This window comes from Schistocerca piceifrons, chromosome 8 (assembly GCF_021461385.2).
Source record: "Schistocerca piceifrons isolate TAMUIC-IGC-003096 chromosome 8, iqSchPice1.1, whole genome shotgun sequence".
Lineage (NCBI taxonomy): Eukaryota > Metazoa > Arthropoda > Insecta > Orthoptera > Acrididae > Schistocerca > Schistocerca piceifrons.
This window is the reverse complement of record NC_060145.1, coordinates 168,489,996-168,634,174: the sequence shown is the minus strand read 5'-3', so window position 1 is coordinate 168,634,174 and position 144,179 is coordinate 168,489,996.

Here is a 144,179-nt window from a genome sequence, read left to right as displayed (position 1 = left end):
AATATTTAACCACACTTATTAGTAATCTAACTGAATTTATGCGAAATACATATAGTTCAGACCTAAAGGCTGCATACACTGAATACAGGTTCATGCGTTGTCAAACTAGCTATAAAATGTAAAAATTGGTCTTATATAGAAATAAAATTTTTGTTAGATTTTGTTTATCCTCTTTGCGCTAGATGCGCACGTCCTCTATAAAATAGTCTTAATTTTTCAAAAGCCTAAAATATACAAATTTACTATTAATATTTAGGTCAAATGTACATAAAGTTTAAGATTACTGAACAGATTGTTAAATCAGTAAAATAACATTTTAGAACAAGGAGAAAACATTGCAATGCATGAAAATAGTAGTAGCACCTGTAGAGTGCATTTCTGACGCACGATGGCGCTGTATTTTCGGCTATTGCCTGTTTATGCCGTTGTCCATTGGTACGACAGGGACGACGTGGGCAGGACGACGAGTGTAGTGCTCTGCTGCAGGTGGCTGGCACGCTCCTCCGCCTTAGAGGTTGTTGACATCTGCTGCGGCCCGCACTACACAGTGCAGTACTCGACCGCCGGAAGGCTCTATCCTCAGCTGAAACACGTATGTAGTAAAAACGATTCGCTCAGATGAACAGATCGTCGTAAATGTTAAAGGATGCGCCTGTTGCAAATTCATTCTGTTCAATGAGGAGTTTTGTCAGGTTCTCTGTGTCTCGTAACATAAATCTCCAGTTGTTCTAAACTGTCTAATCGTTTATTTTTTGTAACTTCGTGTAGAATTTTTATGTAACTTCGTGTAGAATAATTGAGGACTTCGGATGTAAGTCCTGCATTAATATGAGGTGTCCACGGGAGAGGTAATCGTAGCAATCTGCATCATACCAGAAGGGAGCCTTGATTAACAATATGTAAGGGTTTTTTAATAAAAAGTTTTTACTCAAGATAGTATTGGTCAAAATAGATGAAAGGTCCCATGAAAATTCTACCGGAAAGAAATACCGTTCAAGATATGAGCTATTTCACTTTTGCCAGGAAGATTCCTGCGCTACGAGGTCTTCACGACATAATCTTTTAATGTGTGTCAAGGCTCTCCCGACTTACATTGGGCGGAAAATCCTTCAGATATCTTAATCTGTGAAAACATTTGGTCATGACTATAGCTCGAGAGCCTGGTACGCCACCAATCACCAAGCACTGAAATTCCTGAATTCTAGCGTAGAAGAATGAACCAGTATCTAACATCCCACCTCATTCCGACACAATATCTAATAGACCCAAACATCCACGTGGCCCAACCAAGTGATCAGTTTGCAGCAGTGGTGTCCGAGAGAGAGCTTGGTGGAAGCTGTCGAAGCTGACCGATACTACCTCACCTAATAATACAGACGAATGAGCGCAGCCCAGAACCACGCGGATGTCTCGTGGTCTTGGTCACTGGTGCATGGGCTGCAAACTTGCCGTGTGATTATGCACAATGCGCTTCCCTTACCATCACACCTTACGCTTTATTTCTCTTTCCTGTCAGTGCGTATAACTGTAGTGAGTCCTATCAGCTCATTTGCTCAGTGTCCTCAAGAGCACCTTCTGTGCAGCTGGTTTGAATATCTTTCGTTAATTATAAATGATGGTTGTCACATTCCTCAACGTAAATCTTTTCGGTTCCTTCTGTCCAAAATACGTCTTAATGTCAGTGCAATTTTGGCTGCAAATTGAATGCGAGCAGCCGGCCGAAGTGGCCGTGCGGTTAAAGGCGCTGCAGTCTGGAACCGCAAGACCGCTACGGTCGCAGGTTCGAATCCTGCCTCGGGCATGGATGTTTGTGATGTACTTAGGTTAGTTAGGTTTAACTAGTTCTAAGTTCTAGGGGACTAATGACCTCAGCAGTTGAGTCCCATAGTGCTCAGAGCCATTTGAACCATTTTTGAATGCGAGCATTCTCTTATCAGCTGTTCATCCACGTAATTTTACACTACCACAGCTAAATCATTGGCCTTAAGTAACATTCAGCATTCGATTACCATTTTAATTTTCATTGTAGACACTCAGTCAGTGTGGCAATACTTCATGAATCTTAGGTACTCTGCATACACTTTCGCCATAGACCACGTGGAAACTCGACAGCTAAAGAGAGATTCTAATTCTAAATCCATTCCAGCGCTTGGCAAGCTCATTGGTGCCGCTACGTTGTGACGAAGCTGTATAGCCTCCATGTGTCCTAAGCCGTGTTTCAGAGCTACTTGCTTGTTGGTTCACACTCAAGGAGGACTCGTCCACGTGATGGTGGGTGAGGCAACTGCCGGGCACGTGTTTCCGCACCGCTCTAAGTAATGGGGAGCGAACGCCGCTCACTCGGCTATGCAACATGGATACAGTACTGTGATACCTAACCACATGAGAGGCACTGTTGCTTCCAGAGATCGTACTTCTCATACTGAATTTCTCACCATGTATACCTCCGACTGCCGGCCAGGGTGGCCGAGCGGTTCTCGGCGCTACAGTCTGAAATCGCGCGACCGCTACGGTCGCAGGTTCGAATCCTGCCTCGGTCATGGATGTGTGTGATGTTCTTAGGTTAGTTAGGTTTAAGTAGTTCTAAGTTCTAGGGGACTGAAGACCTCAGAAGTTGAGTCCCATAGTGCTCAGAGCCATTTGAACCATGTACCTCCAACTCACGTTCAAATTTTATGAAAAATGGCTCTGAGCACTATGGGACTTAACATCGGGGGTCATCAGTCCCCTAGAACTTACAACTACTTAAACCTAACTAACCTAAGGACATCACACACATCCATGTCCGAGGCAGGATTTGAACCTGCGACCGTAGCGGTCGCGCGGTTCCAGACTGAAGCGCCTAGAACCACTCGGCCACAACGGCCGGCTCAAATTTTATCATGGATGTGTCCTGCTATACGGCATTCTTGTAGAAAATGAAGTTTTCATAAATTGCTATCAATCCTGGTGTTGCAATTTTAATGACCAACAGTGTTGTCCCTAGGTCCACGCGAGATTTCGGATTGTTTTTTCAGTACCTTTCCCTGCTTACATCTGCTATGTCATCCGAATAATGAGAGCAGACAGTGTACACAACAAAAGATGGTGCGAGAGTCAGACCCCGCTGATGGCTGGTTCAGCTGTGCTTTCACTGTTGGTGATGAACAAATCCTTATCAGCGTAACGCCTGACGGACACGAACTAGCGGTTGTTAATTGGCTCGTCGCGAGCGTATAGGCCACTCGGTCAGCAGCTGCCTCCCCCCACCAGCCCTCTGCCGTAGCTCACCCTGCCGGCAGGGGGCTGCCGGCGCGTGCCGCCGCTTCCGACACCGGAAGTTATTTTCCGGTGTCCGTATCTCGCCGCGACGGTGCTGCCTCCTATCTGGCAGGCGATGACAAGTGACTGCGGCGCACCTGCTGCTCCCGGCGGAAGTCACACCACTGGCCCCCTGCCTCCTCCTTAAGGTCGGCGCGGCGCGAGGGCTTTCTGTGTCCGTTCGCAGCGGCCGTGTCTACAGCGGGGCCGCAGTGGCCGATTTGGTTTTGCATTTTGAAGAGTGCACAAGGATTCGACGTCTACAACAGATCTTCGTCATCGCATAGATGATGATTCCAAACGCGTAAATCACTGAAAAGTATAATTGTATTGTACTCTCGCTTTTTTGTTTTCTTTCGTGTTTACTTACTAACGATCTCCCACTATTTACAAGGGGAAGATCTGATAATTGAGTCACCGATTTTTATCATGTTTTCCAAAGACCTTCTCTATTGAGTTCCAGGTTTCTCGTAGACACACACTAGTTTTTGCACAAATCGAAGTCAAAGTTGATGACGGAATATCGTATTTTTGATGCGATACATCGAAAGATCGCCTAAAAACGAACATTCCTTATAAAACAACTTAGGATCCAAAGTTAATAATTTTCGAGTTATTAACGTTTACGTGTTTTCATGCTCTGCCATTGACATCTGTCACTCAGCGTGTCTAGCAGAGCGAGGTCCGTGGCTGAGCCCTCAAGGCATTAGACTAAAAAACGGCTGCTCCATTTGCGATCTTAGTCGTGTTATTTTTTCGTTCGATATTTTTTTGGTGTATCTGATAATATTATGATAATCGGAATATTTTTTGTCTTTTTTTCAAGTAAAACATAGTGTGATGTGACTAGTAATTAAATAAGTACTCGTACATACACTACTGGTCAATTAAAATTGCTACACAAAGAAGAAATGCAGATGATAAACTGGTGGGTATTCATTGGACAAATATACTATACTAGAAGTGACATGTGATTACATTTTCACGCAATTTGGGCGCATAAATCCTGAGAAATCATTACTCCGAACAACCACGTCTGGCCGTAATAACGGCTTTGATACGCCTGGGCACTGAGTCAAACAGAGCTTGGATGGCGTGTACAGGTACAGCTGCCCATGCAGCTTCAACACGATACCACAATTCATCAAGAGTAGTGACTGGCGTACTGTGACGAGCCAGTTGCTCGGCCACCATTGACCAGACGTTTTCAGTTGGTGAGTGGTCTGGAGAATGTGCTGGCCAGGGCAGCAGTCGAACATTTTCTGTATCCAGAAAGGCCCGTACGGGACCTGCAACATGCGGTTCTGTATGATCCTGCTGAAATGTAGGGTTTCGCAGGGATCGAATGAAGGGTAGAGCCATGGGTCGTAACACATCTGAAATGTAACGTCCACTGTTGAAAGTGCCGTGAGTGCGAACAAGAGAGGACCGAGACGAGTAAACAATGGCACCCCATACCATCATGGTGGGTGATGCGCCAGTATGACGAGTACACGCTTCCAATGTGCGTTCACCGCGATGTCACCAAATACGGATGCGACCATCATGATGCTGTAAACAGGACCTAGACTCATCCGAAAAAATGACGTTTTGCCATTCGTGCACCCAGGTTCGTTGTTGAGTACACCGTCGCAGGCGCTCGTATCTGTGATGCAGCGTCAAGGACAACCGCAGCCATGGTCTTCGAGCTGATAGTCCATGCTGCTGCAAACGTCGTCGAACTGTTCGTGCAGATGGTTGTTGTCTTGCAAACGTCCCCATCTGTTGACTCACGGATCGAGACGTGGCTGCACGATCCGTTACAGCCATGCTGATAAGATGCCTGTCATCTCGACTGCTAGTGATACGAGGCCGTTGGGATCCAGCACGGCGTTCCGTATTACCCTCCAGAACCCACTGGTTTCATATTCTGCCAACAGTCACTGGATCTCGACCAACGCGCGAGCAGCAATGTCGCGATACGAAAAACCGCAATCGCGGTAGGCTACAATCCGACGTTTATCGAAGTCGGAAACGTGATGGTATGCATTTCTCCTCATTACACGAGGCATCACAACAACGTTTCACCAGGCAACGCCGGTCAACTGCTTTTTGTGTATGAGAAATCGGTTGGAAACTTTCCTCATGTCAGCACGTTGTAGGTGTCGCCACCGGGGCCAACCTTGTGTGAATGCTGTGAAAAGCTAATAATTTGCGTATCACAGCATCTTCTTCCTGTCGGTTAAATTTCGTGTCTGTAGCGCGTCATCTTCGTGGTGTAGCAATTTTAATGGCCATTAGTGTAGTAATATCTTGAAACTATTCAGTTTGACTAAGCCCTGAAGGCAACAGTGTGTATCGTTACCTGTTATATATATGCCAATAATGTTTTATAACTGTTAGCACTTTCTTTAACGTCAACCTCTGCTAGCCACAGAGTTCGTTTCACTCTCGTGTGACAAAGTATAGGCTGTGTCTGTCCATTTAAGTTATTCATGTTTTTCTTTTAACAAGATTGTTAATCATTCTTATGCCTAATTAAGCTGGCGATCGTTTTTTATTCTTTGAACAGTGTGGATAGGTCTAATATTGTTTAAATATTTACGTAGTTCTGACTTTCACTTCCGATAAGCCACCTCCGTTAGGTACACCACGGTCAACACAACAAAATTCCTTTCAGAGGGTAACACTACTCTACTGCTTTATACTCTAATTGCTTTAATAAAAATACGAGGTAATATCATTATACCTCCAAATTGTTGATGCTGTTGTGGTCTTCAGTCCAGAGACTGGTTTGATGAAGCTCTCCATACTACACTCTCCTGTGCAAGCTTCTTCATTTCCCAGTAACTACTGCAACCTACATCCTTCTGAATCTGTTTAGTGTATTCATCTCTTGGTCTCCCTCTACGATTTTTAGCCTCAACGCTGCCCTCCAATACTAAATCGGTGATCCCTTGATGCCTCAGAATATGCCCTACCAACGGATCCCTTCTCCTAGTCAAGTTGTGCCACAAATTTCTCTTTTGTCCAATTCTATTCAGTAGCTCCTCATTAGTTATGTGATCTACCCATGTAATCTTCAGCGTTCTTCTGTAGCACCACATTTCGAAAGCTTCTTGTCCAAACTATTTATCGTCCATGTTTCACTTCCATACATGGCTACACTCCATACAAATAGTTTGTGGGGTGGGAGAAACGACTTCCTAACACTTACATCTATACTCGATGTTAACAAATTTCTCTTGTTCAGAAATGCTTTCCTTGCCATTGCCAGTCTACATTTTTAATCCTCTCTACTTTGACCATCATCAGTAATTTTGCTCCCCAACTAGAAAAAGTCATTTACTAGTTTAAGCGACTCCTTTACTACTTTAAGTGTCTCATTTCCTAATCTAATTCCCACAGCATCACCCGATTTAATTCGACTACATTCCATTGTCCTCGTTTTCCTTTTGTTGATGTTCATCTTATATCCTCCTTTCAAGACACTGTCTATTCCGTTCAACTGCTCTTCCAGGTCCTTTACTGTCTGACAGAATTACAATGTCCTCAGCGAACCTCAAAGTTTTTATTTCTTCTCCATGGATTTTAAGTCCTACTGCGAATTTTTCTTTAGTTTCCTTTACTGCTTGCTCAATATACAGATTGAATTGAATAACATCGGCGATAGGCTACAGCCCTGTCTCACTCCCTTCCCAACCACAGCTTCCCTTTCGTGCCCCTCGACTCTTATAACTGCCATCTGGTTTCTGTACAAATTGTAAATTGTAAATAGCGTTTCGCTCCCTGTATTTTACCCCTGCCAACTTACAGGTTATGATACACCAGGAGGAGTGGTAATGTTATGCCCAAGGAAGTGCGACAGCCCCGTCACCCAGCATCTAAGGCGAATCAAAGGGTCTCATTCCACATTACATTACTCTAGTGACCTTAATTGGCCGTCACCAATCGGGAACTTAACGAGAAAAAGTTGAATCAAGGCAAAAAATGAAAGGGGGAAAGCCACGCGAGCTTGGCGTCTTTCACTCCTTATCTTACATAGAAGTGCCAAAGGAACTAGTATAGGCATGCGTAGTCAAATACCAGATACGTCAACAGGCAGAATACGGCGCTCCGACCGGCAACGCCTATATAAAGCAACAAGTCTGTGGAGCAGTTGTTGATCGGTTACATGCTGCTACTGCAATGGCAGGTTATCAAGATTTAATGAATTTGAACGTGGTGCTATAGTCGGCGCAGGAGCGATGGGACACAGCATCTCCAAGATAGCGAAGAAGTGGTGACTTTCCCGTATGGACGTTTTAAGTCTATCATAAATATCAGGAACCCGGTAAAATATCAAATCTCCATCGCTGCGACCGGGAAAAGATCCTGCAAGAACGGGACCGACGACGGCTGAAGAGAATTGTTCAACGTGACAGAAGTGCAACCCTTCCGCTAATGTCTGCAGATTCAGTGTTGTGTCATCAACAAGTGTCAGCTTGCGAACTATTCAAGGAAACATCATCGATATGGCTTTTCGGAGCCGAACGCTTACTCGTGTACCCTTGATGTTGCACGACACATAGCTTTACGCCTCGCCTGAGACCGTCTACACCGAAATTGGTCTGTTGATGACTAGAAACATGTTGCCTGATCGGATGAGTCTCGTTTCAAATCGTATCGAGTGGATGGACGTGTACAGGTCATGAGTCCATGGACCATGCATGTCATCAGGGGACTATTTAGGCTGGTGGAGGCTCTGTAATGGTGTGGGGCGTGTGCAGTTGGAGTGATATGGTACCCCTGATACGTCTATACACTACTATGAAAAGTGACAAGTACGTAAGCATCCTGTCTGATCATCTGCATCCTTCCAGGTCCATTGTGCATTGGGACTAACTTGGGCAATTCCAGCAGGACAATGCGACACCCCACACGTCCAGAACTGCTACAGAATGGCTCCGGGAATGCTCTTCTGAATTTAAACACTTCCGCTTTCCACCAAATTCTTTAGACACGAACATTATTGAGCATATCTGGGATGCCTTGCAACGTGCTGTTCAGAAGAGATCTCCACCCGCTCGTACTCTTACGGATTTATGGACAGTCTTGCACTACTGATGGTGTCAGTTCCCTCCAGCAGTATTTCAGACATCAGTCGAGTCCATGCCACGCCGTGATGCTGCACTTCTGCGACCTTGCAGGGATTCTCCACGATATTAAGCAGGTGTACCAGTTTCTTTTGGCTCTTCAGTGTATGACAGCAATGAGTATTGCACTTACTCGTCTTATATTACTACAGGATGGTCTCATTAACTTTCAAGTGCTTGTACTACATAGTGTTTGTGTCCGTATTGTTGTGGATTAAGGACAGCGAAAGGGCGAAACCTGGTGGCTTCACATATCCTACTCCTCTCAAGCAGCCCAATGGGTGCACTGAGCTCAGGGTTCCGTTCCAGCTGATGGATCACCGTCAACAGTGTCATATGCCCCCACTCATGAGACACTGCAGAGAGGTCTTGAACTCAATCGAGGGAATTGACGCAAAGACTGGAGTACAATAACTTTACATCACCACCTCTCCTATCCTTGCCGGCCAGATAACGACTGTGCAAAATTTCCCAACACCACGATTCGACCTGGCGTACTTCCGAGTCCAGTGCCATGCGTACCTCCGACTCGAGTGCCATCACACCAACGTGAATTAGCGACCTCGGCTACAGTGGCTGATAAATGGTTTTATTACTTGCTACAAATGTTTATTATCAACCTACAGCCCCCTTCAAGGATATTTGCAATTTTTTTAAACTATGTGCTGTTACCTTTCAAATATGTACTTATTTGTCATTATTTATATATTCCTCCTTTCATAGAAACATTTGTATAAAAGATTTCCCGAATAATAACATTCTTTATCTTAATAACTGTTGCACACCACAATTACTTCGTGTAGCGGCCACTTTTTAAATATTTTAACTAGATCTCCAGCAGCCTGAGCTCACTTTCTGCACCAGTAATTGTTTCTTACTATCCCTAATCAAATGTTCTTTTATTTCTAGCTCGTAGTACAGCCATTTCTTCTCTCTCTCTCCACTCAAACGTCCTACAATTGTCTCTGTCTCCCTGTTCCTCTGTCTTTGCATGATTTACAGTTTCTCTAAACATATTCTCACCCTAATCTATAAAGAACAAGAAGTATAAAGGTACAGTATTGATCCGTGTGAGTGTTCGTATCGACGGTTATTATGTTCTCCTGTCTTTGCTCTAGGAATTCTATGATTTCTCTCGCAGCCGAGAGAGAGAGAGAGAGAGAGAGAGAGAGAGAGAGAGAGAGAGAGAGAGAGAGAGAGAATTGCCGGTGAAGAAGCCGCCCGGTGTACCATGCGGTCTTAGGCGTCTTGTCACGGTTCGCTCGGCTAGCCACGTCGGAGATTTGAGTCCTCCCTCGGGTATGGGTTTGTGTGTTGTCGTTAGCGTAAGCTAGATTAAGCAGTGCGTAAGGCTAGGGATCGATGACCTCAGCAGTTTGGTCCCATAGTCCTTACCACAAATTTTCAAATTTACCGGTGAAGGCGATGTAAGCGGGTCCGCCGGCGAGGAGAGGAAAGCTTCCGACTGCAGTGACTATGTGGGCTGTTTCCCTCGCGGCTGCTGCGTCGCCAAAACACCGGAAGTGGGCTTGGCCGACGATTGTATGTGAGGCCGCGCGTTGGACGTAGATCTAAAATGCTGTGCATTTTCAAGCGGCGCTGGTTATACGGAACAGAAAGGAAAGCAGCCTGGACTTGCGAATGTTGGTCAACTTCTGTGACGAATGTGGACTGGTTGTCACTGAGGAAAGATCGCATGGTGAGTTATTTATTGCCCGTGTTGTCGAAGGTGGTTAATGATAATGGCTTATAATATTCGATATGTCGGGCATTTGTAGTTGCCGTCACCGGCGTAATAGTTGGTTAGCCTTCAGTATCGAGTCGATACGTAGCTAAGGTATGAATAATATTGCTGTTAGGCTATACTGATAGTGCTCTTTTCTTCAGGGTAGGATTAATAAGACACGGTGCCAAATGTCTTAATTCTACAGTGTTTAACAGCGTATATTTTAAGCTTGCGTTTAATTGTGTGTTTTAATTGTTGTAATATTGGTCATTGTTGTCTAGCCTCTAGTTAGTGTTGTTCTGAGGGCTTTGCTGGCAGGCCATACAACCCTATTTAATCTGATGTTACTAGAGCGGAAAAGCTTGTGAAAGGTTATTGGCTGGGAGTCACGTAGTTCACTGCAATTTTTGAACTGGCGCCAATAAACAGAAGCAATCTATGGTGACTGTGTGGAGAGAAGAGGATACCGAGGGTACATCCGTTGCGACTCAAGAGCTAAGAAAAATGTATTTCACGTTTATTTGCATAGGGAATTCATCAGTTTATTGCACAGGACCGTAGAACTCGGTGTTCACGAGACTGAGCACATTTCAAAGGGAATGATTTCATTACAGGCATTATATACTGGTTTTCCAGATTAAGTTGTTTAATTTTTCTATGGATTACAGTAAAACTGATTGAGCACAGGATTTGCTCAACAACACATTACACAGCAAATTTCCGTAAGACAAACATCACGCATTGTTTATTCAATAACAAACAGAAATATTTTATATAAAAAGAACGTTACAACAGCAATGTCACGGTATAAGTGCGTGAACAACTACGCAGGAAGATGAATCCCACTTGCCAAAAGGGTACCTTCTAGACGTGGTGGATGTATCCTCATGTGTGGAAAGTTTATATGGTATACTGATGGAAAAGACCGTTTAGGCCGTGTAATAAACATCTATTTACGATCCAATCCAACTTCGCTCACGGCATTAGAGCCACATCTTCAGGGATACATCTGTGTACAACCAAGATCAAAATGTATAAATATCATTTTTTTGGTTAAAATATAGTTGAAATATACACGAAATTATATAGGAAAATTCTGTACTCATGTTATTTGATAACTTAATTCAAATGACAGCCAGTAGGTGACCTGAATTCTCTCTCAATTTTGATAAAAATGTTGTCATCAAGAAGTCAGTAGTCCAAGTTAAAATACGGTAGAATGCAGGAAACATTATGCTGATAGAAAAAAATATAGAATAAGGATAAATCGGTAAACCAGATGGATATAAAAGTATAGTACAATGATACGTGTAGATGATGAAACCAACGTTCACCTTTAAGGTCATAAAGCAGAGGCTGTATGGCTGTGCAATAGGTAACTAAGGCCAAGCTTAGATGACATGCTGCCTACAAAATAGACCATCATCTAGATGAAATAAGGACTGGTTAAATAGAAAATTAAAATACCATATAAATGTTTTTTATTGCTCATAGAAAATTAAAATACCATATAAATGTTTTTTATTGCTCAGAGTAGCTCTTGCAGTCTACGTCTGCAAATTTTTGCTTCATGTATTCCTATTTCTATCTTCGTCACAGTTTTTACCCTCTACGGCCCTCTCTAGTACAATGGAAATTTCCTGATGTCTTAACAGTTGTTCAGTCATCCAGTCCCTTCTTCTTGCCAGTATTTTCCACATACACAATACCCCTTCAGTCCGTACCTTATAGTTCGCTTAGTTTCCAACATTCGTCTGTAGCACCACATCTCAAATGCTTGGCGCCTCCTCTTTTCCGGTTTTCCCAAAGTCCATGTTTCACTACCATACAATGCTATGTTCCAGACGTACGTTCTCAGATATTTCTCACTCAAATTAAGTCCTATGTTTATACCAGTAAACTTCTCTTGGCCAGGAACGCCCAATTTGCCAGTGCCAGTCTTCTTATGATGTCCTCCTTGCTCCGTCTGTCACTGATTATTTTGCTTCCTTGATAGAAGAACTCCCTAACTTCATCCACATCGTGACCGTCAATCCTTACGTTAAATTTCGCGCTGTTCTCATTTCTGATATTTCTCATTACTTTCGTTTTTCTTCGATTTACTCTCAATCCGTATTCTGTACTCATTAGACTTTTCATTCCATTCAACAGATGCTATAGTTAATCTTCACTTCCACTGAGGACCTAAATATTACCAGCGAATCTTAATACTGATATCGTTTCAACTTGAATTACAATCTCATTCTTGAACCTTCCTTTTATTTCCATCATTGCTTCCTCGACGAAGAGATTGGAAATTAAGGGCGGAAGAACACATCCCTGCCTTACTTCCTTTTTAACCTTTGCATTTCGTTCTTGGTCTTCCAATCTTATTGTTCTCTTTTGGTTCTTGTACATATTGTGTATTTCGCCACCTTTCCTAAAGCTACTTTTCACAGTATATCGAACATCTTGCACTATCTTGCATTTATTGAATGCATATGAATTGATGGGGGGGCGATTTGCATATCAAGAGGGTTCATTCGTCTCAGATCAAAGGCACTTTTTATGTTTTACTGTAGCTATGCGGCTTACGTATATTATGTAAGCCACCGCCCAAATTATACTGGGTTACTTAGAGCCGATGCCAGTTGACCTGTTCTATGGCACAGGCTATATCTGAGTTACTGCCTACAGCCTGTTCATCGTGTGTTTAAAAACAATAAATGAGAAAATTAAACTCGACAGTGTTGTGTTGCATAATTTTTAACTCTTTACAGTACCCAAGAATTATCAGAAACCGACCGAGGTGGCGCAGTGGTTAGCACACTGGACTCGCATTCTGGAGGACGACGGTTCAATCCCGCGTCCGCCCATCCTGATTTAGGTTTTCTGTGATTCCCCTATATCGCTCGAGGCAAATGCCGGCATGATTCCTTTGAAAGGGCACGGCCAACTTCCTTTCCCGTCCTTCCCTAATCCGATGAGACCGATGACCTCGCTGTTTGGTTTCTTCCCCCAAACAATCCAATCCATATTATCAGAAGTATAGTGGCAGATGAAGAAGTACAAGGCCTATGAGACATCAGACCAGACTGGTAATATTGGAAACGCCGACCAAAATCCTTGAATTGGGAGAAACAGTTAATCAGTCTTAAATTAGCATGGCTTACCAACGGTTTCGGTATTTTGTGCAGTCCATAACAAAATGTGTAGCTGCCGCCGTCCTGACTATGGAGGGCGCGACAAGATACTAGACAGATGCTCCTAACTAAACTGTTCGTCAGAGCTATTTTTTACGTTATAACGAAAGCTTCTGTTAATTACCTGATAAATTATAACCATGTGCCGGACCAGGACTGAAATCTGAATCTTTGGTTTTTGCGGGCAGTGCTCTTAGCGACTGAGTTATTCAGGTACGACTCAAAGAGCACTCTCCCCTGCAGAGTGGAAGATTAATACCTAAAACAATTCTCTACGCCATTTCTCCACAGTTCCCTTTCTATCAGGCGTCTCAGTCCTGAAAGGTATGCAGTCGTACTGGCGGAGGTAAAGTTATGACAGTGGATCGTGATTCTTGCCTGGATAGTTCAGGTTGCTTCTGGTTGGAGCGTCGGTCCGACACACAGTTTCATCCGGCCATGAAGCGTCATAACACTGCATAGTCCACTACAGACTGGTAAAATTCATTCTGGAAAACATTCTATATGTGTTTTTTATTTTGTTTATACTAAGTCGTAAGTTGTCCATTTTGTGTTACTACTACAGACGAATACCAATCAGTTATCCTGAAACATCGCTGCGCAATATATGTCGTAATAAAGATAACAGATGATCTGAAGCTTGTCATGGATGCACAAGAGCCAACTATAATGTGATGTTTCAGCAAAACCTTTGACACTGACGTCTTCGGCACTTTATTTGCCGAACTTGGTAGCCTACATTTCTCGCCAAGTACAATACAGAGGTTTCGAACATACGTGATGTTTCCCCAGCAGTGCCTCATGTCCGGCACCATAAAGCCCGAATCGAGGCAGGCAGTGTCAGGCATCTCCCAGAGTTTGGTATTAGGGTACTATACTCTATTCATTCTACGTAAATAATGTGTCATCAGTTTTGTCCTGCTGCAAATACCACAGGCACACTCATGACCTCCAGTTGTATCCAAACCTGAAGACAGACATCGAGAACCTCAGTACTGACTTGTGTGCACTATCAAAATGGTCGCAGGATAAAGTTCAACCCATCCAAAGCGTAGCGGTACTGGTTGGTCATTCTAGGCTCATTACCCTGAAATATCAGGAAGCTTTACCATCTTTAACCCTAAATGGGACAAATATCAACTTCTCTCTGTCAGCAGAGGCTCTAGGAGTAGCAACAGATGCAAGTCTAAATTGGACTGAGCACGTAACTGCGATGTGCAAGAACGTAGGAGCATCTTTCCATGCACTACAAAAATATAAGAAAATACTCCGTTTCGATCAGAAAAAGAAACTCGTACACACACTTATAAAATGTTCAAATGTGTGTGAAATCTTATGGGATTTAACTACTAAGGTCATCAGTCCCTAAGCTTACACACTACTTAACCTAAATTATCCTAAGGACGAACACACACACCCATGCCCGAGGGAGGACTTGAACCTCCGCTGGGACCAACCGCACAGTGCACTACTGCAGCGCCTTAGACCGCTCGGCTAACCCCGCGCGGCGCACACTTATACATCCACTTACTGATTACAGTGATGTTATCCAGCAACGTTTTTCTCAGGAAACCTCACGCCGCCTAGAAGTTACTATGAATGCATGTGTTCGTTATGTCTATGATATTCGACTCTTTGATCATATTTCACCTTCATATGCACAGCTGTCCTGGCTGCGTGGTAACCTCCACCCTCCTCACACCACCATCCTTCCTCCCCTCTCCATCCCTCTGGTTTTAGTATGGTATTGTGGGGCCTACAAAAGGGCTTCACCAGCTTTTTGTAAACAAGAAGACAATGTAACAAGAAAGGATATACGATAGAGAGGCTTCTTCAGTCGGCAATTAAGTAACTTACTTGTTTGTTGTAGCTTAATTGTAATACTCCTCTGGAATATCTTTGAAGGCTTCGAAACTATCAGAAACACATACTTCTTTCACCACTGAAATCAAATGGGTTGTAATCAAATGTGTGCTAGACTATACAGTCTTGCTTTACGCTCTTAGTTCATTTTTCTCCTCAAAATGTGGGTGTGATGTCTTCGATATATCTTTTAGTATAGTTTACTGTTAGGCATGTACAAGAAATTAATGTAGCGTGTGTGTAGTTGGCAGAGACGGTAGAGAGTTATAACTAGTGTTTGCACATAGGCTGCTCTCCATGGATAGCTCGAAAGGAGCCGTCGAGTTTAACTCTCCCATCTGACGGACGAAGTCACCGTCGACAAGTTCACATACCTTCCACATCGTGACGTAGTGCTCCGTGGTTCGAAATTCATCCCAGTGTATTGGTACAAAGCCTACAGTTCGATAACTGTACTTCACCACCCCAGCCAGAAACCGATCAATTTATGAAACTTACTCCCTAGCCAGGATTATAAATGTCAGCATCCTCGTCGAACTTTGCTGCGATTGTAGTCATCATTCACCGCACCTTGAAAAGCAGATGGGAAGAATTTAATGAAAGGTCAGCAGCAGTGAGAAAAGAGCATTACTCAGTTGGTAAGATGTGAAAGAAAGTTCACGAGACATTATCATGGCTAGCAACAGAGTAACTGAACAAATTACTCGGCTCAAGTGACACGAGAGCTTTCCATTTCTCTCAGAAGACGTTATCTGCATTAATTATTAGGACACATGGAGTAATTTCGTTATTTGATGTGTTTAACTGCAGAATATTCCTACGCAATAAATACTTCACACGATAAAAAGAGTAAGCGATTTCTGACGTTATTTACTGCTTTCTCCATTGAGAGGAAATATCGAGTTATCACCATGTTATACAGTAAAAATTCCGACAAATGAGATGAAGATAATTATGTTATTGACTTCAATAATTTGTATTTAATTCATTCTCTATTGTTCCAGATGAGACTATGGAAAGATTGTTATTTGGATTATGTTGCCTTTAATGCACAACTTTTGCAGAGCAAATCACAAAATTAGCTTACTTAAATAGGCGACACGGTTTCAATTTCGTGAATTTGTCAGTCCAGTAAAACGAGAGATTTTAATTTTTCAAACACTGACTAAACTGATATGTTTACCGTCTGTCTACTGGTGATTACATTTTTTTCTATCTTTTCACCAGTATCGCTATCATCGGAGCGTTATTTGCAGGATGGCGTGCATCTCATTAAACATGAGCGTCCGTGACACGGGCATTCCCCTGTAAACAGTACACGCACTGAATTGAAAAATCACGGAAATGCGACTCCAATTTCGATGAAATTGTTCATTTAAGAGCCTCGGACCGTGGCCACCGGTGCGTGCTCGCGATATCGTTGATTATCACGTATTAATTTTTTCGAGCAACGAGTGTTACGGTGTGTTTGCCTATTTAATATACACGAATTTAAAGTGGGAAGTAATTATTCCGGTGCATAATTTTTTATTGGGCTAACAGCACAGATGGCGGGGTGGCACGTCAACTTCCTGCAATTGCCAGCCTATCGAGCTGAACGAATAGCGTATCGCCTGCTACAGCCCTGGAGGCTTAGTCTCGCTTGCGATTTCTCGCCAGAAAGCAAGCCTGTCGCATTTCTGATGGTATGTGACACCAGTCCTGCAAGTAAACTCACACGGAATCTGCGTAACTAACAAGAAACTATTTAGCGTGTTAGCACTGGTGTGACGGGGAATCTATAGAGAGGACGTTTTAATACAGGCAGTAACTTACCCGGTTGCTCGGACGATTTAATATTTTGTTCTTTGGTTCAGTTTGACTTTTGATCTGTTATTTAATGTGGTATTGATTCGGCATCGGATCATTTGTAGACAGCATTGCCGACAACTTGCTCCGGAGGTCTTCCTGCACCAAACTGATGGTTTATCGAGCTATTGTTGTTTCTACACAGTGATTGCGAAACGTGGACTCTATTTCGCCCTAATCCTAAGAAACTAGAACGCTTCAACCAACAGCATTTTACATTGATCAGCCAAAACATTATGAGTACTAGGACGAAGAATTCCGCCTTATGCAAGACACCTTTTCAGTTTTGTTTTATCCAGACACGTTTCAGCACTTTTTGTGCAATCTTCAGTGGGTAATTTTTATTTTCTTACTGTAAAATTGTTATTACGTATGAACATTTAACGAAAGAACAGCTGTGCCAAGTTTGAAGACTGTATTGTAAAGAGCAGTGGCTACAAGAAATGTTAAAGAGACAGTTCATAGGTCACGTTCTACTGTCAGTCCCGTTCTAAAAATTCTAGCCCGCAAAGTTTAAATGCAGTCGAACTAAAACTTTTTCAGGAACTAAAGCAAACTTAATTCGATTTATATAAAAATTTAATGAGATTGTAAATATAATATTTACAACTGTGAATGAATCATTGTTGTCAAATGTTATACATCATTTGTTCACAGTTCACAGTAGAGATATGTATTAATGACCTGATGCACTGTGTGTTGTTTATAATATTACGTCTGAAGTTCTAGTTATAGCTTAATTGGCAAAAGAGTGGATGTATGCATTAGTTTACTTACCTCACTTGATGCTATTGGATATGTATGTTGGTAGCTAGTCTGCTACACAATCTACAACTTCTCATCTGCAAATAGCAAAACTGAGTGGTCAGCGCCACAGACTGTCAATCCTATGTGCCCGGGTTCGATTCCCGGCTGGGTCTGAGTTTTTCTCCGCTCAGGGACTGGGTGTTGTGTTGTCCTAATAATCATCATCTCATACCCATCGACTCCCAAGTCGCCGAAGTGGCCTCAAATCGAAAGACTTGCACCCAGCGAACGGTCTACCCGACCGGAGGCCCTAGTCACACGACATTTATTTTATTTAGCAAAACATAATTTTTTATTTTTCTGTTTATTACGCATTTACAAACGTAAATGAGTACATATAACGCCTTTTGTGTGTAGCTTAGGGCTTTGATGTTGTAGTATTTTCTCATATGTTGAAATGGTTTTAAGCACATGGGACTTAACATCTGAGGTCATCACTCCCCTAGACTTAGAACTACGTAAACCAGCTAACCTAAGGATATCATACACATCCATGCCGGAGGCAGGATTCGAACCTGCGATTGTAGCAGCAGCGCGGTACCGGATTGCAGCGCCTAGAACCGCTCGGCCACAACAGCCGGCTTGTCATATGTACTCATTTCAGTTTGTAAATTCATAATAAACAGAAAAACAAAAAATTACGTTTTGCTGTTTGCAGATAAGAAGTTGAAGATTGTGTAGCATAAATAAAATTGCTAAATAAAATAAATGTCGTGTGACTAGGGCCTCCGGTCGGGTAGACCGTTCGCTGGGTGCAAGTCTTTCGATTTGAGGCCACTTCGGCGACTTGGGAGTCGATGGGTATGAGATGATGATGATTAGGACAACACAACACCCAGTCCCTGAGCGGAGAAAATCTCAGACTCAGCCGGGAGTCGAACCCGGGCCCATAGGATTGACAGTCTGTGGCGCTGACCACTCAGTTTTGCTGTTTGCAGATGAGAAGTTGTAGATTGTGTAGCAGACTAGCTACCAACATAAATATTCAATAGCATGATATAAGGTTGCGAGATGCCGGGGTGGAGAAGAGTTTGTACCTCTTTAATTCTGACGAATTTTGCATGAGGACGAGACATGCCCTCGACCCCCTCCTTACCTACCACCTAATTAATTATGCGCACAACGGTAACGAAGGGAAATGATGGTGGACACTGCTAGTTTGTAAAATAAGGAGTGCACACTCACAATAATTGAATAAAAATCGTCATCTGCTCAGAGAAAAAAAAGATAACTTTACCATAATAAACACCAGCAAATGGGATTCTGCACATATCTACGAAATGATATGCGGCTTACATATTACAATGAGATTTATTACACAACGGAACATAAAGGCACATGATCATCGACACAAACTGTAGGTTAAAGGATAGGGTATTCTGAGCCATTATGCGAATAGGAGTTGACTCAAGAACAAGGGCTCCTACTCTCTGTGATGCAATAGCTTCACGATAATGACCGAGGGTCCTAATCAATCAAATATTACTCTCTCGACTATATTGCAGTATCGTGATTAGTAGTGAGAGCTCACATGGGATCACATGGAGAAACAAGCAAGGTGGACTTGTGGCAAGGTGAGTGCGCGTCCTGCTGAGGACTTCAGTATAAAATTGATAGGTCCTACAACGCTGGAGCCGCAAAATACTTTACCAATCCCGATATTTGTAGCAGGTCGTCGGTAGACAGCTTTCTGATGATGTAGGCGCCGACTTCGGGTGTGCAGCAACTCTGTTTCAACCCCTGGCCTCGAAGGATGTCCGAGAATGCTAAGTTCTGCCAAAAAAGGTGCGACTAAGTCGCAAGACCGTCCGACTCCGACGAAGATCAGATACCGAATCCCCCTGTGCCCACTCAACGGAAGAGTGAAGCCAACATCGGTCAACTCCCTACCATGCTCGAAAACCGCGAATCAGCAGTCAGTTCTGATTGCAAAAGGAGGAAGGAGGTGACGGAGTAATAGAAGATTTGAATAAATACATATCCTGTCTTGCCACGCTAAATTAGCCGAGCGGTCTAGGGCGCTGCAGTCATGGACAAAAGTCAGACAAGTCTGCGACTACAAAGCACTGGTCTTGTGATAGGTTACTCGAATACAGAACGCACTGTTCTTAATTAAGACTGTTGGAATAGTATTCTGTGGCAATCGACAGAGATTAAATTCGATCATTTTGTAATAGCTGGCCAGTGTGGCCGAGCGGTTCTAGGCTCGTCAGTCTGGAACCGCGAGACCGCTACGGTTGCAGGTTCGAATCCTGCCTCGGGCATGGATGTGTGTGATGTCCTTAGGTTAGTTAGATTTAATTAGTTTTAAGTTCTAGGGGACTGATAACCTCAGATGGGTAAGTGCCATAGTGCTCAGAGCCATTTGAACCATTTAATAATAAACAAGAGAGCTTTGTTTGAGTTCTGAGTGGGAATTCTCTACGTGCTGAAACGAGGGCTTTGCCAGGCGGGTACAGCTTTTCCCTTTGCGTAAGAACTTACCTTAAAATAATCTCTTGGTAAGCTAATCACCATTCTCAGCCGTCAACAGTTGGCTCTCGTATTTGCCAGAATAATTTTCCCTTCCCATCTGATCTCTTGTAAGGTATGAGCTAGTGCAAGTTCATCAACCACGGATTTAAATAGCATGTGACAGGCAGAACACAAATCCACCTTGTGCTTTGAGAATGGCCGGTTGTCACTACCCAAAAAAGTCTGCGATTGGCGACAAGCACTCCAGAAAGCTATTAAAACAGTCAACACGTTGAAATTTCGCATGTCTTAAGCTACTTACCCTTCTATGGGACTCTTGTCGCCAAACCTCTTCGATATCTTGCTCTTGAAGTCTTCTCACTACTGCAATCTCGTCGTGATGTTCATGTGCCTTACAGACTTTTAACTTATTTCCAAATTTAATTACAGACTTTTCATCATATAGTATGTGTAATTAGGCTAACATAGAGGTCAGTTCAAAAAGTTCCGGAACTTTGTCCCCAAAACTTTTCTACGCTTACCCTTTACTTATTGTGCATGGTCCTCTTCGAAATACTCACCTCCACAGTTGATACGCTGTTCCCAACGCCGTTTTCACTTCCTGAATCGGGCTTGGTGCGGCTCTTGCTGGATCGCGCGAAGTATCATCTGCGAATTTTCGTGTATCTTCTCTATCGTTGCAAGTCTTCGTCCTTTCATTGAGTTTATGAACTTTGAAAATAAAATAAAAATGTTCGCAGGGGCCAAGCCTGGAGAGTATGGAGGATGAGACAGCACAGTGATTTCGTTTTTTTTGTGCAATAGTGACTCATCAACAGGTACGAATGTACGGGTGAGTTACCTTGATGCAAGAGCCACATTCCAGGCCGTTTCCTTCTCACATTTTCCCGCAGGCATCGCAACACGTCTCGATAGTACCAACCACTGATAATTTGACCCTGAGGCACGGATTCATGATGAACTAATACTTCAAACTCAAAGAAAACTATCAGCATGCCTTTGACATTTGACCTGACATAACTATCGTATTGTGGTCTTGGAGAACCTTTCCCGACCCATTGTGAAGAATGAACTTAGGTCTCAAAATTTTAATCGTAGACCCATGTCTCACAACCCAGTTATGATTCTCTTAAGGAACATCTTTTTCTCATTTGAGCAATCCGAAAGCTCTTCACAAATTGCGGGGCGAAGGTTTTTCTAGTCTTCTGTCCCTCAATCTTGAGCCGTGGGACCAACTTCGCGACAACACCATGCATTCCAAGATGCTGTGTCAGGATTTCATGACATGATCCAATTGAAATGTTACATGCATCTACAAACTCTCGGACAGTCAGTATTCGATTGGCACTCACAGTTCCGTAGACGTTCCTGGCACGAGCGTCGTCAGCAGACGTCGAATGGCGTCCTGGACGAAGGTCATCCTTGACTTCCGTCCGGCCATTTTTAAACCGTTTGAACCATCCATAACACACATTACGGCTTAAGCATTCATCATAGAATGTTTCCTGTGTCATTTGATGTGTCTGTGTAAAGGGTTTCTTGAGTTTCACACAGAATTTAATGCAGACGCGTTGATCCTCTAACTCTGCCATCTCGAAATTTGCAACCTGTGCAACGGAACGCTCTACTCAATACAGCATTGAACGATAACTAGCAGACATACAACAATGAAACTTCCGGCAGTTATACATTAAACACAGGCGTGTGCAGGATTGCCAACCGCATTTCTCTCCAACAAACCACTCGTGCGAAATTACGAATGTTCCGAAGTTTTCTACATCTACATCTACGTGATTACTCTGCTGTTCACAATGAAGTGCCTGGCAGAGGATTCAATGAACCACCTTCAAGCTGTCTCTCTACCGTTCCACTCTCTAACGGCACGCGGGAAAAATGAGCACTTAAATTTTTCTGTGTGAGCCCTGATTTATCCTATTTTATCGTGATGATCATTTCTCCCTATGCAGGTGGGTGCAAACAGAATGTTTTTGCAATCGGAGGAGAAAATTGGTGATTGAAATTTCATGAGAAGATCCCACCGCAACGAAAAACGCCTTTGTTTCATTGATTTTCACTCCAATTCAAGTATCATGTCTGTGACACTATCTCCCCTATTTCGCGATAATACAAAACGAGCTGTCCTTCTTTGTACTTTTTCGATGTCATCCGTCAGTCCCAGCTGATGCACAGCAATACTCCAGAATAGGACGGACTGGCGTGGTGCAGGCAGTATCTTTAGTAGACCTGGCACCTTCTAAGTCTTCTGTCAATGAATCGCAGCCTTTTGTCTCCTCTATCCGCAACGTTATCTTTGTGATCGTTCCAGTTTAGGTTATTTGTACTTGTAATCCCTAAGTTGAATTTACAGTCTTCAGATCTGTGTGACTTATGGCGTAATCGAAATTTAGCTGATTTCTTTTAGTACTCATGTGAATAACTTCACACTTTTCCTTATTCAGGGTCAATTGGCACTTTTCGCACCTACAGATATCTTATCTAAATAATTTTGCAAGTCGTTTTGATCATCTGATGACTTTAGAAGACGGTAAATGACAGAATCATCTGCAAACAATCTAAGAGGGCTACTCAGATTGTTTCCTATGTCGTTAATATAGATCAGGAACAATAGAGGGCCTATAAAACTTCCTTGGGTAACACCGGATATTACTTCTGTTTTACTCGATGACTTTCCGTCTAATACTACGAACAGTGACCTTTCTGACATAAAATCAAGAATCCAGTCGCGCAAATGAGGCGATACTCCATAGGCACCCAGTTTGGTTAGAAGACGCTTGTGAGGAACGGTGTCGAAAGCCTTATGGAAACCTAAAAATATGGAATCAATTTGACATCCCCTCTCGATAGCACTTATTACTTCATGAGTGTAAAGAGCTAGTTGTGTTTCACAAGAACGATATTTTCTGAATCCGTGCTGACTGTGTGTCAATAAATCGTTTTCTTCGAGGTACTTCATAGTGTTCGAATACAGTATACGTTCCAAAACCCTACTGAAAATCGACATTAGTGATTCTGAACAGACCTCAGATAGAGGTAGGTGGTCGAGGACGTCAGCCGCGGCTCTCTTACTGCTGTTTAAGAGTATTAGATTGGATGCCAGAAAAGAGCTTCAGCGTGTCCCTTTCCCTATCATGATCGTCATCAGGACAATATCCACTTTTCACAGAAATAGCAGAAGGAAGTGTTATTCCGAAGGGCAGCCCTCAGATGTCACAAAGTTGTCAAATAAGCGTTTCAATGTGAGTTATGATTTTCCAGTTGAGATATCCACGTTTAATGACGCAGTGGCTGGAACTGAGCGTGGCAACCACAAGTGGATAAGAGTAACTACCGTGCAAAGCCGCGTCTCCTTCTGCTCACTGAATTTTCAAGAAGTGGCTGTGATTCATTTTATTTCAGAGGGAAGCTCTACACAAAGCTGTCAGGGATGTAAGTTCAGATATTTCTGTTAATGACTCAGGACAGGGTACTGAACAATGTTACCTCAGTATTTACTTCATTTGCAGGCTAGTAATTATAGCTATTAGGACTAGCATGTTTCTAGGTTGGTAGGTACCTCCAAATATGAGTGGCACAAGCATGCAGTCAACGTTTATTTTCCCACGAGGTCAGGTATTGAAGTGTGGTTGCAAAACGGTTAGTCTTTACTGACAGGCCTAGTCCACATACTGATGAAGTTACAACTACGCAGAAAACATCGGGTAGTAAATTATGTGCAGTGTTTGCGGGAATAGTGTTAAGCATAGAGAAAAAATAGTTAATACATTATAGTGCGTATATATTAAGATACTAATTGCCAAAATATTTGTACCTATACACATAACACCCTGTATATGGTGTGTAGGTATTCTAGTATGCAATACTGATAAAAGAATACGTCAACTGGCGGCGCAAGATGTATGAAACGGATTTTAAAATTTTCAACTTTACTTGAATCTGAGCTTAAACTTGAACATAACAGAATTTAACTCAATGCGTTCACGCTTCAATACCTGACTTTCTGCCCAGGGGAAAATAACCAAAATAACCACCAATGGCTAACTTGTGTCACTCATACTGGCGGTATTAACAAGCCGTAACAAACAACTCGTTATAGCTACAATTATGAGTCTGAAAATGAAGAAAATACTGTCATATTGTTTATTTATTTACACCAATTGGCCAACTAAGGACCGCGTTACAAATTCTATTTCATGTTCACTTTTTTCTTTCTCTTCTCTCCGGCTGCTCTTCTGTCTGCTGCCATTTTTCCCAATGTTCAGCTGTTAGTTTCCTGTTGATCTTCGGTTTTGGAGCCTTTTGAAAAACCTCGAATTCAGTTATTGCCTTTCTGTACTTAACCCTATTCATTGCATCCATTTCTGTAAGTCCGAGTTCACCGAGGTCTTTCTTTATTCCTTGCAACCAAGAGTTGGGTGTTTCTCTCTGTTGAATTATACTGGAGATTTACTTCGTTAATCTGTCATCATCCATTCTCACCAGATGATCAAAGAACATCAGCCTTCTCTTTCTCATTTCCGTTGTGACTGGTTTAATAAATTGGTAGATTTTCTCATTGCTCATCTTTACCCATTTTTAACCATTTTTTTTGTGTCCACCAAGAATCTTCCTCAGAATTATTCTTTCCTTCTTCTCGAGCTCATCTATTAGTCCTTTGTTCTTGAGGGAGAGTGTTTCAGCTGCATATTTAACTTCTGTTCTCGTCACTGTATTGTAGTGTTATAACTTTGCATTTCGAGATAGGCTTTTTTGTTGTTGTACAGCTTATGTGTGCCCTCCTAAGTTTAGCTACTCGAAGTTCGACAGCTTCTTTTTCTACGCCAGTATCCGTTATTGTTTCTCCCAAATATTTAAAGTGTTTGACCATTTCGATACATCCAATAATTGTGTGCAATTCTTTGATTTCCTTATATTTGTTAGACATGAATTTAGTTTCTCCTTGTGATATCTGTAAACCCTAATTTAGCTGCATGCTTTGCTAAGATTTCTATTTGTTTAATTGCATCTGCTATATTTCTGGATAGGAGAGCAATATCATCTGCAAAAGCTAGTGCATGTATCGTAAGACCTTTAACTGATCCTCCAAAAGAAATTCCCTTTACTTTTTGTGGTGTGTTTTCATCCAGTGTCTCCCTTATAATATTTTCCAAAGCGATGTTGAATAGAACTGGAGAGAGTCCATCCCCTTGTTTCAGACCCGTTTGGGTTTTAAAAGGTTCAGAAATCTTGCCTCGAATTTTGACTTTGGACTTGGTATCTGTCAGTGTTTGCTTTACTATCTCTCTAGTTTTTCTGTCAGTTCCAAATTCCTCCAAAGTTCTAATAAGGTTTCCTCTGTCTACGGAGTCATACGATTTTCTAAAATCAATAAACGTCGTAACATGTGGTTGACCAGCACGTGTTCTAATTATGTTTTTAAGGTTAATAATTTGCTCCGAACAGCTCCTCTCTTTTCTAAATCCACCTTGGTATTCTCCTATCTGTGAATCGAGAACTGGTTCAATCCTATTTAGTAATATCTTGGAAAGTACCTTGTATGGAACGGATAGAAGGGAAATACTGTCGTATATACAATGATGGACCGAAAAATTATGACCACAGCCCGCCATGAGACTGAATGCCTCCTGGAGGCGTTCCGGACACGTGATGCAGCAAGGAAATTCACTGACTAAAGCGACTTTCACAGAGTGCCTCCACCTGAGAACGAGCATGTCTGAAACAGGAAAGCTGGTCGGTTGTTCGCGTGCTTCCGTTGTGAGTATATATGGCAATTGGTGAGACGGTGCTGGACGCCCACGCCTCATCACAGAACGTGGGGACCGGAGGCTTGCCCGCTAGGTAAAGCAGGACAGGTGGCGACATGTGACGTAACTGACGATAGAGTACGACGCTGTTGCAGGCACAAGTGTTTCGGGACAAAGCGCTCTGCGTTCACTATTCAACATGGGGGTTCTCAGCAGACGACCCATGTTCCCATGTCAAAGCAACGACGTCGTCAATTACGACTGCAGTGGGCACGGTACCATGTAGAGCTGACCATGGGAACGAGTCTCCTTGTCGTATGGATCACGTTTCTTGTTAACAGCAAGTCGATAGTCGTGCCCTCATACGCCGTCATTCAGATGAACGGCTACGTCACGAACGCTGGCCATGTTGGAGGGGGGGGGGGGGGGGAGTATTATGACATTCACCTTGGCTTCCATGGGAACTGTGATGTTAATCGGATGCGCCATAGATGTTAAGGACTACGTGAACATTACTGCTGTTCACCTGCCTTTCTTTATGCTTGATGTCTTCTGCGATTGCGATGGCATCTTCCAGCAAAAATATCTGTTCATATCACAAGGCCAGAATCGTGCTGCAGTAGTTTGAGCTTTATAGTAAACTCACATCGTTATTTTGGCCACCAAATTCGCCTGTTCTGAAACCGATGGAACACATCTGGACGCTACTGGGTGCCTGCCCATCACCCAAGAACCACAGGCCACCATTAGACTGGAATTACGCCGTCTGTTCGTGGACCCTGGTCCCACATTCCCCCTGAAACCTATCAAGGACTTTCAGAATGCGTATCACGTAGAATCGCTGATGCACTGATTTCCGAAGCTATTAAGCAAGTGGTCATAATGTTTTGGCTCGTCACTGTATATGTCGCACAACTTCTTGGGTTATATATTTTGGAAATTGCATAGTTCTTGTGATCCCCATAGTTTGTGTGTAATTTAAAGAATTGTTTTTTTGTTTTCATTTTCGGGTCTGATTTGCTTATAAATTCTACCCATGCCTGTTACATAAAATTATAGTACACAGCTTAAGATGCCAGTGTCTGATTTTATACCATTACATTCCTTCAATCATAATAGACAAGCAGTGGGCACGAAAGAAATAGGTGCCGAGTTCGAGTCTCGAGCCAGCACACAACTTTAACATGCCAGGAAGCACGCTATGCTGCAGAGTGGGAATTTCATTATGTTTGATATTTTTGATGGATTACTAAACAAAAAACGTTATTTACTGATATCTGTCTTGCGAGATATGTACTGTAGTGTCATTTTCACAATAATAACAAAACCGAAGTACAAAAGAATACACGTGCATGAAACGGCATACCTCGTACCTAACTGTAACACAGTTGCAATACGTATAGGTTTATTCACCACCAACTGAAAAAAATCCTTTCCTAATTCATTTTTCAGATACGCATCCTTATTGCAAAAGACAAACTGTAGGGTGGTGCATCAATGACATTTTTAAAAATCAAGCTCCATGTCAAATTATTGCACTGAGTATCACCCCGTTCTTACGTGCGTGTATTGGTGACACTGCGTACAATAACTTGTCTGAAACACCATAGAAAAGTGACCTTTCCATAACTGCGAAATCGTTTTGTTTAAAGAACTGAGGGAAGGTTATGTCAGGGTAAAAAATTACAGAAAAACATTTTTATAATAATTTATTTTCAAAATAGTACAGAGAATTTACGAAATTTAGCAGAATAGTATCTAATGAACTTTTACCTCATGATGTTTTTGTCTTTCACCATCTGAAACGAGGAAGGAATTGTCTGGTCTGGGCGTTTAATTAACTCTTTGCAATTTAATACAATTCATCACACTTTCAGTTTTGGAGGGAAATACTGAATCAGATACATCGGAGTACTGAGATACACATTTAATGTGTAATGAATTGTGCACAATGGGTAGCGTTACACATGAGAGCGGCTTTCTGATAGACAAATCTGCCAATCTGCCCCTTACTCAATCTCTCTAGAAATTAATAGCTAAGATAATTTAATTGATCAGCCGTTAAGATATCAGTTACAATTTCTTGGAGAATACACGTACGTCTCGATCCTATCCGATGCTTCACATTGCTGACGTTGTAGTCTCCAATCTTGAGACTGCTTTGATAGAGCTCTCCAAGCTGGTCTATCTTGTGAAAGTCTGTACATCCGTTTGAACTTTCTTGCTTTATTCAGACCTTAACCTCTCTCTACGGTTGCCTCCTCACACACTTCTCTCCGTTACGAAAATAGCTATTTCTTGATGTTTCTGGATATATACTATCAGCCTGCTTCCCTACAATCGTATCCTAGAGCTCTTTTCTCTCTACTTGGATTCAATACCTTAATTACACGCGAGATATGTAAGTAACCTACCTTTAGCATTCTTCCGCAATCCTACATTTGAAAAGCTTCTAGCCCTTGTGGTCTGTACTGCTTATCATCCACTTCTGTGTAGGGCAAGAAGTGAGTCATTAAAGATTTTCTGGGAGAGCTTTTGGAAGGTTGGAAAAGAAAAGGCTGAGGACGCAATATCATTGGGAAGGGAGGCAGAATACTGGGCGGTAGAGGAGCCCTGACGTGGGAAGGAAAAAGAGCAGAACTGGAAGGATGTTTAGGTCTATGGGCGAATTCCGTAGTAACTTAGGGGGAGGTGGTTGTATTTTCACTGGGATAGCTCGTGGAGAATGCGTAGGTGCAACGTTTGGAGTGGGGAGAATGTCGGTAGAAGTGCGTCAGAGTACGAGGATTGGTAGTCAAGGAAAAAACGATTGGGTGGTTAGTGTCAAGACTACAGGAATTTAGGAAATCTCGGGAAGGAAAGGGATGAAATTAGAACTTCGTACAGCATTCAAGCGGTGGATGGTAAGCGGATGTGGAAGACTTGAAGTTTTTGGCCTTGAAGATATTGTTGGAGAGACTTCGTTAGCCTAAAAGAGGGGAGCCTTGTAAATGCAGTGTATGATGGAGGAATACAATCCCCATGTTAGGCCATTTCGTTCTTTCACTCTATTACCATAGTTTTGTTGCCTGATTAGCAGAAGGGAATTCCTTATTAGTATTCAGTCGAGGATTACTCTGAGATATTTTAGTTTGTTAAGTAATTGGACTAGGAAGTTTGGGATGCTGAGGTAGAAATGAGGAGTTCGAATCTACACAGTATCGGTTACTGTAATTCAAAAGATTGAGAGAGCATACTGCTCCAGTTACCATACGAGGGTAGTCATAAAGTCTTAATTATCACCTTGAAAAACTGAAGTCACACTTTTTTATTTTTTTGCTAGTACACGTCTGTAGTTCTTGCACGCTTTCAAATCCCTGCACCACAGTACTGTAGCATTCTGCTGGAGGAGAGGCGCGTTACGAAAGTAGAATTTTGAGCGTGAATACGTTCTCAGCATTTGAAGTGGTCAGCGTTGCCACAATCCATACTGAGGTAGTGGAAATCTACATCAGAGCGACACGGTACGACACTAGGGTTGGGTGGCTCAGACGCCTCTGATGTGCTCGAGAAATCTCAGCTACGACGAATGAAGTGGTAGATTCAAATGGTTCAAATGGCTCTGAGCACTATGGGACTTAACATCTATTGTCATCAATCCCCTAGGACTTAGAACTACTTGAACCTAACTAACCTGAGGACATTACACAACACCCAGTCATCACGGGGCAGAGAAAATCCCTGACCCCGCCGGGAATCGAACCCGGGACCTCGTGCTCGGGAAGCGAGAACGCTACCGCGAGACCACGAACTGCGGACAAGTGGTAGATGATCTATCTGTGAAGAACCGGAATAATAACCATGGATGAGGGTGTTGGGCGTATCACGATGACCCGCGACATAGGGGCCAAGGAAGCAGCGGATAATATGTGGATTCACCAGTGCCGAGAAAGGCGAAGACCCAACCATCTTCGAGAAGGGTGATGCTGGGAGCATTTTGGGGCTACCATAGTGTGTGGCTAACATGCTATGCTCGTTACGGGCAGCCTGTCACTGGAGCGTATCACCGAATTCTCTCGCCCAGGTGACGGGAAACTGTGAAGGCGGAGTGTCGCGGGAAGGTGTTCAAGAGGTTGTTATTGCTCCCACGACAACGCTCCATCTCATTCTGCTGATGGCTCAGCCACACATTCTATTCTTTTGGAGTATCAGATTTGCTCTGACTCTGCGTATTATCATAAAATGGCACCAGTATCTCCTTGCTAATGATACCATTGCGTGGTTGTCAAGTCCAGAATGGTGGCGAGGTTCCTGAACAACCAAAATGTATACTTTTACAACCAAATTCTCAGCCAAATTATCCACCGTTTGGGAAAATATGTCGCACAGTATCTAACACCATCATCAAGATTTATGCAGACACCTAGCTTTTTTTCTTTTTTTTTTTTTTTTTTTGAGGTGACAATCAAAAATTTACGACACCCATCATATTTGAAGACATCATGGCTTTCATTATGTCCATTGTAGACGATTAATTGTAGCTGCTAAATAGGCGGTGTATCTAGGTATGATTTCAACCAGTCGCTTTCTGAATCTGATACGATTTATTGTATCATTAACTAGCTTTCCAGTCACTGTAGGCTCATCATCACTTGGACGTATTTTACAAGAACGAATTTTGGACCACTTGCAGATAGACCTTAGGGTCGAGACGCTAGCGAAAATAACATAAATTTAGTCATAAATTAACGTAATCTGTACGATCTAAACCATTATTATGCTTGTGAGTAGTAACATTCCATTACATCTTGGTCTCCAAAACAAATTCATTTCAGTGATGTACAGTTTAGCCAGCTGACACATACCCACACACACACACACACACACACACACACACACACACACACACACACACACACACACACAAACGCGCGCGCGCCCACGCATAGATATAATATTTAGGTGCACATCTACAGCTTTCCATGGACATCTGCACTATCCGATCAAAAGTATCTGGGCACCTATTAATGAACGTTAAATTGCGCGTCCGCCCTTCCCATTTAAGAGGGCTTGAACTCTGCTGAAGACACTGTCAGTTATAGGTCTGAATGTCTGTGGAGGAAAGGAAGCCCATTCTTCCTCAATAGCCGAAACCAGTGGAGTTAGTGATGATGGACGGTGAGGTCTGGAATGCAGTCGACTTTCTAACTCATCCTAAACGTCTTCCGTTAAGTTCAGGTCTGGACTCCATCAAGTTGCCACAGCGTATAGTGTCATTCATCATTCCAGTCCATTCGTTCTCAGTCATCCACTGTCCAGTAGTATTGCTCTTTACACCACCTCAAACGTCGCATAGCATTTGCTACAGAAATGCGTTGTTTGTGAGACGCTGCTCAACATCGTACGCCATTAGTTTCAGCTCACTACGCACAGTCACTATGCTGGCTGGAATGCTGCTGGAACTTTGGAACTGGTGAGTGAGTTCTTCCACTTATTTTATGCGCTTTCTTACATCCACCGTGTCCTGATGTTGCTTTAGCTGTGATTGTTCCTTCACGTCTACAGTTCACATCACCAACAGGCGACTTGAGCAGCTTTAGAAGGGTTGAAATGTCCCTGATGGATCTATTACTGACCAGATACCTGGTGAATTGTGCACATTCTAAGTCAGTTGGCTCTCCTGACCGACTCATTCTGCTCTTGTTTCTTCTCTACTGACAAGACGATACTCTCCAACTCGTATTATACTAGCGGGTCGTCCTCCCATGACATATCTTAACAGTCGGTTTCGCACTAAAAAGGCTGTCCAGATACTTTTGATAAGTTAATGCCCTTTTGCCATATGTGCTATTAACGCATTCACTCTTTAATTATTTTGTAAATGCCTCACTATATGTGTTCATCTGTAAAAAATTGACCAACATTAAATGTTTATTGCCAACCGATAGACACGGCTACAGAAGAGCTGGCCACTCGAAAATCAAGTGACACTAAGGTCCATGCTCGCATTCGGTTTCCTTTGTTTGCGGTCACGGCATAGCATAAGCTCACTGGGAATCGTGTATGTTTAAAGAGAAATTGTAAATCGTTAAGAATTAGCGGGATTTTGATATAAAAACCGCTCGGCTGTCCCATTTCTTGGCACAATTTCCGCTTCTATAATGTTACCTTGGAGAGAAGTAGCTCTAAGCTTCTGTCAGGCTCTGAGGAGTGAGATAATGCACGACGTTCTCAATTAGAGTTACGTGGAACCTTGCATTCAGACGGAATTTCTAAAGAACGAGTTAAGGTCGGACGTTTTCTAGCATCAGCAACTGTTGCCTCACAATGTTTATTAAATTCTTGAGACTACAGAGTCCTTAAGCTTTTAGCTGTTCTGGAATATTCAGACAGACTCGACCGTGTCCTAGGCATTTTTAAACATGAAGGAAACGAAATCGAAACTTAATGAGCAGCCGCTCAAATCACAAAGCAAACTTAATCATTTCGTATTACCTAACAGAGAATATAAATAAAACCTATCCAAAGAAGCAAAGCAATATCGTCAAGTTTTTAATACGCAAATTGATATTAGTAAATCATACACCTTAGCCAAGTAAAGTCGCTGGTGGCTTATATTTACAAAGGTAAGATTGTTCTTGTTGTGGTCTTCAGTCCAGAGACTGGTTTGATGCAGCTCTCCATGCTACCCTATCCTGTACAAGCTGCTTGACCTCTAAGCACGTACTGCAACCTATATCCTTCTGAATCTGCTCAGTGTATTCAACTCTTGGTCTCCCTCTACAATTTTTACCCTCCACGCTGCCCTCAAATACTAAACTGGTGATCCCTTGATGCCCCAGAACATACCCTACCAACCTATCCCTCTTCTAGTTAAGTTGTGCCACAAATTCCTCTTCTCCCCAATTCTATTCAGTACCTCCTCATTAGTTACATGATATATCCATCTAACCTTCAGCATTCTTCTGTAGCGCCACATTTCGAAAGCTTCTATTCTCTTCTTGTCCAAACTATTTATCGTCAATGTTTCACTTCCACACATGGCTACCCTCCGTCCAAATACTTTCAGAAAAGATTTCCTGGCACTTAAATCTATACACGATACTAACAAATGCTGAAGATTAAAGATTAGATGGGTAGATCGTGTAACTAATGAGGAGGTACTGAATAGAAATGGGGGAGGGGGGGGGGTCAAAGAAATTTATGGCACAACCTGAGTAGAAGAAGCATCAGTTGGTAGCATATTCTGAGACATCAAGGGATCACCAATTTAGTACTGAAGAGAGGTGTGGGGGGTGAAAACCGTAGACGGAGATCAAGAGATTAATGCGGTAAGCAGATTCAGATGAACGTACACTGCAGTAGTTACTAGGAGATGAAGAAGTTTGCAAAGGCTAGAGTTGCATGTAGAGCTCCATGAAATCAGTCTTCGGACAGAAGACCTGGTGTTGATGATGTTACAGACTTACAGGACTTATGGAGAAGTGTAAATGTATCAATGTGAGGTAAGGTTCAAAATGGCTCTGAGCACTATGGGACTGAACATCTGAGGTCATCAGTCCCCTAGAACTTAGAACTACTTAAACCCAACTAACCTAAGGACATCACACACATCCATGCCCGAGGCAGGAGTCGACCCTGCGACCGTAGCAATCTCACGGTTAGGGACTGAAGCGCCTAGAACCGCACGGCCACCGCGGCCGGCCTGAGGTAAGGGACTGGTCCAGAAACGACGAGTCGAAAGTTGAAAATCGTTGCTGTACCTCTGACACAGAAACCCTTCAACTGGAAGTTCTTTGTTGTCTGTGTTTTGGGGGGAGGCAGTATGGACCAAAACAAGAAAAATATACCCAGTAAATATGAGTTCTAAAACGCTTACCTTAAGAGGTATGAGAACTAGTTTATTCTCGCTGTGACGAAAAACATATCGTGTATTGAACAATTTATCATAGCTCTCAATGGATGCATTTCAGAGCCGTTGTTTACTAAAGAAATTTTTCTTCTTTTGTTCCATACTACCTTCTACCAAAGCGTGGAAGGCAAACGGTTTCCAGTAGAAGAGATCGGATGTCATAGGTACCGGAACGATTTTCGCTTCGGATTCCGTCGTTTCCGGATCAGGGCCCCTTACCATAGATCGATACATTCACCTCTTCCATTTATTTTTGTATTTATTAATTTGATGTCATATCTCTGGGTTGCTACCTAGAAACTAAAACGGTTGGTACTGTTGTCATATGCACTGAATCACCAAAGAAACTGGTATAGGCATGCGTTTATAAATGCAGAGGTATGTAAACAGGCAGAATACGGCGCTGCGGTCGGCAGCACCTATGTAAGACAACAAGTGTCTGACGCGGTCATTAGATCGGTTACTGTTGCTGCAATGGCCAGTTGTCAAGATTTGAGTCTGAACGTGGTGTTATAGCCGGCGCACTAGCGATGGGACACAGCATCTTCAAGGTAGCGATGAAGTCTGGATTTTCCCGTACGACCATTTCATGAGTGTACCGTGAATATCAGGAATCCGGTAAAACATCAAATCTCCGACATAGCTGCTGAAGGAAAAAGATGCTGCAAGAACGGGACCAACGACGAATGAAGAGAATCGTTCAACGTTACAGAAGTGCAACCCTTCCTGATATTGCTACAGATTTCAGTGCTGGGCCATCAACAGGTGTCAGAGTGCGAACTATTCAACGAAACATCATCGATATGGGCCTTCGGAGCCGAAAGTCCACTCGTGTGCTCTTTACGACTGCACGACACAAAGGTTTACGTCTCACCTGGGGCCGTCAACACCGAAATTAGATTGTTCATGACTAGAAACACGTTGTCTAGTCGGACGAGTCTCGTTTCTAATTATATCGAGCGGATCGATAACCTCATGAATCCATGGACGTGCGTGTCAGCAGCGGACTGTTTAAGCTGGTGGAGGCTTTGTAATGGTATGGGGTGTGTGCAGTTGGAGTGATATGGGACCCCTCTTAGTCTAGATACGAGTCTGACAGTTGATACGTACGTAAGCATCCAGTCTGATGAGCTGCGTCCGTTCATGTACATTGTGCATTCCGAAGTACTCGAGCAATTCAAACAGGACCATGCGACACCCCATACGGCCACAATTGCTGCAGAGTTTCTTGAGTAACACTCTTCTGAGTTAAATCACTTCCACTGGTCACCAAAGTTCCCAAATATGAACATTATTGAGTATATCTGACATGCCTTGCAACGTGTTATTCAGAAGAGATATGCACCTACTCGCACTCTTACAGATTTACGGACAGCCTTGCCAGATTCATGGTGCTATTTCTGTCCAGCACTACTTCAGACATTAGTTGAGTCCATGCCACGCCGTGTTGCGCACTTCTGCGTGCTCGCGGTGGCCATACACGATATTAGGCAAGTATACCAATTTCATTTCTGAAAGTATTTGTGTGGAGTGTAGCCATGTATGGAAGTGAAATATGGACGATAAATAGTTTGGGCAAGAAGAGAATAGAATCTTTCGAAATGTGGTGCTACAGAAGAATGCTGAAGATTAGATGCGTAGATCACATAACTAATAAGGAGGTATTGAATAGAATTGGAGAGAAGAGGAGTTTGTGGCACAACTTGACCAGAAGAAGGGATCAGTTGGTAGGACATATTCTGAGGCATCGAGGGATCACCAATTTAGTATTGGAGGGCAGCGTGGAGGGTAAAAATCGTAGAGGGAGAGCAAGAGATTGATACACTAAGCAGATTCAGAAGGATGTAGGTTGCAGTAGGTACTGGGAGATGCTTGCACAGGATAGAGTAGCATGGAGAGCTGCATCAAACCAGTCTTAGTACTGAAGACCACAACAACAGCAACAACGACTGTTATGTGACCCTCATAATTTGATGAAAGTAATAGTAACGCAGGCTGATTCTATTTCATAGCCAAATGCATTCTTCCAGTACTGTGGGGTATCTAAGCTGGCCGGACAAAACATTAGTTACCACCTTGGAAGAGCACAGTGGGCGCCTTGGAACTCTACAGATGGTGCAGGAACGGTAGCGTGTACTCGTGTGAACCCGCACCGCTGACACATGTCATGGCAGCTAAGTGCTGTGTATGTACCAGTTCGCTGTATCGAATCAGTGCATCGAGATGAGTCCACGTCGAGACGTGACAAAATGGCAGAAAAGAGCTATCGTGGTTGGACGTGTCCATGACCAAACAAAGTGAATGAAATTTCCTGGCAGACTAAAATTGTGTCTTTGACTGTGGTTCGAACTCGGGACCAACAACAACAACCAATTTCTTTGGCTCTTCAGTGTATATGTGTTTAACAAAGAAAAAAATACTTCAATTAGGGAATACAATGAACTGTAGCGTACAGTTCCTCGTGACTGGCACAATAAACCGTATTAGATTAAAAAAAACGACTGGTTGGACACGGTAGCTACATAAATTGATAACCTCAGACTTTCGACTTTTATCACTAGCGAATTATGCAACACACGCATGACACGGCGTATGCATAACGAGTGTTCCGGCCAGGGGAGAGAGATGTAACGCAGCCTGCGTGGACGGGACGTGTACGAGTTATCTGCGGCCGCGGCTCGCGGGCAGACAGACAGACAGAGAGACAGGCCGGGCGGCTGTCTGGCCGGCCGGCCGCGCCCCGCCGTCTCGTCCGCCATTCAGCTCGGGTCGCCGCGCCAGACGTGGCCGCCTTCCAAAGCAGCCCGCCGTGCCGCGGCGCTTATCCGCCTCCATCTGTCCGCGCCGGCACACCGGCGGGACTCGGCGCTGCACTGTGCGACGCCGGTCTGCGAGCGCCGTAGCGGCTGCGGGCTGCGCCCCCTGCAATAAAGCACACCGTCCACTCCTCAGTTCCGGCTCCCATTCATCGACAGCGAGGAGGAAAGGGGCATCAGGATACTTAAGTCAACAGTGATGACTCTGTCGTCAGCTTATCGGGTATCTTTGCGGACGAAAGCTGGGGACTGTATAATAGGGCATTATCAGCTAAACACTCTTATTAGCATTCGTAAACGACGCTCGGGCAATGAACTGAACGCAGTATATAGTTTTTAGGAGGAAAAATACACAGATGTAAAAGTAAACTTTAATCGTGCTAACTGATTCTTCTGTCGCAGCTTGGCATAACACCTTCACATTTACAAGTAAAAACACATAATTCTCGATGTCCTACAGCATTTTTCTAAAGCAATTTCGGCGTACAAGGTAATTATGACCATCGTCATCAGAAGGGGAACAGGTGTGGTGAACAATATTGAATATTTCACAAGGATTAATGCGACGAAATTAGAGTAAACGACATCTTTGGAAATGCATTAGCTGAAAAGGTTAATGCTGCAAAATAAACAAACATATATGGAAAAAACTGGAAAAGGTTCTTAACACCAAAAAAGTGTGAAGGTGCGCGCTCGGTCTCGTGTGTGTGTGTGTGTGTGTGTGTGTGTGTGTGTGTGTGGAACGCGTGTGTGTGCGTGCGCGTGTGTGTGCGTGTGTCCTTGCTTCCCTCCTTCCCGCCACTTCCATGTGAAGGCAAGGAGAACGAAAGAATTTTTTAAAATAAATAATGCCTCCTACGTCACATAAAAACAAACTTTCTGAAAAAACAAGTGAAGCTCCCAGAAGACACAGTCAGATGTCGATGTAACTTCATACAAATGCACCCAACTGGCAGACGTAAGTGATTACAATTACTATGTAAAGGTTTTTTTTTAAATTACCGCTACCACTCACAAACTTTGTCAACTATTGTATTACTTATTTATTTAGCAACATGTTTCGAGGGTTATACCTCATCTTCAGGCTAAATGGCATTACAAAAACAACTTTACAATAAGGTCATACTGATGTTACATAGTCGATTCGTAAATGCTTTGGTCATCCTATGGAAGAAGAGAAAACTGTAATACAATAACAAGACGTGCAGAAGGCATGTGAACATGTGACACCACATTGATCGACAAATCGGTAGTCAAATCGAAACCAGCTGTATTTCGACTGCCATCTTGTCCACTGCACTACAGAACTGTTTGTGATCGTGTTTCGAAGTTACTGCTATGTTAGTGACAATTTGTGAACAGTGGCCAACAGAGCCATGGAAATCGAAACACCGTAACGCATCGCAACGAGACAGTCACGCCACAAGAACGAAGTGAGTGACCGTTACAGAACATTTACATGCAAACATCAATCCAGCTTACAAACTGACATCGCCTCTTACTAAATTTTCTCTTCTTCCATAGGATGACCACAGCATTTACGAAACGACTATGTACATCAGTATGACGTTATTGTAAAGTTGTTTTGGTAATACCATTTAGCCTGAAGAAGAGATATAACCCTCGAAACATGTTGCTAAATAAATAAGTAATACAATAGTTGACAAAGTTTGTGACTGGTAGCGGTAATTTAAAAAAGCCTTTACGTACTTCTTGAGACAGTCACTGTCGAAAAAAGAGTCAAAATGGCTTTAAATTTTGATTACAATTACAGTTCTCTGACACGTAGAACGGCCTACAGAGTGCAATAGTTTTGTTCGTATTTAGTGCTGTTACCCAGCGAGGGTATTCGGGGTGGTTCATCTGCCCCTATTCATGAGTTTTATGCAACCCGGAAGGTCTTCAAGTACCACGTGAGAGGTTTGCATATTATCGCGCTCGCTATACGCGAACTCGTCAGCAAAAACGAACGTGACGTTTTTTCTATAAAATGTAATGTAGTAAAATTTTTTACTGAGTTACGTTTCCCCTAGACGTCGTACTTTCTAAATTAGTCAAGAAAAACGCAGAAAAGTTTTTCTTGAAAACCATTGCCTTCAGCGAAAACTTGTCCCAGTACAGAATTTAATCACACTAAATTTCCTACAAAAAGTCCTGTTCACTTTTTCTGTATAGTTTGCGAGTAATGAGCGAGGGAACACGAAAATTTTGTATGTGATCTTGGAGGCGTTACTGCTGCATAAACACTATCGGTAGGGGCAGTTGAATTACATTGTATAAGGGGCATGAACAGCATCAGATGTTGAGTGTTCTCTGTACATGCGATACAGCATTATCAGCACCTGGCAGAGTTTGAAACGGCCGTTATTCTGGGTCTCTACTTGGCCGCATTGTCGAATCGTGCAGTATGGAGGTTTGCAGGACATTCGGATGTGCAAAGGCCAGATGCTGGATTGCTTGGGAATGCGAGGATTGGGACATTCGTTGCCAAGGTTCCAGTCGACCACTTTTGACCACCACAAGAGTGGATCACCGTATTCTGCATGAAACCAGGTAGTAACCACACCTCCGCCTGCCCTCTAAGTACACGTAATGAACTGTCTGCATTATTTTGTGTCATCTCATACCAAATGATCGGACACTAGCAGCAGTCGGACTAGGCAATTACCGATCTATGCGAAGGCCGCCGTTAATACAACATCCGTCATTGGTACTGTCCTGCAGAACAGAATATTCCAAGTCCGTGGTAAGAAGAACAGATGGCGCAGACAAAAGGATGGCTCACCTCAAGCCAGTGTGCTCACCCCTGTGCTTTTCAATGTTTACACTAATGACCAACCCATAACGGAAAATTCCAGGCTTCTCGTCTATGCTGGCGATACTGCAGTGGCTGCTCAATGAAAGACGTTTAAAGAAGTACAGGAAAAGTTGACTTCTGCGCTAGGTACGCTTGGCTCCTCCTACAAAGCCAATCATCTAAAGCCAAATCCCAACCAGACTCAGGTGTGCGCATTTCACTTGGAGAATAGAGAAGCTCGGCGGGAACTGGACGTTACATGGCAAGCAAACGACTGGAGCATTCCAGAATGAGATTTTCACTATGCAGCGGAGTGTGCGCTGATACGAAACTTCCTGGCAGATTAAAACTGTGTGCCGGACCGGGACTCAACTCGGGACCTTTGGCTTAGGTCCCGAGTTCGAGTCTCGGTCCGGCACACAGTTTTAATCTGCCAGGAAGTTTCGACTGGAGCATTGTTCAGCACCAGTATATCTGGGTGTTACCCTTGACCGAACTCTGTCCTCCAATAAACACTGCCATAACACCAGGCTGATAGTTACTTCATGGAATAACATCTTGTGGAAGCTCATATCCACCGCCTGGGGAGCAAGTCCTCCCGTCTTGAGAATTTCAGTCCTTGCTTTGTGTGTGTCCGCTGCAGAGTATGCTTCACCTGTGTGGAGTGCATCCACTCATACCAAACAGATTGATGTTGAAATCAATGACACCGTCCCAATCTTGTCTGGATGTATGACGCCAACTCCAGTCGATAAAATCTACCCGATTGTTGGACTAGCTCCCCCCACCCCCCTATTAGAAGGGCTGTTGCTATTGATATAGTGAGTTTTAAGCAAACTTATGATCCCCGACATCCACTGCACGATCATCAGGCTGTTGTCCGTCGACTGAAGTCGAGAAAGAGCTTAATCGCCAGGGCTCAACCACTAGAGGGAACACCAGAGTCTAACGGCATCAGCAGGTGGAAGACCAAGCTATCACCTGATATCCCTGTAAAGAAAGAGCTAGGTTCAGGAAATGACTTGCCCTACCCTATTTGGAGATCGCTCAATCGTCTTAGGGTGGGCGTTCCTCTTTGCAAGACCAACATGTGAAAATGGGGCATTCTTCCAGCTGATGGAGACATATCCTGCGAGTGCGGAACAACACAAGATCCGGCCCATCTGCTAATTTGTCCTCAATTTGAACAACCCTGCACAACACAGGACCTGATCGAGGGAAACAACAGGGCCATCGGAGTTGCTACCTTCTGGAAATGCTGACCGGACACGGAAATTAATGTACGAATGAATACAACTACATAAGAGGCTGCATTTGGAATGGTGCTGTCATCGTGAAACACAGACTGCTGATGAATGGCATTGCTTTGTGTTCAACGGTTCTGCATTCCCCAGCAGGACCAGTGTCAGCAAGTATGGCAGCCACTTGCCGAGAGGTACCACTCTTCCAATGTTTTGGAGAGACACAACGGTTCACTCCTGGTGTCATGTATAGCTATCCATTATGTATTTCAGGTCAGGGCTGGTAACGATTGATAGAACCATTACGGCAGAACGGTACGTCACGGATATCATGCATCCTCATGTCTTACTTCTCATGCGATAGTATCAACAGGACAACGGTTGTTCACACATGGCGTGTGTCTCTATGAACTGTCTGCGTGATTTCGAGGCACTCTGGTGGCCAGAAAGATCACGAAATCAGTCCCCAATGGAACATGATAGGACCAGTTTGGACGTAAAATCCACGCCAGAGCCAGTGTCCAGTATATCATGGACTAGTTACAACAGCTGTGGATCAACTTGCCTCCGGAGGGGAAACGACTTTATGACACCTTTACCAACCAAATCACTGCCCGGATCCAGATCAGAGATGGTACAATGACATACTCATAAGTGGACTCTTACTGCCAAGTTCTTTGCAAATATAGCTCGACTTTGTAATTACTGATATAACATTACATACAATTTCAACCCGTGAGGTTCCATTTAGATTCCTCCGCCCATTACGGTAGCTTAATGTTTTTAGTTAGGCAGTTTATTTTCATCTCCGGTCTCGTGAACTGGCATACGGTCGGGAGAGCGGTGTGTTGACCACATGCTCCTCCGTATCCGCATACAGTGACGCCTGTAGGCTGAGGATGAAAATAACACGGCGGCCGGTCAGAACCGTAGGGCCTTCCTGGCCAGTTCTGACGGAGATTACTTGTTTTTATGTATTTTTTCATCCAACTGATTTCGGTTCTGCCACCATCAGACCAATAATCAGAAGTTGTACGTCAATGTTTAAGCACCGATTTTATTGTAACTGACTGTGAACTATGCTTTACGAGTTATATATTTCGATAGGAAGATATTGTTAGCCGAAACTTTGTAACGAATGTCGAAACAGAAAGCAATATATACGACATTATTAATAATAATTTATAACTGTCACAGACTTATCCAAGGAGTTAATATCCGGTGTTAATACATTGGATGAAATAACGCCAAAAGAGGGCAATAAGATCCTGGGTTCTTAGAAGTCGGATAAGTCTGAAGAGATAGCGACGTTTCATTTGAAAATAAAGAGTAAATAACTCTCGAAACTACAGAGTGAGCAAACTATTTCGCCCGTATGGCAGAACGACAGATTGGAAATGCCGTGCGGCTAGGGCCTCCCGTCGGGTAGACCGTTCACCTGGTGCAAGTCTTTAGAGTTGGCTCTACTTCGGCGACTTGTGTATCGACGGGGATGAAATGATGATGATAAGGACAACACAACACCCAGTCCCTGAGCAGAGAAAATCTCCGACCCACCCGTGAATCGAACCCGGGCCGCTAGGTATGACATTCCGTCGCGCTGACCACTCAGCTGCCAGGGGCGGACAACGATAGATTATTAACGTAACATAACACACTTTATCTTTGTGAAGCCTTTGTACAAGTGTCAGATGAATCAGTACCGAGACTGTAATGCACCAGTCATCAAATGTGTGATATATTTACCACAACGTGTTTTGGAACTACGTTACCCCATTAGGTGCTTAAAGTTTCCACCTCGTCAAAAGCTGCTAGTTTTATACTTTTGGCGTTACTTGGAAATGTACCACAGTTTTGACTACTGGTGTGTAACATTTTCAGTAATGATTCTCAGCATGTGCCATATAATGGGAATCCGTGAATCAGTAAGGACAGGCAGCGAGGCAGCAATTAGGATCTCGTGTGCCTCGATAGAAAGCCAAGCACCTCAGTTAAAACTTCCAGACTGAGAGACTGTGGTCGATTGACAAGGTGTAACGGGTGTAAGCGCATACATATTTTATATGTACGCACATCAGTGTCTTGGTTGTTTTCTCTCCGCACTGAACAGTCCTCCCACACACTCATCATAGACTTTACGACCCGATGTCTTCTTCATGGTCATACCTGGCCCACGTGTGAACGATGTTTGGCGGTATACACTTTCCATTTTGCATTCATGCGCCCAGACCTCAATAACTAACCTTCTACCCAGGGAAAAATAGAAATTACTGGTTTGCTTGTGCCACAAGTACTTGGATATACTATCCAACCTAAAAACATATGACTTGAAATAGCTATAATTATTACTCTGAAAATGAAGTAAATACTGATGTAATATTATTCCGTAAACCACCCTCAGTCACCAATAGAAATATCTGCATTTAACCCATTACAACCTGCATAAAACCACAGGTCAATGTTTCGTCCCTATCTACGGGAGACATCTTCAGAGATAAACGGACAGTTTGTATCCAGAGATGTCTGCCACACACAGAGAATCGGCAACTCATTTCCGAAGATGTTTCCCGTAGATGGGGATGAAACGTTATTGAACAGAAACTTCCTGCAGATTAAAACTGTGTGCCGGACCGAGACTCGAACTCAGGACCTTTGCCTTTCGCGGGCAAGTGCCCTACCATCTGAGCTACCAAGCACGACTCACGGCCCGTCCTCACAGCTTCACTTGTGTCAGTAATTCGTCTCCTACCTTCCAAACTTCACAGAAGCTCTTCCGCAGTTTTAATCAGCCAAGAAGTTTCATATCAGCGCACACTCCACTGCAGAGTGAAAATCTCGCTCTGGATTATTGAACAGGTTTCCATATCGACCACCGACTCTCAATTTGGAAGTTTTAACTGAAGAAAACACCAGCTGTGAAGGCCAACTTTGTCAAGTCTTGTACATTATCCACCGAACCAAATGGCAAGACGCAACGAAGGAGAAGTATAGCATTATATGGAAGTGAAACATGGGCGAACTGTAGAGGCAAGAAAGCAGGGATAGAAGCTTCTGAAATGCAGTGCTATAGAAGAAACTTGAAGGTTGGCTAATGAAGATGCTCTGAATCAATCTACGTAGAAAATCGATCTCTGGGACAACTAGACTAAATCGGGAGAAAAGTTGGTATGAAAATCTTTAGGCACCAAGCAGTAGTTTGTTTAGTAATGGAGGAAAGTGTGGGCTTTAAAAACTGTAGCTCGAGACCAAGGCATACAGAATGCAGGTTCACGCGGATGTATAGTATAGTAGTTGTGCAAATATGAAAGACTCGCACAAGAGTTTTGTAAAATACGTTTTAACCATCAGCTGCTTATTTATCCCATTAGTCATCTACCGGTTTCGGTTATTAACCATCATAAAGGATATAGAGTGCAACAGATTAGTTACACGCCGGCCGGTGTGGCCGTGCGGTTATAGGTGCTTCAGTCTGGAACCGCGTGACCGCTACGGTCGCAGGTTCGAATCCTGCCTAGGGCATGGATGTGTGTGATGTCCTTAGGTTAGTTAGGTTTAAGTAGTTCTAAGTTCTAGGGGACTGATGACCACAGATGTTAAATCCCATAGTGCTCAGAGCCATTTGAACCATTAGTTAAACACATTACATATTCCTTTGAAGCTCAACAAAATCGAAAGTATCCAGTGATACTGTACAAACAAATGACGTAAGTTTCCTTAGAATACAAATGCTACCGAGCAACGTAACGCTGTGGTTAGCACACTGGACTCACATTCGAAAGGACGGCGGTTCAAACCCGCGTCCCACCATCCTGATTCAGGTTTTCCGTGATTTTCCCTAATCGCTTCAGGCAAATGCCATTCCTTTGAAAGGGCACGGTCGTCTTCCTTCTCCATTCTTGTCTAATTCGATGGAGTCGATGACCTCTCAATTTGGTCCCCTCCCCCAAATAAACCAATTATGACAGGTATTTGTACAGATATACTGGATAATTTCCATATTGTTAAGCTTCAAAGGAATATAGGTTGCTTTAACTAATAGGTTGGACCCTACATCCTGGATGATGGTTAATAGCCGAAATCAGTGGATAGCTAATGGGATAAATAAACAGCTGATGGCTAAAATTCATTTTATTAAACACTTTACGGCTGTTGAATCTCACCTTACGGAAACACTGCACAAGGTAGACTAGAGTGACGGGCTGCATCAGATAAGGTGTTCCACACAGGTACGTGACTTCCCTGCATCAGTCACAATGATCACTCAACATCTGAAACGCTGTTCCCTTGTATACCCTCACCTGGTTACAACACTAAACACGAACAACATCCATGCAGTCTGGTGGTCGTTCTTCCTGTCACAGAGAATTATCACTGTTTACATTTATTTACCAGCCGACAGTGTGCACTATGACTTCCGACCATGTCTTCAGATGCAACATTTTTTTTATCATGCAGTATAACTTATTGAAATAGAATACGTAATTATAACAGTAAATAAAATCAAATGGTGTGCGTGACATGTGTACAGAATAATGTTAGCTGCTGGATGAATTAGGCTATTTGCTGGGTTTAATCAGATAAGAAAACTCCGAGTCCACGATCTAATAGAAGGTGTTGAGATGACTTTAGGAAAAGTGCAGGAGAAACACGGATGCTTAAAGCTGAAGAGTGTAATGCAAGGAAAAGTCCAGAGAAGACGTTTATCCAGCAGTAGATATATACTGATCCACGTACTCCATCGTCCTACTGTCGCAAAACGAAACAACGAGAATAACACTTTGGTAAACGACGTAAGATCTTGGTCACATGTTATTAAAGATAACACAAGAATCAAAGGAACATGAATTTTCAAAGGGTTATTACTGCACAATTACTTATCTGAGTTGAGAAATAATTGTATCAACGAATTTAACTGATGGAAGACTGTTATTGTGGGATTAAATACAACATATTTCTGTTTGATAACAGAAAGTACGCGTACCCAGTTAACGTTCTGTTACATGCTCCCTTCACCTTCATTTTTAACACAAACATTTATGTCTCCCATTAAAAGTAACTGTATTATTCCAGTGATGATGCAAGACACTGTAGGTAAGCTTATTTTCTTTTTATATTAGCGAAAGGTATATAAGAAACTTCTGAATATAACTATTTTCGGTTTTAATTTTTTTCGTTCATTATTAAAGGGATAATAACCATAATTCTTCGTTAATTTCTCCTTCCTGGTAAGAAGCATGACAAAACGCAGAAATAGAGCAGTAATAGGGAAACAAAAACTTTAGTGCTGACAGCAGTTCTTCTAAAACGCATCATGTTCGTCCACATAACATGCTAAAATTACAGGAAGTAAATCGAACAAAAACTAATGTGGAGTATTGTACTGTCAGTTCCTTGTCCTTACTTTTATTTTGCATGTGAGCAATTACATTTTTTCGTACACACAACAGGCTATAATTCTTTTTTTTAATTAGACACCTTGTGCAATAAAGTGTTAAAATTTGCAGAAAAATATAAAACATCTCCCCCATGTTTAAATTATTACTTGACCTTAGAATGAGTACTGTATTTCATACATAGTCTACTAATGATACAAAACCATAAAATTGGTATTTTCTAAAAATAGCTTATTGTTATTAATTTATAATATAGATTAAATATAACCAGTCTGACTTAGTACGAATACTACAACATACATTTACCGGTGTCAGCAATGGTTATTATCTGCGGTAATGTGCGCATGTCATCATCGAACACAAACATCGATAAAGGGAAGAGACTTTTAACTCACTGTTCAGAAACCAGCTTTCACCTCAAAATACAGGGAATAACTGTGAGTAAACTGAAGAATTCATTAAACCGAAAACTTATCGAACAAATACCATAGTGTTGTGCCGTACACATTTTCTCCAGTAAAACGATAGAAAGGATGTTTCTTCACAATACCCTAGGATGCATTTTTCCCTATCAGCCCTTCCATTCACATCCTGATTGTTACATTATTATTACGCTTTCCAGTTAAACTATTTAAACCTCAGTGAAGCCAAAACAGGAATTGCTTCAAACTCGTGTTGAATGAAACAGGATCAGTGCCACGCTCCCCTGGGTCTACCAATCGCTACGATTAGAGTGCAGTCCAGTGCATTGACTATTTAAAAAAAAAAAAAAAAAAAAAAAAAAAACAACGATTTACTTAAAAATAATACTGTTGTCAGATTCGAAATAACAGGTGCTAGTAAGACCATTTTCCATAATACCTCTTTGTTTCAAGTTTTATCTTTATAACCTAAACTCATCTTCAGAAGCGGATACTGGAATTTGTCGTGTGGTCAAGAACTATTTCGGAAACTTTTGTCGTTAATGGTCAGAATTGTTTTACTACTGAATTTCATCAAATGTGTTGTCATTTAACAAGGTGATAACTTTTGTAGTGTACCGCAGTCCAGCGTTATTAGACGATGCTGGTCGGATGATCATGACCTGGTTAAAGAACCATTTCGGCAATTGCTAGACGGAGTGGGATAACCAAGGAAATAATTTCAGTACCTTAGAATAGGAAAACCATCCGATTTTAAATGTAGGGTTCTAACACACCATTGAATCATGGGATAAGAAGCAATATTATCAGATACATCAAAGCTTAGAGAAATCGACCAGAAAAAAAAAATTCGTCAGGCGACAAAGAAGTAGCTAAAGACAGTCACAATTTCGTGAGAAACAGATTGTCTCCCCAATAATAAACAAAGTAACAATGGTTGTTAACAATGTTATGTGAGTTTGAATGCGTAACGGTTAAAGAAAGAAATTCTTTCGTGTGATAATCGAGTTTTTCGCAATCGCTGTCACTGAATTAAAATATCAGGTTTATGCAAAGGTTTGTAGCGTTTTTGTTTTGCATGTTGGTATTTCCGTTGATATGGGTTTATTTATCGATTGTCATTTTCTATTAGTAGTCCACTGTTGCTGTTTGAGTTTACATATTGACATTTTGTCGTTTGGAGATAGTGAGTGGACCTGTGGACGCTAAAAGATGGAGTGCCAAGTGGAAAAGCCGGAAGATCTCTGACATATTCTCTTTTTTAAGTTCAATAGAAAGGTGACAGCAGAGGAGGTAGCCAGAAGCATTTGCGGATTGTATCTGGATAATGCCACTGGACACAGCACGGCATTTTAAGGAGAATCGTTTTGACGTTACTGCCTCTCCTCGTTCAGGAGGATCTTGGTGGTTTGATGAAGATCGTTTGAAGCCATTAATTCACAACGACTCACGCCAGTTTACTCGAGAACTGGTAAATGTAAGAACTGCGATCATACCACCATCGTGAAACATTTTCATGCAATGAGGGGGGTTCAGATATCTGATGGTACAGCATGCTCGAAGACAAAATCACAGAAATCAGTGGGTGGGCCATATGTTATCTCTGCTTGCTCGTCATCAATTTGATCGTGAACAACATCGATCATTCCTATCCTGCATCGTTATTGGTGACGAGAAACGGTGTAGCTCAAACAAAGCAGCAACTCCCCCTACAAAGACATGCCCGTATTCGCAAAAGTAAATGTTATGCATCTAGAGGATCAGCGACGGCGTGGTGTATTACGGGTTTCTCCCCCAAGGCGTAATCATCGCTGCTGAAATTTTTTTGTCAACAAGTAAGATGTCTTGCAGAAGCAACCCAAGAACAACGACCAGGAAGACTGCGTGAAGTGATCCTAATCCACGATAAAGACCGCCCGCATCGTACAGACTGACAAAAAGCATTGTACAGGAGTTGTGTTGGGAAGTCATTTCACACACAGCTTGTTTACCTGGTCTTGCGCCCTCAGATGTTTACCTCTTCCGCTCTCTATCGAACAGCCTTTAAGGAACTTCCTTTCCGGATGAAGGTGCGTTCCGAACATGGCTCGACCAGTTCTTCGCCTATAAACCACGTGATTTCTACAGTCACGTAATTGAAAAATTTCCCCGCATTGGCAGACTGTTGTAAATAGCGAAGGAGAATATATTACTGATGACTAAAGTCTCTGTTATGTGTATCGGGTGTGTTTATTAAACTTACGGAAAAACGCCACGAACACAAGCATCAAACCAATACTTACTACGTAAGCCATACCAAATTTAAGTAAAATTCAAAAACCGGTTGGAGTGGCCGAGCGGTTCTAGGCGCTACGGTCGGGAACAGAGCAACCGCTACGGTCACAGTTTCGAATCCTACCTCGGGCATGGATGTGTGTGATGTCCTTAGGTTAGTTAGGTTTAAGTAGTTCTAAGTTATAGGGGACTGATGACCTCAGAAGTTAAGTCCCATACTGCTCAGAGCCATTTGAACCATTTTTTGAATTTCAAAATATCGAGATTATTATCACTGTCATTGTCGTCAGTAAATAAAAATAAGATTCTTTCCTTTATGACGACGTAGACAGCGATAATAATCGTCGAAAACTCCAACCTCAACTCTAATTTGATGTGGCATACATATGGAGAAACCGATCAGTCCATATGTATGAGGGGAGTCCAGTACAAATTGGAAAGAGCTACTGTTGCCTTCGTGTGTAATTAAAACATGTGACTCATTGGAATGTCATAAACACAACAAGATACTACAAAATTATATGTAACAACTTTTTTGCGCATAGTAAGAGAAATGGTTAGCAAAATTGGATCATGTGGTATTGTATTTTAATACAAAACGCAGCGACGTACTTGCAGGTGGAAGCTGTTAGGTGTATTGCTAATCGTGCGTAGATAACCCATTCGATAAGATTATAACACAAAAAGGGCAAGGATTCAGTATAGATTCTCAATCCGGTACTCAGTTTTAATGTACTAGTAAATTTTACCGAAGCGCGAAGTTCGCTACAAAGTTATATGTTTAGTATATGTGTGTCCCGTAGGTCAGAGGAGGAAAGGAAGTTAGAGCTATCGTTCCAGTGACATCGACGTTTGTGGTGTCTTTAAACGCCAACTTATGAGTCGCAGTAATAGTCCACGTTCTGCTACTTTGCCCACATGCAGCGAACCACTTCCTTTCACTTCGCGCACGACTACAGAAATAACTCGCTTTGTATTACTGTAGCATGGTATGGCTACCGGTCAGGCGACTATAATTTTTTAGATAATTATGAATTGTTATCTGATATCTGTTTTGTATTAGCAATTACAAAACTCCTTCTGTGAACTCACACTTCACAATGGCAAAAATTTAAACTGCTAGACGTGTTTCGACTGTTTCGTCAATTTCAGGGAGCCTGCACTATATAACTATCATTTCTGCTGTATGTTAAAATATTTAAGAAAACGAAAAACTGAAACATAAAAACAGGGGCATTTCAGTACTGAAAAACCATACCAGTCACCCTAATCACCTCATGTAACTCATAGCCTGACTGGAGGCGTTGTATTATGTACTGTTCTCCAGTCAGTAAAGCATCAACATTAGTTTAACTGAAGACGATATAACTGCTGAAGTAGCTCAAACCTGATAATTCTTAGGTTCAAATGGTTCAAATGGCTCTGAGCACTATGGGACTTAACATCCGTGGTCATCAGTCCCCTAGAACTTAGAACTACTTAAACCTAACTAACCTAAGGACATCACACACACCCATGCCCGAGGCAGGATTCGAACCTGCGACCGTAGCAGTCCCGCGGTTCCGGACTGAGCGCCTAGAAACACGAGACCACCGCGGCCGGCGATAGTTCTTAGGGATTGTGACTGAAAGTACCATTGTTTTCTAATAACTAACAACATATGGGATATGGGTAATATAAGCACAGTAGTAACAATTCTCCAGAGCAGCAACTAAGCTCGGGAACTGTAAACTAACGATAAGATACCATGTTTTAAATAGTAGAAGTGATATATCATTACATCATGAGTCTTTCTCCTTTGAGCTAAGAAGGAACATAAATAATATAGAATGCAGACAGTGATATAATCACACGGAGGCCGCCGGCCGCGGTGGTCTAGCGGTTCTAGGCCTGCAGTCCGGAACCGCGCGGCTGCTACGGTCGCAGGTTCGAATCCTGCCTCGGGCATGGATGTGTGTGATGTCCTTAGGTTAGTTAGGTTTAAGTAGTTCTAAGTTCTAGGGGACTGATGACCACAGATGTTAAGTCCCATAGTGCTCAGAGCCATTTGAACCATTTGAACACGGAGGCCTTCAGTCACACACATTTTTCGGTGTACAAGTTTGAAATGTAATTCAAGACCACTAAATGGTTCTTTTTGTTGTTTATCCTTGCCATATACGCCCCGCTGAACAGCATGAAAACATAAATAAGACACTGAAACTCCAGCGTTCTCTTTCTTTCACAGTCACTGTTACTGTTCTTCGGAATTTTACAGTCCGGCCTTCGGTACTTCACTTTTACACGGAGGTCTAATTTGCAGAAACTTCGCCCTATCTCATTTTGATCCATAGACGCATGTGAACAGCACCTGGGAAACAAAAAATTAAAAGTATAACGCACGAGAACTATCTCGTATAATGAACAGACATCTTTTAAGAAAAATCTGCTGCTGTCTAGCACGGGCTTACGAATAAGCAATACATCTTGTTTGAGAAGGCACGGATCCTAGTCCAGACCTTAAACCACTGGGACTCAGTTATCAAAGTGACTATTGAAATTGCAGTTCGTATTCAAAACTTTACTAGAGTTCCGGCTACGCTCTACGTATTCAGCAAAGCATGGGAGCCGGCACTTGATGCATACTAAACATAGTGATTGAGACAAATGATGTAGATGGTGCTTCATCGTTGATTGCAACTGAATCTCCACTAGAAGAGGACACTATTGCATCGTTTGCGCCCGTGTGATTCCGTTAATTCTTCGACGATAGCTTGCTTCCCTAAGGTAAACAATGTTGACTACTGTCGAAAACTCGGATTTCTACGGGGGATTAATGTGGCAAGTGCATCGAGAACGCTTAATTGAACGAATCAGTCTCGAGAGACTTCGTTAGTTAGTTTCATGTTCCATGGATCCTTCCTACGATTAATATTATTGACGTGGAGCGAGTCATTTTAGTTCACTTTAAGACTCATATGCAAACGTATCTTCATGCTTACCATTTACAAAGCCTTTTTTTTTCTTTTTTAAATACATGTGTGAGTTTGTGAAATGGAAAAGAGCGTACGGCACTGTGGGCCGGGAGTCTCCCATTTGGCGAAGTTCGGCCGCCGAGGGCAAGTACTCATTCCATTCGACGCCACATTGGGTAACTTGCGCGTCGGAGATGGGGATGAAATGATGATGAGGACAACACAACACCCAGTCCCTGAGCGGAGAAAATCTCCTGCCCCAGCCAGGAATCGAAGCAGGGGCCATTGGCGTGGCATTCCGCTGTACTGATCATTCAGCCAACGGGGGCGGACTGTGAGTTTGTAATTCCTACCCACTGCCTTTTATACATTACAAGTACATTCATCAACGGAACAGAAGGAACTTTCAAAGAAAAACTTTTTCAGCCTGTTTTCAGATTTAAGATTGCTGACTGTCTGATATTTTATTATAACAATGAGAGCGAGCAATAAATTTTAGTGTCAGCATTGTGCACCCCTTTTATTGCTGAAGACAATCTTATCAATGTTTGTTGTTGTAATTATGTACATCATTGCTCCTTTTGAACGGTTGTGGATTATTTACAGAGAAATTCATGAGGGGAATAAATATACTGTGATGCAGTAGTCAAAATGACTAACTTTTTGCACAAAGGCCTACAAGATGGTCGTGGATGAGTACTTCTTGTATAATGAAGACTTTATTTCTTTCTTAAAGGTGAGCTACCCCAGAACATTATTTTATATGGCATTATTGGATGGAAATACGCAATACCGATTGGCGTCGCCAAGCTTCGCCATAATTCACAGTGCAAATGCGGCTGAGTAAGCGGTTTTAAGAGTTGCAATTTTTTTTTTTTTTTTTTTTTTGTAGCTTAAAGTGTTATTAATATGAACACCTACAATTTTTTCAGTTTCCACCATAGTCATTATTTCCTCATTACACCTTACACTTTTCTCTGGCGTGGTAACTCTAGACGTGTATAATTCAAAATATTGTGTCTTTTTTGAAACTGAGTCTGATACCGTTCGTAGAAAACCACCCAATAATACTTTAAGACCATTATTTACCCTTACATCTGTTGTTTTAAATATGTTTGGACTGATGACAATACCAATGTCATCCTCAAAAGGGATGTCGTTTACACATATTAGAAACAACTGTAGACCTAAGACTGAGCCTTGTGGAACACCGGAACCCCATAAGTGATTTCTCCCAAGTCATAAGAATTCTTCTGCTTACATTGGCTGAACAATTAAGTACAACATTCCAATCTTTTGGTTAGGTATGACAATTACATTGTGGTTAACCAATTCACGCTAATGTCAATTCAGGACTTCAATATTTGTCGAGGCAAATTCCCGTGAAATGTGGTCACAAATTATGTTAAAGCACAGTCATGCGAAAGTTTCTGAATAATCAATAATTACAGGCGAGACTCACGATTCCTCAGGATGTTGAAAAAGAATTAAAATGATTCTGACAGCGAAAACTCAGATCCTTGTATCGCAACTTAGTCAATGTGTTTGTGTTCACATGGCTGCAAGAAAATCTTGACAGCACAAATAGGTAGAGAGAAAACAGTAAGAAACGGCTAAAACAAAATAATCTCTATTATGACATACTTTCGAAACTGATTAATATTAACGATAAGGATAATACCATAGCGGTAATTTTAGGTGGCTTTATTAAGCTATGAACATCCTCAGATGACTTTTCTGCCGCTTTGTCGCTTTAGGATGTTCGTATAGAATGAAACTAGTCGTGGCTTACTAAGCGCAACTGAAATGTCAGCTGTGGTAGTTTTCTTAACATTCCAGACAAATTTAAATACTATCGACATATTTATACAGTAATTCCTCAGTAAGCAAGGACATTGATGATGATGATGAGGTCCTATACTCCGAGGGGCGTAGGGGACGATGCGGGAGACCCGCACCGCTGCACTAGGCAAGGTCCTAGTGGAGGTGGTTTGCCACTGCCTTCTTCCGACCATAATGGGGATGAATGATGCTGATGAAGACGACACAACAACACCCAGTCATCTCGAGGCAGGAAAAATCCCTAATCCCGATGGAAATGGAACCCGGGACTCCATGCGCGGGAAGCGAGAAAGCTACCGCAAGACCACGAACTGCGGACATTACCACGTTTAAAATGTCAGAAAACTGGGAAATTTGATAACTTGTACTGTATGAAATTCAACACTGATCGGATAGCTCACGCTACACACAAAAAAGCCGATAGTGAATAGTGAGTGAATTTGAATTAACTGTGGTTTTACGGTTGTTTACTGTAGTACACTCTAATTCTGAAAGAATCGTAAACATACCTTTTAAAATGGCTTTTAACCTTGTTGAGCTGCCAGTCCACTGAATATGTACGTCAGCTACATAATACCAGCTATGTTGATTCAGAGAACGGATCTGGTTCAAATGGCTCTGAGCGCTATGGGACTTAACATCTGTGGTCATCAGTCCCCTAGAACTTAGAACTACTTAAACCTAACTAACCTAACGACATCACACACATCCATGCCCGAGGCAGGATTCGAACCTGCGACCGTATCAGTAGCGCGATTCGGGACTGAAGCACCTAGAACCGCACGGCCACACCGGCCGGCAGAACGAATCTAATCACCTGTAAATTTTTATAGACCTGTTTCTTAAGTTGTCGGTAAACCCCGCTGGGTGTGACACGTCTTGCCATCGTGCTAGGGAAACTTCAGTAGGAAGCGAACGCCTGCAGAAACTGGGCCACGCCAGAGAAATGAGAGACGGACAGACAAGACTTCTCTTTTCACCCGGCTTGATGCCCGTTATGTAGACAGTGAAAGCCATCTGCTACGTACAGGAACGCTGCCTGCGAAGAGCAAAGCATTGCGGTACGATATAACCCTCGGGTTATTGAAGCAATACAAAGTTAGCTGCATATCGCACAATATATAAATGACTTCTACTCGTATTCTACTTAACACCACGATTTGATCTAATACCGATAAGAATGACAAAAGAAATCTTTCTACCATACTACAATTAATTCTCGTCCTTTCGTGAACACAGCCATGAATCTTACTTTTGGTTAAGTTACACTGAAGGGCTAAAGAAATTGATATAGACATGTGTGTTCAAATACGGAGATACTTAAACAGGCAGAATACGGTGCTGCGGTCGGCAACGCCTATGTAAGACAGCGAGTGTCTGGCGCAGTTGTTAGATCGGTCACTGCTGCTTCAATGGCAGATTATCAACATTTAAGCGAGTTTGAACGTGGTGCTATAGTCGGCGCGCGAGCGATGAGACACAGCATCTCCGAGGTAGCGATGGAGTGAGGATTTTCCTGGATGACCATTTCGCGAGTGTACCCTGAACAACAGAAATTTGGTAAAACATCAAATCTCCGACATCGCTGCGGTCGGAAAAAGATCTGGCAAGAACGGGACAAACGACGACTGAAGAGAATGGATCAACGTGACAGAAGTGCAACCCTTCCGCAAATTGCTGCAGATAACAATGCTGGGCCATGAAAAAATGTCAGCGTGCGAACCATTCAACGAAACATCATCGATACGGGCTTTCGGAGTCCAAGGTCCACTTGTGTACCTTCGATGACTGCACAACACAAAGGTTTACACCTCGCCTGGGCCCGTCAGCATCGGCATTGGACTGTTGATGACTGAAATATGTTGCCTGGTCAGACGAGTCTCGTTTCATATTGTACTGAGCGGATGGACGTGCACTGGTATGGAGAAAACATCTTCAATCTATGGACCCTGCATGTTAGCAGGGGCTGTTCAAGCTGGTGGAGGCTCTGTAATGGTGTGGAGCGTGTGCAGTTGGAGTGATACGGGACCCCCGATACGTCTAGATACGACTCTGACAGTTGACACGTACATAAGCATCCTGTCTGATCACCTGTATCCATTCATGTCCAATGTGCATTCCGACGGACTTGGACAATTCCAGCAGGACAATGCGACACCCCATACGTCCAGAATTGCTGCAGAGTGGCTCCAGGAACTCTATTCTGAGCTTAAACATTTCCGTTAGCTACCAGACTCTGCAGACAAGAACATTATTGGGCATATCTGGGATGCCTTGTAACGTGTTGTTCAAAAGAGATCCCCACCCCCTCTTACTCTTACAGATTGCCGGATTCATAGTGCTAGTTCCGTCCAGCACTACTTCAGACATTACTTGAGTCCATGCCACATTGTGCTGCGGCACTTGTACGTGCTCTTGGGGGCCTAACACGATATGAGGCAGGTGTAGCAATTTCTTAGGCTCTTCAGTGTGTATTCCCTATTATATTATTCATCTGGACACGAATTTCTCAGAAAACCGAAACCCCGTTCACAAACGATATTAGTTTGGATCTTCCGAGTTTGTAGTATTTAATTTCCTTACAGTTACGGTATTTATACGGAAATAGGAACTTTGGTTTCTTGAAACTAACTGATGAGGAGTTTAATTTCAACAGTTGCACATTTTTGTTGCTCCTTATCTTTTCTATCCGGTTAATCTACGCTAACAGTCGCAAATATAATGTGGAGGACGGATTATTTTACATTTGCCGGGTGCGATCACCTGTCTCGGTTTGCACTAATATCACAGATATCAGCTGTGAAAAAGTGAATATGTATTGTTGAGGATCATTAACAGTACGCTCTCCCTTGCCGCCACAGCTCTTTGCACATAGCAGGCAGGGAACAGCTCCTGACAGCTTCTTCTCCCTCGATCCCTGCCCCCTTCCAGGTGTAAATTAACTCCTCCCGTCGTTTCCACGCTTTGTTTCCCCAGCCAACAAGGACACGCGATGTACCGGTGTGAAACGACAGCCTCGTAACTACAGTCGAAAATTTTCAACCAGCCGCTTCTTCACTGTGCAGACTTAACAGATTGTCCTGCAAGGTAACGCCAGCTTTAATTAAAAACCTATTTACGTTAAAACTGTCTAGGACGTCTACATTGCTTTTCGTGGCCTTGAGCATTATGGGACTTAACATCTGAGGTCATCAGTCCCCTAGATTTAGAACTACGTAAACTTAACTAACCTAAGCACATCACACACATCCATGCCCGAGGCAGGATTCGAACCTGGGACCGTAGCAGTAGCGCGATTCCGGACTGAAGCACCTAGAACCGCTCGGTCACAACGGCCGAACAGAAGGTGGGGTTCGGAGGCTTGTCTGCTGTATAAAGTAGGGTAGATAGTGATCTGTGGCATCTCTGCCGAAAGAGCACAATGCAAGTGTTTCGGAGCACACCGTTCGTAGTACATTGTTGAACATGGAGATCCGCAGCAGACCACCCCTACGTGGTCACATGTTCACCCAACGACATATCAATTACGATTGCAGTGGTCACGGGACCATCTGGACTCGACAGTCGATCAATAGAAACCTGTCGGCAATGCGGGTGAACCGCATTTTTGCTATACTAGGTCGATGGTCGCCTCCACAAACGCCGTCATCGAGGTGAGTGGCGGATCTAAATGTGCAGCGGTCCATGGTCACAGACTGGTGGGAGCAGTGAAATGCGAGGCATTCTCCTGGTCTTGCATTGTAATTGTGGTAGTAATCGGAGACACACCGACAGCTGTGAACCATCTGTATCCCTTCACGCTTGATGTCTTCCCCGAAATCGATGTCATCTTTCAGCACTATGTCAGTGTATCCGAGCCAGAACTGCGCAACAGTGGTTTGAGGAGCATTAGATGAACTCACTTTGATGTCTCGGCGAACAAATTCGCCTGATAGAAATACTATGGAGCCCGTCTGGGTTGCTATCGGGCACCATCACCACGTACGCAAATCAGCGGCCTGTTATTTACTCGAATTACATGACCTGTGCGTAGAAATCTGACGCCCCTTACCTCCACAGGCCTATCAACAAACTGTCGGATCCCTGATACGCAGAATGAGTGATGTATTTCGTTCCAAAGACGGACAAAAAAGCTATAAAGCAGGTAGTCGTAATGTTTTGGCTCATCAGTGTAAATGCGGCGCGTTCGCTAATCTCCTACCTTACAGCTTACAGCGCCGTTTGGCGGTGGGGGAAATGTGAAGCGAATCTCAGAGCTTTGACACGGGCCCGTGCTTTGCCCGCTAGCCGAAACTCTGGCCACCCGTGGTGTACATCGTCTATAAAGGAGACGGCGTATGGAACGTTAGTGCAACCCATTCTTCGGTGCTGTTCGAACGTTTTGAATCTCCACACGATCCGATTAAAGGAAGACATCGATGCAGTTCAGATGTGTTCTGGTAGATTTGTTACTGGTAAGTTCGATCGGCACACGAGTATTACGGAGATGCTACGTGAACTCAAATGGGTATCCCTTGAAGACGACGTACATTTCGCGAGGCACTACTGAAGGAACTTTGAGGTCGACTGCAAAACGATTGTACTGCCGCCAACGTACATTTCACGTAAGGGCCACAAAGATGAGATTCAAGAAATTCGGAATCGTATGGAGGCTTTTATAAAGTCGTCTTTCTATCGTTGTACTTGCGATTGGAACAGGAAAGGAAATGAGTTGTAATGGTATATGGTACCCTCCGCCAAGTACAGTACCCTGGCTTACGGAGTATGTAAGTAGTTGTGAATCTAGTAGGTCATCTGTTATGTTATGACTAGTAATGGTCCTCAATCAGTCTCTTGGGGCACACTGGAAGTAAATTTTACGTCTGATGACTTCTTTCCACGTCTGATGACTGTGTTCTGTTTGCCAGAAACAATCACACAACTTTCGCACGCTCTTATTTTGTTCAGTAGGCGGCAGCGCGGAATTGTATCTACATCTACGTGATTACTCTGCTATTCACAATAAAGTGCCTGGCAGAGGGTTGAATGAACCACCTTCAAGCTCTCTCTCTCTCTACCGCTCCACTCTCGAATGGCACGCGGGAAAAACGAGCACTTAATTTTTTCTGTGCGAGCCGTGATTTCTCTTATTTTATCGTGATGGACATTTCTCCCTATGTAGGTGGGTGCCAACAGAATGTTTTCGCAATCGGAGGAGAAAACCGGTGATGAAATTTCATGAGAAGATCCCGTCGCAACGAAAAACGCCTTTGTTTTAATGATTGCCACTCCAATTCACGCATCATGTCTGTGACACTATCTCCCCTATTTCGCGATTATACAAAACGAGCTGCCCTTCTTTGTACTTCTTTGATGTCATCCGTCAGTCCAACCTGATACGGATCCCACACCGCACAGCAATACTCCAGAATAGGGCGGACAAGGGTGGTGTAAGCAGTCTCTTTAGTAGACTTGTTGCACCTTCTAAGTGTTCTGCCAATGAATCGCAGTCTTTGGTTTGCTCTACCCACAATATTATCTACGTGATCGTTCCAATTTAGGTTATTTGTAATTGTAATCCCTAAGTATTTAGTTGAATTTACAGCTTTCAGATCTGAGTGACTTATCACGTATTTGAAATTTATCTGATTTCTTTTAGTACTCGTGTGAATAACTTCACACTTCTCGTTATTCAGGGCCAATTGACACTTTTCGCACCATACAGATATCTTATCTAAATCATTTTGCAAGTCGTTTTGATCATCTGATGACTTTACAAGACGGTAAATGACAGCATCATCTGCAAACAATCTAAGACGGCTACTCAGATTGCCTCCTATGTCGTTAATATAGATCAGGAACAATAGAGGGCCTATAATACTTCCTTGGGGAACGCCGGATATTAATTTTGTTGTATTCGATGATTTTCAGTCTATTACTACGAACTGTGACCTTTCTGACAGGAAATCACGAATCCAGTCGCACAACTGAGGCGATACTCCATAGGCACGCAGTTTGGTTAGAAGACGCTTGTGAGGAACGGTGTCTAAAGCCTTCTGGGAATCTAAAAATATGGAGTCAATTCGACATCCCCGGTCGATAGCACTTACTACTTCGAACGCCTTACGGAAGCCAAGGAATACGGTACCTACCTGGGTGCCTGTATCTACTGCTTTGTAGCTCCTGCGGACGAACAAAGCAAGCCGGGTTTCACAAGATCGTTCATTTCGGAACCAATGTTGGTTCCTGTAGAGGAGATTTTCGCTTTTCAGAAATCTCGTAATACGTGAACCTCTTAGATGCCTCAAAAATCTACAGCACACCGACTTCAGAGGAATAAATCTATAGTTGTCTTCGTGTGATCAAAGAGTCTTCTCGAAAACTGGAATGGTCTGTGCATTTTTCCAACCATTAGGAACACTTAGCTCTTCTAGAGACCTATTGTGAACTGCTGTTAGAAAAGAGGCAATTTATTACTCTGTGTAGATTGGAATTGGTATCCCGTCAGATCCAGTGGCCTTCTTTCTGCTGAACGATTTTAGGTGCTCCTTTTTCCCTTGTTGGTCATTTATTTCTGTGGCTGTTTTTTTTTTGTCGTTCGTGCGACAGTGTAAAGCCGTACTAAAGTGCGATATTCCTTAATTAAACTTAAGAGAGTAATAGACTTACCTTTGCTGTCGCATGATAGCTAATGTTTGACCCTAACGTTAGAGCAATTGCGACAAGTCGAATCATCAGCGATGGGGTTCCTCCACTTTGTAGTGAGATAGTCATTACTCGACCGTAAAAGTAGCACAGTTATTAGACAATAATTAAATGCAGAACCCATCACAACTATAACTGAAACATAGAGATTGAACTGGAAAGACCATGTTCAACGTATGTCTAATAAGAGGATATGTAGCGCTGCAGTACTATATACCCCAAAAGGAAAGACAAACGTTGGACGTCCCTTAAGGAGATGGTGTGAACAACGCTGGGGCGGAAGAGATCAAAGGGCGTAGTACTTAATGATGATGGAGAAGAATGTGTCCCTAAATGTGCAGAGAGATCGCAACACACGACTCCCTCGCGCCTTGCTGTCGGGGGAAGGCGGCTCGCAGCGTCACGCGTAAGGACTGGCCCAGCCCCGGGCGTGAATGTAAATGAAACTGATGTAGAGCCGCGCTGCAGACGAAATCAATTAACGCGCCGCGCATATCTCCGACGATTTACGCGCCTCTTAGCAGCCAAACAAAAACGACGCCCAGCGATAGCGGACCCAGGTGGGAGGGGGAGGGGGCAGGAAGAGGGAAGCTCGGGAAAAAAGAGACAGCTCGGTGGAGCGGCGACCGCCGTCGGCCGCCGACGGTGGCGCGTATCGCGGCAAACAGGTGTAGGGATAGCGCGGCGGTAATTTGCGGCGTATCTGTTGCGAGTGGGAAGCCGGGGCCGGCAGAAAAAGAGGGAGGAGGCATTCGCGGTGTGGCCAGCACGCGTCCACCCGAGTGGACGGCGCGAAAAACCGCGCCGCAAAAACGCGCTACACCATCTCATTCGGCCGTGCCTCCGGCGGCGGAATGCGCAGCATTTAAGAAATTTGTGGCTCATTCGCGTAAACACCGAATTCCTCTGCCGCCTTCCTCGATTATTTTGTTTGCTTATATTTCCATTGTTCCGTCGAGCGGCGGACGAGAGGCGGAACACGAAATGAGCGCTGCACTCAAGTCATAAAAAAAAAGAGGCAGACACCTGTAGTAACTGTTGTAGAATTGCTCCTGTGAGTGTTGTTTCACGTAAATGATTTCGGGCAGTTATATTCCCGTAACACACTCACACAACAAAAAACAGATCTAGAAAGAACATGGAAAAGAGACGTTGAAGAAGAACGCCTATTCCGAATTACGAGCATCTAAACATGAGTCAGTATCATCGAGAATCACTCTCTTCTTTATAAAGGACTTCTGAAGACTTTTTCATGCATTGCAGTTTTTGGCTATAGTATCCAACTTAGGGTGGTGATAATCGATGAAACAACCGGTTTCCGGTTATATCGGTTTTCTTCCAAGCCAGTTTGACCTGACTGTTAAGACCGCCCGAAATAACCGGTTTCTGAAATAACCGATTTTTGGGATTTTTAGTCGTATTATTTCCTGTAATTAAGGTAGAAGTGGAACAAAGACTGAAAAATTTAAACTCATTCAGTTTCAGGGCACACTAAATCAAAATATTAAATTAAACAGGCAAGTAAAATAAACTTAGTCCCTTCATCTTTCATTGCTATTCTCGACAAGTGGTAAGTAGTTGAATACACCACAAAACCACCAATAATCTCCTACTGATTCTAATTTGTGGAAACTCTGCTCAAAAACCATGTTGTAATCGGGCAACATACCAATATTACGGATAGCCAGTGGTAAAGGGTGAAAAGCGAGGCTGAAGAACTCTATTTTTCGCGTTAAGTTGTCCGTATTCAAGGGCTGCAAGCAGATAAAGGTACACAGACACCAGATCAGCTGGTTTATGATTTTATTGTACACTGTGAATGAATTTTTAAGTTTTTATTTCCTATTGTTATCCATAATTTACTTCCTATTTTATTATTTCATAAAAGTGGAACACAGATCCTTCATCTTCTGAAGCAAATGAAACATTGCAGCTCTTTGTCACACCACGTCTTTAGAATAGTTCCAGACTAGTGTTCGTGCCATTCTCCAATACAACGGATGTCCAGCAGCGACGTCATGAAAGACCAGGAAGGACAAAGTCTCGCCTACTGCACGTACATGTCTAACTAAATTCACGACACCCAGCACAAGGAACATTGTTGTCACGGCAATAATGTACCAATTATTAGGCCATGTGTTTGTTGCTAGTTTCTGTCAGAATTGTTATTAAAACAGCACTAATCGCTTTCCCATTGTCTATAATAACGCAATATTCCTGTCCAACACAAAAGTCTGAATTGTATATGACCCCGATGGGCCAGGAACATCTTCATTATCATTCATCGCTAAATGCTTTGTTAATTAATACTAGACACACGTTTACTGAGCAGCTGCAGTGCAACTGTTTCAACGTTGCGGGTGGCAGCAGTTGAAAACATTACGTCATAGTCACGAAGACTACCGACTTCTGCCAAATTGTGTCGAGCAGAATTAGGAAGCAAAGTGACTGCTGAAGGGACAGACGGTACCACCTGTCGTTTATTTATATCTTCTGGCTTTATTGTTTTGATTCTAGGAAATCATGTTTTAAGAACCTGAGCTGTAAGTATTACAGTCGGCCTTTGTGGCCGAGCGGTTCTAGGCGCTTCAGTCCGGGACAGCGCTGCTGCTACTGTCGTAGATGCGAATCCTGCCTCGGGCATGGATGCGTGTGATGTCCTTAGGTTAGTTAGGTTTAAGTAGTTCTAAGTTTAGGGAACTGATGACGTCAGATGTTACGTCCCATAGTGCTTAGAGCCATTTGAACAATTTGTAAGTATTACCACAAGCTTTCAGAAATCGGAAATTGTAATTTTTAAGGTTGGGTTGTTGGTGGTGGTGCGTCTGAGGGGGGTTGTATGCTTGAAGAGTTGCATTTCAGCAGCAAAAATTTTAGAAATTAAGCACTGGGTGCATGTGCGTGATTGTCACGAATTCGTTCTGCCTAAAATGACAAATATGGGTAGCGTGAAAACGCGAGAAGCTATGAATCTGATTCGAGTGTCATCCTGAAAAGGTTACAGAGTCCTACAAGTGCCCAAAGCTACGCAATAAAAATATTCGGCAGAATGTAATTGAAAATCTGTATTAAATACGCTCGGAATTACAGAAAATGCAAGTCAGAGGAAAGCTCACGTCGAGAGGAATTCAAAAAGCCTAAAATGGCCAATCCAGAAAGAATGCGAGAGGTATGGCAATGTCGAAAACGAAATGGAGAAACGACCAAAAATATGTCGCATACCTTTCCCATCGGGAATAGAACGACCAAGCACAATCTAAAATTAGGCTTTATCTGTTCTGTGATCATTATATTACTTTGTTTAACCACTGTATTAAATATAATAGTTCCTAAAGTACATACTAATACTAAACACTTTTATGGTTTTATATCGACAGTTTCATGAAAAATCTACTGCGCGGACCCGAACTCCACTCACAGAAATTTTATTTCAGTATTTGATCTACTTACCTTCCATTAAATCGCCGTCTATTTTCTTATCTAACTTATTAAACCTCTAAAACAGCGCACATTTCAAACTGCAAGTTGCCTATATAACGACTTCCATGGGGGAACAACAATTCGCCTACCAATATTTCACGTAATCATTCAACGAATTTAAAATTTTAAAATACTGTCATAAGCTACTCATTAAGCCTTATAGTCTTAGGTTGAGAGCTTAAAACAATGAGTCTAGTATTAAAATTAAAAACTGCGCATATGTCGTGAAGCACCATAACGCACATTGTGTTAATTACCAAAACTGTATTCATTTCGTATTTGAGAATGAGAGCATTTAACGGCTTCCAACAAACTTTTCGCACAATTTCAAACCTTCAATAAACTTTCTGTCGCTGGCACCCTCCACAAAATAAAGAAAAGAAAGAAGTTTACTGCTTACTACAGTCTTGCTGTTCATACAGTAAAACTCCAGCACCAGATTTTTTTTTTTCACACCTAATTCTATTCGCAAAGGATGCCGACATGTACCACTGAATTTACCTGTAAAGTCACATCAGTGGACTACGCGCCGTTCAGGAGATGTGATGTTTTATAGATGGGAGTCTGATTCATTAAAGAATTTGGGGGTGGAAGGGATTACTGGTATCCTAGAATGAAGCAAGAAACTTGCATGGTAATTTAATGAATGCCATTATTTACATGTTTTAAATATATGTTTAATCATTCTTGCGTGGTATAGTACCCGAAAGTTACTTTATTAACGCTACCTGTTTCACTCAAGTAGCTGACCATCCTAAGGTACAAAAAGCTTAGGCATTAACTACAGGACATACGTCCAGTCACCGATATTTGTATCATTTATGAGCACACAGGTTGTTCCAGAAAAGTTGCGATAATTTTCAGGGCGTTGTAGAGGATGTCTTCTGAAACAAATCGAAGATTGGAACTCGCGTCTGGAAACGTGATCCAACGACTATAGGCGCTGCTAGTCCACCCCTTCGACAGCAAACGTGACGGATCGTAGGCGGAACATCCTACTATGTTGTTTGTTATTCAGTGACAGCAACTAATTGCCACGATCGTCAGTGGAGATGATGGAGCTACCTGCTGCATAGGCAAGCATTGTCTCCTGCGAATGTAATGCTCTGTTGCCTCGGTGGATGCCGCCTTGAATACGTGTTTCCATCTGCAGTTTAGCCGGCTGCGGTGGCCGAGCGGTTCTAGGCCCTCTAGTCCGGAACCGCGCGACTGCTACGGTCGCAGGTTCGAATCCTGCCTCGGGCATGGATGTGTATGATGTCCTTAGGTTAGTTAGCTTTAAGCAGTTCTAAGTTCTAGGGGACTGATGACCACAGATGTTAAGTCCCATAGTGCTCAGAGCCATTTGAACCATCTGCAGTTTATTATTCCTTCGTACACTGATTTTAGAGGGCCCGGGAGAAAAATAAACTGCACGTGACAATCCGTGTCTGAAACCATCATCCACTAAAGCCACAGAGCATCACATTCATAGGAGACAAGGTTTTTCTACGCACCGGCTAGCTCCATAGTCCCCTGACGATTGACTGAATACCAAAAAATATTTCGAGACATGCGACCTACGGTGCGTGAGCGTATGAAGTCACGTTTGTTGCAGCAGGGGTCGCGCAGTGGCAGGTGCCGGCTCCTATAGCTTCGACGCTCTGGAGCTTCGTTGGATGACGTTTCCGGATACGGGTTCCTAACCTCGAATTGTCCCTTCGGACGCTGTCTACAACCCCTAGAACTTCGTCGCAACAGCTCTGGGACACCCATTATATGTGATTCTGATATAGAAGATAATGATTGGATACATGTTCTTTCATTAACATTTTTATGGTTCAGCATCGTCTGTCGTTTGACCTAAGCTGTTAGTGTTAATGAAGTGACACGTGAATCGTACAGTTATTGTGCTAAATCACGATGTATTAAAAAAACATCAAAGGCCTGTCTTCAGTCGATTCGCCTTAGAACATGTCCGACCATTTGTATTTCATTTTCATCAAAATTATAATTTCGTATTCCACTTCATATTATCCCTGGAATAGTTTTTTACTCCTATCTCTTCTAGTAATTCACAACATGCACATATTAATATCTTGATGAATAGCCTTCAGTTTTTCTATGAAGTGGCTTTACATTAAAAGTCAGTATCACACAGTCATGAGTCAAAACTAGTAATACAAATTGCTTTTAAACTCATCGGAATCTCATTTCAAAAATTCTATTTAGTAGACCTTGTGCAGCTACATGATTACTATGCAGTTCATGTGTGTTTGTCAGAGTATTCATTGGACCAGTATCAGAACGTTTCTCTACTGTTTCGGTCTCTAGCAGCGCATGGGAAAAACGAGTACGTAAGTGTCTGCGTACGAAATCTAAATCTATCTTTTTATGATGGTCATTTCTCTCTTTGTGGACAATTTTAACGAAATATTTTCGCCTTTAGAGAAGAAAGCCAATGATTTAAATCTCGGGAACAGATATTGCCGAAAGAAAAACGCCTTTGTTTTGATGATTGCCATCTCAAATCGCTTATCAAATCTATGACACCCTCTCTCTTTTTAACGATACTACAAAACTTGCTGTCGTTCTTTGGACTTTTTGAACTGCCTCCGTGAATCCTATATGGTAAAGATCACGTCCCATGTAGAGGTACTCCAGAAGAGGTCGTACAAGCATTGTGTAGGTTGTATCTTCAGTAGATTTGTTGCATCTTCTAAATGTTCTGACAATAAAATGCAGTCTTTGATTCGCCTTCAACATAAAATTTTCTGCGTGACGGATGCAATTTAAGCTGTTCGTATTTGTATTCCTTTGGCATTTAGTTGAATCGACGACCTTGAAATTTGTGTGACTTACCGTGTAATCGAAATGTAACAAATTCCTCTCAGAATTCATGTAGAAGACCAGACATGTTTAACTGACAAGAATCAGCTTCCACTTTTCCCACCATTCAGATAGTTTTGCCTTTGGTTTTGGTCTTCTGGTAAGTTTACTAAACAGTAAACGTCATCATCCTCTGCAGTCAATCTAAGAGGGCTGCTCAGATTGTCCCCTAAATCCTTTATAAAAATTAGGAACAGCAGAGGGCCTATAACACTTCCTTCGGAAACTAGAGATATAAATTCTGTTTCATTCGATGACATTCCATCAGTGATTATGATCTGTGGCCATCCTGTCCTGAAGTCACAAATCCTGTCGCACAGCTGAGCGATACTCCGCAGGCACACAATTTGACTAGAAGCTGGTTGTGATGAACGGTATCAAAAGGCTTCCGGAAATCTAAAATATGGACTTAACTTGAGATCCCCGGTCCACAGCACTCGTTACTTTATGTAACTAAAGAACCAGTTACGTTACATAAGAAGGATATTTTCTGAATCCAAGCCATTTGTCAGTAGATCGTCTTCTTCAAGGTACAATTCAATGGATATTACTATTTCCTTTCTTGTTTGTTGGCCTGACCTGTGCATCTTTCCAGTCGTTAGTACGGATCTTTTGTTAGCGAGCGGTTGTATATGATTGCTAAATATGGAGCGCCGAACAGAACCTTACTGATGTAGTCTGTACAGGAAGACTTCTCTTCATTGACTTAAGTTGCTTCGTTATATCGACAGTATCTACTCCTGAGTTACTCTTCTTGGCAGCTGTTTTTGACTCGAGCTCAAGAACATGTACTGCATTTTTTTCTGATGGAGAAATTTCGGAATAACGTGTTTAGCAAGCCCGATGTAGTGACACTGTCGTCGGTAAATTACCATTACTGTCGCACAGTGAAGGTACTGATTGCGTCTTGCCCCTGGCGTACTTTACGTACGACGAAAGTCGTTTCGTATCTTTCTACTCGTTTAATTCAACTGAAGGGGACAGAAAAGAGTAACTGGCAGCGTATAAAATGTTACGTTGTCAATAAAAACATGTTAACGGAAGGTAATAAATGTTACACAGGCCCACTTGTCACTGTTCTTTCGCAATTGGTTTCTTAGCAGCAATATCACTTTTCTCAAAAGGTTACAGAGAAACGAGAGCAGATTTTGTAATTATTATTGCGAAACAGATAACATCATTTACATTTGATGAGTAAAGTGATACATCACTTGGTAACGCTGATAAAAGTCTTGAGAAGTAAGAAGGAAATCTTTTTTTATTTATTTTTTCATTGGGAGATAGCTGCACTGTAATATCGGGATGATACAACAGGTAGATACTTTGTAACTAACCACAGCCTAAACCGACATTTTTCGATGTTTTGCTTCTGCCAGGAGAACAAATGTGACTATTTCCTACTACCGGTTAATAAAACCAGAAACTATAAGGAAAAGAATACTAATTTTTTGTATAATTTTATGACCTAAGCAATGCATTAACGTAAAATATCAACGTATACTACAAAGAGAAAAACAGACGTGACCAACAAGACGTGTTTTGTTCTACGAAAATTTTCATGCAAGTGCTGGGTCACTGTACGACTAATTTAGGCGTACCGGTACTTTTGTAAGATAAGCAAAATACGAGGAGACAACAAGAGGGAGATGCCAAGTGTTACGAACATAAATCAAAATGGTTCAAATGGCTCTGAGCACTATGGGACTCAACTTCTGAGGTCATTAGTCCCCTAGAACTTAGAACTAGTTAAACCTAACTAACCTAAGGACATCACAAACATCCATGCCCGAGGTAGGATTCGAACCTGTGACCGTAGCGGTCTTGCGGTTCCAGACTGCAGCGCCTTTAACCGCGCGGCCACTTCGGCCGGCGAACATAAATCATAAAACAGTACTTCGGTGACGAGATAATTTCGTCCTACAAGAAAAAAATCGAAAATAAAAGTCCTGTGTAAAACTAAAATATCGAGTTTGAATCTGCGATTCTTGTAATGTTTCGTAAATAATTAAGTTGATTGCTTTATAAAGATATTCTACTCTTCGTATCTATAACTCAAATTACTTGTGTCTTTTTAAATCATTTCTTTGCACTGCTCACTGTCGGTAAACAACAATCACAATTTTTGCAATGACGAATATGAGAGTCAAGTTCTTACAAGAAATACGCGAGAAACAGGAATCCGTAAAAACTCATTACATCCGTCATGCAAAATCGAAAAAGTATCTATAGCCCTAAAAAAATCAGCGAATGGGATTAGACGTGACTTCGGATTTTTAGTTCATTGGTTTTCAGTTTGGTCGTTGCATATTCCACAACGTTTCTTAGTTTAAAACGTGCTGGATAACGTTAATGGGTAGATGTTTTCGGTTTTAATTGTCCACAATGACTGTCGCTGTGGTGGAAACCAATGAGACTAATGATGTAGTATTTCTTTAATGGGATAGGACGAAGTCCCGTCGCGCAAATTGTTTTAAACCACCAGCAATTTCCTTATAGGCGTATTGGTACAGAATGAAAGATTCATTTCGGAAAATATAATTTCTGCGTAGGTGTGTAATAAAATTCGTTTTGGAGTATAAAGGATCCGTTTCTCTTTTAGTTATTATTCGAAAAATAAATATTTGCCATGCATTGTTCGTTTTATTGAGAACCGTATCATAACAAATTAGCCACGTCTTTTCAAATAAAAATGATACGTTATTTATTTTAATATCTGGTAGAATCTTCAGCCCTCAAGTAATACGGATTCTGGTACTGCATATATCTGACACTAAAATGTGTGCCGCGCTGTGATACAACCTCGGATAAAAAGTACTGCTAAACTGACAATGTGAATCGTTGTGTTGAGAGCAGGAGGAGGAGGAGGAGATTAGTGTCGTCGACAACGTGATCATTAGTGACGGAGCACAAGTTCGGATTAGAGAAGGATAGGGAAGGAAATCGGCCGTACCCTTGTCAAAGGAACCATCCCGGCTTTTACCTTGAGCAGTTAGGGAAATCACGGAAAACTTAGATCAGGATCGCCGGACGCAGGTTGGAACCATCGTCCTCCCGAATGCGAGTCCAGTGTGCTAACAACTGTGCAGGAGGGAGTTTTCAGTGAATGCAAAAGGTCTGAGTTCTAGCAGAGCTCCACAGACAACTTTAACCTGAACAGGTTAGCTGCAAGAGGAAAGCGATCGTGGCAGACCAAGGGAAAGACGTGGGCCCTAACAGACAATAAAAGGCCTAATACAGAGCGTACGGAGAAAAAGAGGTACTGGTTGTGGTAGTAGTAGAAGTAGAAGAGGAAGAAGAAGAACAAGAAAAAGAAAAAGGAGAAGTCGGGAAAAAAAATAGTTTTTCTTATGTAGAACAAGCTAATTTTATATTTTCTGTCTTAAGTATGAAAAAGTTTTACCGGCAGCCAAGAGTAAGTAGAAGCAGTACTACTTAAGAGGCGGGTATGATGAGTAATGAAAAAAGTTGCAGTGAACAAAGATGGAAATCAAACATAGAAATTTAAAACAGAAAATACAAACATTTTAATTTGGTCTTTGTGTTGTCCTCAAGTATATGAAGAACGTTTAAGCCCTGGTATAATCACTTAACAACATTCTAAAAGGACGCACACCGCAAACGCAGCTTGGCTGTTCAAATAACGGCCATTATTTTCCATTACTGCCGTTCGCATTGACTGGTTCGGGTGGCGTGCAACATATTGCCTCTAGTAAGTCAGAGGCTCTGTACCGTTCGACTGAATACAGCTCGAAAGTTTAAGCATCCGAAGTAGGACATCAGAATTTTCAAGTCGTCATGCTTAATTGTATCAGTTTTTTGTAAGTGTATCAATTTGCTTGAGACAGAGCCTTTGAGGAAATGCGGGTAAATCAAGCTATTTATTAAACATAACAGAGCCGTTACCTGATTCAGCCACGAAAGATTCATTTACAGACGGCTGTAAGTGTTTTATATAATGTCCTCCACTCTATCGCAGTCTGATGTTGAAAATTTTAGTCTTGAAATTTTTAAAGTTTTTTTTTGTTAAAATACACAGAGAAAACAGTGGTGGGCGATAGCTGTTAATTGCTACGTGAAATTACCTGTGTTTGTAATTAATTGTTCCAACAGCTTCCTCTTTAGTGTACGGCATCAGAAGTATTCAGGAATTATCCTGCTGGCGTGTTCCGTGCAAAGCCACACATCAGCATGCGTAGTCTTCGGGAAGGAATGAGTCATGTCCGGGCAGTCGTTTATGAGGTCTGATTAAAGCCCTGAAATGGAAAAATTAACGTTAATAAATATCATGTAATGAACCACTTTTCAGCTTTGTAATTTCGTAAGTCATAAATCGCACACTGGCAAGAAAAGTGGCACAAGTCAGAAAACGGCATCTTTAATTTATGTCATCAGAGTTCCCTAACGTGGCCGAAGATATAATCGAATTTGCTGCCGGTAATACTCACTTGAAATTTAAAGGAGGCTGATACTATTTCATTACAAGTTTTATATAATTAATTCCTGAACTAGAGATTTTTCAAGTATTGAATTTTTGAGTTGTGTCGTTGTTCTTACCAGGGTGCGATGTGCCCTTAAGGAAGGAAATTGGAAACTGCACCTTTTATTTCTAAATACAATATAAAGGGTTTTTACCTACAGCCAGTTGCTTATTGTTTTCTTTCCAGCGTCTAATGCAGAATTATACAAATAGAAGTGTAGGAAGAGTTTACGTAGACAGTATGAATATATTAAAAAGAATAAAAGAATGCAGTTAGAAAATGTTATCCGATAGAAGGCTGACAAGATGAAGGTATGATATTTAAATTACGACCAGAATATAAAAAAATTAAGGGAAATGTATCTGCGCTACGTAGTGAAAGACAAGAAAACCAGGACAGATTCACACAGTCTACACCTATTTACTGATTCGATATGAACGATAGATGACAAGTTAAATTCCTCTACGGCCTCGTCCACCGCTTGTTCGTCACGCAAGAAACATGCCAATGCACATCTACTAAAGTTCTGTGCAAAAGTGAGGATACAACGTGCCCCCGTTTGTACGTTATAGTCATATTAAAAATTCTGTCGAGTTAAGTGTTATTCGCATGGTGACACACTGAAAAGAAAGTTTCTAGTTGCCTGATTTGAATGTGACAATTCGACGTCTGGATTCGATATGAAAGTGTATGGCAATTACAGCTTGGAGAAAGTGAGCTAGAACTCAAAGTGCGTAAGATGCTACATTCGCATTCTGAGAGAGAAAAGTTGATATACCCACACAGCAAACGTGATTTGGACTTTTATACTTCTAAAACTTTTATCCGTTATGGATTTGTAACACCGATATTATGTTGCAGTGAGAGGATAGGCTGACAAGTTTGATAAAAAATATCACAGTACATTACAATTTTCTCTTAAAAACAGAAAGGTGTATTTCAGCATATACTTCGCTGATTAGATGCATTTGGACTAGCGAGATTCTTTTCTCTGTGGAAATTCGGAAGTTTTCATGGATAACATATAAGCGGAAAGTAGTCCACAACTTATGCAGGAACCAGACAGCAGTTATAATAGTCGAAGGACGTGATAAGTAGGTCATAAGTGACAAAGAAGCGCGACAGGGTCGCAGTGTCTCCTCCTTGTTATTCCATCTGTATAACGAGTGAGATTTAAAGAAAACCAAAGAAAAATTGGGATCGAGATATTTGCCAATGAAATTCGAATCCTGTCACAGACAGCAAAAGAAGGCCAGTTGAGCAAACCCTGTAGCGTCGTGAAAAGAGGTGAAATGGACGTCACCAAAAAAAAAATAGTCTAATGGAGAGTAAATGAATTAAGACAGGTTAGTCTGAGAAATTTCGTGAAAAATGTCGAACTACAAGCAGAAGCCAAATGTTGCTCCTCGGGCAGCACAATTTCTTACTATGGCCGAAATCAGTGGAATATACCATGCAGACTGGCAGTAGCAAGAAAAGGGTTGCCGCAAAAGAGAAATTTTTTAACATCGAATATAAATTTAAGTGTTAAGAAGTCTTCTCTGAAGGTTTTTGTCTGAAGTGTTGCCTTGTACGGAAATGAAACGTGGATGATAAACCGTTGGGACACGAGAACACAAGTTTTGAAAAGTGACGCTAAATTAGAATTCTGAAAATTAGATGGGTAGATCGAATAACTAATGAGGATGTAATGAATCTAACTGGCAGGAAACGATATTTATGGCACTGCCTGACTAAAAGATGGGTTCGATTAATACGCTATATGCTGCGGCATCAAGGAACAGTCAACTGTGTGGGGTAAAAGTAGTAGAGAGAGTTCAAGGATTGAATACAATAGGCATGCTCAAATTGATGTAGGTTGCAGTAGAGCAGAGATGAAGAGACCTGCGTAGGACAGACACGGTGGAGAGCTTCATCAAATCAGTCATTGGACAGAAGATCACAACAGCAGCCTGCCCCACTATTCTCTGTTTCCGAGAGTTCGTCTATTGTGCAATTTGTGAAGCGCCGGACAGATGACGTAGCAGCCGCTGGGTACCTGCGAGGTACAATTTGTGAACTTTCTTTTACCCTCAATTGACGCTTTGTAGTCCTTAAGTGGTCGGTTAAATTGTAGGCCAAGGAGTGCGTTAATAATATTAACAACATGGATACAACTGTGTGTAAGGTGCAAGAGGGCGACTTTACACTAACACGAGAAACGAAATTCAATAATGAGACAGAAATCGGGCGACCTTTTTGTGGCAAGGCGAAAATAATGGACACAGTGGCCTGTTTTTAACTGTAAAAAAGTGTACTATCACAACGGATATGAACTGTGACATCAGATTTGTAAAATTTTACTGTGAGGCTGGACAAAGCAGTGTACAATTAGTTTTCTTTTGACACTAACAGAGATCTCAAAATTCTTGAATTTCCCTAGAGTATGAAGGTGTCGTGTCTCAAAACAGACCTATCAACTTGTCAGTAAAGACTTTTCACCTTTCCGAGTTGAATACGGAGATGGTTTTATTATGCTGAGTTCTGCTACTTCACGCAACTACCATTTCGAGAAATGTAAAGGAAGTCGACGACCATCTGTGGGAAAATCGTAATGGAACGTAGTAAGATTGTGACACGCTACTTTGTGTTACAATGTGGACTCAATCGATATTTATATTTTTAGTTATGGAATGTAGATTACGAGACTCGACTGCAGCAGACGAGAATCCAGGCCAGGTGCTAACCTACCGCCAGAACACTGGAGCAACATTTCTTTACAAAGTTTAATATCTGCAGACGTGCTCACAGGTAACAGACTTGCGGATACAGAGGGGGTAGTGAAACAGATAAGGTACCTGAGAGCGCTATGTGGAGGGGTGTATCATTTTTCTTTTCAGCCCAGACCTCTGTCAGGAGTAGTGGTACAATGTACCCTTTGCCGTGCACCATACAGTGACCAACACCGATTGAGGTGACGTAGTGGTTCTGACACGGATGGGTTGTAATCCCTACAAATCTAAGTCCCGTGTGAAGATCGTTACCTCAATCGGTGTGGACCGGTAAAGTACATATTTAGATGTAGCGTATTACGAGCTAACATCTCGATCAAGTGTACGGCACAAACAAAACGACTCTAAGGGCTGCGCACAAGTTGAAGGAGCTGGTAGAGAAAACGAGAGGTCAAAATATAGCAGCTCCGGATCAGAAAATTACGGTCTTGGCAACAATCCTTAGCCAGTAAAAACTTTGCGGAAGTTAAGGTGCATGCGCGTTGGTTGTCACTGTTATTTCCTACGGTCCAAAGATAATGCACTGTTCACTAAACAATGTTGTACACTGCTGAAGGGGAGCAAAATTGCGACCACCATGTTTAATACGGGCACAATATCGTAGAAATTTCTGACGCAGTCCACCAAGTACACCAGGCGTCGTACAAACCTCATCAGACACTACAAATATCCTGGTGGGAACGGTTTCTACGTCGGGAACTAGACTCACATACACAAGGCTTTTGATAAATCGAGAGGCATCCGATCAGCGGAGCGATGAAACCACCCGATCTGGTCCAACGGCTGGGTTATGTGACACTGAATACGTCACGTTCAAAAATGGTTTAAATGGCTCAGAGCACTGTGGGAGTTAACATCTGTAGTCATCAGTCCGCTAGAACTTAGAACTACTTACACATAACTAACCTAAGGACATCACACCCACCCATGCCCGAGGCAGGATTCGAACCTGCGACCGTAGCAGTCGCGCGGTTCCGGACTGAGCGCCAAGAACCGCTAGACCACCGCGGCAATACGTCACGTACTTGCACGTTAGATCCTAGCGGCACATTAACGGACGGAACGTGTTTGAATGACAAGCAGTTATAAGAGTACGTACTCAGAAGTAATACATTATCTTTGATCACCTTATGTGGCATTGGGGGTGCTGTGTGGCCACGCAACTGGGCCTCCCCTTCCGATCCAACGCCTGGGATGTATGGCACTCAGTATGTCACGTACCTGGAGATCTTAACGGCATACCAAGAGACGTAACAGACTTGTACGACATACAGTCGCTCGTACACAGGAACAGTACGTTATCTGTGGTGAACTTACGGCGCGTTATCGTTGTTGTTCCTGACATTCTAGATTTTTCGCTGGTTCCGGTGTACTTCCAAGGCCTCAAGTTATTGTTACCAAGTTGTTGTGCAAGGGAATACAGACTTTGTCGAAAATTTCACTGATCAAATCTTCTTGAGTTATCAACCGAGCCGCGACGATGTGTTGCGGGAACGTTTCGACGAGTTCCCTACGCGTCATCTTCAGGTGAAGTCACTTTCGTAGGAAACTCGTCGAAACGTTGCACCAACACATCTGCTCTGTTGATAACCCGAGAAGATTTCATCGAAGTTCTCGTATTCCGACACCTCCATCTGATCCTTCAGTTTGTGCACAACATTACGCGTAACGCGTACTCGGACGCCGCGAAGGCTGTCCGAGGCAGTCGCTAGTTCGGTGCAGCAGGTGCAGGCAAAACAGCGGCTAAAATTCCGCGCTAGGCCCGGAGCGCAGCAACTTCCTCCGCCTCCGGGACGGCTGGCCCCCCATTGGATTGAGCGCCTCCCACGGGCGCCGCAACGGCGCTTTGTAGGCGATCTTAATCAGTCCGCGCGGTGGCGCCCCTAATTTAGGGCACTCGTTAAGTGGCGCGAGGCGTAATGACACAGAAAATGGACTCGCGCCGTGTCGCTGCCCCCGCCTTAACGAGCGCTGACCGGAACCCGATGCTATCGCGCACCTGGTCCTGGCCCGTGCTGCCGTCGCTCGACCGCCGCGGCGGTGTCTAGGCGCCGCTCTCACAATGCGGCAGAGATCGCGAGCTAGTCTGTGGTGTTTATACGTTCAAATGGTTCAAATGGCTCTGAGCTCTATGGGACTTAACTTCTGAGGTCATCAGTCCCCTAGAACTTAGAACTACTTAAACCTAAGTAACCTAAGGACATCACACACATCCATGCCCGAGGCAGGATTCGAACCTGCAACCGTAGAGGTCGTGCGGTTCCAGACTGTAGCGCCTAGAACCGCTAGGCGATCCCGTCCGGCGTTTATACGTGATGGAGAAGGTAAATAACTTGATGATAAAGTCAGAGCGGGCTAGGGGCCTTCGAATCGAACAATTTTTCGCGAATAGAAATAGACTGCAAATGTTCCTTTGACGAGCTATGTCCATGAAGTGACTACAGCTCAACGATGAGAGCTCGTAAGCTTGTCCTATACGCGAATGTGTTTGGCTACGTCTGCGAGGGCGCGAAAATCATTCACAACGTGCTAGGAATTTTCGAGAGGGTACGCCAGTCATTTCTTCCAATATGTGTGCGTTTAAGAGGATTTTACGTGAAGAGGTAAACAGTCTTGGCTGCGAAACAGGCTTTATTATTTTACATTTTGCCAATAAAGCGTTTCGCCTTGTTTAAAGCATCTTCAGATTTGCTGGTAAAACAGATGCATATAGCATTTTCGGGCTCCACGCCACCTCAATTCAGAGTAAAGCCTCAAGATTTCTGCGATTACTGCCATTGTCTTCGTTACTCCTGGCGAAGCCGATGGAGGTAACCGTCGAAAGCTTGAGGTTTTACCCAGAACTGACACGGAAAGAAGTCCGAAAATGTTTTATACAACAGTGTCGTAATGAAAGACTTTGTTCTCGTGGCACAACGGCTGTTAAAAACACGTAGGCAGCCGTATATGCAAAAGTCTTAGCAGGCAAACACCGTTGTCAGTATTACGGTATACTGATAACTTTTACTTTACGGACCGTCTGACTGCAACTGAATGAAACACAATTTTCGTGCCAATGTATCTATAAGAACGTCGACCAAAATGTAAACTAAATAGCAAAAATATGTACATATTCCAGGCCACTGAAGATGCCTTGGAGAAAATAAAGGCGAAATGCGTATATCATGAAAATTGTGTTTCATTCAGTTGTAGTCAGACGGTCCATTACCAGTATACCGTAATATTACATGCATAGGAGGAAGACAGGACTACAAAAATTGAAAACCGTTGTCAATATTGCCTGGTGCACTGTTATAACATATGCCAGTTAACCGGAAGCCACGTTTAAAATACGTTTAAGACATCAGTAAGTAGTTGCCATTGTTGAGTGTTAAGAGAGACTTCGCGCAGTGCCCTTGCAGAGTATATAACACAGTCCAAAACATATACATCTATTTAAGTTCAATGCCTAGTATTATTTGCGCTGCCAGAACATGGACAACGACATTTCTTACATGTTAACTTTTTGTCATTCATCTCTGTGGGCCTGATAGCGGTTTTGGTGTCTTTTGAGCTGCGCTGTATTTTGTGCTAGACCTCTGCGCGATGTCTGTCGAAATTCGGCAACGGGAACTGCCTGCTGAGGTCTTTAATGTAATTTAAGCGTGACTTCCTGGGAAGTCACACTGCTTTATGTCAGGGCACCAAGCAAAGCCCTTAAAATAATGACAACGGTGTTTGTCTGCTAAGACACTTACATGGACGGCTGTATATGCGTTTAACACCTGTTGTGCCAGGGAATCCGAAGATACCTTAAACAAGGCGAAATGCATTACTGACAAAGTATAAAATAATAAAGTCTCTTTTGCAGACAACTGTTTATCTCTTCAAAAGATTTATACTTGTTGCTGTATCATCCAGCTATTAATTGGAAAAAGACTTTATGTGAGTTGTTTGTTGTAGCTCTAGGTGCCTAGCCTCACGTATTACTTCGTAGACGTATCACTCTGCTTTAGACTGTGGAACACAAGGATTGGGCCAGAAGCGAGCTTCTGAAGAAAAAGCACTTCAACAACCGGCAACTCTGAAAAGTAGCCACCAGTGTATGGAAATAATATTAACTCAATACGTCAACAAGATGATACGGCTGGTGAAAAAAGAAGACGATACTTAAGCACACCAGAAAAGAAAGGCCACCCTAGATAAATCATTACATCATTTAATACCATGTAATTCCACCCACTGTTAAATGAAGAGGCTAGGGTGGATAGTTGGGAAGAGTACACTGAAGGCTTCTACAAGAGAGAAGATTTGTCTGACGTGATAGAAGAAGAAACAGGAGTCGACTTCGAAGATATAGGTGATTCAGTATTAGAATTTAAAAGAACTTTGGAGGACTTAAGATCAAACAAGGCAGAAGGACTAGGTAACATGCCATCAGAATTTCTAAAGTAACTAGGAGAAGTGGCAAGAAAATGACTATTCACGTTGGTGTGTAGAATGTATGAGTCTGGCGACATACCATCTGACTTTCGGAAGAATATCATCCACACAATTCCGAAGACGGTAAGAGCTGACAAGTGCAAGATTTATCCCACAATCATCTTAACAGCTCATGCATCCAAGTTGCTGACAAGAATAATATATAGAAGAATGGAAAAGAAAGTCGAGGACGTGTTAGGCGACGATCTGTTTTGCTTTAGGAAAGGTAAATGCACCAGGGAGGCAATCCTGACTTTGCGGTTGATAATGCAAGCAAGATTAAAGAAAAATCAAGACACGTTCGAGAATGTCAAATGATGCAAGATTTTCGAAATTCTGAGTACAATGGGGGGTAAGCTACAGGGAAAGAAGTGTAATATACGACATGTACGAGAACCAAGAGGAAAGAATAAGACTGGAAGATCAAGAGCGCAATGCTGGGACAAAAATGTATCAGGAAGTACTAAAACTACAAGCTCAATATAGGAAGACTGGAGTTAAGGAGTGAGTACCAAGAACATTCTGTGTCAAATAAGCGACAAATGGAACGAAAGAAAATTTTAGATGATATTTAGACAAAGTCAGAAGAACTAGTACCATTGATTAAATTCATACACTAACAAGACGTTTTGGCTGGAAAGTAATCAAGAAATAAAGGAGAACGATTTTGTGCAATGAGCAGCCTATTTAGTGCTGAATATGTGTTATGGATAAAAAAATACCTAAGACCAACCTGACGAGGAGTACTGCAACGAGAGTTTATAATGAGAGTGCTTTCTTATTGCTAAAATTATGAGGAAACGCAGCTGCAGAAATGAAAGAAAAATGTTGACCCTTAAACAGATTTATACTATCTTGCTGAAGCAATAGAGACGCCAGATGAAACACAAGCTCCATTGGTAACTGATGTCAACAAGAAATGGAGGAAGATATTTGTGAAATTGTTCGTCTAGATTATGTCGTATTTTGAAACGCAGACAGTAGCAAAATGAGAACTGTGATACCATAACTGGATATTTAAAATTGAGTGGATAGGTACACCACTAAATAAGGAATACTGGAGAGAAATCTACCGAAAACTCTTATCAGTAACGGAGATTCTGGAATAAGCAATAGAAGGGTAGACCTGAAGAGGAGGGAGAGATAAAGCAAAATATTTGTAAGAGGTAATACAGAAATTGGTCAAACATTGTATGCGGGGATGCAAAGTTTAACACAAGTGGGAAGATATGAGGGAGACGAGCAAACAGTAAAAATCGTAGATGGAACTCAAAATAGTTAAATGTTCTGTTAATAATCGAAGTGTATGTTTGGTGTAGAAATATTGGTTGAAAGTAACATGTCTCATGGCACTTGAATGAAATTTGCCTTCATCGAGCGGTGTTGTACGTGGATGTGCCATTTAGTTCCTTCTCTCTGACTGCACTTGAATTATTAGCGGCTGGTAGCTACTTGTTAGCGGAATGTAGGGTTCAACCAGCACGTGTGTTATGTTCAGTACTGCTATGAAATGACGAAGAACGAATAGCAGTCGGTTAGCAACATTATTCGGTGCGTTGGGTTTGAGCCTGTCGTTGTGGTCATTGTTCTTGTAATGTTCCACAGGGTGTTTCACACGCAATTATACAAAATAGTCCTATCTTTAGTCACTGATGCAGATGGCACTGATACGCACAACTATCTGTCTGAGATACCACCTTGTAAGTATGTTAGTATGTAAATTATGTACAGTGAGTGGGGTAAATTACCACCCTGATGAAAGCTGCTCCCACTAGCGATCAAAAACGTTGGAATATTATGCACCACGTTGCGCTCATACACTAACAAGAATTTTATTAAAACTGACGCTGATCGTAACAGTTGTGTTCATGACTGTTCTATATGACAGTTGCTACGAGACCATGGTGGTCGAAAGCAGTTCACTGCTGACAGGCTCGATCTGGCGTTACTTATGTGCAATGAGTAAGTGGGAAGTTAATTGTTTAAAAAAGATTACAGTGGATCCGACTTAAATTCAGTGCCTGGAATATATCAGATTTATGTTTCTCTTTGTGCAGTTCTTCTCCACTCCTATCGCATCCTGTTTCAGCTGCCACCAGTTAAGTACCCAGCTGTCTTCCTTTTAAAAATGACTTTCAAATGTAGAGCGGATGAACAAACATAAAGCATCGCTTGAATGAATAAGCTCTTCATTACACCTACCCAGCACTCAATACACGCTGGTAAACAATGATTTAAACAGGAAGAGCAGTGATAGTACTTGCTTATTCACAAGACAAAAGTTACAATGACTGTTTCTTTCCGCACTGAATTCTATTACCGCCATTCAGCACAGCACTTAAAAAATCTCGTAATCTTGCCGAGTGAATATTAATCTATAACTATTCAAAATACTTTTCTCTGCGCCTATAAAACAAGACCGTAGAGAAATACGGATATGCTGAAATCTTATTTCACAACGACAGATTCTACATATATAGGCAGTTGAAGCTATCATAAAAGGTTATCCTGCAGTAATACAGATCTATCGGTCTTTTCGTCATATTGATCAAAATAAAACTCTTCAAAATACAAGGAACAGTAACATATAATACATACAGAACTTGTTACATGGCTCAAATTGCAAATCAGCTGGAAAGGAATTTTTTTTTTAAAAGAAAAATATCAGCACATATACACCGACTAACTGAGAATGAAAAGAAGAAAATAGTAGGTTTTGTGCACTCACCCATTGTCAGACTGAAATCACGAAAGAAAAAAATGCAAATCTTACAGTTGGCACATGTCAGAAAGAAAAGAAGATGAGAAAATTAGGCGTATGGAAAAGGAACTGTCTCTGAAAGAACCATTACTTATAAACTGTATGAAGTACAATAAAAGATGAAAAAAAAACAATAATAAACCACAGAATTGACGCCAGTGGATAAAACGTGAGCCGGCCGAAGTGGCCGTGCGGTTAAAGGCGCTGCAGTCTGGAACTGCAAGACCGCTACGGTCCCAGGTTCGAATCCTGCCTCGGGCATGAATGTTTGTGATGTCCTTAGGTTAGTTAGGTTTAACTAGTTCTAAGTTCTAGGGGACTAACGACCTCAGCAGTTGAGTCCCATAGTGCTCAGAGCCATTTTTTTGATAAAACGTGAAACACAGTCAACTGTTATCAAGTACAGCCGCCTAAAACAAAGAGAGAACAGAAACCTGACAAAATTGAAAGTCTGTCCCGAAACGCAGTAAGAACGGACTCATCTTTGCAGATCATCATGTATCTGATGCTACAATTAATACCGATCGGCCGCCGATAGATATCAAATGTTTGTGGTTTCATTTGATTATAGTATCGGTGTTACTAATATTTGTCAACCATATTTAATTTGCAGTACTGTATCATCTGAACAACATCGGAAAGCCAATGACTTTTTTAACTTTTATTGGAAACAGCTTTGCATTGTTAATGAAGCCATCTGTTCTAGTCTCGATTTGAAGATTGGAACCCATGCCGGGATAAACTGATTGCCAGTGGTTTTCCTAGGAAGTTCATGGAAATAATTTGTACCAGCATCATTTCTCCACACACACACACACACACACACACACACACACACACACACACACACACACCTTTCCCATTCCATTCGTGAATGATGTCAGGGAAGAAAAAGCGTCAACATCCCACTGTAGCCGGCTGTTGTGGCCGAGCGGTTCTAGGCGCCTCAGTCTGGAACCGCGCGACCGCTACGGTCGTAGGTTTGAATCCTGCCTCGGGCATGGATGTATGTGATGTCATTAGGTTAGTTAGGTTTAAGTAGTTCTAAGTCCTAGGGGACTGATGACCTCAGATGTTAAGTCCCATAATACTCAGAGCCATCCCGCTGTATGCGCCAGAATTTACCTGATTTTAAAGGCGTGTAGAGGAAACAGTATGTCCGTAGATTCGTTATGGAACGTGAACCCCGGAAAAATGCGGTAAGCCTCTCTGTGATTATATAATCTTCTGTGACGTTCTTACGCTCATTGAAAAATCTCGTGTAGAATAGTTGGGTTATACTTTGAACCATTTTTATTTTTTCCGTTAATCCAAATTGGTAATGATGCTAGACCGACGAACAATAATTAAGAATTGGTCGAAAAAGGCAGCTGTAAGTGGCCTCTCTGGGGCTTTAATTACACTTACATAGGATTCTTCCAGTAGATCTGTCAGTCACCTGACTTTTCCACGATTAATTTATATAATTATTCCGCCAAAAATCACTCAATAAAGAGACTCCTAGAGACTCATATAAGAAAGTTGTAACTGACGCCATGAACTGATTGCTAACCGTGTAGTCAGAAAATATGGGATCCTTTCGTCTGTTTAAGTAATTTGTATGTAATTACCTGTTACTAGTGTGTTGATGTTCCAGTAATGTATTCCTACGATTGCGTTTGTGGGTGATGTCACGGGAGAAATATCAATAACGTCATAGTGTAGACAGACATTAAAAATTAGTTTTCATTTTTCTTTGTTATTCCCTCTATTCGTAAGTTAGAAACAGAGTGGAAAGATTCTCAATTGCGGTTAGTTATTTCTTAGCCGTGCGCAACATGAATCCCGCTTTATGTGTATCATACATCCTGATACAGATATTGATATCATTAGATTTACGCAGATAGTGTGTATATTTAGCGAAGCAGTATTTTCGCAGTTCTACAGCGAAAGAACGGATGATGACACAGTGACTGAGTTAACAACAAACTGATTTTTGTGACGATAAGTACGGTCGATACGATCGAGTGAGAGGTGCAAATAACTTTGTTTGTAAACGAAAGTAATGGAGGTGACATCTTTGTTGCAGAGAACGTGAGAGATTGCTCCTATTCGTAGGTATTCGTAATTCGCATACTTGTCGTAGCATTACAAATTTTCAGTAATCTGATAGGTGGAGTTTACTTGACAGGTAACCAGCCAGTAGAGTTTTAGTTTTTACATGAATTATGGTTAGCTGTACTGTCAACCGGACAGGTAGCAATTACTTTTTAGTCTGCTGAATCGAGAAGATGAGACATGTAATAATGAATGTTTCGAGCTTAAAACGATATATAATTGTTTAATAATTCTGTTTGATTTAACTTGTATATGTCCAGATTTGAGGTTAGAGCGTCAAAAACAAAAAACAAACAGAAATATACCATCTTGTTCAAGGTGTTGTTTAACCTTTACATTTTTTAAAATGATCTTCCAATTTAAATTATGGCATTCTCGTCAGACAATGAATCTGAAAAATATAAATACGTAACACAATTCCTGGAATGCCACAGCAAAAGAAGTGTTCAATAATAGCCGATGGTAATTGAAAATTTTAGTACATGCACATTCCTACAGAATCCTGAGTGCAGTGGCAATCGAAACTGTTGAAGAAAATAGACTTTGTGCGGAAAAATGAGTACGCAAGCTTGCATAGAAAATTTAGAGCTAAATAGCAAACTGATCGTTTCCTAATACACAACCATGCATAAACATTTCTGTTTACAGTTGCTAAAATTTTTTTGATAACAGTAATTTTTACACAGAATAGTTGGCAGACGGGCATTATTTAAATGTACACATCAATGAAACTTCTGGCTACAACGCAAAAAGATGTATATATGGTAATAATGAATACAAGGAATTATTCACAATGTTTATAAGTATTGTTACAGAAATAATGGATAACTTATATGCATTTTCCACATTTAAACATATTTTCTTTCTGCAATTTATACACATCACAGATGAGATACGTCAGAGAAACAGGACTCCTGAATACATAAAACGAATATTTACATGCATTCCGAAACAATCCTGAACGAAAATGTTATTGATAGACTTTACAGCGAAAAAGTAATATGTAAGCCTGCTTAGAAAATTTACGGCTGTAACAGCAAATTGATCGTTCTGTAATGAACGAGCATGAATGTAAAATTTCTGATTAGAACAGCTGAGCAATATTCTGGTAATATTTGTTGTTGTTCAGCGTAATTAACAGACGAGCATTATCTAAATGTACATGTCAACAAAACTGCTGGCTAGCATCCAAAATTATGTGTTTAGTAACGATAAACGTAAGGAGTTACTGAGAAAGCTTATAAGGATTACAAGGACATTCCATAACATATTCACTGTACATATCTAAATATTTTTCTTTCTGAAATATATTTGGGTCAGAAAAACAAGACGCTTGAATATATAAAAGGAGTATTTATATGCTTGCTGCGGAAAATGACCGCACATCAAATTTGCTTAGCTTATCTGCTTGGAACAGTAGTTACAACACAAAGATATTGGTAATGTAAATATAGCATGCCATTAACACCGACTGCGGGGTCATCACTACATTACGAATTATAGTACCTCGACAACAATAAAATATATAATACATGAACTGTTTAAGGTAACTGATTTTATTCCGAACGTTTGGCACTCGAGAATTTTTAAATGAACAAGGAGAACGCTTTTGCAGCCGAGAGAGCCTCATTCTAACAGTAACGGTTAGTCATAAATTAGTGCTGTACAGAGCTGTTCGCCAATTGAGTCGTTAGCTTTCGGCCGGCGTTTCGCGCAGCCGGACAGTGACTTACGGCTTCCGCTGCGAGCGTCGGCGCTACGTGCAGACCACGTGTCGCGGCGGCGGGCGAGGCGCGGCTCCCACGTGGCCGGCGCGGCCGGCGCGGCTGCCGCAGCGCGGGCGACCGGCCGCCGACTGCGCGCCGCCCGCCAACCGCCGCGCCGGCCGCCGCCGCCGGCTGCGCGCCCGCCGATCCTGCGCCGTGCGACCCGCGCCTCGCCGCCGCGCGAGCCGGCCGCCACGCACAGTGGCGCGGGCGCGCGCGCTGCCGCCGGCCAGCCGCGGCGGCCCGCTCAGCGCTCCGAATAGCGGCGTATCGCTTTCCGTAGAAACGTGATAACGTGCAACAGGTTCGCGTTTAGCTCTGTGCAGTAATGAAGCCGGCCGCCGCTGAGAGCTGTTCTATGCAGTATTTTACGTTACGTTCTACCTGGGGAGCTCTGCTATCCAGTATTTTGCGTTACACTCTACCTGCAGCATGTACAGAGACAGACAAGTTCCAAAGAGAAGCGGAGCGTTACATGAAGACGCGCACACACTTGGCCAACGAACGGCAGCCAACCGCTTGACTGACCGAGATGTTCTTAGCTTTTGTATTTTTTTATTTTTTATTTGTTTTTTAAGGACATCACATTAATTACTGATTGTAAAAATTATTTATTTCACAACTGCATGTACAAGTGTTACCTCAAAAGATTTTGCTTCAGCGCATGTCAGACTTTAAAATCCTCCACCGTGTACATATGTCATCGTCAAAAAACGGCCTTCTCGCTGAAGAAGTCCAGTTACAAGCTGAAGCAAATTCTTTTGCAGTGCCTCTTGAAAATGGCTCAAAGGCCGCAATTGCGATTCTGAAGTAAATAGTTTCTGCAGCTAATGGCGAATGGGATGACCTTTGAAAAATTCCACGTGATTGTGAACCCCGGCCCTGAGAAATTTTTCTTAGTGTGTACAGGTGGCAATCAGAGGCAACGAAGCGGTTGGCATTGTTTGCGGTTCGGTCTGATGACGGTAACATCAATCCGTTGCCGGTTGGTTAGCGTTCGGAGCTCCCTCCTAGTCTGAATGCAAGACCAAACGTTCATTGCTTCAGCAACGGTTTGTTGTGTCCCTAGAACGGCTCTATATTTATGTTTTTTAGGAAAACTAGAAGTCGCGCTTTGTATGTTCTAGTGGCCGGATTCGCTGTTTAATTTAACAAGAGCATCATCACCAACTCTGGAATTTACACTTTAAATTACGGTGGTTGGCTGTTAAAATAATGAGCGAAACCAGCCAATAAAACATACTAAGGGCAATTTGTGGCTGACCTGAAAAACTTAATTTCAACAGTGACTGTTTCCCCTGCAGGTAATTCCTATTCTCGCTAAGAATGTGTATTTATTTTGTTTAAAAATACTGCACTACAGAGTGGAGTATGGGGAAAACATTAAATCTGATAGAGTTTTATCGTGAACTGGAATGTGTATGGGCTACTAGGAACTGCGATTACAGAAATAAACTGAAAAGAGTAGACGCTCGGAGGGAAATATCTGAGCTATTAGAAAGTGATATGGACGATGTGAAAAAGAGAATTGTTTCCTTATTCACATCTTTTCGGTGTGAACGACAAGGAGAAACGAACAAAACTGGTAGCAACTGTTAAATTTCAGCTACAGGTGCAGCTCTCTTAAAAGAAGTGTTATCTTTGAAAATTGTATGGCCTCCACAATTCAACAACAATGCAAAATCTGTAGCTTTCATTACGAAAACCATATGAAACAGCTATTATTTCAGTTCACCTTTAAGGTAGACATTAATTTTGTCCCACCACACTGCTCCCTACTTTTAAAAAGAGAGGTCGTCCACCAGTGTCGTTTCTTCTTCTTTTTCTGACGGTCAGCTTCCTGCATTGAAATAAATGCTACACAGGCAGTGACCGCAAAATACTCTCCTTCCCTCATTATATCGGCCAGTGAAATTAAAGTTAAAAGGCTACTGTGTAATAATGACAAAACGGGAGCAAGTCGGCCAGTTACCAGAGTCAACGGCGATTCCACGTGACCGAATCCCTCGGTGCCAACCCTTTCACTTAGTGTGGGTAAAAAGCCGAATACCGATGTACGGCCGAATCCAGTCTCTGTCGTTCGTTGCCCCAGTGAGCGCACACGCCTTAATGTGATCGTTAGGAAGGCTCGAGCGCGTTGCGTAGATACTCAACGAACACCGGTGGCAGTCGCTACAGGAGAGGCATTGTTACCACGGTGAAGTTTACTGGTGAAATTTCGAGAGCGTAAATTCAGGGAAAAGTCAGGCCACACATTGCTTCCTCCCACATACCTGTGAAATGACAAGAACGAGGTAGTCGGAGAAATTAGGACTCATACGGAGGTTTACCGTTTCTTCCCAGGCGTCGTTCGCGAGTGGAACAGGTCAAGGGGAAAAACGGATGTTTTGTTGATAGTGATGTTCAGCACTTCTTTCAACCTGTAACATGTTGCCACCATGGCTGTGGCTATCTGAAGATGTTTGTCTGTCAATTAAAACTAGTCAAGTCAATTAGGTAATACGTACATTAACTACAACGGTATCTGTGTTGCCGCACGCGATGCCTGTGGTTGATATACTTCTCTGTTTTTTCAGTCACATCTCAGGTTACGATCAGTGTCATAACTGGTTTCGGGCTTATATTCGCAATAAAATTTTGCCATTTTTCTTGGTAGCTGAGAAAATATTTCGTATGACAGTGTATGTCTTGAAAGCTTTGTCCGTGAAATGCGACTCTGACGCATAGATATCAACAGTATATATTCTGATTTCTGTCGTATCCCACAAGTAAAACAGCATTTTTTTTGCAGATTTTAAGGCTTTAATGAAGTCTTTTTCTCCTTTTTATTGCAGTTTCCGCAGATGGACAATCAACGGCCGTAAATAGAGGGGTGTAATGATACTGTGCTTGTTAGAATTTGCAGGGAAATGTTTTACAAAGAAAGGAGAGAAAAAGTGCTAAGTGTACTTTTAAAGAGCACTGGTGATATTTAGATTCTGCCCCGTTATGCTGTTTTACGTGTCGAAACTGGTGAAACTTTCGTATAGCGAGCATCTCAGCCTTCATATTTAGGACACCTCTATTTCTTTTTAAGAAAATTTCACCACCATATGGCATTCTACCCATCTACATACTTACTATTCATTTGCTGAGAGCCTAGCTCGAAGTCTCCAACGTGTTAGAGGACATTTTTAGTCAGCAAATTAGCTGACTTACCACTATGTTATCATATGTACTGCACAAGTAACTCGATAGTCCGTTATAGAGGGTGCATTACTCGACCATCCCGGATAAATGAGGGCGTTAACTCGCCCTCCTCGACACCCAAGGAGGCAATCCTGCCCTGGATGGAACCCGCCTCGCAAATTAACGACGATGGCAAATTGGATGCGGTTTTCAGGTGGTTACTCACACCAACTAGGAAAATACAGCGGTGCTTTCCATGTCTTTCCTCAGATACACGCTACGCAAATATTTAGAAAACGTTCTCACACTCGAAGATAAGATTAACTCTAGACACAGACAGATGGGGTTCACGAATTACGGCCCGGGGCGATCCGGAGGGGTAAGGAAGAGTATCCGGCCATCAGCTACGACCCAAACTGCCACACCCGATATAACAACCCCGACCCCCGCAAAGAAACCGGAAAAGGCAGTCGTACTTTAACCTGTTACCATGATCGTGAATGGAGTGGTCGCTTGATCGGAACTGCGTGTCGATAAATAAATACAGATAGCAGTTTCATTTAGAGGTTTCGTATGGCGCTCTTTCAAATGAATCGGATGCTATCTCTAAAATACAGAGAATCATTTATAGTTAGACGGTGCAGCAAACGTTTGAAGCTTTGCTCTAAATTCCCCTGAAACTGTCCTGGTGTGTGATATGTATATTTTTCTTGCTATTAGATGCTGCCTTTCATTATGTTACACCTTCCAAGAATATTTGTGAGTCATAGTATAGCTCTGCTGGTGCCGAATCATACTGCACTGTGCTGTGTGTTGCTTGACTACTGTTCTGTTCTCCATCACTTGAAGGCGCTGCATCACTGTGTCCATTACGCTTTATTGCTGTGGCCGGATGTCCCTAATATTGCAACAACAGTGGGAATGTCGGTACAGGTCGGCTTTTCTGTAAATCGTTTCCGGTTTAATTGATCTAGGCGACTGGCAGGAGATAATGTACACAATATATTCTTCAACTCAGGTTGAGGTGGCGTTGTAGCAACAGGAAGGTTCAAATGGTTCAAATGGCTCTGAGCACTATGGGACTCAACTGCTGAGGTCATCAGTCCCCTAGAACTTAGAACTAGTTAAACCTAACTAACCTAAGGACATCACAAACATCCATGCCCGAGGCAGGATTCGAACCTGCGACCGTAGCGGTCTTGCGGTTCCAGACTGCAGCGCCTTTAACCGCACGGCCACTTCGGCCGGCTGCAACAGGAAGGGTCTTCGTTAACTGAAACAAGTTACTCTTAATGCAAAAGTAGCATGTGCATTTCAGGTCCGAATTCCCAAGAGCAGAAATAACGTCATAATTCATTCTACCGAGTTGCTCTGATAGACTCTATTTTCCTAACCATCCAAACTCTTCAGTCTGCAGCGTTATACTGCGAGTATAAAAATCTTACAGCCTGTGGTATGAGAGAATTAAAGAATGATAAGATAGAGATATCATTATCTTATCTCTTTGAAATTCTCTTTGAAGTCCTCTTTGAAATTTTTTTTTGTTTTCTTTGTAATTTTTTTTTTGTTTTCTTTGTAATTTTTTTTGTTTTCTTTGTGAACGTATTTGATTCAACCACTTAACTCAAAATATTATTCGGCATGCTGGAAGTATAGGTGACTTAATGATGTTCCCATCGTGGGGGACCACAGTCGCGTAGAATTTTTTGAAAGAAATTATCGCAATTTGGCTAGTAATTCTTCATTTATTTCACACAGCCGTGATTCCGGCTTTATAGCTATTCTAAAGTGCATGTTGAAATGTTAAAATATGTCTGACCAATCTGTGACGTGTCATCGTCGAAAAAATATATTTCTGGTCTACTGAACCAGTTGTCACATTACAGATGTGAGTACATATCGAAGGTGATAATATGGCTAACACTGTGCGGACTGAAAACCTATTGACACACAGTATGACGTATATAAGTTAACGCCAGTTGATGAACAGAAGAGACGAATGCAGGTTGTAGGAATATATTAGCTGATAAATAAGCTATACTGTGTGTTAAAGGTTTTTCACTGTGCACAGTGTCACCCGTATTATGTATCTTCGATAATTACTCTTATCATGCAATACGACAGCTGGTCTATAAGACCAAAAATATGTTCTTTCGAAGATGGCATGTCATAGGGAGGTCAGACATATTTTAACATTTCCATAAGGACTAGAGAATGGCCGTAAAGCCGTAAACATGAATGTGTGAAACAAGTGAACAGTTAACAGTTCAATGGCGCAAATTTCTTTCAGAAAATATTGGTGATATGTTTTCACGCCGACAGTTGGGAATAATTTTAATATAACTCAACAACATTTTTATGATACGATTAATGACATCCCTTTTTCAATGGAAACTATAGTTTGGATATAGAGCAACTTCCGGAAAGAGAGATATGGCGAAATAACTACTTCGTTGGTCTGATAAGAGTTATAAGATGATATTTTTTATAACCTGATTATTTACATTCCGTTTTGAAGGGAAACTATTGTTTGGCTTTTGAATAGATTTCGGAAAGAGATGGAGTGGCGTAACATTCGTTTGGTCTGATAAGAGTTATCAGGTGATATTTCTCTGGTGCTTCTAGAGATCGTTTTACTTTCGCAATGTGTGACTACAGCAGCCAAAAAAACATAAATTTACTAGCCAGCTGTTTTCTAACTCATGAATTCATAAATCCTGTCGATACAGAAATCTCAGTTAGTTGAGATATTCAGTTCATAGATCCTTTTGTTAGTGATAGCGAAAGAAGAAGAATAATCAGTATTTCTGTGACCTATTGCAAATATCTTTCGAACCTAAGGATCGAGAAGGAAATTCAGTTGACGAATTCCTATGGAGCTATGAGATTCAATAAGAATTATTTTACAGGAAATGCTATAGTGTGAAGGAAACATACAATAACTGCGTCTTTGGAATTTAAAATAGGGGATTAAAGTAAATCTCCAGTCGCTACTCCTGGGTACAATTCAGCAGCAGTGCTTCTACGATGCAGAACTGTTTTTCATGATCTTCGTGTATGCAATGGTCAGTAATAAAGAACTCTGCTTGTTCCACATAGTCTAGTCATATGATGGTTAAGCAATGGCAATACAGTATCACATTAGATTCCATGTTCGATCAACTTCTAAGCGATAAAAAAACAAAATGAAAATTAAAACACCCTCAGCCGTCAGTCGCATTCCTTTGTTAAGAGGAACTATTGTTTAGACGGCTGAAGGTGTCTTTAGTTTTAAATTTTATATCGTACAGCCGAGGTCCCTCAACGATCTTGTACAAAAATGGACTTACAGAGACTTATCAAGGATATTTTACAGCCTGCCAACGACCATATCAACATCGTCCATCAATAAGCGTCTGCAATCAGTAACTCAAATAACACCAGCACAGGAATGTCCGTTTCCACGAGCTTGTGGAATATATAGTTAGTTGGTCTGACCGACCATCTTGCCGGCTGCGGTGGTCTCGCGGTTCTAGGCGCGCAGTCCGGAACCGTGCGACTGCTACGGTCGCAGGTTCGAATCCTGCCTCGGGCATGGATGTGTGTGATGTCCTTAGGTTAGTTAGGTTTAAGTAGTTCTAGGGGACTGATGACCACAGCAGTTGAGTCCCATAGTGCTCAGAGCCATTTGAACCATTTTTGAACCGACCATCTTACCACTCTTGAGTTTACATGAAGGAGTATACGGAAACAATACGTGGGATCAGATAGTGTATACGTGCTAATTTTTTCTTCCAAGAAACTAGAGGCTTGATTTCTTTTATTCTTCTTGTTACATACAAAAATATATATTCCTTTGTTCTTACTTTTATTTACTTTGATGCCAATCACTGAGATACTATTGTTTCTGCTCTCTACATAAAAATTACTGATTATTTAAATTAATTCGCAAGTGACATATTTTTTCACACCACCCTTTTCATATTTTCATTGCCTCCGACAAAAAGGCACACTTAGGTATTATACATAAAGAGCAATAAAATTTTTGGAACGTTATATTTCAGTGCAGTAAAGTGATAGCAGTAGATTTATTCCCTGAATTTCTAATTTTTGTGGCCACACACTAATACAGAAATTACTTCCAAGTTAACAAAACTCCTGATGGAAAGTAAAGGCTGGCAGTTGGAGCCCCGCATTTTATGTCCCCTCGCTCTTTTCGAACCGGAACGAGTTGGAGATAGTCCCACTGAAATGCACAAAACGTCTGCTTCCGGAAAAACTGCTCATCCACCACCTCCAACCCCCCACCCACCCCCGCCCCCCCACAGCCACCACCACCACCATTACTGCTGCCAAGTATTGCCCATTTCAGATATTGTGATTTCCTACAAAGATCAACTGTCTTAGCTTGCAGTGCCTTCCTCTAATCCTTAATCGCTGAAAGTGCATAACCGACACACGTTTGAATGATCAATTACATCTTGCTGCAGAGACGTATCTTGATTTCTTACAGTTCAAAAGTAATCTTTCTGCAGTCGGTATCTGCTCCAATAGCTGCTTAATACCCAAAATACAGCATACGTATCTGTATAGCGTTGACAAAAAGCTCGATGTTTAGAATATAAATTACTTTCCGTCATGCAACAAGTATTTCCTTATGTGTCTCAAATTACTCGACTGCGGAATAGCCTGCCCCGTAACATAAGTGGAGTTACACATTTCTCTCAAGTTTCCAAAATTACTTAAGACTTACTTCTTGAATTTAGTATACTTAAGTTTTTACTTCATGCTGGAAACCTGTGCAGCACGTTCTAGCCGTTTGTCACGTGAAGTCTTACACATTTTCAACATCCTACTTCATTCTTCTGTTTCTTTCCTTCTAACCCTAATCGTAACTTCAGATGACATACAGGCGCAGATCGAAGAGGGGTGTGTGTCATGGGGTCATGATCACTTCTTTCCCCTCCAAACTTAGTTTCTCACATACCCAAAAAAGAATAAATGCAATATACACATTGTAATGTGATTTTTCATCAAATTCATTATTCTGTCAGTGGTTGAAACTGCTTCAAGGTTCCACCGAGCGAGATGGCGCAGTGGTTAGACATTGGACTCGCATTCGGGAGGACGACGGTTCAATCCCGCGTCCGGCCATCCTGATTTAGGTTTTCCGTGATTTCCCTATATCGCTCCAGGCAAATGCCGGGATGGTTCCTCCGAACGGGCACGGCCGACTTCCTTCCCCATCCTCCCCTAATTCGATGAGACCGATGACCACGCTGTCTGGTCTCTCCCCAACCAACCAAGACCTGCTTCAAGGTTCCCAAACTGTGTTTTACATTTTGCCCCTTACTGCCACCAATTCTATCCCAGAAGCGAAATTTCACCATGTCTGTCATCTATCAGCCTAGAGACCTCGAAAACTATGGATACTGTGCTGATTCCGTTTTCCACTATTTTTACGTACCACCCCTTTACACCCGCACTCCATCTCTAAAGGTGCTGCTTTTTTTCTGATAGTAAATTATATAAGTAGCAAGTTCGACTGAAACTGCTCCAGGTATCCCAGAGCTGTTCTTAGTAAGTCGTCACTTCCCCATAAGTCGTCACTTCCCCACCTCCACACTACAAATACGAGTGAATACTAAATCATACGTGTATATGTTTTGCAGAAATTGCTGCAAATACGTCCTCACTCCCACTGTAATGTTCTCCTTTTATTAATTATGTTGGTACTAACATTGGTTAAAATTTTTCCCAGCGTTCCATTGTTATGCTACAGCATACGTACACACACATTACCACTAAACGTTACGTAAAAGTTCATATATCTACGCCGCAAATTGATGTATTGCACTTACAAGAGATCTCAGGGTGATAAGAAAATACATGGATAGAATAAAATAAATAGTAACCAAGCTAATGATACCGACGTCTAAGAGATGACAAACCTTAAACTTCTCTACTTCCTTTAAATTATGCGCTTGAAGAGAGAGAGCTTTCTCAATATTTACTCTGAACTGACCTTAGAAGTTGGTGAGAGTTTCTGCTTTCTAATTTACAAACGACAGAATATTTTACAATTGTGCTTTGGCGCAATCATGGCTAACGACCATTCGCCGACAAGGTCACTAGAGGCAGAACACTAGTTCACAATGGTAAATGAAGGAGGATAGCGGCCATGGCTTTCGAAGGAAGTACCCCAGAACTCGTTTTCCGCGATTTAGGGAAATCACGAAAGATTGTAAGTAGAGATGACCGCAGGCAGTTTCGAACCGCCCTGCTCCTAAATACGAGTCCAGTATCTTCTAACTGCGTCACCGCAAGCACTGTTAAGTGAATAAATGATGAATGCCAGATAAAGATATTGCAAGAGTATGTCGCTTGGTTGAATTTATTTGTAAAATAAAAACCATTCTTCGGAATCAGTGAAGTACCTCTAACGTGTCGCACAGAAAAGAAATTTTTGGCGAACAAAAACGTTTTCTAATGACTTCCTAAATGTGCATCGCTTCTCGCCTATCAACAGCGCAGGTCGCAGGTAACACCCGCATTGGAAAGTTCCGTAAGATCGATTTCTGCCACAGTCGTGAAGCAGGAAGGTTTCGTTTATCATGAATTTAAGCTGAGAAAGAGACCAAGAGAGAAACAGGATGGGAAATACGGAATACAATGTCACTGTCAAAATATTTTACGAGTGCTTCATATTTTTTTCTTTTTTTTTTTTTTGTAGCCCAGTTACTTTTCTGCTGATTCGGACGCAGGAATGTTTTTTCAAGCTTAGGTACGTCAATATCGGCCTACTTATTAGGCTCGATGAATCGTCCGCCGCTTCCTTCAGTGAGTTATGTCGACTGCTATTACGTAGCGCTTGATTAATTTACTGCACGTCACGCACTGAGATATTTCACTTTATGATGGCTGATGAACGACAGGCAAGCATGCGAACAAAAGAAAACAGAATCTGCGTTCTGTAATTGCAGACATCATTTTTCTTCTTGCGTGCAGGTAAGATCCGTGTTTCCTGTAACCACGTAAACATTCTTAGGGAAACGTTCCCTATTTATTGACGATTATCCTGTAGAAAAGCCAGTTTGTGTTTGATGCATTACAACCCACAAGCGGAGAGATGCGAACAGCTGTGCGTCTGACTGTACATCCTGAAGCGTTTATTTTCTTCTTCGTCTTTCTAAGCGTTTGTAACTTAACGTCAGCGGCACATAAGCTCATATGTCTGTAGTCATCTTTGTTTTTCCTTGACAATTAAATTATTGGCCTGTTACACATGTTAACAATGAGATTACTGTAATAGGCGGTGAAGCCTGCTGGTAGTCACAAGATGAATGTTTAAGGGAAGCTGTCATAAATGGCCGGACGCCGCAAATGGAAAAGCTCTGCACTCAAAATTTAGTTTGCATATCGTGTGAATAGGTTCCTCCCTCACTCATTTATAGAAAAATAACTTATTTATCAGTGGCCACATGAACTGAATTGTCTATGGTATTTATTTATCGTGTTAGAAAGTTCTCCTTTTATAAGAGTCAGACAGTAACATCTGCATGAGAATTCCTTTTTAAGATAAAAATCGGTTTACGAGTAAGTAAACAGATTAATAACATAAGCAAATATACGTTATATGTTACTTTATCACTGATTTCCCCAACCACCCGCACCCCCCAAAAAAGAAGAAAATTTAATAATAAGCCACGGTATGAGAAAGGTGTCATTGACAAGTAAGAAGCATCGTTTGGCCAACAAAAAAGTAAGCAAATATATTTAAATTCAAAATGGGTTTCTCGCCCTATTTTCCAAGAAAATTGCATCAGAAAATCGTACTTCGTACAGTAAGGAAGCAGTGTAAACGGTAAATGTCCTTTATCGGCTACTTTTAAGACCAATTCCTGTTCTTTATTTTGTTCTTTAACCTTAGAATAGAGAGTCCAAAATCGCAGTTAGCTTAAATTAATACTGGGAGTTGTTTCTGAGTCCACATGAAAATTATGAAAAATTGTATCATATTCATCCTAATACTTATGTTATAATGTTATGTGGAGCACATACATGACCTATCCTAAGTTTTCTTGTTGGTTTGGCGGTCATTCACGGCTCTATTGTCTTTCACAAGCGCCCTTCAAGGGAATGTGCAAATGGTTATGTCATCATGGATGAAGATTATGTCATTTAGTTACTCAATGGATTATACAGGATCTACGTAAAGACCTAATGTAGGAGGGTACAAAGTGATGGCAGCAGTAATTAATCTGAACGTATCTGAACCTACTGCTAGCGCACTGCCTTCTTATTGCGATGATCTGCGTTGGAACCTCGGCACAGGACACGTTTTCAACTTATCTCTAATATTCAAAGCACGCGTATGATCCACTAAACAGCTGAAATATGACCCCTCAAGAATTAATTTACTTGTACAGTAACCGTTAACGAAGATCGTGCACTTACAATTTGTGAAACACTTCCTATCAGTCTTTACACTTAAAAGATCTCTTCACATAATGCCACTTTATTTAACGTATTCTAATACTTCTTTTGAAAAATCCTTTGAAATAGTTGTGCTACATCAACAAAACATTAAACGCTTCATAGAACACCTTTCTGAGTTTTCAAATTTCGATCTGAAACAACACAGCACAAAGCAGAACAGTAGTTTCTCATGTGCAATGCCAACCATATCTTCTACTTAAATGGAGCGTAACTGAAACCGAATTTTCGTTATCGTTTATAGTTGTTGTATCGTTTACATTTGTAAGTAACGAAGTATGTGGCTGATCGGGTAAATTTCGATACATGCTAATGGTTCTACTTCAAGCACTGTGTTTCATTGACAAGACCCATACTATGCGCTTGAGGCAGAGCTGCAGTCTTTTGATAAAGACTAAATTAATGTACACGATAACTGCATTTTACGCACCAGAGGGGAGATGGAGTCGCATTCCACGCGTCTGTTACCCACACTGAACGTCATAATTATTACCACTTCAGAAGTTGGCACGTGTCTGTTCTTGCTAATCAACGACACATGCAATGAAAGACTAGAGTACAGGCCGGTATTCTGCTGAATTCATTGTTGTGGTCTTATGTATAACTGACTCCTCATGATGTGCGCAATCTTGCTCCGGAAAAAAACGTGGCTATTAGAGGTAGTTCACGACTACAGAAACGGAACTTGTAGTGTCGTTTGAAATAAAGCCACTTTTATGCAACTATCAGCAAAATAAGCGTCACCTCGAGACGAAATTGATTTCAAACAACTCTAAGCAACATGAAGTAGCTTGTACTTTCCAGGTGCCATTCTAACAAACTTGCGATATTGCGGAGCTATTTATATATTTATCTTGCCGGACTTGCCAAGTCCCTACGCATACACTAGCATAAAATGCTTGAAGAGCCATAACCTACTTTTCGTATTAAACAATCGTGACTAAAGATCCGAAAAAAATACTTTTCTAGGTAAAATGGAACACTCTTTTCTTAAAAAAAGCCTTGAAATGAGTAGAAAATGACTTTTGTTGCTTTCCAGACCACGGAACAATACCACATCAAAGTTCTGTGAACGTACCCATGGAGTCACTGTAAGTTGTTGGGAATCAGATGTTATTGAGAAGGCTTTTGCTACAAAACATCAGATGACTGGGTGTTGTGTGATGTCCTTAGGTTAGTTAGGTTTAAGTAGTTCTAAGTTCTAGGGGACTGATGACCATAGATGTTACGTCCCATAGTGCTCAGAGCCATTGAACCATTTACAAAACATCAGAACTTTATATCATTTTCAATAGTGTTATAAATTAATGAAATATATTAATGAAAACAAATAGTTTAAGAGCTTCTTTACATAAGGGAAAAATGACACACAGAAAAAGTACGTTAAACAACGTGAGATGTGTGGGAAGATTCAAAGCGTCCACATGATTCACGGAACGAATTCAGTAACTGTTCCATTACTGCACAGAATCGTTTCTGTAACAAATCTCTTAGAAAATTCTTTTGCCACCTTCACTTGATACTCAAGAGCAGCACATTCTAGACTGCAGCGCATTCATTTTCATCCGGCGATGTAGAGGGAATCTTGAACGGCCCCGTCAGTCTTACCAATGTTCCAAGAAAGTGTCGACTGGAGACTCGTAAACTCAGCTCTTCGTATTAATCCAGAACATATCATCGACGTCATACCTGGTCATGGGGCTGTCTGTGGAATCAGGGCGATCCACTGTGCCATAAACTCTATAAAACAACGACCCATTTGCAACTCGTGAATAAAATAGAAGAATGGAGAAATAATTCTCAGTTACTAATTTGCAGGAGATTCATTGATTTAAAGGAAGATCTACAAGTAATTTAAACAAAATCTGTTTCAATAATCCTTGAAAAGCAATATCGTTTGAGGCTTTTTGTCATAATCCTATGAGACAGCCATACCTGAGGGAGCTTATGTTGACATCTAAAAGGAAAAACATACGAGCACTAGAAAAAAAAACACCTGCTGCGCTACAGGAAGTCTGTATATTCCAAGTAAGTGCTTCATTGCTGGTGGTCCATGGTGGTATATTGATGAGGTTTTGTATTTAGGTCAGTTGAAGACAATGACTGGTTGGAGGGGCAAAAATATTGGAGTAGTGCTAAAGAAGTTTTTAAAACTCAGTCTCCATTGTATCCGAAGTGGAAAAAAATATCAATATTCTTGACTAATGACAGCCAACAGCGACTTTTAATGCATAAACCTTGCAATAACAATTTAGGTTTGCTAAGGAAGCTGTAGGTTTATTTATTCATTTATCTATCACGTTCCCACGAACACTGCGAGTCCGAGTTACTTGGTCATGGAGTGAGTGAATACACAGTTTACTGAACACCTATTCAAAAGAGTTGAAGAATTAATAAAACACGAAAAAATGTGAGTGACTGTATAAATAACACATTACAACGAAATGTTCGCAGCTACTACGAGGATCTGCTGTACAGAACAAAAGGTGTGTACCACACGGAAGCTTTCCAATTTGAATACTTGTGAGTTTATCACCATTTACATTGATTCCAGCTGGAAGCCTATTGAAAAAGAAATCTTCTGAACAGTGCACACTATTCTGTACAATGCTTACGGAAGCGTTGTTCAAGTGCGTATCGTTTTTCTGTTTAGTGTTCACTGAATGAACCAGTGCAGTCAAAAAGAAATCTCTTGATGGAATATGTGTACAGAGATGACAGAGTTAGAATTAAGAGACACCTCAACAGCGGTCTACACGAAGTTAGTGAACTGACATCTCAGATCAGTCTACAACTCTTTTCTTGGCTGAGAATACTCTTGATAAGTGCAAAGAGCTTTCTCAGACGAGATAACAGAGCGAAAGAAAGCGAAGTAAACAAGCATTCGTGTTTCATTGTCTGAGACAGTACTGATTGTTCTTAGAGTGAAAAGAATAGCATTCACATTCTGCGCAAGACGTTGAATGCGAGGTGCAATGGAAGGTAGGAACATGACATAGGAGAACATAGAGGAGCTACATTAATACGTGTAGCTGTATACTTCAGTGGATGGAGAAGTCATTCAACAGTAGGTTCCAAGTGTCCGATCTCGACGGCGATTATTATTATTCGTATAGCTTACGTAGTCATTTTACATTCTTCTGTTTCAGTGGTTAAATGTACTTTATTGTTAAATTTCTAGGTCTCTTAACCAGTCCAGATATCATAAATGTCACCGAATGTAATTCATTGACTCCACCAGGAAATTTCCGTAGTAAAACCTCTTCGATCAGTTGTTACGAAGTTTACACAGCAAAGCCACATTCGCACGCCGGGACATCTTTAAACCCCCCATTCTCAGAAACAAGTACCACACATTTATTATCCTGTATTGAAGACTAAATCCATTCACTCGTTTAACATGGTCGGTAACTAGGCGAGAATCTGCTGTCGGAAACTTCTGCCAAACGTCTCTTCATTTCTTGACACATATCACATGCAAGAGGCTCATTTTGCGTTTGTCAGAGTTATTTTCTGGTTTGAAGTCTGTCGACAGGTTTGTTCTGTAGTTAATAGTACGGATTGTGCGGAAGTGAGTTCTCATGAGTAGTACTCTCTTAAACAGCTGCTGTTTCTCGTCTAATTCACGGTAGTGGAAAACACAGGAAGCGTACGAAGTGGTGCTGATTCAGTAGTGCCAGCCATTATCCTCACTGATTTAGTTTAACATCTATTTTGCATGTTTTTCCGTGTTGGAGCACAGATACTTCTCTATCGGAGAGAAGACCAATGCCGATACAGCAGTCAGTCTTTGCACCCCGCCGGAGTCAGTCAGATTTTTAGTAATATCAGTTCTGATGTTCACTCTTTTGCTGTATTTTCCATGTGTTCCTAAAAAAATAAGGAAACGATCTAAACTGAGCGCCAGATATTTTGAACATTGTTCTTTCGGAGGAAAATTATCGAACACCACATTTAATCTGTGATTCGCCTCAGGGTTATTAAGATGGTAAACATGTACCTCTGTTTTAGATTTATTGGTTTCAGTCAACAATTCTTGAACTAATGATCCATAGTCTCTTCCAGATTTCCTGCTTGATAAAGTAGTCCAAGGTAGTTAGAAAATTGCATATTTTTAGCATCTGCATTGGGCACATCGCCGCTGTAAAGATTAAAATTGTTTGTGGGTAGCACAGAGCCCAGAAGTAGCCGATCATTTAGCCTTCGCTGTCTACTACCATTTTCTCTAGGCAATACTTGGAATCACCTGTTAATAAGCATTCTATCCATTGGATACCCCACGATTTTGCATGATATAATATCTGCAAATCTAAGCAGCAGCCCATAGTGTAATTCTGTATCAAATGCGGCCTGAAGATCAATTAATGTTACTGCAGTCTCTATTTTACATTGGTAAACTTTTTCAATCACTGACTGAATTCGATTTAGTAACATCCTTTCCAGTAGTTTATAAAGTACGCTATATGATATTTGTTTATTACATATTTCATTGCCGGCCGCGGTGGTCTAGCGGTTCTAGGCGTGCAGTCCGGAACCGTGCGACTGCTACGGTCGCAGGTTCGAATCCTGCCTCGGGCATGGATGTGTGTGATGTCCTTAGGTTAGTTCGGTTTAAGTAGTTCTAAGTTCTAGGGGACTGATGACCAAAGTAGTTAAGTCCCATAGCGCTCAGAGCCAGCCATATTTCATTCATTTATTTAACCTGATCTGATTAGGTCGATTTGGCCCTCCCTTACATCTAACGAGGGTTACACATCTACGGCATCTATTACAAAATAGTTACCTAAGTAAATAACAATTTAATATGACAACTAGTATTAAAATTATTTGAGTATCTGAAGTGACGGCGTGAGTAAATCATACTGACTGTGAACTAACGAAGTTGATACTGCCATTACCTGCAATTTCGCAGCTGCAGCTACTGACAGTAATAATAATAATAATAATAATAACTGTAATAATAATGACAATAATCTTGACATTAATAACAAAATGATAATGACAGATGAAAGAAAAGTTTATAGGTTTACAAAACAGATGTTTTCTGATATAGCGAGTTCTGGGAAAGGAAATTTAGAGAGACTACATTGGCTAAGAATACTGGGAAACAAGGAAGATCAGGTTGCAAAAAGGGGTGTACAACGGTAACGAGTACGACGAGTACGTAAGGAGCAATGATGACATTGTTGCTTTTATAGATGTCATTACCTGAATAAAATTTTCACTCTGCAGCGGAGTGTTCGCTCATATGAAACTTTCTGGCATATTAAAATTGTGTGCCGAGACTCGAACTCGGGACATTTGCCTTTCGCGGTCAAGTGCTCTACATTCTGAGCTACCCAAGCACGACTCACGCCCCGTCCTCACAGCTTCACTTCTGCCGGTACCTCGTCTCCTACCTTGAGCACTTGCCCCCGAAAGGCAAAGGTCTCCGCTGCAGAGTGAAAATCTCATTCTGGAAACATCCCCCAGACTGTGGCTAAACCATGTCTCCGCAGTATCCTTTCTTTCAGGAGTGCTAGTTCTGCGCCGGCCGGTGTGGCCGTGCGGTTCTAGGCGCTTCAGTCTGGAACCGCGTGACCGCTACGGTCGCAGGTTCGAATCCCACCTCGGGCATGGACGTGTGTGATGTCCTTAGGTTAGTTAGGTTTAATTAGTTCTAAGTTCTAGGCGACTGATGACCTCAGAAGTTAAGTCGCATAGTGCTCAGAGCCATTTGAACCATTTTTTTGCTAGTTCTGGAAGGTTCGCAGGAGAGCTTCTGTAAAGTTTGGAAGGTAGGAGACGACGTACTGGCACAAGTGAAGCTATGAGGACGGGTCGTGAGTCATGCTTGGTTAGCTCAGATGGTAGAGCACTTGCCCGCGAAAGACAAAGGTCCCGAGTTCGTGTCTCGGTCCGACACACAGTTTTAATCCGCTAGGCACTTTCATGTCATTACCTGTCTTCAGAAACTGTAGATGTTACTTAGTTCTCTAATATAATGCGGGAGGTTGTTCCAGAGTCAGATTCCTGCTACTGAGAAGAGGTGGTTGAACGATGCAGTGAGACTAAAAGGATTTTGGTTTGATGTGAGGGGGCGTTACTGTCGTTTTGTTGAGAGAAGAGCGTTGAGGTCGATGAGAGATATGAGGGACTGTGCACGTTGATACGACAGTAGAGAAGACAGAGGGCACGAATATCTCTGCTCTTGTCTGCACGCAGACAGGTTAGCTGTGCATATGACTGTGAAATACGAGAAAATATTCGAAGATATAAAGGACACAGGCTTTCATAACCAGTGCCAGGCGCTCCTGAGAAAGGCCTTGCAGGATAACATTGCTGTAATCAGTTTTTGGAAGTACAGTAGAGGCCATTAAAATTGCTACACCAAGAAGAAATGCAGATGATAAACGGGTATTCATTGGACAAATATATTATACTAGAATTGAGATGTGATTACATTTTCACGCAGTTTGGGTGCATAGATCCTGAGAAATCAGTACCCAGAATAACCACCTCTGGCCGTAATAATGACCTTGATACGCCTAGGCATTGAGTCAAACAGAGCTTGGATGGCATGTACCGGCACAGCTGCCCATGCAGCTTCAACATGATACCACAGTTCATCAAGAGTAGTGACTGGCGTATTGTAACGAGCCAGTTGCTCGGTCACCATTGGCCAGACGTTTTCAGTTGGTGAGAGATCTGGAGAATGTGCTGGCCAGGGCAGCAGTCGAACATTTTCTGTATCCCGAAAGGTCCTTACAGGACCTACAACACGCGGTCGTGCATTATCCTGCTGAAATGTAGGGTTTCGCAGGGATCGAATGAAGGGTAGAGCCACGGGTCGTAACACATCTGAAATGTAACGTCCACTGTTCAAAGTGCCGTCAATGCGAACAAGAGGTGATCGAGACGTGTAACCAATGGCACCCCATACCATCACGCCGGATGATACGCCAGTATGGCGATGACGAATACAGGCTTCCAATGTGCGTTCACCGCAATGTCGCCAAACGCGGATGCGACCATCATGATGCTGTAAACAGAACCTGGATTCATCCGAAAAAATGACGTTTTACCATTCGTGCACTCAGGTTCGTCTTCTAGGCACTACAGTCTGGAACGGCGCGAACGCTACGCTCGCAAGTTCGAATCCTTCCTCGGTCGTGGATGTGAGTGATGTCCTTAGGTGTGTTAGGTTTAAGTAGTTCTAAGTTCTAGGGGACTGATGACCACAGCAGTTAAGTCCCATAGTACTCAGAGCCATTTTTGAACCGAGGTTTGTCGTTGAGTACACCATCGCAGGCGCTCCTGTCTATGATGCAGCGTTAAGGGTAACCGCAGCCATGGTCTTCGAGCTGACAGTCCATGCTGCTGCAAACGTCCTCGAACTGTTGGTGCAGATGGTTGTTGTCTTGCAAACGCCCCATCTGTTGACTCAGGCATGCAGACGTGGCTGCACAATCCGTTACCGCCATGTGGATAAAATGCCTGTCATCTCGACTGCTAGTGATACGAAGCCGTTGGGATCCAGCACGGCGTTCCGTATTACCCTCCTGAACCCACCGATTCCATATTCTGCTAACAGTCATTGGATATCGACCAACGCGAGCAACAATGCCGCGATACGATAAACCGCAATCGCGATAGGCTACAATCCGACCTTTATCAAAATCGGAAACGTGATGGTACGCATTTGTCCTCCTTACACGGGGCTTCATAACAACGTTTCACCAGGCAACGCCGGTCAACTGCTGTTTGTGTACGAGAAATCGGTTGGAAACTGTCCTCCTGTCAGCACGTTGTAGGTGTCGCCACCGGCGCCAACCTCGTGTGAATGCTCTGGGAAGCTAATCATTTTCATATCACAGCATCTGCTTCCTGTAGGTTAAATTTCGCGTCTGTAGCACGTCATCTTCGTGGTGTAGCGATGTTAATGGCCAGTAGTGTATGAGTGTTTGTACAAGTTTCTTTTTCAGGTCAAGACGAAAGAGCTTTTTTATATTTCTTTAGGGCACGGAGAGATGTTCATGGCTTCTTGGACGTTACCCTCCACAGCAAGAAAAAAAGTGTCACGAAGTCGTTACGCTCTCCGGTACTTTGCACCTGCTGAGTGCGCCATGTCGTTACTCCAGCACGGACTTTGTTCCACTATTCTGGCCGGCGACAGAAGCGCTAGAGAACTGCCAGTGCAGACAGCGGCGCCCACGTAGGCTCCTAGAGGCGTCCCATTAGCTCCATTTTTTTTCTTTCAAAGTCTATCCCCTTTAACCGGCTTGCGCAAAGGTGAGTGGCGTAACTGGCGGCAGAGAGCCGCAGTCGCGCATCCATCGCAGCGAGAGCCAATCAACGTCGTGCGTAATCGTCATTAATCCGCGCCTGGCGACCGCAACGGCGCCACACCGGTTGCCCGGCAACAGATAGCATCGCAGCAGATTAACATTCCCCGGCCAGGAGGCCGCTTAAGATGCGTGCGCCGTGAGCGGCTCTCTCTGACACGCAATGCGGAACGTTTCGCGTGCGTCGGCCTTGAAACAGTACAGGATGAGCAGTCCGGGGCCGGCGGTGGGACGCGCTGGGACTCCCAACGCGCACTAGAGTATTCCGTACGGCTGACCGTCATCAACTTCCTACACAGACTGATTACCGGCGCTGCTCCCAGATTCTAGATACCTGCTGCAGGGGGTCACTACAAAAGGATTCCGTCTCGGTTTCTTTGTTCGCCGTTTCGTTCTTAGTATACTAAGGTAGGTTCCTTTTATTTTCACGCAGCTAAGAATCGTAAATGAAGACTCTGAAGCAGTGAGCTACATATTATACCTGATGAGCCGTAAGGTATGCACTATGAGCCGAAATTTTATGGCCATTGTCCACCGTGAAACTGAATACTGCCTAGTGGCACTGCGGGTACACGATGCAGTAAGAAAAGTACAGGAACTGGCCAAGAATATGGGAACACCCCGAGAAATGCTTGCTTCACCTACATCTACATCTGCATGAATACTCTGCAAATCACACTTAACGTGCCTGGCAGAGGATTCTTCGAACCACGTTCACAATAGTTCTCTATTATTCCAATGTCGAACAGCATGCTGAAAATACTAACACCTATATTTGTCTGTGGGAAACGGCCTTGCCGCAGTGGATACACCGGTCCTTGTGAGATCACCGAAGTTAAGCGCTGTCGGGCGTGGTCGGCACTTGGATGGGTGACCATCCAGGCTGCCATGCGCTGTTGCCGTTTTTCGGGGTGCACTCAGCCTCGTGATGCCAATTGAGGAGCTACTCGACCGAATGGTAGCTTCGATCAAGAATACCATCTTACGACCGGGAGAGCGGTATGCTGAACCCATGCCCCTCCAATCCGCATCCTCCACCGAGGACGACACGGCGGTCGGATGGTCCCGGTAGGCCACTCGTGGCCTGAAGACGGAGTGCTTTATATGTTTCTGTGCGAGCTCTGGTTTCCGTTATTTTACTACAGTGATTGTTTCTCACTATATAGGTTGGCGTCAACAAAATATGTTCACATTCGGAAGAGGAAGTTCGTGATTGAAACTTCATGAGAAGATTCCGCCACAACGAAAAAAGCCTTTCTTTTAATGATGTCCACCCCAAATCCTGTATCATCTCAATGACAGGCGCACCCCTATTTCGCGGTAATACACAATGTGCTGCACTTCTTTGAACTTTCTCGATGTACCCCGTTAATTCTATCTGATAGCGATCCCAGATCCCACAGTAATACTCCAAAAGAGGACGGACAAGCGCGGTGTAGGCAATTTCTTGACTAGATCTGTTACATTTTGTGAGTGTTCTGCCAATCTACATCTACGTGATTACGCTGCTATTCACAATGAAGTTCCTGGCCGAGGGTTCAATAAACCACCTTCAAGCTGTCTCTCTGCCGTTCCACTCTCGAACGGCACACGGAAAAAAACGAGCACTTAAATTCTTCTGTGGAAGCCCTCATTTCTCTTATTTTGTCGCGATGATCATTTCTCCCTATGTAGATGGGTACCAGCAGAATGTTTTCACAGTCGGAGGAGAAAACCGGTGATTGAAATTTCGTGAGAAGATGCCGTCGCAACGAAAACGACCTTGTTTTAACGATTGCCACTCCAATTCACGTATCATGTCTGTGGCACTATCTCCCCCATTTCGCGATAACAGAAAACGAGCTGCCCTTCTTTTAACTTTTTCGATGTCATCCGTCAGTCCCACCTGATGCGGATCTCACGCCGCACAATAATACTCCATAATAGGGTGGACGGGCGTGGTGTAAGCAGTCTCTTTAGTAGACTTGTTGCACCTTGTAAGTCTTCTGTCAATGAATCGCAGTCTTTGGTCTGCTCTACCCGCAACATTATGGTTCAAATGGCTCTGAGCACTATGGGACTTAACATCCATGGTCATCGGTCCTCTAGAACTTAGAACTACTTAAACCTAACTAACCTAAGGACATCACACAACACCCAGTCATCACGAGGCAGAGAAAATCCCTGACCCCGCCGGGAATCGAACCCGGGAACCCGGGCGTGGGGAGCGAGAACGCTACCGCAGGACCACGAGCTGCGGACGCGCAACATTATGTGCTCGTTCCAGTTTAGGTTATTTGTAATTGTAGTCCCTATGTATTTAGTTGAATTTACAGCCTTCACATTTGTGTGACTTACTGCGTAATCGAAATTTAGCGGATTTCTTTTAGCACTCATGCGAATAACTTCGCCCTTTTCTTTATTCGGGTACAATTGCCTCTTTTCGCACGATACAGGTATCTTATATAAATCATTTTGCTATTCGTTTTGGTCATCTGTTGACTTTACAAGACTGTAAATGACAGAATCATCTGGAAACAATCTAAGACGGCTACTTATATTGTCTCCTATGTCGTCAATATAGATCAGGAACAATAGAGGGCCTATAATATGTCCTTGGGGAACGCCGGATATTACTTCTGTTTTACTCGATGACTTTCCGTATGTTTCTACGAACCGTGACCTTTCTGACAGGAAATCACGAATCCAATCGCACAACTGAGGCGATATTCCACATGCACGCAATTTGGTTAGAAGACGCTTGTGAGGAACGGTGTCTGGAAATCTAAAAATATGGAATCAATTTGAGATCGATCCCCTGTCGATCGCACTCATTATTTCATAAAACGCGCTCTTTGGTTTGCCTTCCCCACAACATTTTCTATGTATTCTTTACAATTTATGATATTCGTAATTGTAATGCCTAGGTTTATAGTTCGCAACGGCCTTGCCGCAGTGGATACACCGGTTCCCGTGAGATCACCGAAGGTAAGCGCTGTTGGGCGTGGCCGGCACTTAGATGGGTGACCATTTTTCGGGGTACATTCAGCCTCGTGATGCCAATTGAGGAGCTACTCGACCGAATAGTAGCGGCTTCTGTCAAGAATACCATCATAACGACCGGGAGAGCGGTGTGCTATCCCCAAGCCCCTGCTATCCGCATCCTGCCCTGAGGATGACACGGCGGTCGGGTGGTCCCGGTAGGCCACTCGTGGCCTGAAGACGGAGTGAGGCATTTAGTTCAATTTACGGCTTTTAGGTTTGATTGATTTATCGTGGGACCGAAATTTAACGGATCCGTTTTAGCAGTTATGTGGGTGACCTCACACCTTTAATTATTTAGGGTCAATGCTTGAGGATAAATGCTGATGCTAGACAAGCCTGCATGCTATGCTGTTGTATCTGCACACAAGCGGCACCGGTGTAATGTCCTCAACATGTTGCTAATGTCAGTCATATTCAGAACAACGATCCGTGTAGTTGTGAGTGCATTATGTCGCAGCTAAGTGAACTCGAACGTGGGCTAATTGTTGGTGCTCGTATAGAAGATGATTCCGTGGCCGAGATAGCAGAAGTGTTTGCTGTTTCAACAGGCACCGCACCGAAAATGTAGGCAGCACACAGGGAAAGTGAAAGAACATCAACCGTTGTTCAGAACGTAAGCGTGTGTTGAGTGATAATGATCATTCTAGAGGACTATGACGAAAAAAAAGAAGATGAAATGTGCAAAAATCATTACAGAGCTGTAAGTCACATTTGCGAACCTTGATAGCATTAAAATAACACAAAGGGAGCTCCGTAAGCAATTGCACGGCGAGATGGTATTCCAAAATCACTCATCAGCGAAGCAAATGTGCGTAACCGGAAAACTTGGTGGAGAAGCCATGAAAGTTCGACTTTGTAGGAATGGAAGAACGTCTCTTAATGAGGTGAGTCGTGTTTCAAGCAGTCCCAGGAGCGTAACACGTCAGGGGTTCGGTGGTTATTTGGGAATTTTTTATCGTGGTGCTCCTTGGCCCCCATGAGTATTTTACAAAGTCGCATTACTGCTAAGGACTACGTCACCACTTTGGCTGATGAGGTTCATCGTATGGTAAAATGTTCGTTCCCGAATTGTTTGTACTGTGTTCTAGGGCCTATGTTAACACAGCTCTCAGAATCCATGACTGGTTTTGTGAGCACGAGGTTGAATCGTCGCATCCCTCCTGGACACCAGGTCACTAGGTCTCAATATAATTGAGCCTTTTCCTTAAAAAAAAAAAAAAAAAAAAAGACTTTAAGCACTATGGGACTTAACATCTGAGGTCATCAGTCCCCTAGACTTAGAACTACTTAAACCTGACTAACCTAAGGACATCACACACATCCACGCCCGAGGCAGGATTCGAACCTGCGACCGTAGCAGCAGCGCGGTTCCGTAATGAAGAGCCTAGAACCGCTCTGCCACAGAGGCCGGCCCTTTTACTTCTATTTTAGAGGGAAAAGTGTGTGATCGGTATGCATCTACATCATCTTTACTCGAACTTGCCAGTTTTTACAACAAGAATGGTGTCAGATCCCTTTGAAAACCACTTACGACCAGTATTTATCCATTAGGAGGCGACTGGAAGCTGTTTCTTGAATGTCAACATGTTTTTCTACACCGTATTAGGCGTCTCAATGAGTTGTATTTTTAGTGTTTCCATATTTTTGCCCACCGATTGTATACAAGCGAAGCTGAGAAATGACTCTAACGACGAAACGGGAAGCCTATTTGGCAATACACACACATAAGCGATATTGACCAAGGGCAGACTGTTACGGTTTAGTGTCTGGGAACAAGCATCGCAAAAACAGTGCAGGTGGCTAGATGTTCTCGTGTTGCGGTCGTGTGCGTCTATGGAATGTGTCTGATGGACGCTGAAACTATAAATAGTTGACAAGATATTGGACGTCCTCTGCACATTGCAGATCATGGACGGCTTGGGTTTGCCAGCTCTGTAATACTGAATAGGCGCAGATATGTGGCAGATTTGGTAACAGAGTACAATACTGATGCAGACACAACTGTTTCGGAGCACACCATTCAGAATACGTCGTTGCCCGTACGGCTCCACAGATGATGAGCCATACGTGTTTGCTACTTCTTTTTCGTCGGCTTACATCGTATCTTCACGGGATCGGCACGTTAATTTGGATTTAGTAGTGTTACTGGTAGAGGGTGGCCCGATGCCCTTCCTGTCCTCGCTCCTTCACCCTCCCCCTCGCCCCCCCCCCTCAACATTTCAGGAACGGAATACGTGTATCCCATATATCTGAATCTAGTGTAAGTTCGTTCTCGGAATGTTGATGAATCGTGCGACTGAGGCAGCATGTGAGGGCCAGTGAGGTATTGGTCTAGTCGGAAGTTGGAAATTGCCTAAGAACCACATGTAGCCTGACCGGCACTGCAGCGGGCGGATTTGTACCCGGCCAGCACGACCCCACGATCCCGGTTCAAATGGTTCAAATGGCTCTGAGCACTGTGGAACGTAACATCTGAGGTCATCAGTCGCCTAGAACTTAGAACTACTTAAACCTAACTAACCTAAGGACATCACACTCATCCATGCTCGAGGCAGGATTCGAACCTGCGACCGTAGGAGCAGCGCGGTTTCGGACTGAAGCGCCTAGAACCGCTCGGCCACCGCGGCCGGCTCCCGATCCCGGAAGCGGCATGCTAATACGCGGGTCTCATGCTGACCTAGCGACATCCCCGATTTACGACTGCAGCACACGCATGGATAGTTGAGATTGGACTGTGAATCAATGGAAACGTATGCCTGCTACGATGTACCACGTTTCTTATGACACATGACCGATCGGCGTGTATGGATACGCTTTCATCCAGGCGAAATATTGCTCGGAACACGCAGTACTCCATGGACACAGGCTGCTGGAGGCAGTATATGCTATGGAGACACTCAGCCGGGCTTCCATGGGACCTATGGTAGTAGTCTAAGGTGCCGTGACAGCTATGGACTTCATAAACATTATTGCGGATCTCCTGCAGCCCTTCATAATTATTACCTTTCCCGACGGAGATGGGACATGCCAGCAGCCAGAATGGAGTTACAGTGGCTTCAGGAGGATGTGAGTGAACTCAGGTTGAAATCTTGGGATCCCAACACGCCTGATCTGAACTCGATGGAACACGTCTGCGACGCTTTTGCGCGCCAATTCAGCGTTCACAAGCCATCAGTCCGTAGTTCGCGGTCATTGCGTGGCTCGTGTGTCGATACCTGGTGCCTCTTAAGTTCGACAAACTACCTCGGACATATCGAATCCATACCATGCAGAATCGCTAATGTATTGAATTCCAAATGTGGACTATACCGTCGGTAGCGTTCTCGCTTCCCACGCCCGGGTTCCCGGGTTCGATTCCCGGCGGGGTCAGGGATTTTCTCTACCTCGTGATGGCTGGGTGTTGTGTGCTGTCCTTAGGTTAGTTAGGTTTAAGTAGTTCTAAGTTCTAGGGGACTTATGACCACAGCAGTTGAGTCCCATAGTGCTCAGAGCCTTTTGGACTGTACCGTATTAAGATGGTTCAGATGACTCTGAGCACTATGGGACTTAACATCTGAGGTCATCAGTCCCCTAGAACTTAGAACTACTTAAACCTAACTAACCTAAAGACATCACACACATCCATGCGCGAGGCAGGATTCGAGCTTGCGACTGTAGTGGTCGCGCGGTTCCAGACTAAAGCGCCTAGAACCGCTCGGCCACACTGGCCAGCACCGTATTAAGCAGATGGTCACAAGTTTTTGGCTCATCTGTGTAGACAGGGTGTTTCAAAAAAACTTCCAGCTTCATAAGGCCATATCTTCTTCATGAATAAAGATAGAAATCTGGAACTTACAATTTGAAACCTAAACTTCTTGTAATATGGGTCTACAGGCTCTATAACAACATGTTTTGACAACGTTAACTGGATTCTGAAGGTGGCAGGGGTAAAATACAGGGGGCGAAAGGCTATTTACAATTTGTACAGAAACCAGATGACAGTTATAAGAGTCGAGGGGCATGAAAGGGAAGCAGTGGTTGCGAAAGCAGTGAGACAGGGTTGTAGCCTCTCCCCGATGTTATTCAATCTGTATATTGAGCAAGCAGTATAGGAAACAAAAGAAAAATTCGGAGTAGGTATTAAAATCCATGGAGAAGAAATAAAAACTTTGAGGTTCGCCGATGACATTGTAATTCTGTCAGAGACAGCAAAGGACTTGGAAGAGCAGTTGAACGGAATGGACAGTGTCTTGAAAGGGGGATATAAGATGAATATCAACAAAAGCAAAACGAGGATAATGGAATGTAGTCAAATTAAATCGGGTGATGCTGAGGGGATTAGATTAGGAAATGAGACACTTAAAGTAGTAAAGGAGTTTTGCTATTTAGGGAGTAAAATAACTGATGATGGTCGAAATAGAGAGGATATAAAATGTAGACTGGCAATGGCAAGGAAATCGTTTCTGAAGAAGAGAAATTTGTTAACATCGAGTATAGATTTAAGTGTCAGGAAGTCGTTTCTGAAAGTATTTGTATGGAGTGTAGCCATGTATGGAAGTGAAACATGGACGATAACCAGTTTGGACAGGAAGAGAATAGAAGCTTTCGAAATGTGGTGCTACAGAAGAATGCTGAAGATAAGGTGGGTAGATCACGTAACTAATGAGGAGGTATTGAATAGGATTGGGGAGAAGAGAAGTTTGTGGCACAACCTGACTAGAAGAAGGGATCGGTTGGTAGGACATGTTTTGAGGCATCAAGGGATCACAAATTTAGCATTGGAGGGCAGCGTGGAGGGTAAAAATCGTAGAGGGAGACCAAGAGATGAATACACTAAGCAGATTCCGAAGGATGTAGGTTGCAGTAGGTACTGGGAGATGAGGAAGCTTGCACAGGATAGAGCAGCATGGAGAGCTGCATCAAACCAGTGTCAGGACTGAAGACCACAACAACAACAACAACAACAACAGGCTCTATAAATTTTGTACATGAATTCATGAAGTAGTGTCTAAGGCTTTTGTTGTTAGGTACGGCAGTGGAACAAAACTCATGAACCCATACATGAAAACCGAACGTGACGTCGTGTTTATACCGTTAGAGGCCTCGCTGGCGGAGCTATATAGGTCGATCTTTCGCCCGTGCACCCCACTGCGTGTCGCGCGAGAGAGCAATAACGCAGAAACAAAAGGCATATTGCGTTCTCCGTTGTAACAGAGCAGTCCATTTACAGTTGCACGCCTTAATTTTAGAGAAGAGTGCGACACTGGACCCCCTACAGCTCAAGTGTCCGACGTTAGCAGCAGCTGTTTGAAGAAACTTCTTGTTTCTGTAAGGGGAAATGCGCGTGTCTCTCACATGCACTCTTTCAGGACGTAGAGCGTATTCAACAGTTTTGCGAGTAGTCCATAGAAGTTTACCCGTGTCAGGTAGCAGTATGACATTCCTTATGTGTCTTCCTAACGTGTTTTGCGGCGGGGTTTGTGTTTCAGTCATACAGGATTCAGTGGTTACAAGCTCTTCCTGATGCTGATAAACGACGACATATATATGGTAGATAAAAATTTCTTTCCACGTTTAGATCTGAGTCGAAAAGCTACGCTTCACTTAAGTAGAAATGTGAAAATGTGAAAAAAAACTGGTATTTTCATTCGGATTCAAATCTGAGAACTAAAGTGGACAATGGAAATGTTGCGAGGCGCTCAGCAAGTAAGTCGGACACTCTGAAGCGGTGTAATATATGAATAGAGTTTTAACAAATAGAGAGACCGAATAACATCTCGTCGATGTGATAGTCAATATACAGTAGTTTATAAGAGATATCCAGACTCGTTCGATGCCTCAGTATGTTGCACAGGAGCAGCGAGCCCATCACACTTAAAACTATACGAGCAGTGGACGACGTCCAGCTTGAAGAAGGCGTGGAACATGGTGCAAACAAAAGTTTTTGTTGAATGGAATGTTATGTTCTGTTATTAGAATGCTGACAAAAACCATTTCCCTGCCATGAAATGAAAATACAGAGGCAGGGTGGAAAAGATTTACGACCTTTGCACTGGACGTTCATATAATAATTTGCACTAAAAGGCCACATTTAAAATATTACAATGGCCTGAAACTCGGCAAGTTTTGTTTTTGAAACGATTGCAAATATTAATTAAAATATTCGAAAAATTGAGCAATTATTTGTGAATTTTTATGCGACATTTATATTCGCGAAATTTGCATGCCTGCAAATAAAACGACGCACATTTAATACACTCATGCATATACCGGTAAAAATTAATTTTCGTTTAAACGCTGCCATCTGAAGTCTAAGTGTACGTCCGACTAACAAACAGGTTATCCCAATATAATTCAGCGACAGCTTTGTATGTTGGTATGGACTTACTGTATTATGCTGACGTTCCATACAGCTACTAAACAATACCGTGACACGAAGAAAGCTGCAGTGATTAAGCAGTGATAGTATGATCTATACACTCAGTAAATTTGGTCCATCTTCAGAAACACTACGAATAGTGAAAACAACAACTACAACGAACCGTATTCTACATGTGAAAATTTCAAGATGGTGAGGAACGCGAATTTATGTCCGTATAAGTAATGGGGTAATGGAAAATTATAATGAATCGCAGTTCTGCACTGGTGCCTAATGGACAAAATACGAGTGTACGGAATATATTTATGCATTACGACGTATAGTAATGTGTGTGTGTTTGTAAGATGTATCCGATGTTTACCTAACGTAAAATATGATATATACATATATAAGTTTATATCACGGATGTGCTTCAAACCGACGCAATTTCGAAATTAGCTAATTGCACAAATTGAATAAAGAACATTAATCTCCAGACGGTGGAGTATGATTTGATTGGTAAAACTTCGGTCGTTGGTCAAATGGAAGTGACGCGGGTGGGAGAAGTGTTGAGGAGGCTGAGCTGGTAGTCTGTTTAAGTATACAGTTCGTAATTTAATAGCTCATTTTACACTCTGGAATGAAGAATGTAATAGTTTCCTACAGGTTTCTAAGTACTGCGTAGCTAGCGCTTGTGACGACATGATTAATTGCGGCTCGTACAGAATGAAACGATTAATCATTCGCCGTGTTCTCAATCCGCTAACGAAATGGGAGGTTGGTAAGTTAGATTCAAGAGGGGGTCGTGGGAGGGGAATCTAAAACAGTTAATTAGGAACAAAAAATGGAAGCAATGTGTTGACTAGTAAGTCAAGTTCGAGGTTTTCCCACCTTTGAGACTGATGGTAGGTTTTTTCCCGTTTCTTGTCATAATTGTGATATTTCGCTTACTTTCCTTTACACTGATGCCATTCCCCTCCTTTAAACGACAGGTGTATAGTAAATAAAAAACGCGAGTTTCCACCCACCTAGCATGTCCACCTTCATCTGTCATGGAAATACGAAGTTACTTCTTGGTAAAAAAAATCATTAAGAATTTTCGGAAGCTGAAAATGTCAGTGCATAAAGGACTAACTAGGGAAATACTAAAACTATAAATTAAAAATGGAGCCACATGGATTAAAAAGGGGAAAGTAATAAACGCATCTTCAGTCATTTGTAAAGTGACTAGAGTCATTGTGGCTACAGAGATGTACACTGAAGAGCCAAAGAAACTGGTACAGCTGCCTAATATCGTGTAGAGCCCCCTCGAGCACGCAGGATTGCCGCAACACGATGTGACATGGACTGACTAATGTTTGAAGTACCGATGGAGGGAACTGGCGCCATGAACCCTGCAAGGTTGCCAATAAATCAGTAGGAGTACGAGGGGGTCGAGGTCTCTTCTGAGCAGCAGGTTGTAAGGCATCCCAGATATTCTCAATAATGTTCATTTCTGAGGAGTTTGATGGCCAGCGGAATTGTTTAAACTCCGAAGAGTATTCCTGGAGACACTGTGTAGCAATTTTGGACTTGTGGGGTATCGTATTGTCCTGCTGGAATTGTCCAAGTCCGTCGGAACACACAATGGACACGAATGGTAGCAGGTGATCAGACAGAATGCTTACGTAGTTGTGACCTGTCACAGTCGTATCTAGACGTATCAGGAGTTCCATACCACACGAACTGCACACGCTCTACACCATTATAGAGCATCCACCAGCCTGAAAAGTCCCCTGCTGACATGCAGGGTCCATGGATTCATGAGGTTGTCTACATACCAGTACACGCCCATCAACTCGATACAGTTTGGAACGAGACTCGTCCGACCAGGCAACATGTTCCAGTCACCAACAGTCAAATGTCGGTGTTGACGGGCCCAGGTGAGGGGCAAAGATTTCTGTCGCGCCGTCATCAAGAGTACACGAGTGGACCAACGGCTCCGAAAGCCCATATCGATGATGTTTCGTTGAACTGTTCGCGCTCTGATTGCCTAGCATTGAAATCGGCAGCAATTTGGAGAAAGGCTGCACTTCTGTCTCGTTAACGATTCTCTTCAGTCGTCGTAGGTCCCGTTCTTGCAGGATCTTCTTCCGGTCTCAGCGATATCGGAGATTTAATGTTTTACCGGATTCCTGATATGCACGGTAAACTCTTGAAATGATCGTACGTAAAAATTCACGCTTCATGGCTACCTCGGAGATGCTGTGACCCATCGCTCGCGCGCCGACTATAACACCACGTTCAAACTCACTTCAATCTTGATAACCTGGCATTGTAGCAGCAGTAACAGATCTAACAACTGCGCGAGACACATTTTGTCTCGTGTAGGCGTTGCCAACCGCAGCACCGTATTCTGCCTGTTTACATATCTTTGTATTTGAATACGTATGCCTGTACCAGGTTCTTTGGCGCTTCGGTGTAGAATTTAATGATAATTATGAAGTTATTTACTGAAATAGACAAGTATGACTTCCGAATGTTCATAAAGCAATACGTCATGCGTTGGAAAACAATTACCGAAACTCAGAAACGCAGAAAACCTTCTATGAGGACTCTGCTTCGATGAATCTCACAGTCCGAATGTGACTCGTTGATGCAATCGTGGGAGCTGGAAAATCATCGAGTTCTAGAATTTTCGGCGCAGAGCAAATCTAAAGACACCTTCAATACTGTCATATATACTGTGCAGGGTGATACACGAGTAAAAATAAGAGAGATCCGAGAGACAGTGAAGATTTAAAATCCTTCACCTACACGGGTAGCACAAACAATGCAGATGTCGCAATCACCAGCTTCAGAAAGAAATAATAACTGTGTGACCACTTCAATGGAGAATTTCCGCTCGTTAACATACAATGCACGCGCGTTTTTGAGGAGAGGAATAGTCAAAGCACTAGGGGCAGTGCTAGAAAGGAGGCAAAAAACGTTTTGTGTCCTTCGAAAGTTATGAGGATGATAGCATATGATGAGTTGACCTCGGACAACGATTACATTAATCATAATGCTTCAGGTAACATGTGCAGAATCAAGCTCCAGCCAGTAGACTAACCAGAGATCATACTTGCTAGTTATTCAAAATGGTTCAAATGGCTCTGAGCACTATGGGACTTAACATCTATGGTCATCAGTCCCCTAGAACTTAGAACTACTTAAACATAACTAACCTAAGGACAGCACACAACACCCAGCCATCACGTGGCAGAGAAAATCCCTGACCCCGCCGGGAATCGAACCCGGGAACCCGGGCGTGGGAAGCGAGAACGCTACCGCACGACCACGAGATGCGGGCTGCTAGTTATTAAATATGCGTCTGCCGGTGTACAAGAGCCTAAAATTTTTCATTTACTGTGATTTATACGAGGAGACATCAAGATGTAAGTTCCATATTACTGTAACAGGACAAGTAACTTTTACTCAGTGCTGCACTTCACGTCAACGTGACACAGATAGATGACACTGTTCTTCGATGAATGCACTAATTCAACGTAAAGAACGTTTGGAACGATCTACTAACTGCTCGAAGGTAGAGATCCCGCTCATTGTCATGTAGCCATTCCCTCCAGATGTTCTTCCAGCTTTCTGAAAAGATGGTTCAAATGGTTCAAATGGCTCTGAGCACAATGGAACTTAACTTCTAAGGTCATCAGTCCCCTAGAACTTAGAACTACTTAAACCTAACTAACCTAAGGACATCACACACATCCATGCCCGAGGCAGGATTGGAACCTGCCACCACAGCTGTCGCGCGGTTGAAAAGATGGGAATCGCATCATGCAAGATGTACACTCCCACATCAGCACCAGCCATGTCTGTGTGGTTCTGGTTAAATTGTTGGCACAATTTCACTACAGAAGGACGTGATACCGCTTCCTCTCCTGGGACCCTTTAAAATCTCCTATTTTTTCGTATACAGGAGAAAAACAAGAGTCCGAAACCGTCATCCACCAACGTAACAGAACATTCCATTCATAGAAGACAAATTTATCTACGCAGCAACTAGCTCCATCTTCTTCACTGGCCACCGCGCCTATCAGTCACGATTACTGAATGACAAACAGCGTTGCTAGACATTCTGCCTGTGGTCCACGAACATACAAAGTCACATTTTCTGTCATAGTGATGGCCTAGTGGCAGGCGCTCGCGCCTATATCTTCGATGCTCTGTAGCATCGTAGGATAAAGTTTCTGGAAACATATTCCTATCCTCAGTTTGTTGTTCAAGACTCCCTCTACAGCCCCTCATAGCTTTTTCACAACATTTCTGTATATAATGTTTCTAACAGTAACAATTTTATTACCTGATTAATTCCAAACCTGAAATATAAGATTATACTTCTTACAGACTAGTCGATGGAACATATTAATTATTAGGTTCGGTTAGTAATTATATGACAAAATTGTTGCCCCTGAAGGGCATTATATAGGCAACTTTCAACTGACATCATGCACTATGAACCAGGTTATCCATTTATTAATGGAGATGAAACTTCCTGGCAGATTAAAACTGTGTGCCCGACCGAGACTCGAACTCGAGACCTTTGCCTTTCGCGGGCAAGTGCTCTACCAACTGAGCTACCGAAGCACGACTCACGCCCGGTACTCACAGCTTTACTTCTGCCAGTACCTCGTCTCCTACCTTCCAAACTTTACAGAAGCTCTCCTGCGAACCTTGCAGAACTAGCACTCCTGAAATAACGGATATTGCGGAGACATGGCTTAGCCACAGCCTGGGGAATGTTTCCAGAATGAGATTCTCACTCTGTAGCGGAGTGTGCGCTGATATGAAACTTCCTGGCAGATTAAAACTGTGTGCCCGACCGAGACTCGAACTCGAGACCTTTGCCTTTCGCGGGCAAGTGCTCTACCAACTGAGCTACCGAAGCACGACTCACGCCCGGTACTCACAGCTGTACTTCTGGCAGTACCTCGTCTCCTACCTTCCAAACTTTACAGAAGCTCTCCTGCGAACCTTGCAGAATATTAATGGAGATACCTCGTACGTTTGTACTGGGAATCTTATTTTGATCATTTAATCCTCTGCTCTCTCGTTATTTCATCTCCCACAGCTACCCATTCGTCTTGTGTTGAATATCTTTCCCTTGTTTCAACCAGTCGTTGCCTTATGTTCCCTTCGAAACGCAAAAATCCATCGGTCTTTCAATTTAACCAGAGCCCATCTCCAAAATTTCCTACCTCTATGCAATTTCTTCAGTTATGAACTGCATTTCAATACCAGTAAATTGCACTGAGGAGATAAAAGTCGTGGCAGAACTGTTACGTTCACTCAGGTGATTCATGTGAAAAGGCTTCCGACGTGGTTATGGCCGTCCGACGGGGATTGAGAGACTGAATGCCGAATAGTAGTTGGAGCTAGACGCGTGGGACATTCCATTTAGAAAATTGGTAGGGAATTCTATATGCCGAGAACCACAATATCAAGGGTGTGCTGAGCATACCAAATTTCTCACCATGGACACCACCGTGGCCGATATCCTTCGCTTAACGAAACAGAGCAGCGACGTTTCCGTAGAGTTGTCTGTACTAACAGACAAGCAACTCTGTGTGAAGTAACAGCAGAAATAAATGTGGGACATACGACGAATGTATCCCTTAGGACAGTGCGGCGAAATTTGGTGCTAATGGGCTATGGCAGCAGACGACTGTCGCCGAGTGCCCACCAGGACATCGCCTTTAGCGCCTCTGCTGGGTTCGTGAGATTTCGGTTGGACCCTAGACGATTAGAAAACCGTATCCCGGTTAGATGAGTACCGATTTCAGTTGGTAAGAGCTGCTGATAGCATTCGAGTGTGGTGCAGACCGCACAAAGCCATGGACTCAAGTTGTCAATAGCCGGCCACTGTGGCCGAGAGGTTCTAGTTGCTTCAAATGGCTCTGAGCGCTATGGGACTTAACATCTGAGGTCATCAGTCCCTTAGAAATTAGAACTACTTAAACCTAACTAACCTAAGGACATCACACACATCCATGCTAGAGACAGGATTCGAACCTGCGACCGTAGCGATCGCGCGGTGCCAGACTGAAGCGCCTAGAACCGCTCGGCGACTCTGGCTGGCTCTAGGTGCTACAGTACGGAACCGCGCTGCTGCGACTCTCGCAGGTTCGAATGCTGCCTCGGGCATGGATGTGTGTGATGTCCTTAGGTTAGTTAGGTTTAAGTAGTTCTAAGTCTAGGGGGTTGATGACCTCAAATGTTAAGTCCCATAGTGCTTAGAGCCATTTGCACCATATCAAGTTGTCAATAAGTCACAGTGCAAGCTGATGATGGCTCTAGCAAGGTGTGGGCTGTGTTTACATGGAGTGGACTGGGTTCTTTGATGTACCTGAACCGACCATGGAAATGGTTATGTTCGGCGATTTGGAGATCATTTGCAGCCATTCGTATTACCAGGCCACAATTATTTGCGAGTGGTTTCTAGAACGTTCTGGACAATTCGATAAAATGATTTGGCCACCCACCCAGCATTTATGAAATATAATCGAGAGGTAGCGTTCTCGCTTCCCGAGCACGGGGTACCGGGTTATATTCCCGGCGGGGTAGGGATTTTTCCTGCCTCGAGATGACTGGGTGTTGTTGTGTCGTCTTCATCATCATCAGTCTTCCCCATTACGGTCGGAGGAAGGCAATGGCAAACCACCTTCACTAGGACATTGCCCAGTACGGCGGTGCGGGTCTCCCGCATCGTTTCCCTACCCTCCGTTACGGACTATGGGACCTCATCATCACCATCAATCGAGAGGTCGGTTCGTGCACAAAATCCTGCACCGACAATACTTTCATAATTACTGACGGCTATAGGGGGCAGCATGGCTCAGCTTTCCTCTGGGGACTTCCAACGACTTGTTGAGTCCATGCCACGTCGAGTTGCTCCACTATGCCGGGGGAAAGTTGGTCCTACACGATGTTAAGAAGTATCCCATGACTTTTGTCACCTCAGTGTAATATCAGAGGCCACATTAATTACGTAATTTTAAGTTTTCGATAGGACAGTTGTGTAAGTCTTCTAACACACAAACAGTGGTGCGTACTGCACGGAGAGACACTTTGAGGTGGCACGAGGGGCTGTGTGAAGTTGCCACTGTGTGGCGCGGTGGAGGCCGGCTGGTGGTATTTGCCGGCAGCTGGGGGCCGCGCTGCGGCATTACAATATTAACCGGCGCGGCGCTCTGCGGACTGCAGCAGGCAGCCCAGCACAGCACAGGTGGCGGTGCGGTGCGGCGCGGCCTGGCCTCCGCCGGGTCACTTCCGGCGCCTATCTGCGCGTCATCGCGTCACGCCGCCGCCGCCGGCGCTATCTGGCGGCCACATCTACACGCCGCAGCCAAAGCCACGCTGCTCCTGGGAACCCTACCCTACCACCGGCCTCCCTGCCTTTTCCGTCCTTCCTTTCTTCCCTTCTGTCCTTCCGACTCTCCTTACGGCGGCCCCACTCGGTGAGGGCCTCGAGGGACGTGATCCTTCCTGCTTACTACCGTACTTCCTCCACAATAACTTTGCACCCGAGGACTGACATCTGTTTTGAGCCGAAAAGTGATTCTATCTACACCTCCTCTTCTCAAGCCACCGTGAAGTGCGAGGACCAACGTAAACAAAAACTGGGTTAAAACCATATTGACCGTTCACTGATCGTAACTGTTTCAAAAATAGGATAGATTTTTGACTTATCACTACCAACCACAAACACACCCCTTAGAAAAATAATAAATGACTGTGCTTAAACTGACACACAGTATTTTTAGCGCAATGCAATCTGACTCTCAAAAATCCCTACAAAAGAATGGCCCTGACTAACAATAGCCTACACCTTTCTGTTGTGTACATAGTTCCGCGTAGTCAGCGCGTACACAACTTTCCCACTAGAGCGCGCCCCGCTAAGCACAACAGCGCAGGCACAGCGCTCGTCCGTCTTCGCACTACGAGATGGCGCTGCCTTAAAGACGGACCAAATTCTGCTTCCGCCGATCCGCGTATTAATATGTAATGCAGCCAATGAGATTGCTGCTAACGTAGAACCTTTTCTCCACGCGGATCACACTCGCGCAGTGATACCTGAACGCGCGAGGTATTATAACGAGTGTACAGACCTCCGATTAGTCAGTCTGCATTAGTCTGCACTAGTCTGCATAAGTCTGTAGTCAAGTTTCAGTCTGCGCATAATGTTGTTGTTGTGGTCTTCAGTCCTTAGACTGGTTTGATGCAGCTCTCCATGCTACCCAACCTGTGCAAGCCTCTTCATCTCCCAGTACCTACTGCAACCTACATCCTTCTGAATCTGCTTACTGTATTCATCACTTGGTCTCCCTCTACGATTTTTACCCTCCATGCTGCCCTCCAATACTAAATTGGAGATCCCTTGATGCCTCAGAACATGTCCTACCAACCGATCCCTTCTTCTGGTCAAGTTGTGCCACAAACTTCTCTTCTCCCCAATCCTATTCAATACTTCCTCATTAGTTATGTGATCTACCCATCTAATCTTCAGCATTCTTCTGTAGCACCACATTTCAAAAGCTTCTATTCTCTTCTTGTCCAAACTATTTATCGTCCATGTTTCAATTCCATACATGGCTATACTCCATACAAATACTTTCAGAAATGACTTCCTGACACTTAAATCTATACTCGATGTCAACAAATTTCTCTTCCTCAGGGACACTTTCCTTGCCATTGCCAGTCTACATTTTATATCCTCTCTACTTTGACCATCATCAGTTATTTTGCTCCCCAAATAGCAAAACTCCTTTACTACTTTAAGTGTCTCATTTCCTAATCTAATTCCCTCAGCATCACCCGACTTAATTCGACTACATTCCACTGCGCATAATAAGATTACCATATTCCTGTACATAGCCATGAAGATAAATGAATAGACACTTTGTCAAGTATCAGAAATATGTGAGAATAAGATTAACGTACCATATATATATATCAGTTCATGATATCCAGTACTAGAAATTTACTCTTCCTGTCGGACACACGTCCAGATCGTCCGCTCTTAAAATTCTGCCATCTCTCTCCCCACATCCACCACTGCTGGCGGCTCACCTCCAACTGCGCAACGCTACGCGCTGCTCACATCCAACTGCCCGACACTACAATGGCGACTATTCCAACAATGCAAACCAGCCACAGACTGCACATAGCACAGTCAGTGATTTTCATATAGAGCGCTACCTAAACAGCCTACTTACAGTGTTTATAAATTAGTTATACAAAAGTAATTTTTAACTTTGAAAAGGGTATATAAGTCACAGAAATGTTTGATACAGGGTTGAATGTAGTGCATCTTCAAGTTTTATTCACGTTTAGCCCTGTTAGTTCCAGACGTTCCCGCTAGTTGGTATTCGCGAATGAGTCATCATGGAGTCGTATAATGGTGTAGCGTGTGAACAGTGTCGTTTATCGCTTTATGAATCCAAATCCGCTATTAGAGTTCAGAGACAGTTCAAGACTAAATATCGCAAGCCACAACTAGAAGACAAAGTGTTGTTAATTGGTACAATCGTTTCACCAAAACTGAGTGTGTACCAGACAGCATGCCAGCCAGCTGTCTTTGTCGCAGTAATTGAACAATTTCAGCAGTCTTACATTCGTAGTCTGCGTAAATCAACGAGAGGTGTCAGCTTAGCGTTACAGTGTGGAAGGCATTGCAGAAGCGACTGTCATTCAAACCCTACTGAGCCATGGCGACTGGCGCTAGTTATGCTCCACTTACGTCGCTGATATCGACATTCGCGTGGTCTTGTATCTCTGATGGTTCCGCCGTTGGTTTTCCGGCTTGGCGTGTGGCCGAGTGCTCCGTCTCCGGTCGGCGTTCAACGTGGCAACACGTCTTGAAGGCAGCCCCTCGTCTCTATCCGCTGTGCCTGGGCCTCACCGTCCTCGCCGTTTGCCGTGCCCCGGGTGGGCGGCGCTGATTAGTCGGCGCGTTTGAGAGCGAAACGGTGGCGGGTCCGTCATCTCATGCTGGACATCTTCTCATCGCGTAAATGGAAGCATTAAGTTACGTATGATTCGCATTCTGCTGTTAACCTTTGAAGATTTATGAAACTTATGGTGACATTTTGCATCTACCGGAGACCATTTAAAGATGGTTCTGAATAAGAGAATGTTATACGGAACATACGAAGTCTAAGGCTTACATTTGTTGTTCCCGCGGAGCGGAGTCTAAATAGATTTTTACTGCTTTTTTTAAAGCTTCCTTGCCGTGTTCAGATGATGTTCAGATGTGTGTGAAATCTTATGGGACTTAACTGCTAAGGTCATCAGTCCCTAAGCTTACACACTACTCAACCTAAATTATCCTAAGGGCAACCGCACACACCCATGCCCGAGGGAGGACTCGAACCTCCACAGGTACCACCCGCACGGTCCATGACTGCAGCGCCTTAGGCCGCTCGGCTAACCTTGCAGTGTTAATTTGATGCAGTATGTTAATTAGTGTGCTCTTTGCCCAGTGTTAGTTTTAGACTTTCTTGATATGAAGGGCAGAGCTTTTGTTAAGTCACTTTCATTGTGACCACTGATAAGATTTAAAAGGACTTTTGTAGGATTAGACATTCTCAATTGAACCAGGCTGTCTTACTCCCACGCCCTCTTTGGGTACTGTCCTATGTAGTATTCCTTGGTCTGTCATTATTTATTCAAACTTTAGTTTTAGTTTTTTACAGATTTCGGAAGCGCTCTTTCTGGTCTGGCCGGTTGTCAGTTTGCCATGCCACGTGGACCCTGCCGTTGCTTCCCTGGCAGTGGTGTTGGCCTCCTACCTGACAGCAACCTCCTGTGGGTCCATGCGGAGCCTTGGCCAACCAAGCGATTCGCTTAAACATTCTATCATTACTGTATTTCAGTTGGTGTTGTTAACTTTTCTCGTGAATATGGTTACACGAAAATTTCATCCAATCGGTTTTTTAGAGCTGATCTTTTCACTTGTTGATGCAGTTAGCAACTGATTTAAATCAAAGTTTTTAAGATTCTGAATTTGTTTGCTTTTAGATTTGTGAAATTCATTAAATTCGTTGTCATTCGGACATAAATAATTTAGAATTTTAAGTTTGTGAAAACCAGTTGTATAATTTCTTAAGTTCTTAAGTTTCAGTAACTTGCTCCACTGTCACTCTAGAATGACGCAGTGTTATGCAAACATAACTACCTTTCCCGCCCTTTACTATTCTTTAATAATGGATCTTGCCCTATATATATGTCTGATTAGCAATCCATATTCTTTTTAGCACTGTTTATTATTCGCAAGCGTAACGGCTTGTCACCTAGGTTATTTATATATACTCCAATTTTATTTAATGCTTGACACTGATCCGTAATAAAAGATTATGTATATATAATTTCAGTTGTACTTATTGGTACCACATAAACTGTTAATTTCCAGAATGATTTCATTTAATGGAAACGGCCAAAATGTAATTAAATTTATTGAATTCATCCATTATGTAATATGTCTATAATATAATTATTTACATAATAACTCATAGATTACTGATGTCACATTGGTTGTTGTATGTATGGTATATTTTATGGGGCCTGAACATGACGTTGTTACAACGTTGAAACAAGATGCCAAAATAAAATCGACACCTTAAATACAGCTGGAGGTCTTTATTCATTTTTAATATAAATTTATACCAGCTGACGTCCCACTGTCCTCCATTTCAACTATGGATGTACGAAGATTTTTTTAAGAGGACAAAGGTCCAAATTAAAATTTTATTGTAATTCTGTGTCAATGAAACTTGTCCTTTATTGAAATTTTAATTATGTACGAACCACAAGTTTGTCCATTAGCAATGATCCCTAGCTTCCTAGGAGCTTTGAGTAGCTGTGGTTAGCAGTAACACAGCTCACCTACAAATTGGAGCTGTTGCAAGCTTTAAGAGATAGTGACGAAGAAGAAAACGAGCTCAGTTTCGTGTAGAGATATTCTTTTACAAAATGCAGATTGAAGATCATTTTCTTGATACAATTATGTACTCTGACGAAGCCACCTTACATACCTGCAGTAAAGTGAATCAGCAAAATGTTCGGATAGGGGGTGAGCAGAAACCGTGTCACATAATCGAACATGTTTGGAACCCGCGTAAGGTAAATGTTTTTGTGCTTTAAGCTGTAACAAGATTTACGGTCCTTTATTTTTCGTCATGTCAGCTATAACTGGACATGGTTGAATATTATCTAATGCCTCAATTACAACAGGATATGGGTACAGAACTTATTTTCCAGCAAGATGTCACGCCAACTACATTATCAACATGAAGTTGTCGCATATGTCCATAGGAATGACTACTTAAATTGTTTAGTGTATCAACATGTTTCGAGGTATAAACCTCATCCTAAGGCTACAACGGCAAAACAAGAACATGTAACAAAGATGCTCCGAGGTACTGAAATTTGTCTGCAATATCTTGGCAAGTGCTGTGTCCATCCTAAGCAGAAAGAGAAAGATAACCTAATATGATGGAATATTCACTTCCTATGTTGGTATGCTATCTACATAACAGAGCCAATAATGACTTACTTTGTATGAGACAGCTGTCTTCTTATGATGGCATCATTTTCCTCCATTGGTATGACCCCTTGAATCTTGTAGATTGCTGTCCATAAACTTGCACAGTAAACTTAAAACACAACATCTCAATCAGCTTTACTGTATAACAGAAACAAAATAGCGGTCAAAACGAGGCTTGTTTCGATTTAACTATCGATAAGTCTAATGTTACCAGTCACTTGTAATGTCTTCAGCGCATCCGCTGCTGAATGTCTCATATTAGTCGATGAACTATACTGCATTAAAATAGGCAGTGACCATTTGATGTTATAAATGACAGCATAAAAGTTATTTTGAAGTATTACAAAGATACTGCTAGAAGACAGAGCTTAAAAATGGTTCAAATGCCTCTGAGCACTATGGGGCTTAACATCTGAGGTCATCAGTCGCCCAGAACTTAGAACTACTTAAACCGAACTAACCTGAGGACATCACACACATCCATGCCCGAGGCAAGATTCGAACCTGCGACCGTAGCGATCGCGCGGTTCCAGACTGAAGCGCCTAGAACCGCTCGACCACAACGGCCAGCGAACTCAGATCTCCTTAATTTCTATGAATTATCACGAAATACTTTAAAATCACTTTTTTATTATCAATTTTAACATCAAATTGTGACACTGTATCTTATTGCAATATATTTCAACGACTATCATCACTGATTTAACAGCAAAATATCCAGAAGACATTGAAAGTGACAGACAATACCAGAATCGACATATCAATAGTTAAGTCGAAACAAGCTTCATTTTGATCGTCGCCATCTTGTTTCTGCAGTCGAGTATAGTTGATTCTGATGTCATGTCTTAATAATCCTTTGCAAGTTTATGAAGAATGGACAACGAGATCCATAAGATCCACGAGGTAAGTAGTCAACAAATTTTTGTGACCTGTACCAGCTTCTGCATAACATTTAAAAAAATCCTTGCTGTCGATAACTTTGAATACGGTTTACACTGATGAAAATGGAAAGAGTTATACACTGAACACGTCGAACACTAGGTAACTGATACTCCAGTAGGTTTTTCATATGTGTGATCAGAGTGTCTTAGCTTCTTTACAACTATCGACATTTGCAAACCACCTTAAATAGGAATTTCATAGGGCAAGCACGAGAGAAATTATAAGACCACCCTAAAAATCAGTAAAAACTGATATCTCTTCAGTTTCGAAGAAAACCACCACATACTCAAAGCACAAACAGGCAGGTACCTAATGACCACATAAATATGTGAAACCAGACACTATACAAATTCACTGAACACATCAGATAAGAAAAAGAAATCCCCTCCCTTCTTCCCCTCGCCCTGCCTTTCTCCTCCCACTCTCCCTTCCATTTCACACCTACCTGCTCCTTCCCCTTTTCCCCATCTCATTATCAACTAACTCTCCCTTTCCCTACTTTGCAGTCACTGTATGCTACCTTTACTCATTTGAAATACGTTATGATTCACCACCAGGAGCTGCTGATAAGGATTGCTGTGTTGTACAATGTTTCCGTCCACGGAATATCATTAGACACGCTATATGCCAATGTAAAGAACACGTGTAAGGCCTTACAGATTGAACTGTGTTCTTTCCATTGGTATACAGGATACCTGATGATAGTCTGTGGGCCGAAACTGGTTGTATAATAAGAAAGTGTTGCCAGCAGCTATTGAAGGTGAAGCATGTCGTTTTTCAGATATTTGCGAGCTATGGGGCACTACCTCGTCATAATACCCTAGATCATCTTTGCCTTTCCTCTCTTCTTCACCTAGTCCCTGGAAATATTCTCCGTTTAATTCTTCAGTTCCTACTCAGACATAATGAACGTATTGCAAAGCAGAGATGAGCAAAACATTTCAAGATGAAATGGAACCATAAACCAGCGGTTAAATTTTCGGTACTACATATACTTAAACATATAAAGATACATTTAGACAGAATGTTCTATAAAATACATTTAAAAATGTGCAACCAGAAAGATGATGTAGCGAAAACGAGACATAGGATGTAATAACAAAAAAGTCACGCCTCAATATATTTTATAATGAACTGTTTATGGGTCGAAAAACAAACCAAAACTGTTATGTTTCGTTGTACACCAGTTTCCATGTTTTATATCAATAAATGAATCTCTTAAGGTGACGTAAATGAGTAATTTCTTGTAGCTGTACAGACTAAACATATATACCTTGGACACTCGTTGGATATGTTAATTTATATTTCATCCTTAAGCTCGCTTGTTTACAATATTTTCAGTACAGAAAAAAGCCATTGCTACAGATGACAAATTGTGTGAACGTTTGGTGGATGTTGAGCCTGGCGACTTTCAGGTGCAGATCGCAACGCAGTGTGCCCAGAGAATGTGCACGTGCAGCCTGATGGCATCTTTCGGACTTCATATCGCACATGGCTGAATGTGGTGCAATGGCTACACAATGGCAGTGGCGATGTGGACGTAGGACAACAGTGTAGAAAGGGTCGGGACGGGTTTTTCCAGAAGGACTGCACGACGAAGCGGTTGTGGGGTTGTTGGATTAGCTTTGATGAACAGACAAAAGACATCAGTCGAAATCCGGGCAGATCTTACAGATGAGTGTCATCACGTCAGGAGCAAAGTATTGTAAACCGGGTTGAGATCTAAAATTGCCATGCATTGTTACCTTTGATACCATACTATCCGCTATTGAAAGAAACACACACACACACACACACACACACAGACAGACACACACACGCGCGCGCGCACACAGACACCTTATTCTGATGATGGACATCAGTCCCGATTAGCATGGATGTTTACTATGTTTCTTCCTTTGCCTGAGAACTAGTGTGGGGTGGAGGGGCCGGGGGGATGGCCCATCCCTGACCCCAGGTTTGGGTGCCCTTGTCCAGCGACCAGTCTGGCTCCTGTCTGTGGTGCTCAGGTTGACTGCAAAGTGCCTGATATAGCCACGTGAAATGTCATAGGAAGCAGTGTTTCATTTGACTGAAGCACGCACGTACGCCTGGGTTTCAGGCAGGATTCCCCGTTTAGTTCGATGCTATTCCAACACAGTTTGGGAACCTCTTCAGCGTTATACCAGTTTTAAGAAGAACACTAAATGAGCTGAGGCGTGAATAGAAATTTGGATTGAGGAGAGAAGCTTTCTAGGGTAGACAGAGAAGTCGCGCAAAGCCATACTACCAACCAGGGTAGCATTGTGGTTAGTGCATCTGTCTAGTGGGTGGAGACCCGGTTTCGAATTCTGTCCTCGGTACAGATTTTCATTCGCCGCTTCAGTATGGATATATGCACAGTACAAGAGTGTATTTCTTTCCTTGAGGGACACTCTCTCTCTCTCTCTCTCTCTCTCTCTCTCTCTCTCTCTCTCTCACACACACACACACACACACACACATACACGCGCGCTCGCACACGCACTCCTTATTCTGATGCTGACTATGGACATCGGTCTCGAGTAGCATGGATGTTTAATCATTTATTCCCGCTATCTGATGAAGATATTCACATCATCATCATCTTCTTCTACAGTTAGCAGCACCTGGCTGGGTCTATTTAGAACACAGTCTCTCCATCTTTGTCTGTCCTCTCACCACATTTCCCTCTCCACTGTGTTCCAGTGTTCTCTTCGTCACACGTTCCTCCACCTCAACGACCCATCTGTCTCTCGATCTTCCTCTAAATATCTTGACTTCTATTGTCCTTCCATAGACCTGCCTTCGTACCCTTTCGGCTCCTATTCTTTTAACATACCGTAGCCGTCTTCACCTTGTCTTTTCTATGGTCACTTGTGTGGGTTACCCCTTCACTGTTACTCTCGTATCTTACTCCCTACTCTATCTTTCTACTGAGTATTATTCTGCTGTCTTATTCCGGTTTTTCGAAATCTTGTATCTTGCTCATCTGTCTTTTCTTTATTACCCACTAATTGGAGCACAATTACACGGTACTGCGTTTGATAAATATCTGACTGATGCATCATGGAGTAACACTTCCCAGCTCCATCACTGAGGTTGCTTTCTTTTCGGTTTTAGGTTATTGATACTCCCTGAATAAAGCAGTCTTCTATGTGGGTTCGAATTTCTCATCATTTCATAAAAGGCTATAAAAATGTTTTGGTTCGGAGGCCCTACAGTCCAGAATCAGACAAAGTCGCCGAGAGTATTTAGGCAACCACCCATCGACGCATCAGGTAAAACATGGTGACCTGCTGCTTGAGCAAGTCCATAGCTGCCTGCTGCACGTTCTCGTCTGAGAGGAACCGTCGACCTTTCAAGGCCCTTTTTAAGGGAACGAAAGCGTGATAACCGCATGGGGAGAGATCAGGACTATAGGTTGGAGCTCCAGTGTATCCCACTTCTGAGTTAAGACGTTTGTGATAAGGGACTAGTGTTATCATGGAGCAGCAGCAATCCGTCCCACAACGGTGTTGTTCGACGGACACGCTGCCCCATACCCGTTCTTCATTCTCCAATGGATATATATCGGTATTTGTCCCTCGATAGCCAAGAAAAGAATAACAGCACGTTGGTCGTGTTTGGACTGAACTGGCAATAACGTCACCGTACTTCACGTTTCCGCATTCACCGCAATCGCGTCAGAAAGACACCAGTACCACATTAATCCCTTGTCTGTATGTCGATGCTTGTATACCAGCATCGGAGTCGCGCTGCGATGCATATACGCTGCAGTAACACCCTCAAATGGGAACTTTCTAGTCACCTCTTATACGAACCTAAATTTTGTCTGACCAGCTATGATATCTAGCCACTCTCATTACCTCGCCATCCAGGTCTTTCTTTATGCCACCATTTCTTTCGTCAGCTCTTCTGTCTGCGCGTCTGCAACTTCATAACGGCCAGTATGACAAACTGTACTAAAAAGCTCTCTCTTTGTCCTATATACTCCTCCCGCTTTCACTTCTCTTTATTCTGAATTCAGGCATGGACACTGAAAAAGCCAATGTACTGGATTTCGGCGCCAGAATCACCGTGTAATTCCAGGTCTTTTTCACTCCAGCGTCAATTAAAACTGAAGTTCACAAGGGTTCCATTATTTTTGAATCTCAAGAAAGGGAAGTATGCTGGACTGTTGAGTTGTGGTAAAGTGCCTGGACGGCTCAGATGATTGTGGATAACTGCACACACACATTGTTACCAAGTCGAATTTGGTTGTGATTAGCAGAAACCGTTTCAAGAGTATTAGCGCTAGCGATTTATGGGCTTTATGCAAGTTTATTATGTCATCTCAGTCAAATATAGTTTGTCAGGAGAATAAAACGTTCTGGTATGGATATGTGGAACCAAATTTTGTATGACCGCTGTACCCTAACAAATAAATAGCTTCTTATGTTAGAAACCAAGCTCCAGGATATGTTAAGGATATTTAGATCTCCAGTATATTATCAATGTAACGCTGTCGATCAGACAACATCGACTATTTCTTCTTAAAAAAAAAATAAAGCGGCTTTCCATGATCGTCTTTCATGTAAGTGTCATAATATGCAACTTAATGGAGTTCTAAGCTGAATGTGTGCACTCTTCCTGGGCACATCTTTCACTGAATGTTTATGCATATGAGGAAGTTATACAAATAATGTTTAGTAAAATTGTCTAAAGCATAACTAGCTTCGGTAATGGATGCGGCATTGGCTTAAGAATCTCTGTAAACTTTTGTCACCCATTGACTATTACGAAAACCATTTATTGGTGCACTACATCTTTATTAATGCTTCATGGACACTGATTCGTTTTGATTTTACTGTTCTTAATAATTGTATTACTCGAAAAATAAAACTACAGTTTCCTCTACAATGTTTTCATCGTTTACGTCGAGGTTTTTACTTTTGAATAAATTGTTTACAAGAGAGGCCAATAACGAAAGTTAACAAGGAAGTTCTGTCGTCAGTGTACATTTGTCTTAACACAGTTCCAAATAGCTACCAACAGACTTCAGTGTCTGACATGAGAACTTGTTTATTGACTGGCATGAGGTCTCTGAACACTTATGTACTCTTGTAGTGGCAAGGGAAGTAATTAAAAAGCATCCATGAAAAATTCCTACAATGACAGCGTCCACATTCTGCCGTTTCCTCTCAACGTCATACACTTCGCCTTTGCGTTTCAAAGTGGTTGTAAATAGCCTGCAAAATAACTATTACTTCTGCATCCTGGACACAGCTGCCCTGTTGTTGCTACTTATTTTAAAGGAAAACCCTCACTTCTGAGATAAATTACTGTTGTTTCGTTTCTGTTGTCAGAGAAACACAGTGTATCGGACCTGACTTCGCAGACTGCAACAAAAATTTGACAGTTAGGGAGGACATAGACCATATTGTCGCATATGTCATGTTAGCGATTTTATCGCATCGTTCAAGTTAACAGGTTCATCATAAAACGTGTGAATTGCGGTCTACGTCATTTATTAAACACATGTCTTGGAGTCCAGACTGTATACCAGTTAGATTCCTTTCGAAGTACGCTAATGAAAAATTCCATACGAAACCTCTTGCTCTACAAAAGATCAGTACCAAACGGCAGGAAATTTGAGGAGGTCACATCTATACACAAGAAAGGATTTAGAAGTAATCTGCTGTATTTTAAGCACGAATATTTTAGGTTATCTTCACCGTAACTGTTAACGATATCGAGTGAAACAAGTTTACCTTTCCTCACAATGCGTTTCGAAGCTTTAAAGCTCCGTCATAAGGAGGATTTATGTGGATTAATACAGCATGAGGCTTTGAGGTAACCTGTGGCATTATTTCCAGTAGTCACAAGCTCCTTTCTCGCATATATACCGCAGACTTTATAAACTTTATAAAAAAAGTGTGACGGTATACCGGACGTCCGTCCTGACAGTCGCCATACTCATGTTGTCTGATGTTTCGGCTGATACTTCCAACTTCATTTTTGCAATCTATATCTGGAAACAGCCCGAACAAATACTGCTCAACACGTCTTTCATGTGACTCCCACTGTCGACGGAAAGCTTCGCATTGTTTCCGTTACAAATACATAGATTTTTAAAGCGTAATTTTACGTGCCCTTACGACAGAGCGGTCCGAAATTAATCTAACGCAATATCTATTTTATCGATATGTGTTAACAGGGACAACGAAAGACGAAGAATAGCCAGTACTCCAGAAGCAACTGAGCTGCACTGATGCATGGCGTTGGCACTCAGCGCGGGACAGTGTGTTACCGTCGGTGCTGGAGAACTGGTTATTCTTCGTGTTTTACTATCCTTATTAATGCATTTCGATAGCTCGAATATGCTATTAGACTAATTTTGGACTGATCTATCTAATGGAAATATATTTTGTTGTGTCTTATCTGTGTAGGAAAAATCGTCATCGTAATAGAAATAAGAGAGGTCAGAGCTCTCATGCAAAGATTTAGGTGTTATTTTTTCCACGGGCTATACAAGAATTGAAAGGTCGATATAGTCTGAAAGTGGCTCCATGAACTCTCTGGCCAAATACCCAAATACGTAAGTGTAAATTGCAGAGCTGTCATGTAGATGCGGGTGTGCAGTACATGTAGAAGTGAAAGGAGTAGTCTATAGGCGACTATCTAAATTCGACTTCTTATGAGCGGTATTCATATCGTCGAAAAAAAAGACTACATTTTATCTCATTGATTGATGCATGCGTTTAGTGTCCTGTTAACGGGAAAATATTGTATGATATGGTGTGAACAGGAAATTTCATTATTCTTAAATATATTCGTAAAGTTTTCCAACGTCGCGAGAATATTGACACTTGTATGAGGAATTTAAATATTTTAGTGAAATTAAATTATGCCATAAAATAAAACACATCCCTAACAGGCACGCTGCTCTTCCGAACAGCGTCAAGATGGCTGTTTAGTTTAAAGTTGCCTTCCAACAAACTTTGTTGTAACGAACGCTACCCTGAAGTTTTCAGTGCACGTCTTTTGCATTACGCCGGTGATGAGAAATCGTCCGGCAAAATTTAGCTTCTGTTGTGTGGTCAGATGGCACTGATGAATCTTTTTTTCGCTGCTGTCCATTAGAACTCGAATTAGCAATCTTCAGATGGAGTATCAGATACGATCGCACCTTATCGGTGTTGTTATGGTATTCATTGTCCTGACCTATTTAGTACGTTCCTTACAGACAAATTTTTAATTCTGGTTTTAATCGATGTTTCCATTTGTTTGAGCTTATCATACATCTCACTTCCGCAATCAGTATGATATGCTCTAGCTATCTACCGTTACAATTTTTTCCTCTATCCTGCACGTAGCATTGTCAAGTTAAATATTTATACATGCCGGGTGAGATGTTCTATTAACGTGCAGTGAGGGACTTCCATAGAGATGTCCTTCGACTGTATTTTCTGTTGCCTCACCATTTCGAGTACATCTGTCCAACTAATTTGAGATGATCTTCGTGAAGTAAACACTATTCTAAGATAATAAAGCGATGCACCCCTAAGGAGATATGTAAACTGGTCACACATGGACTTAAATTGACATTCCTGCAGATACTGACGGAAAAAGCAAATCTGTAAACTTTGGCGGCCGATGGATGAATGTGCGACACTGCAGCGCATTTTCACCGCCCAGCTGCCAAGGCTAATAAACAGGGGACAAGTCGACACCACTTCATAAAGTCTTCACGAATTTTATTCCGTGTACTCAGCTGGACAGTAACTATGTCCAGCAAAAGGCGCGTTAACAATATACGCAACAGTTAACATTTGATAGAGGACTTGTAGTTGGACTCAAAGAAGACGGTTGGATTAACTGGCGAATCGGTCGACACTTAAGTAGGAACGGTGCCACTGTTCGATGCTGTTGGCCGAACACAGCGTCAAGGAGGAAGCCATCGACCTAGAGAGACAACAGAATGTGAGCACCGAACTGTCCTCATAGAGCCACACAGAGGCCCAGACTGATGATTATCCTCGATACGACGTGCAACTGGTGCTTCAGTAACCACAAGGAACATTAACAGGCGTCCCGCAGAAAGTTCGCCGACTACCAGTGACCTGTGTACACCAACAAGCCCGTTTTGAGTCGTGTCAGGCACATTAGGACTGGAATTCCAGTTACTCGGGTAGAATTTCCTTCGGTAATGAGTACTGCTTCGAACCGATCTCCGATAACCAGCAAAGACGTGTCTGGGGACGCCCAGAGGGTAGTGGGACGCCAGCCTAAATAGCACCCTCCATACGGCCCAAAAACCACGAATTAAGGTCTGGGGTGCCGTTTCATTTTATAGCAGAACCGCTTTGGTTGTTAACCGCTGCATGGTACAGCACAGCCGTACGTCGACGAATTCTGTGCCCCGTTTTGTTGCCCTTCGTGCAAGATATCGTGGCCTTACATTTTAGCAAAGAAATTCCCTCCCGCACATGGAGAGAGTGTGTACTGCTTCTCTTCGTGCTTGCCAAACCCTATGTTGGCCAGCAAGGTCACCGGATCCCTCTCCAATTGAGAACGTTTGGAGCACTACGGAAAGGGTTTCTACAACCAGGATGAGATTTTGACGATCTAACGCGCCAGTTGCACATAATCTGGCACGATATTCCTCAGCAGGTCATCCAACAACTTTATCAATCAATGTTAAGCAAAATAACTGCTTCATGAGGGTCAGAGGTGGACCAACACGTTATTGGCTTCCTCAATCTACGAAGCTCTTTCTCTTTAATAAATAATCCAATTTTTCTGAAACGGTAGTCATTTTTTTGTCTGTACGTGGACAAAACACTTACCGATTTAAATCCCATTAGGACAATTTATTCGTGATACCTCGTTTTCTACATCTTACAGCGCCTATCATGGAGGAGCTGGATCGGACTGTGATCCAAAAGATAGTCCTCCGTTACGGGAATAAATTTTTGGCATTTAACCTGTTTTTTTTATTTTTTTTTAGAACTGTTACTACATATATTAAAGGTAGATGAGCATGTTAAAATGCTTAATTATACATTTAAGACGACAGCACAGAGAGCCATGGAGAGATCAATGCTGGGCTATACAAGAAAGGACAGGAAAAGGGCAGATGACATCCGGTCTGTCACGAAGGTTAATGACATCTTAGAGACAGTAGGTTCCTTGAAATGGCAATGGGCTGGCCACGTCGCAAGAAGAAAAGACAACAGATGAACGAAGCTAGTACTGGAGTGGAGTCCGAGAGAGCACCGGAGGCCTAGAGGAAGACCACCAGACACATGGGACCAAGACATCAAGAAGATCGCTGGTAACACCTGGCAGAGAACTGCCCAAGACCGTCCCACTTGGAGAAGACTGCTGAAAGCCTACCTGAATCCACGACTCGAAGAGGCCACATCATTTAATGATTGAATTGGCTGATGATGATGATGACGATGTAAAAGTTCTCAAACTGCTGACAAGGAATGTATACGGGGTGGTCGGAAATTCCCGCTGCAGACTTCTAGGACTTGTAGAGGGGAGTGAGTACATCGTATTTTGAATAGGAACCCATGTCCGAAAACGTCATCCAACGAGACTACAGAACGTCAAGGATATAGGCGCGGGCGTCTGTAAATGTACGTATACACAGGGTGATTTCGTGATGATGTTACAGACTTTCTAGAATGATGGAGAACGATAAATGTATTGGTTCAAATGGTTCAAATGGCTCTGAGCACTATGGAACTTAGCTTCTGAGGTCATCAGTCCCCTAGAACTTAGATCTACTTAAACCTAACTAACCTAAGGACACCACACACATCCATGCCCGAAGCAGGATTCGAACCTGCGACCGTAACGATCGCGCGGTTCCAGACTGTAGCGCCTAGAACCGCTCGGCGATTAATGTATTAATTTGAAGTAAGGATCGCTGTACCGGAAACGAACGAGTCGAAAGTTATAAACGTAAACCGTTCTGATACCGCTGACAGTTGAATACATGTACCGGTTCTTGTGTTGCGAAGAATGTGGGGTTGGTAACTTTCAGTGGTGGTAGTGTGGTCAAAAACGAGAAGAATGTCCAATAAACGTGGGATGTAAAGTGCGTACCTTAACAGCTTTGAAGAGTTTCTCAGTAGAGGAGATGTGTTTCACATTAGCGAAGATGAACGAATGGTCATAGCTCCTCAGGTATGCAATTTAGAGCCGACGTTTATTGTATATTTTTTCTCGTTTTTGTCCACACCATCACCACTAAATGTTACCAGCCCTACACTCTTCGCAACACAAGAACCGGTACATGTATTCAACTGTCAGAGGTATCAGAACAGTTTTCGTTTATAACTTTCGACTCGTTCGTTTCCGGTACAGGGATCCTTACTTCAAATTAATACATTTATCGTTCTCCATCATCCTAGAAAGTCTGTAACATCATCACAGAATCACCCTGTGTATACGTACATTTACAGACTTTGACGCTCTGTAGTCTCGTTGGATGACGTTTCCGGACATGGGTTCCGGTCTAACGCGCTGCAGTCATGGACTGTGCGGCTGGTCCCAGCGGAGGTTCGAATCCTCCCTCGGGCATGGGAGTGTGTGTTTGTCCTTCGGATAATTTAGGTTAAGTAGTGTATAAGCTTAGGGACTGATGACCTTAGCAGTTAAGTCCCATAAAATTTCACACACATTTGAACATTTTTGAAGTCTGTAAAGGGAATTTCCGACCACCCTGTATACTATTTACGGAGCATATTCCGCTTCATAAAAATTCTGAAGTCGTGGACACAGGAACGGTTAAGTACAGCTCAGACCGACGTCAACACCCACATACACGGCTAAGGCGTCAGCCTCCAAGCCCCTTTTAAGGATTAACTGGATGACCTCATAAGTGAGCGATGCAAACGCTATAGACATCCTTCTCCACATCTTTAGGGTGTTGTCTTGCTACATCATAGTGCAATGATTCAGATGGCTAACTAAAGAAAAGCAGTAGTCATATTACATGCATGTTAACGCTAGCGCCCTTTTCCTGGAGACTACAGTTAATTGAACATTGCTCGCACTTCTGTATTACTTCCAAAGGACGTATGCTACAAGATATAAAGTATCCTGTTACCAGCAATTAGTTGTCGACCAAATTAGGACGGCGACGACAAGTGGTATTCGAACCAGATAAGTAGAACGCTTGGCCGCGGAGGTTAGTTATACAACCAGAAAAACCACCGATTCTTCAAACAATCGAGCTCACATGTGTAAAACAGCTTCAAGCATCTTACTGAGAAAGAGTTAATGTGTTAAACATTTGACGTTAAGCGTGTAATAAAAAACTTTAGAAAAGGTATTAAATTACTTGTACAGATTTTTACTATCCTCTATGTGTTCTCCTTATCAAACCCTGAAAGAATATAGTCTGTGAAATTAGCGCTCCGTTATGAACAAAGGCTAGTTTTGCATGCATCTTATTGATTATGAAGTCATATCTCCTGAACAATGTCTGTGCAATGACATAATTTTGCAGTTACGTTCAGTTGTATATGTGGATATATCTTCAAAATATTTTGCGAATAGATTTAGCAATAATGAAGTAATAAACTGCCTGACTGATGCGACAGTTTTACTGCCTGAACATCGGAAATGCGATAAATGATAAACGTTTTTCCTTCTATCAGTTTGTGAGGGGTCTCAGCGAGAGTAAGTTTAGTTGGAAGGTTCGATGCAAGTCGTTTAAATCCTCTCGCCCTCAAATGCTCAATAGCTTTCGGTGGATTACACTGCCTCAGGGCATATACACAGTTTCTAACTGCAATATTTCTCTTAGTGTGTTGAACCATTAACTTAAGATTAGAACTCGTAATGAGCAAAATGTCACTGAAATTTAAATTTTTAATTCGGTCAATAATTACGTGAAATAGTGAAAAACCAGTTTATATATGAAGATGGTATCTGTCCTTTCGACATGTCCGAAAGAACAGATACCATCGGTGACCACGCAGCTCGTTAGAATGAAATTACAATGAAATGAATACCCCTAGCTGCATACAAGAGTTGATATAAGTCAACAGGAACAGTTGAAAATTTGTGCTCCGACCGGGGCTCGAACCGTGGATCTCCTGCTTACATGGCAGACGCTCTATCCATCAGAGCCACCGAGAACACAGAGGATAGTGCTCTCCGGCCATTTGACCATCTTATTCTGTGCGGATGCACACACGGTGCCAGAACTCTTGCGGGAATCGGCAGTAAAGCCGCGAGTAATGAGTATAATGGGCAGGAGCACTATGAATATAGTGCGGGACAATAAGTTGCGAGTGTGGGTCTCACGGGAGGCATGCCAGAGGTAAGTGTCTGCAGTCGCACTATCCTCTGTGCCCTCGGTGGCTCAGATGGATGCCGGCACGATAGCTCAACGTGTTCGGTCAGAGGGCTGCTCACCCTCTGTAACAAAAAAAAAAATGAGTAAAGGAATCAACGATCAATTTGGGTATTCATTTAAACGTAAAAACCAATTTTTGTTGCCCCTGGAATCCGTTAGATGGGCAACCTGTAACATCCGTTAGGTAGGCAATCTGTAATTAGATTGGTTGACAGTGTACCCTGTTGCTCGTTTAGTAATGTAGCTACGATTAATAAAATAACAGACGTCTACTGTCGTGCACTTAACCGTGTGTTGGAGATGTAAGGAGGTGGAAAGATACGCGTACGTGTAACTGCAGTGGCTGAGTGTACGTTTTACTGAAACAGATGCCATGTCTGTAATACTGCTTCGGTTCCCACGTGGTACTCAAGATAAGGCTCTTTGATTTTGCTTAATTGGTTGTGGAGAAACTTTCGAATGATTTCTGTAGTTCTTATGCGTGGCAATTTGTAAAGAGAGATGAAGAATGGCTTGAGAGTTACGATGTTTGCTACGCATGGTCCTGTAGGAGTAGTGCACCACCGCCCTTCTTCGAGTACATATCTAGACCGGAGAGGAAGAGAAATAATTGTGTAGTGTTCTGCAACGAAAGTCAGAGGAGGAGTGCAGACGTGGCCTTGCTGCAGGGGTCATTGCATAATTAGCCTCAAGTGTCTGCGGGAAATTACGGAAAACCTCAATCAAGACGAACATGCAGGCAGTAGGATCCCACTCTTTTCAAGAAGAGTGTGTTAGTAATTTTGCAACGTCGCTCTGCAAACAGTTTAACACGAAACTAGAAATTCTAGGAAATGTTCAGGCAAGGTATTTCCACAAATGAAACTCGGGTACCGTGGCACAAGTAAAGTCTTCCGACTAACAGTGGACTTAACCCACTATTGCATGTAATTTTTTTATTTGAGTGAAAAACATACCTAGAGATAGTGCCTGACACACAAAATACTGTGTTACTGTTTTAACATAGACAATCTGATTTAATTTTGATTTATTTAGTATTTTAGGTTTGTTTCCGTATGACAAAAAACCGAAAATATTGATTAATTATTAATCGCTCAGTTATGGACACATGGAACCATAATCTGCACTATCATTAAGCATCATTCTACATGCCTTTAAATTCCAACTAGATGTGAACTAAGTGGCAGCAATAATTCACTTTTTCATCTATTTTGCCGCATATTTACGTACACTCGACCTCAAGCAAAGATTATCGATACTGAAGTGTTTCTTTCAACATAATGACGCCACACACAGTCTAGTTCGATGCAGCCAAACTACGTTTGTTGCCAGACGGCAACGTCATGCATATACGAGTGTTTTGCTTGACATTATAGGTAAATTTACGGTTGGTTGGCAAATGGCAACACCATGCAGAAAAAGAGTTAACAGGAAAACTTTAAACTGCCAATGAGACAGGTAGGAAAGAGAAACAGCCCCTAGGTGAAGATAGGAATGGCATTGCAAAATTTTCATGAGTAAGTAACAACACTAGTACCCATGTTTCCCTGATTAACATTCGATAGATATTCTTCCTTTGAATCTCTTTTCAAAGTGTTGTAATCACAACAAAGTATGTCAGAAACACTGACGTCATGGTTGTGCTCTTGACGTCAGACACCATGTTTTCCCATGCATACTGTTAGCCTCACAACTGAGGGCCTGAGAAATTAAGAAAGAGCCACTATGAGGCTAAACTTTGTTTCTTGTAGCCCATGCTTCCTACAAGTGGTAGACGGTTATCTTCAAAGCCGGTCCGCAAAACATGGAAAGGTGCCCCCGACTTTCCACTCAGCGCCGCACTGCCCTCCAAATGGACGTCAGGTTATGCAGTTGAATAGGTGGACAAAAGCTTGTAGCTCCCGAGGCGACAGGGAAGGCCTCAGTTCTAAGAAACCATCACCTGGGTCGCCAGTCGTTCTTCCTGGCCGGTCCTCTTTGGCCGTAACATTCCCTGCTCACCTGCCTCAAATACAACACAATGTATATTCGCATGACTCCTACAACTTTCACAAACAAGAGAGCCCTTCACTGTGTTAAGAGAGGAGGGAAATGAAAATTATACAGAGTGCCAGAATAATACAAGTGTTTGTCGCATGCTCTCAAGTATGAAACGGAATCTGATTCCATCATAATCAAAGAAAAAGAATGATGTTAAAGACGACACCCCAAGAACTCTCTCCAGTAGAGATATTAATGTGTATTACAGGAGAACACATACAGTTTACCCACCAACAGCAGTTAAGTTTACCTAGTTCACTGCGGGGGAAGTCACTCAATCGCGGGAAGTGAGATTCATTGTCACTGTTTAGTGTCCATTTTCATTTTTTTCTCACTTACAGTTTCAGACAAGTACCGGGATTCCCCCTATGTTAATGTTAACACTCTCCCGCTGGTCAAAAAAAAAAAAAAAAAAAAAAAATCTGTGACGAAGCCCGCATCTCGTGGTCGTGCGGTAGCGTTCTCGCTTCCCACGCCCGGGTTCCCGGGTTCGATTCCCGGCGGGGTCAGGGATTTTCTCTGCCTCGTGATGGCTGGGTGTTGTGTGACGTCCTTAGGTTAGTTAGCTTTAAGTAGTTCTAAGTTCTAGGGGACTGATGACCATAGATGTTAAGTCCCATAGTGCTCAGAGCCATTTGAACCAAAATCTGTGACGAATTTTGTTGTCCTCCTTTGAATGTGCTTAGTATCCCCTGAAATTTCTGTCTGGTATGGGTTCCACACATTCGAAAAGCTTTCTGTGATGGGTCGCACGGTGTTTAGTAAGAAATCTCCTTCGTAGATTAATTAAATTTTCCCAGTATTTGACCAATGACCCAGAGTGTGCCACCTGTTTCACCTAAAACTTTGCGTATGTGACCGTTTAAGCCGGCCGAAGTGGCCGTGCGGTTAAAGGCGCTGCAGTCTGGAACCGCAAGACCGCTACGGTCGCAGGTTCGAATCCTGCCTCGGGCATGGATGTTTGTGATGTCCTTAGGTTAGTTAGGTTTAACTAGTTCTAAGTTCTAGGGGACTAATGACCTCAGCAGTTGAGTCCCATAGTGCTCAGAGCCATTTGAACCATTTTTTTGTGACCGTTTCATACACACGCAACTGGTTGTATAAGGTGATCAGAAACAGTGTTGAAAGCTTGTAATGGTGCTACAGCGTAGGTTCTGCTGAGAAATAATTGATATAAACGATACTGATAGCAAGTATCGTTTCCGACTTAATTAGCATTGAAGTTTCTTCAAACCGAAAGACCAAACAATAGAGCGACGCAAAAATTGGACATCGGACGATAGCAAGGATCAAGTTCACTACCGTCAATTTTTTTTTTTTTTCGGTTTCAGCTAACCAAACGAAGGACCGTTTGGCATCAGCGCCTCTGTCAGCCATCTTCGATTTGCGCACACAACGACTTGACTGAATAACTTGAACGCTAATTAAATCGGAAAAGGCGCAATGTAACGAATTCTTTTCTGAAAAATTGTTTCTCAGCACAACCTTGCCTGAAACACCTTTACAAGCTTTCCAGAATGCTTCTGACCACCCTGTATACATACACGGTATTGGGTGTATGAGTGCAGACACTTTTATTGGTGCCAGAGGACATTCTAATGATCAACATTAAACCAGTATTTAATTCATTTACAGACTAGTAATTACAATTATTAGCAGTAGTATGTTTCAGCCTGGTTAGTGCTCCTAAGTATATGCGGCAAGAGGAAGCCATTGATGTAGGTGTCGAGGGTTCTACGTGTCTTGAGGAACAAATCGAGGATAGAAACCCACTTCCGAAAACGTCCTCTAACGACGCTACACAGCATCGAACCTGTAGGTGCCTGCTCCTTCCACTAGGCGACTCTTGGCAGCA